The sequence below is a fragment of the Vicugna pacos genome, unplaced genomic scaffold (genome assembly GCF_048564905.1).
Source record: "Vicugna pacos unplaced genomic scaffold, VicPac4 scaffold_19, whole genome shotgun sequence".
NCBI classification, from domain to species: domain Eukaryota; kingdom Metazoa; phylum Chordata; class Mammalia; order Artiodactyla; family Camelidae; genus Vicugna; species Vicugna pacos.
Genome location: NW_027328740.1, coordinates 22,940,321 through 23,084,499, shown reverse-complemented (window position 1 = coordinate 23,084,499; position 144,179 = coordinate 22,940,321). Strand labels below are relative to the sequence as shown.

Here is a 144,179-nt window from a genome sequence, read left to right as displayed (position 1 = left end):
TATTTTGGATGACATGATAATCTATATAGAGATCCCTAAAGATTCTCCACACCAGAACAACTAAAACTAATAAAGACATTTAGCAAAGTAGCATGATTCATGATTAATATAAAAAACTGTCACATTTCTTTACACTAACAATAAAATATTCCATTATTTTAAAAAATCCATATGAAATCAGATCAAAACATGAAAAACCTCAGGAAAATCCAACATAATAAAATCTATAGGACACTTATAAAGAAATTTGAAGATGATGCAAAGAAATGGAAAGAAATCTCAAGGTCTTCGTTTAGAGGAATTAATATTGTTAAAATATACATACTACAAAATATGTCTACAGATACAAATTGATTCAGATCGAACTACATGATATTTTCCACAGAACTAAAAACAGTCCTATGATTTGAATGGATCTTAAAAAGGACCAGAACTGCAAAAGAAACAATGAGGAAAAAGAACAAAGTTGGATTCATAACCCATAACCCTTCCAGAACTCAGACTATATTACAAAAATTCAGCAATCAAAACAGCACAATACTGGAAAAGAAACAAACATCTATATCACTGGAAAAGAACACAGATGCAGGAATAAAACATCACAACTATGGTCAACTAAAATATGACAAAGGAAACAAAAATATACAATGCCTTAAAGACAGTCTCCAGCAAGTGATGTTGAGAAAGCTAGACAGCCACATGAAAATCAATGAAATTAGAACAATCCCTCACACTGTACAAGAATAAATTAAAAATGTTTTAAATATATGAATCTAATGCGTGACACAATAAAACTTCTGGAATCAAACATAGGTTAAACAAAACAAAAATTGTAGCAAAATTTACTTATGTCGCACTCCCAAGCTGAAAACAATAAAGTTAAAATAAACAAGTAGGTCCTAATTAAACTTAAAACTTCTACACAGAAAAATAAACAGAATCAATAGATGAGCTTCCAAATGGGAGAAAACATTAGGAAACATTGCAATCAACAAGAGGCTAATTTCTAAAATACACAGAATGTTCATGCAACACCGTTTTGAAAATCTACAAACAACTCAGCCAGAAAATGAGCAGAAGACAATTCTCAAAAAGAGACACACAGATGACAAACAGGAATATAAAAACGTGCTCACAATGCAAATCATTATACAAAGACAAGACAAAAATAAAATAATGTTTTACCTCACACTAGCGAGAAGGGCTGTCATTAAAATGTCTACAAATAATAAAGACTGGGGAAGGTTGTGGAGAAACAGGGACTCTCCAATGCTGTTGGTGGGAAATAAAATTGGTGAAACAACTTTGGAAACAGTATGGAAGTTCCTTTGAATAATAAAAATAGACCTATCATATGACACAGCAATCCCATTCATGGGCACATAAAGCATAAAACATGAAATTAAAGAATCCTAGGGTAAAACATAAGAAGTACACTCTGATATTGGACTTAATTTGATTCTGCATATGCCTCCTCTGTCAAGGAAAGCAGAAATAAAACTAACAAAATATGATTGTGTCACATTAAACAGATTTACACTGCAGAAGAAATGATCAATAAAATTAACAGTCAACCAACACAATGGTAGAATATATTTTTAAGTGATAATTTACAATCAAGTGTTAATATCCAAAATATATGGCAAACTCTTACCCCAAAACAACATAAAAAAGAGCAAACAATCCAATTTAAAAAAAGTCCATAGGAACTAAATAGATAGATCTGAATCAATTTTCTGTAGAAAACATAGAGTAGGCTTTATGACACATAAAAATGTGTTCAGAGTTACAAATTATTAGGAAAGTCATAAACCTAATATGAGACAAGACCTCACACTTTTCAGAAGGCTCTCATCAAAAAGAAAACAAATAGATGTTGGTGAGATTGTGGAGAAAAAGGAACAGCGTGTACACTGTTGATAGGAATGCAAAGTATTGATTCCATTGCATATATACATCAAATTTTCTTCATCTAGTTTTCTGTCAAGGGATGTTGGGTTTGTAGGCCCCTGTCTGAAGGCTGTAGAAAATAAGCCCTTGGGCTGAACTGATAAACAAGCTGTGAGGAATGTCACGTATCCAGGCTGGATAAGTAATGGCCTACTCAATGTATCCAGTATGGAAAGCTGGATAGCCTATGCTGGGTAAGATCGTCAGAGGAGGACAACCTAAGACAGGCAAAGCCGGCTGTATAAGAGATGGCCTACTTAATGAAGACCCGTGGTGAACTTTAAAACAATTCTTGATCATTTAACATCCCGCGCTTACTGCAGGAGCATGGGAACATAAATAGCTTAAGATTATTAACATTGTTATAACCTAGATTATATGTGTGGCATTGTGCATGTCCTATATAAACCCTTCTTCTAAGAATCAAAAAACAGAGAACTGCTTCGCTTCTATCCACACAGTGTTTGTGTGTAAATTATATCGTGCCACTGACAGGGTTAATTTAATTTGTTGGGAGTATCTTAAAAGGATGTTGTATTATATACAATGCTCTTTCCGCACTTATTGTGATGATTGTGTGAGTTTTATTTCTCATTCAATTAGTGTGGCATGTCATCTTTATCGATTTGAATATTTTGAAGTATCCTTAAACCCAGGGATATATACCTTTACTCATGTATGTTTATGATACATTAAATGTGTTGTTGAATTCATTTTGCTTGTGTTTTGTTGAGAATTATGGCACATATGTACATCAGGGATAATATTCTATTTATTGCATATAATGTCCTTTCTAGTTTTGTTAAGCAAATAAAGCTTGCATCATAAAATATGTTTGGAACCTTTCACCCCCTTCAAACTCTTGGAAGATTTGGGGAAGAATTGGTGAAAAATTGTCTTCAAATGTATGACAGAATTCACCAGTAAAGTCGTTTTGTAAATTTTTTCTGGCTTTGGAAGTTAGAATTATTGACTTACTCAAACACATTTTTGCTCTATTATCTTTCTAATTACTTCTTGATTCAGTATTGGAAGACATATGTTTCTGGGTATTTGTCTTTAGTTCTAGGTCATTCAAACCATTGGCTAGTGGTAATTTCTTATGATGCTTTGCATCTCTACAACATCAGTGGTAATATCTTATCTTTTATTTCTAATTTTATTTGAGTCTGTATTTTATTAGCCAACCTAAACATTTGTCCAGTTTATGTTTAAAAGAAACAGACTTAGGTATATTTTTTTCTAGCTTTCCAATTGCATCTCTTGTTATTTGCCATACTCTCATTCATTCAATTTTCTTTTTATTCTTTCTGATTTCTCCTAAATCCATAAGGTGTAAAGTTAAGTAGTGTGAATCTTAGTATTTGATTTATTATTAAATATTTTTTATTTAGTTATTATTTATTTATTTATTTATTTATTTATTTATTTATTTACATGTTTATTCATTTACTTATCATTGAATTATTGCCATTTACAATGTGTCAATCTGTGGTGTATAGCACAGTGTCCCCCTACATGCATATATTTATGTGCCTATTAAACATTACTTCACAATATTTAACTTACTGCCCTGTGTCATAAAGAGAAATTTTGAAAAAATTTACTTTTATATATAGAGGAAAAAATTTATGAATCTACAGCTCCCAAATATATCCTCTCACAGCCCCTTTCCATTGTAATCATATAATTGCTTAGTAGATCTGTGAGTTTCTTTCAATTTTGTAGATGAAATCATAGTGTTCTCATCCAAATTTTTTTTTAAGGTTCCCCATATGTCATGTCATGTATTATTTTTCTGGCTTACTTCAATTAGATGACAGTTTTTGGGGACATCCATTTTGCTGCATATGTCATTGTTTTATCATTTTTTATTGCAGAAATGTATTCCATTGTGTAAATACGGGATAACTTCTGAATACTGTTATCTGTTGTTGGACAATTAGGTTGCTTCCATGTCGTGGCTGTTGTATATAGCACTGCAAAGAACATTGGGGTTCAGGTGTCTTTTTGAATTTGGGTTCACTTTGGTTTATACCCAGAAGTGTGATTGCTGGATCGTATGTTAAGCCTATTTTTATTCTTTTGAGGAATCCCCACCCTGGTTTTCGCAATGACTGCACCAAACTACATTCTTTCCAACAGTGTAAGAGGGTCATCTTTCTCCACAGATACCCCAGGATTTAATGTTTGTGGAATTTTGAATGATGACCATTGTGACTATTGTGAGGTGATACTTCATTAGAGTTTCGAATTGCCCTTCTCTGATAATGATAGTGAGCAATTTTTTTTTCATATATCTATGTGGCATTTGTATGTCTCTATTGGAGAATTGCTTGTTCAGGGCTTCTGCCCATTTTCAATTTGGGTTTCTTGTTTTTTTTAAGTATTATTATTAGTTTGTATGAACTCTTTATATTTTGGAAATTAAGCCTTTGTCAGTTGCACACTTCTACATATTTTCTTTAATACTGCAGGTTGTCATTTTGCTTTGTTTATGGTTCCCTTTGCTGTGCAAAAGCTTATAAGTTTTATTAGGTCCCATTTATTAATTTTATTCTTACATTCATTACCTGGGTAGTCTGTTCTAAGAGATCATTCCTGAGATTTATTTCAAAGTGTTTTGCCAATATTTTCTTCTAGGAGATTTACTGTGTCTTGCCTTACATTTAAGTCTTCAAGCCATTTTGAGTTTATTCTTGTGTATGGAGTGAAGGAGTGTTCTAACTCCATTGCTCTGCATGCTGCTATCCAGATTCCCAAAACCAGTTGGTGAAGAGATGGTCTTTTCTCTGTCATATTCCTGGCTACTCTGTCAAAGATTAATAGAACGTAGGCCTGTAAATTTATTCCTAGGCCTTGTATTCTGTTCTTTTGATCCATATGCCTCTTTCTGTATGAATATCTTGTCATTTTGTTCATTGTGGCTCTGCAATAGTGTATGGAGAACCGGTAGTTTATTCCTCCAGCCTCTTTCTTTTTCATTAATATTGCTTTGGAAATTATGGATCTTTTATGACTCCATGTAAATCTTAGAATCAGTTGTTTCAGTCCCAAAAAGAAAATTTTGGCATAATTTGATAGGAAATCACATTAAGTCTGGGGATTGCCTTGGGCAATATGACCATTTTAACAATTTTGTTTCTTCCATTACGAGACCATTGGGCAACTTTCCAATTCTTCATTCTTTTTTGATTTCCTCAATCAATGTTTTCTAGTTCTCCATGTATATTTCATCACCTCCTTGGTCAGAATTTTTCTTAAGCATTTTTTTGCTTTGGGTGCAGTTATAAAAGCGGTTGTCTCTATAATTTGTTTTCCTGTTGATTCAATGGTAGTGTAAAGAAATGTAATTGGTTTTTTTACATTGCTCTGGGTACCATGCCCAGTTCCTTTTTCAGCCTAAGTAATATTTTGTGAAGCTTTTACAGTTTTCTATATATAGTGTCATGTCTTCCTATCATGACAATTTTACCTCTTCTATTCCAGTCTGAATCATTTTATATTTTTTCCTTGCCTGATCATTGTGGCTAGGAATTCCAAGACTATATTGTATTGAAATTGTGAGAATGGGCAACCTTGTCTTGTCTCAGGTTTTTGTGGGAAGGGTTTCAGTTTTTCACCATTGAGTATTTTGCTGGCTATATGTTTGTCATAAATAGCTTTCATTATGTTGAGATATGGTCCCTCTATGCACACTGTTACAAGAACTTTTACTGCAAATAGGTGTTAATTTTTCTCAAATGTTATTTCTGCATATACTGAGATGATCATGTGTTATTTTGTCCTCTCAGTTATTGATATGGTGTATTACAATTGATTTATTTGCATAAGTTAAACCATCCTTGTTTTCCTGGAATGAAGTATCATTATCATGGTGCATAATCTTTTTTTACATGCTGTTGGATTCTGTTTGTTAATACTTTCTTAAGGACATTTACATCTATATTTATCAATGATAATGGACTATAGTTTTCTCTTGGGGTAGTGTCTTTGTCTGGTTTTTGTATCAGGTTGATGTTGGCCTCACAGTGTGAGTTTGGGTGTACTCTTTCCATATCAATCTTTTGGAAGAGTTTGAGGAGGACTGGTATGTATTTTTCTCTGTATGTTTGGTATAATTCCCCAGTGAAGCTAGTTGGGTTTCAATTTTGTTTGCAGATATTTTTTATTTTATTGATAATTCTATTTAATTTCTGGTGATCTGACTGTTCAAATGGTTAATTTCTTCTTGATGCAATATTGGTGGGCTGAATGTTTCCACATACTTCTCCATTTATTCCTGGTTATCCATTTTGTTTCCATACTGTTGCTCATGTTATTCACTTATGATAATATGCAAATTTGTTGTACTTTTTTTAGTTTCTCCATTTTCATTTCTTATATTATTTGTGTTCTCTCTCTTTTCTTGTTGGTGAGCCTGTCCAGAGTTTTGTCAACTATGTTTAGTATTTCAAACAAGACTTTGATTGTTTTTTTTCTATTTTTTAATGTGTATTTCAATTCTTTCTTCCTTGATCATTCTTATTTCTCTCTTTCTGCTGAGTTTTGGTTTTGTTTGCTCTTCTTTTCATGATTAGTGTACATAGAACCTTTGATTAGTTATTTGAAATTGCTCTTCTACTTTGAGGAGTGTTGTCACAATAAACTTACCTTTAAGCCTGCTTTAAATGTATTCAATAGATTTTGTGTAGTATTTTGACATATTTCTGAAGATATTTTTTAATTTATTCTTTTACATCTTCACCTACCCTGCTTGTTAATATACCATGGTGTTTAATTTTCATGCTGTCATTTTTTCACAATGTTTTTCTGTGAAGGATTACTATTTTCATAGTATTATACTCAGAAAAGATGCTTCAAATTAGTTTTATTTTCTTAAATTTGTTGAGGCTTCTTCTGTGCCTGAGGACATAATCTTTTCTAGAAAATATTCCAGGTGAACTGGAAAAGAATGTATATTCTGTTTTGGGGAAGAGTACTGTTTTGAAAATATCACCAACTCTAATTATTTTATCGTATCTTTTTGTATCTTTCTTCCCTTAATAATTTTCTGCCTGAAACACCAGTCTAGTGATGGTAAAGGGGAGATATAGTCTCCGAATGTGATTGTGTTCCCATCCATTTCTCCCTTTTCATCTATTAGTATTTGCTATATGTATTTAGGTGCTCCTTTATTGAGTACATATATATTAATGAGTTTAATACCCTCATTTTTTATTGCTCCTTTAATCATTATTTCATGTCCTTGTTTATCTTTCTCTATGACCTTTCTTGTAAAGTCTATTTTGTGTGAAGTCAGTACTGCTAGTCCTGCTTTCTTGTCATGTCCAGTTGCATGCAATATATTTTCCATCTTCTGACTTTCAATTAATTTGTGTTCCTCTTACAAATGTGGGACTCTTTTATGCTTCATAATGTAGGGTCTCATTATATTATCCCATCTGACAATATATATCTTTTGATTGAAGCACTAAGTCCATTAACATTTATGATAATTATTGATAGACTGGTGTTTATTTCCATTTTGAACTTCATTTTCCAGTTGATTTGGTATTTCCTTTTTGTTCATTTCATTTTCTTTCTGTTGCTTGATAAGTTTTCTTTTATTATCTTGGTTTCTTTTTGGCTTTGTTACTTCATTGTAAGTTTTGACTTATGGCCACCCTGTCTTGTATGTATATTGACACATTACTATATCTTTTTCTTTTAACTGATAAGAATAGAAATTCTAACCCCTCCTATAGAGAACAGAAACAAGAAGAAAATACTCTGTATTGTCCTGTTTCACTCACTGACTCTTAAAATTTTTAATGTACTGTACTGCAACATCATGTTTATTATATTGTAACACATTGTAGCTATTGCCTTTCTAATTATGCCTTTCTCCTTTCTATAGAATCCTGCTTCTTTTTTTTTAGAGTCGATTTACATTATTTCTTTTTCTGTTGCTAAATTCTTTTAGTACTTGCTTTAGTGGAAGTTATTTATCTCTCCTTCTATTCTAAAGAATAGCCTTGCTTGATAAATTATCTTAGATTACAGCTTTCTTTCCTTCAGAACTTTGAATATGTCATGCCACTGTCTTCTGCCTGTTGTATTTGTGTAGGAAACATGTTTACAAATATAATATATATAATTACATATATATGAATAGAATACATAGAAATGAAGTTAGGAAATAAGGAGAAAACCTATACGTTAAATAATAGAAAACATTGATGAAGGAAATTAAAACTGATCCAAAGAAATGAAAATTTCTCTTATGTTAATGATGTGATACAATGTGGTTGAAACAAACATACTACACAAAGCAATCTACATTTAGTGTGATTCATGTCAAAGTAACCATGAGATTTTTCCATTTAATAGAACAGGTAATTTCAAAATCTTTATGTAACAACATAGACCATGAGTTGCAGAAATAATCTTGAAAAAGTGTATTAAATCTAATAGTGTATAGTTCTCTGAAGTTAAACAGTCCAACAAAGCTTTAGTAATTTAAACAACATGAAACTAGCTCAAAAACAGACACAAATCAATAGAAGAGGATAGAGCAACCAGATAAAATCCCTCACACCTATGATCAATTAACCCATGAAAAAGGAAGCAAGAGTATAAAATGAAAATAGACATTCTCCTCAATAATTAGTGCAAGGGAGATTGAACATATAAAAGATTGATTAGAATAGATCCTCACATTGTTTACAATCCATAAGCAGAGAATATCTTTCTATTTATTTGGTTTACTTTCATTTCTTGCACCTGTAATTTATAGATCTATATTTAGATCTTTTATTTCACTTATCAAATGTATTCCTAGTTTATTCTTTTTGGTATAAATATATACACAATTGTTATCCTAATTTCTCTTGCTGATAATTTGTTCTTAATATATAAAAATGCAACGGATATTTGTATATTGATTTTGTATTCTGCAAGTTTATTAAGTTTGTTCATTATTTCTAACAGTCACTGGAGGAGTCTATGGAGTTTTCTATCTATGCATAATTATGCCATTTCTAAAAATTTTACTGCTTTTTTACAAGTTATATGCCTTTTATATTTTTTTCTTGACTAGTTGTTCTGGCTAGGTCTTCAAATAGTGTAATTTAGTACTTGTGAGAATGGGCTACCTTTTCTTATTAGTGGACCAGAGGAAAAGTTTCCTGTATGTTAACATTGAACTTGATGTTAGTCATGGGTTTTTCATATATGACTTTTATTATGTTTAGTTGAAATGTATTAAAAGTGAATTTGTTAAGAATATTTTTATAAAATGTAAAGATCAGATCGGTCAATAAATTTCCTACAATTTTTGAGATTGATGTTTTTGAATTCTCTGCTATTTAAGGGATTGTATCACATATATTGATTTGAATTTGATAAGTAATATTTATGAATCAGGCCTAAATCCCTCTAAACTATAGTTTATAATACTTGTAATATGTAATGAATTCAGGTTGCTAGTGTTTATTTAGAATGGAATGTTCACATACTGAAAGAAAAATTTACATTACAACTTGAGTTTACATTTATTTATTTAAAAAATTTATCCCTCATTTTGAATTTGGCTTATGTTTAATGGAATTTATTTCTAAATAAAGAATATAATTTTGGTAGAACTGGATTTACTACAGTTTACTGATACAGAATATAGCTATTATTTACATTTAGTGAACAAAACACTTGCCTTAAAATGCCGTATTTTACTAACAATGTCAACTGTTTCAGGACTGAGATACATATTCCTTCCAAAAATGCATTACCTGGCCTTTTCCACCCCAAATCACATATAGTGTTATTTCTTTGTTTTTTGATTGTTTGTTTGTTTGACCCTTAATGGAGACACTGCTTATTGAACCCAGGATCTTGTGCATAATTGTACTTATCAACATCATTTTGGAACACTTAACAGAAGACACAAGTGAATGGATTATAAAGATGAAAAGAAAATTTATTGCTTCTAGGGACTGAAAAACCTCTGATTGAAAGAATGGCAAAAATAAACATTTGTAAATATACAATAAGATTTTCTCTTATGTAATTTTAGAGTAGATTATTAAATTAAATTTGTTTTACTTATAGAAATGGATTACAATTTAAAACAAAAATTCCGCCTTATGGGATTTCTTAATTTGATGCATTATTTTATCTTATTTTATTTCATAATTATTAAACATTTATTTATATACAAAACAAATAAACTGACATTTAATCTGCTCATGTTTTGAATATTGAATTACTTATTATATAGTACACAGATAAATACGTATTTCAATTTCCTAATCAAATTATGTTTCACTTTAATTACAAATGATATAGAAATAGATATATATTCTCTGTACATGTTTTACACGAATTTCACTTTAAATTCCAAAACTTTAAAATTATTCTATATATTTTGCGCAATATTTATACTCTGTTCACAAATCTGGTATATATTTTAATACAAAAGGATGGAGATTGGTTTTATTTCATAGACCCCAAAATTAAATTATTTAAAAAGATTTTGTAGGGATAATATTTGCAAATCACACTTTAAAAATAAGCATCATATATGTTTCATTTTAACTGGATGAATGACACGTAAACACTGGCTGAATGTTACACTTGAGTTGCTAGGATACCAGTCGTTTTGTGATGTCACAGCTACTCAGGTTGAGAACCATTTTGAAGGCCTAGCAGTTTATCTGTGCAGGCCTGCCAAAGCAGCATATGAAGCTGCAGTGGTCAAAATCATGCAGATTAGAAAAGGAGCTGTAGAAAAAGTTATTTGAGATGGCACATGTTTCTTCAGAAATTCAAGATGTGTCTCATAAAGATGGACCAAGTGGCTCAGGAAACTCCAGTAGATCTCTATTGTGTGATCAAACATTCTCTGGGGATTTGGACATGAGTTATATGATTGAAGAAAATGCTTTCAGACTTTGTCTGAAGAATCCTTGATAAAAACACCATGTTACACATATTGTGTCTCTGAACCAGAAGAAGATAATGATTTTCGTTCTCTGACATTTCCAAGAAAACTCTGGAAAATAGATTGGAGTGACCAATTTAAATCCATCTGGTGGGGTGTTCATGGGTCTTCCGTAGTGATTGATGAAGATGTCTTGAAGAAGGAAGTTTTGGAAAGAAAGGCCCCTTTCAGAATATTTGAAACTGGAAGCATGAAAAGTTTACTTAGACAGCTTAACTTTTATGGGTTTAGGAAAGTGAGGCAGAATTTTCAAATGTGTGCTTGTCTAGCTGACTTTCCAGCAGAAGAAAAAGAAGTGTCTGTATTAAGAAAGATATAAAAAATTTTAGTTACCACTTGGTAACTTATATATAAAATTTTATTTTGCACATCAATCAATGGTAATATAAATGTAAAGCAAGATTTTGAAAATTGTATTAAACTATTAAGTCTAAAATTCTTTATTTATTCTAAAAAATGAGGACAGTGACTTAAGTATTCAAGATTATGAGAAACTTTGCTTACAACTATGAATCATTCCAGAAATCCATATAAAGGTAATAAAGCTGCTTTTCAAAAGTGTCATTCACCGTTACCGCAAATGCTAACATTTAAATTTGATGACTATAATATTTAAATGTGTATTTTCCAAATAAGGAACTTCAAAATATTGTTAGCAATGTTCATATTTTGATGATATTATCCTTACATAGTAAACGTGGAATCAGGTTTTATACGTTAGGCTTATTGTAGTCTTGTATTTTGGTATAAATATTACTAAAATGTTTCTCCTTTGGTTGTAGCTGCACTTTTATCATAATCCAAATTTTAAACGAGGCTGCCCCCAGCTTTTAGTGAGAATAAATAGAAGAGTTGGGATTAAAAATGCCTCTCTGGTGTCTTCATTGGTTGAAGACTTCAAAGAGCAGCACTTTAAAGCAGGGTATAATGTGGATAATAATAATTCTGGATTTGTGGCTGACACTATTGGAGAAAGTCCATGATTACCTTCTGCAAATTTCTAAAAAGAAAGCCCTCTACTAGCCACATAATTGGTGATACAACTACCCCGATCAGAGGTGATTTTTCTCCTCCATCATCAATGTCAGACCACCAGAACAAATTGCAGTGGGTCAACGAGCTATTCTAAATAAGTTGACCACTCTCCACTGGCACTCTCAAAGCAGTTACAATGAAACAAATGGCCGTGTTGTGAACTCCATTTGAACTACAACTTCTATTTCTCAGTAGAGTATCTTATCTCCCATACAGGGCAATTATTATGGACTGATGTTGGAGCCTTCTACTTTTCCAAATACATATCACAACATATCTGCAAATGAAGGTCGTTTTCCTAAACTTCAACCAGGGTGCAACCCACGCTTTCCAGTGCCAGTGATAGCTGATACATCAGCTAACTCTCTTTCAAGGCCAACTCATCAGCCATCTTCAGTTTATGAATGTCATCCTAATTACAACTGATCTACCAGAGAACTACCAGATTATGCAGGAAACAAAAATTATAAATGAAGTTGGCAAATGTCGACAACTATCTGCTATTTTCTTATTTGAACAATAAACATAGATGTGTACCTGTATTTTCCTTAATATTTCTTAATAGAGTTAAGATTTAAACAGGAGACTAACTTGCCATTTAAAAAAAAGAGATATTTGATTGATAAAATCTTTTGATGGAACAATATGGGAGTAAATTTAAATAATTTCTTGTAAGGAAGAAGAAAAAAGTGGAAGAATTTGGAAAAATAATAAAACATGGAGAGAGGGAAAAGTAATAAGTGGTTTTTGGTTCTTCCTGGAAAGTATTAAATGTGTTAAGTTAGGATAGTTTGGAACAGGAGATACATGCAGGAACCACCCAGGGATCATGTTCTCTAATATGTCATCCCTGGAATCAAAAAGGTCACATGATGTAGTCTCAGATGGCACATTCAGCATGTGGTAGAATTTAAGAAGTAATTTATCTATGGTCTTCTTTGTGCTGTTCTCAAAGCATTCCAGTTGGTGCTTTCATTTCCTGCCCTCAACAGTCTACACTATATTTTCTAGTTAATAATTTATGTTGCTATTATCTTCCAGCCAAAGAAAAGCTTACGTTCTCAGGGTGGCACTTAATGCATTTCCAACTCTAATCACACAAAATTAACTCAATTTAGTTTAGTCATTTCTTTATAAATCTGGCATCTGACTACCTTGGCATATCTTTATGTTTCACTGTATCTGGATATATATCCAGCCAAATGTTTCTCAACAATGTTAGCTCCAAACTCAACAGTTTTATTCCAGCTCATCCTTGGACGTTGGGTGTCCTCCTTTTACCTACTTAGACTATCCTCCTCTCAGCACAGAAACCACCTCCTCCAGATGTTTTATGTCTATCCCGCTTTCCTTGTCGGCCTTGGATACCAGCACAGTAAGCACAGCACATGCCACAGGATGCATTTTAGTATTTAGTGAATGAAAAATACATGTTGACTTAAAGCAAAATCTACTTTCCTGAAAGATCAAAACTGTCATGGTTTTCAAACTATTTCGTTATGTTCTTTACTCTATACCACAAACTAGCTCTTTTCACAGCGCAAGGACTAGTCACTCAAGACAGTAATTGGAGGTAGGTACAGAAGACAAAGTATCATTGTCTTCTCAATTCATACTTCCATAAGTCTAAATCATTCCTTTCTCATTTGCTGGATATTTTCCTGTCTTTTCATCACCCACCCATCCCAAAATAGCTGATTCTCTTCCCCATACCAATAACTATACTGACTCCAAATTAATTTACTTCTTAGAATCAGAGCTTTTTCCAGAAGAGACAGTGCCATTGCAAACATTTAATGTAGGTTTATATACCCCACATAACTTTTGCCCCTTCTTACCTTCACACGGGAATTTTCTAAGATGTACTAGACCCTTGGATGGGGTGGTGGTATTCAGTAATCAAATTGTGATGTAAAATGTATGGACTAGAAGGAGGTGAGGGTAATAGAATTAAAAATTTGTCCAACTGCAAGAATACCAAATTTCTGCAGATATTAGGAAATTTAAAATATTCATGGAAGTCTTTGACTCTTTCCCATTAATTTAAAAAAAAACACGAAGCATTTTCAGAATGTGAAATACCCTGAATTACTGGAAAATTGTAGGTAAGGTCAGGGACCCTAAGACTTCTACTCACGATGATGCAGCCAGTGTCAGCTGATAAGTCTAGAATGGCAGAATTGTGTACTGAAAATTTGTCACCTGTTGTGAAGAAAGCTTTTGATATTCTGGAGAATGGGCAAATGGGCCAGGGTGAACTCTAGCAACATCTCACCAATATGACCTATACCAAGAGAACAATAGAGACCACTTGCAGCTGGAGAACTGTGTCTGGACAGCCGTGGTTCTTCCTACAACAGATACATCAAGCTTTTAAGTTTGTCTGCTGATCTCTGATGGTGGCTATGTTGTTGCTTACATTAGCAGTCTGGGGTTCAGATGGGCTGGTTGAGCAGCTGGTTTCCAGCTCACTTATAAGACAGTGGGTCTTACCGTGATCATCTTAACAAGGTTCTATACTGATAAGTTAAAAGCTACAGTATACATTCAAAATTAGATATCGTAAAGAAGAATATTGTTTGTTTGTCCATCTATAGTTTTCTACCTGGGAAAATTAGAGTTTTGATCAAAGTACAAAAGTTTGCTGGTGCTATGAAATCTATTCTCTGAGCTCTGCCCATTGAATTCTTCCCACAAAATACTACAAATCTCTCTAACACTGTGTGTGTGTGTGTGAAGATGGATTGTTAAGCAGTAACTAAGTTTGTCTTAGTTGAGTCATCAGTGAATTTTTCCTCTGCATCTGTCAGAATCTCTCTGAATTAAGACTTTCATTGAGCCACCAGATTTTCTTCCGATCAGGGAGAGGTAGATTATATTTCTCCCAGTATACTAATTGTTATCTGCTCATTGAATCCCGAGCTGATGTTAGGGCAATGCCTCTGAACCCTTGAATGGGATTGAGGCATACACATTCTCCAGTCCCCAGAGCCCAGCACAGGACTGTATCACCTTTTTAATTTAAGCTTATGTCTAACTTTTTTCTTTTAATTCTCATTGTTTACACAACATATTTGGCTTTGAACACAAGTTGAATACTTTGTAGAGTCTCAACCACTGAATTATTCCCGTTCACACAGAAATTGCAATAACTTTTCTTCCCTTGGACTACCTGGAATAGAGTGAGCATAGTCATCATTTTGAAAGCAGTCCTCAGTCCTAATAATGCAGAAGTTTTACACTTCTTTGCCCAGCACTTGAGCAAGAATATTTGTTGTGGATCTCAGGGATTATCCTCACATCCCCTAATGCAACCATGAGAAAACACCACATTGTTATCCAAAATCAAGTCTTTGTCAGTATTGCATTCCCATTGCAAAACAGTTAAGAATTGTAGGAGTTATGAGATTTAACCATGCTGAGATTTTTAGCAACCTAGCATGTTCATTTCTTACAGATGCTGTCGGGGAGATGAGACCATCGGTCAGAGACAGTGAACTTTATCACTCACAGCAAGAGCAGCCAGTTTAAAATTTGTATCCATTCCCTAATCTCAGATGAATACACAAATTGAAATTTTGATGCCTACAGAAGCAGTGGGCTGTTAAAATGAAGAAAGTTTAGGCATAGTAAAACACTAATTTTATTTCTATCTTTATTTATAACTTATTAGAATCACCTATTTATTAGTATCATTACCTAGGATAAGTATATCATGACATAAGTTTACTTGCTGCAAATACGAACATGAGAAATGACATGGGAAAAATTACCATTGAATTTCCATTTTTCCTTCTGCTTTTATTGAGATATAATTGGCATAAAAAATTGTGTAAGTTTAGGTGCACAGGATAGTGATTTGATATACAACTATCATGTAATAAATTTCATAGCAACTTTAGGGAGAATTCATTATCTCATTTAGATACAATTTTAAAGAAATACAATTTGTCTTTGGTTGTGATGAGAAATCTTATGGTCTACTCTCTTAACAACATTTATATTGAACATAAATCAGTATTGCTTGTAATTTTCAAGTTAATATGGGGCATCCCTAGAACACGATTATTTTACGGCTGGAGGTTTATAGCTTTTGAGTGCATTAATCAAATTCTCCTTTTCCAACCACTGCCTTTGTTAATTAGAAATCTATTTTCATTTACCGTAAGCATGTTTGTTTGTTTTTGAAGTGTACTTTAATCTATAACACTGCGTTAGTTTCCCCTACACAACATACTGTTCACTATTTTTAATACATTTCAAACTGTTCTCCAGAATATATGTAGTTATGATTTGTTGCTATTTAAAGATATTTCATAGTTATTGACTATTCCCCATACAGTATATTTCTTGTCCGTGTTTCATTTAATTTGCAACTGGAAAAATTTCTCTCTTAATTTTCCTCAACTTTTTCTTTTCCTTACCCCATTTCCCTCCTTCTTGTGAACAAACTCTTTCTTTCTATATATATAACTCCTTTTCTGTGTTGTTAAGTTCATTTGTTTAAAATTCCAAATGTGAATAACATCATTCAGTATTTGTAATTCTCTTTCTGACTTATTTCACTTAGCATATTACACTCTTGGTCTACCCATTTTCTGCAAATGACAAAAACTTAATCTATTTGGAGTTGAATAATAACCCATTGTATTTTTATATGTGTGTGTGTATATATATATATATATATATATATATATATATATAGGTATATATATATATAGGTATATATATATAAATATAGGTAAATCTGTAGTTAAATGGATAGATACATATTTTATAAACTCATATCTTCTTTATCCATCATCTATTGAGCAATTAATTTGCTTGTATATCCTGTCTTTTGTGAATAATGCTGCAGTGAATATATGGTTGAATTAATCTCTTCTAATTAGTATCTTTATTTTCTTGGAATTAGTATCCAGATATTTAAATGTAGAATTATATTTCATTTTTTATTTTTAGATAAATCTCCATGTTGCTTTCCACAGTGCCAGCATATATTTCCATTCACTCCAGCAGTGCATCAGGGTTGTTTTTCTTAAATCCTCACCAATATTTACGTTTGTTATCTTTTTGATAATAGTCATTCTGACAGGAGTGACATAAAATCTCATTGGTTTTTGGACTTGCATTTTTCTGATGGTTAGTGATGTTGATCGGTTTCATGTGCCTGTTGGTTACCTTTCCCCCACTGTATATTCATTTTTTGTAATGGGCTAAATGACCATAAGTGTCTGTTTCCATTTTCAGGCATTTCTGTGTTCTATTATTCTGTTTGTTCTGTGCCACTACCATATTCTTTTCATTACTGTAGCTTTGTATTATAGTTTAAAATGAGGGACAGTGATATATCCTCTTTGTTCTTTGTTAAAGTTGTTTCTGTTTTCAGTCTGTTTGTATTCTTTTCTTTCTTTTTTTTAGTGATTTCAATTCTTCTGTGTTTACATGTAAATTTTAGAATTATTTATTTTAAGTGTCTGAAAATGCCCTTGGTATTTTGATAGGCACTGAATTTAATTTGTGCATTTTCTTGGCTTATGCTGTCATTTAAAAACTATATTTTTCCTCATCTATGAACACACTATATCCTTTCATCTGTTTGCATTACCTTCAATTTCTGTTATAAATATTTTATAGTTTTCTGAGTACAGGTCTTTTACCTCCTTGGTTGGATACATTTTTTGATTTTTTTTGTAATGCAACTGTAAATGAGACAGTTCCCTCACTTTCTGTATCATTTAGCTTCTTGTTAGTGTGTAGAAATGCAAGATTTCTGTAAGTTAATTTTACATTCGAAAATTTTACCAAATACATTGATAAGCCCTAGTAGTATTGTGGCACCCTTTTTAGGATTTCTGTTTAAAGTATGTCATCTTCAAACAGATACTTTTACTCCTTTTCTTAATTAGCTAAATTTTATTTACTTTTATTTTGGATAGCTATGGCTAGAATTTCCATACTATACTGAATAAAAGTGGTAAGAGTCAGCATTCTTGTCTTCCTCTGCTCTTATTGGAGATGCTTTCTGCTTTTAATCAGTGAGTGTCATGTTAGATGAGTTCTTGTCATATAAGACCGTAACTGTGTTGAGGTATGTTTCCTCATGCCCACTTTGAAGAGAAATATAATCTTAAATAGATACTGAATTTGTCAAAACACTTTATGAGTCTATTGAGGTGACCATATAATTTTTATTCTTCAGGTTGTTTGTGTGGTGTATCATACTGATTAATTTTTGGGTATTCAATCACTTTTGCATCCCTGGAATAAAGTGGACTTAATCATAATGTATAATCTTCTTAATGTATTGTTTGTTTTGCTAACAATTTAGTGGGGATTTTTGCATCTATGCTTATCAGTAGTATTTAACCTGTAATTTTTTGAGGTATTTGTTCCAGCTGTAGTAGCAATGTGATACAGAAATGTCCGGTAGAAAGCCTCCCTTCCTCTCGAAATTTTTGGAATTATCAGAGAAATATAGATGATAGCTCTTCTTTAAATGTTTGGGAGAAATCACCTGTGAAGCTGTTAGGCCTGGAATTTTGTTTCTTGGGAGATTTTGTTAAAATACTTATTCAATTTCACTAGTGATAATCTGTTCATATTTTATTTATCATTCCATCCTGGAGATTAAGTCTTTCTAAGAATTTGTCCATTTCTTCTAGGGTTTCCATTTTATTGGCATATAATTTGTTGTATCATCTTATGATGCTTTGTATTTCTTTGATATAAGCTCTAACTCCTCATTTATTTCTCAGCTTATTTATCTGTAACTCTCTTTTTTGCTCATGTGTCTGGTTAAACTTTACAAACATTGTTTATCTTTCAAAAGCCATTATTTAGATTGATTAAATATTTATATTTTTAATCCGTATTTTATTTAATTATGTTCTGTCCTTTCAGCTGTCTTTCCTTCTACTAACAAGTTTTTTTTTATTATTATGTGACATCTTTTGGTTGTAAGAATATAAGAGAGAAATTGTTCTTATTTGTATAAGTGGGATTATTTTGCTATAAGCATCCCTTCTAATACTGCTTTTGTTATACCCCATGAATTTTGTTTTTGTTGTCATTTTTCTTTATATATTTTCTTTGATTTATACAGCAATCCAGTTGTTGTTAATATTGAATAATTTATCCTCTACAATTTAGTATTTTTCTCAGGTTTTTTCTTTTAGTAAATTTCTATTCTCACAGAATCCATAAGTTTTTTCACCAAACAAGGAGAAAAATAATAAAATTTATACATATATCTGAAAGATCCAAATTTTCTAAAATTATTTTAAAAAATGAACAAAGCTGTGGGTAATACCCTCCCTGAATTTAGAACATAATACAAAGCTACAGTAATCAATACATCAAAATATGGCAATTAAAGAAACACATAGATCAATGGAACAAAATAAAGTGTCAGAAAATAAACCCACAAAAATATGCTGAATTAGTGTACAAAGAAGGAGGCAAGAGTATACAATGGAAAAAAGACAGTCTCTTCAAAAAGTCGTTCTGAGATAACAGGACAGTATATGTAATTGGTAGATGTAAGAGCACTTCCTTCCATAGTATAAAAAATGAGATAGAAATGGATTAATTTCCTAAATGTAAAGCCTGAAAATTTACAATTTTTGACCAAGAACATGAGCAGAACAGACTTTGAGATAAATCATAGCAATCTTTATTTTTGATCTGTCTCCAAATTAAAGAAAAAAACACTAATAGTTACAATTTTTAGTTTACTGAGGAAAAAATAGATGTACTATGCGATACAGGGATTCTATTTCTTGTATTAGTGTGAAGCGCAAAATCTTTTGCAGAGCAAAGGAAACCTTCAACAAGACATATGATAACAGACAGAATAGAAGGAAGAATTTCACACAATGGGACCAACAAGATGTTAATATCAATAATATATATATATATAGCATATTAGACTCGATATTTAAAAATAAAGACCCCAAATTAAAAACAGTTAAACAATCTTTATGGAAACTTTACAAAAACAGACATGTGGATGATTTTCATGCTCATAAAAAGAAACACAACATTGCTATTAATTAGGAAACATAAATCCAAACCAGAATGAAACATAATTTTACAGCAACCTAAATGGAAATTAATAAAATGTCTACAAATGACAAACATTAATAAGAATGCTGATAAGAGGGAACCCAGGTACACTGATTGTGAAAACATAATTTGATGCATTCACTATTATAAAACTGTGGACAGTGCTCAGAAAACTAGAAATATAAGCATTATCTGTTGCAGCAATTCCTGTTTTCAATATAAATCTGAGAAAAAAATGAAAAGATTATCTTAAAAGATATATTACCCCAAATGTTTTAACATCATCATTTATAGTAGCCAAGGGTAGAAGCACAACTCAACTGCCCATCAACAGATGATAGACTGAAATAGATGTGAGATATTGATAACATAATAAATACTTCATCATTGTATATTAAAAAGTAAAATTCTGCCATTTGAAACAATGTGACTGGACCCAGAAAGTGTTGCATATAGGAAAATAAGTCATACAGAGGAAAACACTCTATGTTGTCACTTAAATGAGGAAAATAAAGATATAAGAGAAATAATCATAAAAAAACAGAAAAAGAATGACATATATATGTGTAGTGTAACAAATAGTGGTTTCCTGTGGGGAAAGGGAAGAAGGATGGAGAAGACAGAAATGTGCAAGGTACAAATAATAAATTAGAGAACCAAAAGGGCTATATTTGCAGCACAGAGAATTATTTTAATAATTTAATTGATTTTAAAGAGATTATAGGGATATATTTTAGTAAAATTTGCATGTAGGTGGGAAAAACATTGAAGAAAAAACCCAGGAAAATCAAAATATTTTGTAGTACTATGATATTAAGGGAGGTGTTTTGTTCACTTTATTTAGTGTTCTTATAATGTACTAATTAGAATTTAAGCTTTTAATTGAAAAGGTATATACTTTTAAAACTGACATAAGTTTAAACTATTTTTGACTCTCCCCTTACATCTACAGTCAGTAAAACATTGACATCTGAACAAAAATAACTACAACACAAAACAATACTCCACAACGCATGTGAACAGGTGAAGTTTGGTGGACTAAAACACACATTGGAAGCTGAACTGAGGAAAGATCAGTGTTGGTGTCTGCAACCAAGGCCACCTGAATAGGATATCTGAGTCCACAAGTTCAGAGAACCCAGTAGAAACAGAGTCTCAGTGGCTCACAGAGTTTCGGCCTCCAACTGTACCAGTATCATGATCACTGGTAACTAGGAGGGAGCCACATTGGAGACAGAATTTCCATCCTTCAGACACTCAGACATTCATGAAACTGTCCCTACTCCCCATTCACAGTGGTGGAGACAAGTTATCTTGCAACACTGGACATGGCAAAGGCACTTGTCTGATTCCAAATACCCACCTGTTTTTACACATTTCCTCAATGTGTACACTGATTCTCAAGGGATATCAGATAAAAGGAAGGGTTCACAGGCCCCGTGACAACAGAGGCATTAACTACCAGAGAATTCTAAGAAGTGACAATGGAAGCACATCTTTTATCCAGACAGTAGTGACTGGAAAGTGCCATTTTGAAATATTATCAGAGGTAGCTCAGGTAAATAAAACGAAAAAGTGTGCAAGCTACCAGAAAACATAACCAAGGACTCCAACTCCCAATCTGTTATTTAGTGTAATCAGAGCAATAATTTATCAAGATCATGACCAATCACAGTAACATTATAGGGCATGCTAACACACAGATAGACACACACAGACACTGAGACAGACACAGACACACATGAACACACACACACACCTGCACACACACACACACAATGACAACCCTGCAGCAAACAAACTTAAAGCCATGGTATATTGCCATAAAACTAGTGGAGAATCCAAATAGATGTCATACAGAAACTCAATACAAAATACATAACTGAGAAAGCAGTTTAGTGAGCTCAGGAATAAATGAAATGATGATAAGAAATACATTACCTAAGAGACTGAAACTATAAAATAACCAAACATTACTGAAGGACAAGGAGAACTTAATAAATGAGATGAAGTGTACAACAGAAAGCATTGGATGTAGACTGTCTTTGTGGAAGAGAGATTAGCAAACTCACCATTACAAAACTAGAAATTATAGGAGAGGGCAGAGATTCAAGATATTAAAAAGTGAGGAAATTCTACAGTAGCCATCAGACTTCGTCAGGAAGTGCACTTTAGAGTGTAACCCTAGAGGGAGAAGACAGTTAGAAGGCAGCTGATGGTTTATTTAAAGAAGTAATAGTCGATAACTTCCTGAACCTGTGTAAGGAACTGATATACAAGTCTGTGAGCCAAAAAAACACCAATAACTTTAAGACAAAGGGACCTCCTTCAAGATACGTCATATGCAAATTGGCAAGTCAATGAAAGAGTAAAATTTTAAAGGCATCCAGGAAAAGATATGATAATCTACAAAGGAACCACCATTAGATTTTCGGCAGAATTCTGAGCAGAAAACATATGCCAAGGGTAAATAAAATTGTATTTTCAAACTACAGAAATAAGAAATCACTCACACAATAATACTTACACAGTTATCTCTTAGATATAAAGTGAAAGTAAAGACTTTAACAGGCAAACAAAACCTGAATGAGATGAAAAAACAAAACCGAGACACCCTATAAGAGGTGTAGAAAAGAAGTCTTCTAAGAAATATAAAATGGCAGAAATATGCAAAACATTGACCAAAATTCTAAGAAGAGACCATGAGAAAGTTGCAACTTTTTCTTTGGTTATGTTATTAAATGCTACTATACTATATGGATTAAAGAGAGAAAAATAAGAATTAGGGGCAATAAATATAGATACTTCAAACTGGTATCATGTTTAGAAGTTTAAAAGAAATAATTTGAAACAGTAATCATTAAAAGCAAAGAGTGAAATAAAACAATATTAAAGGAAGATTCTATCAATGGAGAAAGGACTAAATTATACATGATATGTTTTATTTTTTATTGAAGTACAGTAGATGTATAATATTGCATAGTTTCAGATGTATAGCATAATGATTCCAGCCAATTTGTAGAATATATTGCAATATGAATTATTACAATAATTGTAACATAAAATTGTTTTAAGCTATTGTGTATAATTCCCTAATCTATACAGATTATCTTTGTTGCTTCTCTACTTAATATATACTACTTTGCATCTGTCAATCTCCTACCATTAAATTCTCTTTCCCTTCCACTTTGGTAAATATAAATTCTTCCCATATCTTAGAGTCTGCTTAAGTCTTGTCTATCTAATCTCTTTACCTCTCCATCATGTCTCTATCTATCTCTCTATAGCTCTATCTACCTATCTATCTATCTATCTACCTATCTATCTATCTATTTATCATTTATCTATATATCTATCTTTCATGTATGTATATATCTATACTTCTAACTATTTATGTGTCATATATCAATAAATAGCTATAGATAGATGTACACAGATATTTGTTATTCTTTAGATTCCACAGATAAATTAAATTATATACTTTTGTCTTTGTCTAAGTTAATTCACTAAGCACAATATTTACTAAGTCCTTTCATGATGCTGAAATAGCAATGTGTTATATTTTTTCATGGCTGGGTATTATTCCATCACTTATTTATAGAAACATCATATCTTCTTAAGTCCATAGTCTACAGTACACTTTTGGGTTGCTTCCCTGTCTTGCATATTATAAACAGTGCAGTTGTGAACATTGGTTCTTCTCAATTTAGGGGGTTTTCCCCAGATTTTTCCTAGGAGAGTTATTACTGGATCATATGGTAGTAAACATTTTAGTTTTTACACAAATCTGAATACTGTTTTCCTTAGAAGTTGTACAAATTTACATTCCTACCAAGAGTATACAAGAGATTTCTTACCTCCACATCGTCTCCAACACTTACTATTTGTAGACATTTTGATAATAGCCGTTTGACCAGAGTGAAGTGATACCTCATTGTTGTTTTGATATGCAATTATGTAATAATTTGTAATGTGAAATTTTATCACTTTCCTGTTACTCATCTGAATGTTTTCTTTGGAAAAATATTAACTCAGGTACTCTACTTTGGTTTTTGATTGGGTTTTTGTTTTTCATCTTGAGCTGTGTAACCTAACTCCATGTTATATCTATTAACCTACATTTATTAACCCCTGGTCACTTGCATTGTTTGCAAATATGTTCTCCAATTACATAGGCAGTGTTTTCATTTCATTGATAGTGTCCTTAGCTGTGCAGAAATTTTCTAGTTTGTTTAGGTTCCACTTGCTTATTTTTGCTTTTATTTCTTATACCTTAGGAGACTGATATAAGAAAATATTCCTATGATGTATATCCTAAAGTGTATCACCTATACTCCCTTCTAGCACTTTTATAGTATCAGGTCTTACATGTAGGTCCTTAATACACTTGGAGTTTATTTTTGTATATGATGTCAGGGAAAGCTTTCATTTCACTGTTTTACATGTAAATGTCCAGATTTCCCAACACCATCCATTGACGAGACTTGTCTTTTCTCCATTGTGAACTCTTGCCTCTTTTATCATAGATTCATTGCTCATAGGAGTTTGGAATTATTTCTAGGTTCTCTATCTGTTTTTACTGATTATATCTCTGTGCCAATGCCATAGTGTTTTTATTACTGTAAGTTTTTAGTAGGGTAATGTATCCAGGAGGTTTATACCTCGAGATTTGTTGTTTATTCTCAAGATCATTTTGGCAATTTTTAATGGTTTCATGTAAAACTTAGAGGTATTTATTTTCTTCTTATGTGGAAAATACAGCTTTGTAACAATAATTGCACTAAATCCTTATGTTTCTTTGTGTAGTACTGTCTTGTTAACAATATGAACTCTTTCAATCCAAGAGCACAAGACATCTTTCCATTTCTTTGAATCATTTTTAATTTCTTTGTCAATGTTTAATAATTTTCAGTGTGTAGATCTTTCACATATGTGATTACATTTATTTTAAGATATTCAGGGGAATGGGGTTTTAAATGTTTTTGCTTTCAAAGTCCAATTTATGGTATCTCATGATTAATGTGGACAAATGCAAGAGATGTCTTTACATTAATCTTGTACTCTGCTCCCTTGATGAAATTATTTTTTGTTCATAATAGTCAGTTTGGAGCCCTTAGGACTCTCTGTGTAGATTTTTATGACTTCAGTACTGGTGACGATTTTACCTCTTTCATTCAATTTTGTGTTTCTGTTACTTCTTTTTCTTTCCCTTTTCCTTTCTTCTATTACAATTGAACAGATGTGGTGAGAGTAGGAATCCTTGTCTTGTTCCCGAATTTACACAGAAGGCTTTCTGCCTTTCCCCTGAATATTATAAATTGTTATAAATGTCCTTCAGTATGTTGAGAAATGTTCCCATTGTACACATTTTCATGAGAGTTCTGATGATTAATGTATGTTGAATTTTGTCAAATGCTTTTTCTTTGTGTATTGACATGGTTTTGTGAATTTTGTCCTTCTTTTATTAGATATGTGTCATGCTGCTTGACTTGTGTATGTTGAACCGTCCTTGTGAATCTGGAAGGAATCCATCTGATCATCATGTATAATCCTTTATATGAATTGCTGGATTAATTTGTTGAAATTTTTCGAGGATTTTTGAATCTCTATTCATCAATGGTATTGGATTTTCATTTTCATTTTTATTTTTGGGGGGATTGTCTTTGAGTTGTTTTGTTATAAGGGTAATGGTGGCCTCATGGAATAACATTCGGAAATGTCCTTACTCCTTCATTTGTTAAACGTTAGGGGGAAAGGGGTTTTAGTGAAGGAATCCAGGCATTTTGTTCAAAGGGTGTTTTTAAAATTATAAATTTTATTTAACTTATACTGAATGCTCTACTCAAGTTCTCAGTTTTCTCTATTCAGTCTTGGCAGGCTGTACGTTTTTATAAATTTGTCCATTTCTTTTAGGTCATCCAGTTGGTTGTCATGTAACAGCTTATAGTGCTTTCATAATCTTTTTTTGTATTTCTATAATATCAGATATTATTTCTACTGTTTAATTACTCATTTTGTTTGGGTGCAGTCTCTGTATTTCTTGATAAGCCTGGCTAAATGCTTTCCTGTATGTTAACATTTTAAGAAAAATTAAAGCTGTTGGTTTTATGATTTGTAATTTATTTTTCAACTTTTTATTTATTTTTGACCTAATCATTAAAGATTTCTCGTTCTACTGCCTTTGGGTTTTGTTTGTTCTTATTTCTTGTGGTTTTGGGTGGTATGCTTGGACTTTTGTATGGGGTTTTTCTTATTCCTTGTAGAAGGCTTGATTTGTTCTCAGCTTACCTCTTAGATTTGTCTTTGATGCATCCCAAATGTTTTATGTAGCTGTGTTTTCATTGTAATTTGTCTCCAGGTATGAATTTATTTCCCCTTTGATTTCACCTTTGAACTTGTTTTATTGTATTTTTTAAAAGATGTGGTTTTACCTCATGTTTGTGTTTTCCTATTCTTCTTTCCAGAGTTGATGCATAGCTTCATACTTTTGTGTATGGAAAAATACTTGATATAATCTATAATTGCTTAAAATTTCTGAGGCTTATATCATGTCCTAATATGTGGTTAATTCCTTAGATAAAATCCTGTGCTTACTTGAAAAGTTTATATGTTCTGCTTTTCTGATGCAGTGTCCAATAGCTCAGTTAGGTTCAAATGATTTAATATGCAATTAAGACCTCTGTTTTCTAACAGATATTCTTTCTGAATGATCTGATCATCAGAAGAGTGAGGTGTTAAACTCATCTACTATTATTGTTTTATAATGAATTAATTCTTTCATGTCTACTAAAATTTCTTTTTATATTTAGGATCTATGCTGTTGGGCCATATATAATTTACTGAACGTAATTCCCAAATTTTTTTCTTGATGTAAATTTCTTTATATTATCTCATATCTCTTTCATTTTGGCCCTTATTTTAAAATGTATTTTGTATGATTTGAGCATTGCTATCTGCACTTTCTTGTCAATTCCATGGTATACCTTTTCCATTTATTTCCAGACTATGTTTATCTTCCACCATAAAGTGAGAATTTTTTGGGGGGAGGCAAAGATGGTGGAGCAAAAAGATGCTCTTAGCTCACCCTTTCCCACAAATGCACCAAGACTCACATCCACAGACCCACTAAGCTAACAAGAGAACCTGCAGAACTCTGACAGTACATTGTCCTCTTCAATAGATAAAGATGCAAAAAATCTGGCAGTAGAAAATAAGAAAGAAAGAAGAAAAGGCAAAACAGAGTGGGACAGGTACCTCGGGGAGGGAGAAGCAAAGAAGGACTGGTGCTCATTCACTAAGTCTCCTCTCTACAACTGAGATTTCGGTAGGATGGAGGGGGAGCATTCAAGTCTTGGACGTGTACAAAGTATAAGTTGACTAACAGAACTATGATAAACAGTCACAGAGGAACTCTGTGAGGCCCAGCAAATGATGTAGCCTGGAAACTGAGGACAGGGCCATGCTGCCCGAGCTGGGTGGTAGATGGGGATGGCTGCACTGTGGCAGCCTGGGGGAATGGTGTGGGCTTTGTGCCATGGTTGTGGGTGCACAGGGCAGAACAACCTGGGCCGTCCATAAAACAACAGCACAGATGTGCCCTGTGGGGGGAAGGTTGCATTCCCCATCTCTGAAAATCCACAAACGTTTCTAGGTGAAGAGAGCTGGGGCTCAGACACAGTCTCCATAGCCTCTGGTGCTTTGCGCCCAGGCAGCAGTGTGGCAAAAACTGCATCTACACCTAAGGAATTAGAAGCCGCAAGTGTCAGACGGAGATTTGTCTATACCATGAGGCACATAGGATCCTACTGTAATGGTTCCTCAGGGAACTTGTCTGCCAAGAAAACAAGGAGCTGGATTTTGGCCCAGACCATGGACAGGGCAGTCCCTCAGTCTTCCCTCAGCCCACTTCTGTTGTGCAAACCCAAGGCAGAGCGTACAGTGTCACAGAGCTTCAGAGTGGTTGGCACACTGAGGGGGCGGGTGGCCCCCACATTTTCTGCTGGAATGCAGCCTCTGACGATGGTGCTGGGAGAGGGCGTGATGCCCAATCCTTACTGGTCAGTGTGCAACATCTGACTGCAGCATCAGGCAGGGCAGTGACAAGACAGCCCAGAGTAAAGAGAGCTGCACCTGACCCAGTGTTGGGTTTAGGAGCGATCTGCTTGCCAACATGCCCTGGGAGCAGCACAGATGAGGGCTCCAATGGAGGGCCTCTGGAACAGGAAGATGAGCTTCCAAAACAGGATGAATACAGAAAGACTTCACATTAAAAGTACACAGTCACCAGGAGGACACTGACAACCCTCTTGTTTTAATCAGTTTTTACAGGTTCCATTTTCTATTACTCTCCTAATTTCTAATTCTTATACAATTATATATACCCCCATTATAATCCTATGAAATAATTAAAAATATTTTTATTATTAATATTTTTCAAGTCTCTGTTTCAGCTTGCTTTTCTATTATTCATTATACAATGTCTTCAAACATTTATTTATCCCTTCTTTAAAATTCTTTATCTCTCTCTCTCTCTTTTCTCTTTTCTAACATGTATTATTACATAGGCATTAGGTAGATAAACTCCTTTAGGACCACACTAGTTAACTGATACTACAAAAACCACATTGCCAGAGAGGTAGGAGCAAGACGAAGGAGCAGAGAAACCATTCCCAATTAAAAGAACAGTAGAAATCCCAAGAAAGTATGATCAGTAAATAGACACTGATATCTTAGTAGATCAATATTTCAAAAAAGAAGTGATCAAAGTACTGAAGGAAATAAAAGAGATAGTGTTTAGAGATAAAAATATGTCAAAAATGAAATGGAAGCAATAAGGAAGAGCCGAGTAGAATAGATAAACTCGTTCACTGAGATGAGGAATGCTCTAAAGGAGTCACAAAGCTGACTAGATAACACAGAGGAATGAATTAGTGACTAAGAAGACAGGACAATATAAAGCACCCAATTAGAAGATCTACAAGAGAAACAAAGAGAAACAAATGAAAAAAGCACAAGAGACCTATGTGATAATAGAAAGCATGCCAAACTTGGCGTGGTAGAAGTCCCAGAAGGGGAGGGGAGATCAAAGGGGATTGTAAAGGTGTTTGAAAAATTCATGACTGAGAACTTTCCAAACTTAAAGAAGGAATCAGATATACAAGTACAGGAAGCTCAGTGTCCCAAACAAGAAGAACCCAAGCACACCCACAGGAAGACATATAATTAAGATGGCCAGAGTCAAGGATAAAGAAATGATCCTAAAGGCAACAAGATCATATCAAATAGTGAGTTACAAGGAAATGCTCAGAAGGCTTCCAGCTGATTTCACTACACAATTTCTACAGGTCAGAAGGGAGTGACAAGATATACTCAAAATCCTGAATGAAAAAAATGATATACCATAGGATACTTTAACCAGCAAGGCTATCCTTTATGGTAGAAGGAGACATAAAGAATTTCACAGACAAGAAAAAGCTACAAGAGATTAGCAACACTAGACCCATGCTAAAGGAAATATTGAAAGGTCTCCTCTAAAAAGAAAAGAAGCAGAATGCTACAGAAATGTGAAACTCACAGCTAGAAAGGTGACAACTCATGAATTACAAATAAAATAAACACAAAATTTTAAAACAAGACATACAAATCATTGAGAGTGGGAGAGGGAGGAAGGAAAATAGAGAATTTTTTTTTCTTTCTTTTTAAAATTTTTTGTTCTTGGTAAGATGGGTTTGAGATCATGTTACTATCAGTTTAATAAAAGCAGTTATAATAATGGTCTAAAAGACTTATAAAAAAGAGTAACAAGAAAGCAAAACTTATCAGGGAGTCACTAAAACTAAATAAAACTCATGATAATACAAAGGAAAATTACCTAACCATAAAAGGAAGATGAAAGGAACAAAGAGGAAATACTAAATCACCTGGAAAATAAGTTGAAAATGGCAATAAACTCAAACCTATCATCAACTAAAATAAATGTTAATGGACTAAAGGCTCCAGTTGAAAGTCATAGAGTGGCATGTTGGATAAGAAAGCAAAAACCTTCAATATGCTGCATACAGGAGACCCACTTCAGAGAGAAGGACACATATAGATTGAGAGTGAAATGATGGAAAAGTGTATTCCATAAAATTGGAAAAGCCAAACAAGCAGGTGTTGCAGTACTGATTGCAGACAAAATACTCTTTAAAACAAAGGCCATAAAGTAAGATAAAGAAGGACATTTTATAGTGATTGAAGGAGTGATACAATATGACGATAGCACACTCGTTAATACATATGCACCAAATAGAGGAGCAAATAAGTACATAAAATAATTACTAACAGATTTAAAGGGGGATGTATATTTGTAGATTTCAACACTGCATTAACATCACTGGACAGATCATCGAGACAGAAAATAAATTAGGCAACAGAGAAGTTAAATAATAAAATACAAATATTAGACTTGGTGGATATTTTCAGAGCAATGCACCCCCCACAAAATAGGATATACATTCTTTTGAAGTGCACGTGGAATATTTTCCAGGATTCATGATGTACTTGGGCACAAAAAAACCTCAGCAATTTTATGAAGATTGAAATTACCTCAAGCAAGTTTACTGACAACAATGCATTGAAGCTAGAAATCAACAATGGAGAACCAAAAGGGAACAAAAGGAAAACTTGGAGATTAAAAAATATTTTATTAAAAAAACAATGGTTTAATGAAGAAATCAAAGCTGAAATGAAAAAGTACCTTGAGACAAAAGAAAATGAAAGCAAAACCACACAAAATTTATGGGACACAGCAAAACCAGTGTGGAGAGAGGAGTTTATAGCGATAGGGGCCTTCCTCAAAAAAGAAGAACAATCACAAATAAACAATTTAACCCACAGCAGAATGCACTAGAAAAAGAACAAAAAATCACACGAGGCAACAGAAGTAAAGTAATCATAAATATTGGGGAGGAAATAAGTAAAATACAGATTAAAAACACTATAGGGAAAAATTCAACGAATCCAAAAACTGGTATTTCGAAAAAGAAAGTAAAATTGACAAACCTCTGTCCAAACTCAAATAAAAGAAAAGAGAGAGAGCACAAATTAGCAAAATAAGGAAGGAGAATGGAAAAATTACAACAAATAAAGAAGAAATACCGAATATCATACAAAAATATTATTAATATTATATGGACATAAACTGGATAACCTACAGGAGATGGACAACCTTCTGGAAACATACTGTCCACCAAGACTGAATCAAGAAGAAACTGACCCCTTGAACAAGCAGTGCACTAGAAATGAAATCAAAATAGTAATGTAAAACCTCCCTACAAATAGCAGTCCAGGACCGCACGGATTCACTGAAGAATTCTACAAAACTTACAAAGAAGAACTCATACCATTCCTTCTCAAACTCTTCCAGAAGACTGAAAAGGAAGGAACACTCCCAAAGTCATTCTATGAAGCCACAATCACCCAGATACCACAACCAGGCAAAGACACTACCAAAAAAGGGGATTATAGCCCAATATCACTGATGAGCACAGACGCCAATATCCTCACCAAAATAGTAGCAAATAGAATCCAACAACACAGATAAAAGATTATACTTCATGACCAATTGGGGATCATGCCAGGGACACAGGGGTGGTTCAACATATAGAAATTAAGCAGTGTAATACATCACATCAACAAGAGAAAGGACCAAAATCACATGATCCTCTCAATATAAGCAGGAAAAGCATTTGGTAAAATTCAACACCCACATATGATAAAAAATCTCACCAAACAAGGCATAGAGGGAACTTATTTCAGCATCATGAAAGCAATAGAAAACAGAACTACAGCCAACATAGTACTCAACGGTGAGAAAGTCAAAATTTTCCAACTAAAATCTGGGACAAGACAAGGATGCACACTATCACCACTCCAACTCAATATAATCTTGGAAGTCCAAGGCCCAGCAATCAAACAAGGGAGAGAATTTATAGGAATGCAAATTGGAAAGAAGAGATAAAAGTCTCACTATATGCAGAAAATATGTTACTACATATAGAAAACCCGGCAAGATCCAGACAAAATCTACTACAGCTGATCGAAGAATTCAGCAAGGTAGCAGGTTACAAGATTAAGGTTCAAAAATCATTGGCATATAATTATGCTAATGATTCAGATAATACTATAGAGCTACAGTCACCATGACAGCACTTTATTGGTAGGAAAACACACATATAATTCAATGGAACAGAATAGAGACACCAGAAATGAACCCACAAACTTTTGGTCAATTAATCTTCGATAAACTAAAGAAAATACAATGGAATTGAGACAGTCCCTTCAGCAAATTCTGTTGGGAAAACTGGACAGCAGCATGTAAATCAATGAAGCTAGAACACTCCCAATGAATCTAGAACACCATACACAAAAATAAACTCAGAATGGATCAAAGACTTAAACATAAGGCAAGATACAATAAACTTCCTTTAGGAAAATATAGGCAAAACGTTATCTGGCATAAGTCTCAAAAATCGTCTTGTAGAAGAAATAAAAGCCAGAATAAACAATTGAGACGTAATGAAACTTACAAGCCTCTGCACAGTATAGAAATCAGAAGTAAAACAAAAAGACAACCTACGGAATGGGAAAATAATTTGCATATGAAACCAACAAAGGCTTGATCTTCAGAGTATATAAGCAGCTCATCCAACTGAATAAGAAAAAATAAACAACGCAATCCAAAAATGGGCAGAAAACCTAAACAAGCGATTCTCCTAGGAAGACATACAAATGATCAAAAGACACATCAGAAAGTGCTCAATATCACTGATAATCAGAGAAATGCAAATCAAAACTACAGTGAGGTATCACCTCACAGCAGTCAGAATGGCCATCATTCAAAAATCCACAAATGATAAATGCTGGAGAGGCTGTGGAGGAAAGGGAACCGTCTTCACTTCTGGTGGCAATGCAGTCTGGTGCAGCCACTGTGGAAAACAGAATGGAGATTCTTCAAAAGCCTAGGAATAGACATATCATAAGAAACAGGAATTCCACTCCTGGGCATAAATCCAGAAGGAACCCTATTTCAGGATGACACTTGAACCCCAATGTTCATAGCCAGCAAAATTTACAATAGCCAAGACATGGAAACAGCCTAACTGTCCATCGACAGTTGACCGAATAAAGAATAGGTGTTATATTTATACAATGGAATACAATTCAGCCATATACACCGACAACATAATGCCATTTTCAGCAACATGGATGCTCCTGGAGAAAATCAGTCTAAGTGAAGTAAACCACAAATAGAAAGAAAAATACCATATGAGATGGCTTATCAGTGGAATCTAAAAACAAAACAAACAAATCAAAAAAAGCACATACTCAAAAAAGAAATAAACTCACAGACATAGAATACAATGTTTAGGTTGCCCAGGGGTCGGAGGGTGGGGAGAGATAGACTTGGAGGTCAAAATTATAGAATAGATAAACAGGATTGTAGTGTATAAGACAGGGAAATATATAAAAGATCTTGTGGCAGCTCACAGAAGAAAAAATGGGACAACAAATTTATCTATATTCATTGTAACTGAAAAATTGTGCTCTATGCTGGAATTGGTGACAACTTTGTAAAAAGACTTAAAACCAATAAAAAAAGTAAAAAAAAAGAAAAATCATGATCCTAAATATTACAGGTGCATATATAAATTATAGAGGAAAAGTAACTCTGCAACGTGTAGTAAAACCAATCATTTTGTTTTATGTTTTCTTTTTAAGATGAACAAAATCATAAAACCTCTAGCCAGGTGCATCATGAACAAAAGAGAAAAGCACCAAAGAAATAAAGTCAGAAATAAAAGAAGAGAAATAACAATTGTTCCCTCAGATATACAAATAAGTGTTCATTTTGTCAACAATTATATGCCAATAACATATGCCAATGACAACTTAGAAGAAATAGACAAATGTCTAGAAAGAGACAGAGATAAGGAGAAACAAATAATTTGAACAAACTGATTACTAGAAGAAAGAAATATTCTGCATTTAAAAAAATCATTAAATATTAGTTCAGATTTAAACAGCTCCCGTGGAGAACTGTACAAAAATACAAAGCAGGGCTTATACTCTTCAAACTATTCAAAAATATTGAAGATGTGGGAAATCCCCAAATTAATTCTATGAAGATTTCAACACCCTTATAGCAAAACCAACAAACGAAGTATGGGCAAAGACAAATTTAAGCCAATATATTTGATAGATTTAGATGCAAGTATTCTACAAAATATTACTAGCAAACTAAATCCAGCAATACCAAAAATGAATCATACACCATGATCAACTTGGATTTATTGCAGGGTTACAAGAGAAGTTCAACATTCACAAATCAATCAGTTTGATACACCACATTAACAAAACTAAAAGAGAAAATGACATGGTTATTCCAATAAATCCATCAAAAGCATTTCACAAATTTCAAAATTTATTCATTAGAACAGCAACAACAGCAACAACAACAACAACAACAACAACAAAAACAGCAATACAAACTCTTAACATAGTAGGATTCAGAAAATATATCTCAACATATCTAAAGTCATTTATTACAGAACCACAGACAACATAATATGAAAACGTGAAAAAAATCAAGCCAAATTAAGAAATACTACCAGGATGCCACTCTCACCATTTCTATTAAACACAGTATGGGAAGTCCTAGCAACAGCAATCAGAAGAGAAAAAAATTATTCAAGTTGGATTGAATGAACTACAACTGTTATTATTTTAGAGGACATAAAAATCTATATAGAGAACCCTAAAGATTCTCCACAGCAAAACAACAAAAACAAATAAAGACATTTAACAAACTTGCATGATTCATGATTGATATACAAAAACTGTCACATTTTTTTACACTAACAATGAAATATTCCATAATTTAAAAAAATCCATATGAAATCAGATCAAAAAATGAAAAACCTATAAAAAAACAAGATAATAAAATCGAAAGGACACTGAAAAATAAATCTGAAGATGATGCAAAGAAATGGAAAGAAATCTCAAGGTCTTAGTTTAGAGCAATTAATATTGTTAAACATACATACTACAAAAGATGTCTTCAGATATAAAGTGATTCAGATCGAAATACGTGATATTTTCCACAGAAATTAAAACAGTCCTAAGATTTGTAATTAAGTGCAAATGATCCAGAACTGCAAAAGGAACAATCAAGAAAAAGAACAAAGTTGGGGGCATAATCCATAACCCTCCCAGATCTCAGATTTTATTACAATAATACAGTAATCAAAACAGCAAAGATCTGGAAAACAAACAAACATTTATCTCACTGGAACAGAACACAGAGGCAGAAATAAAACATCACACCTATGGTCAACTAAATAATGACAAAGGAAAAAATATACAATGATTAAAAGACAGCATTCAGCAAGTGATGTTGAGAAAGCTAGATATCTACATGTAAATCAATGAAATTAGAACACTCCTACACACTGTACAAAAATAAAGTCAAAATATTTTAAAATCTGAATCTAATACATGACACAATAAACTCCTGGAAACTAACATAGGAAAAAAATAGATAAATTGTAGTAAAACTTTCCTATGTCACTGTCCCAAGCTGAAAACAATAAAAGCAAAATGATCAAATAGGTCCTAGTTAAACATAAATCCTTCTACACAACAAAATAAACAGAATGAGAAGATGAACTTCCAAATGGGAGAAAACATTAGGAAACAATGCAATCAAAAAGAGGATAATTTCTAAAATACCCACATCGTTCATACATCTCCATTTCAAAAATCTACAAACAGATCAGCCAGAAAATGAGCAGAAGACAATTCTCTAAAAAAGACACACAGATGACAAACAGGAACATAAAAACAAGCTCACATTGCTAATCATTATACAAAGGCAAGATAAACATAAGATAATGTTTTACCTCACATTAGTTAGAAGGGTTGTCATCAAAATGTCTACAAATAATAAAGACTGTGGAGGTTGTTGAGAAAAAGGGACACTCCAACGCTGTTGTTGGGAATGAAAATTGGTGCAACCACTTTGGAAACAGTATGGAAGTTCCTTTAAATAATAAAAATAGACCTATCATATGACACAGCAATCCCACTCCTGGGCATATAAAACATAAAACCTGAAAACAAAGAATCTTAGGGTAAATATAAGAAGTACACTTGACTTAATTTGCTTCTTCAAATGTCTCCTCTGGCAAAGGAAGCAGAAGCAAAACTAACAAAATATGATTGTATCAGTCTAAACAGATTTACACTGCAGAAGAAATGTTCAATAAAATGAAAAGTCAACCAACACAATGGGAGAATATATTTGCAAGTGATATTTTCCTATCAAGTGTTAATATCTAATATATGTTAAACACATACACAACAATGAAAAAGACCAAACAATCCAATTAAAAAAATGCCATAGGAACTAAATATATAGATCTGAATCAATTTTCTGTAGAAAACATACAGTTGGCTAAATGACACATGAAAATATGTTCAGAGTTATAAATTATTAGGAAAGTCATAAACCAAAAATGAGACAATACCTCACACAAGTCAGAAGGCTCTCATTAATAAGAAAACTAATAGATGTCAGTGAGATTGTGGGGAAAATGAAACACCGTGGACACTGTTGATAGGAATGCAAAGTATTGATTCCATTGCATATAAACATCAAATTTTCTTCATACATTTTTCTGTCAAGGGATTTTGTGTTTGTAGGACCCTGTCTGAATGCTCTAGAGAATAAGCCCATGGGCTTAATTGACAAACAAGCTCTGAGGAATGTCACATATCCAGGCTGGATAAGAAATGGCCTACTCAATGTATCAAGTATGGATGGATGGAGAGCCTATGCTGAGTAAGATCCTCAGAGGACGACAACCTTAGACATGCACAGCCAGCTGGATAAGAGATGGCTTACTTAATGTAGTTCCGTGATGAACTTTAAAACAATCCTTGATCATCTAACATTCTGTGATTACTGTGGGAGCATGGGGACATAAATAGCTTAAGATTATTAACATAGTTGTAACTTAGATGATATGTGAGGCATTGTGCATGTGCCATATATACCCTTTTTCTAAGAATCAATAAACAGAGAACTGCTCCACTTCTGTCCACACAGTGTTTGTGTGTATATGATATCGTGCTACTGACTGTTAATTTAATTTGTTAGGATTATGTTAAAAGGATGTTGCATTATATACAATGCTCTTTCTGCACCTATTGAGATGATTATGTGAGTTTTATTTCTCATTCTATTAGTGTGGCATGTCACCTTTATTGATTTGAATATTTTGAAGTATCCTTAAATACAGGGAAAAATCCCTTTACTCGTGTATGTGTATGATACATTAAATGTGTTGTTGAATTCATTTTGCTTGTATTTTGCTGAGAAATTTGGCACATACATCAGGAATAATATTCTATATTTTGCATATAATGTCCTTTATAGCATTGTTATGCAAATAAAGCTGGCATCATAAAACAAGTTTGGATACTTTCACACCCTTCAAATTCTTGGATGGTTTGGGGAAGAATTGTTGAGAAATTTTCTTCAAATGTATCACAGAATTCACCAGTGAAGTCATCTTGTAAATATTTTCTGGTTTGGGAGGTTTGGATTACTTATTTACTCATACACATTTTTGCTCTATTTAACTTTATAATTTCTTCTTGATTCAGTATTGGAAGACATATGTTTCTGGGAATTTGTCTTTTGTTCTAGGTCATTCAAATTGTTGGCTTGTGGTAATTTCTTATGATGCTATGCATCTCTACATCAGTTGTAATATCTTCTCTTTTATTTATAATTTCATTTGAGTCTTTATTTTATTCACCAAACTATAAGTTTGTCCACATTATGTTTAAAACAAACAGACTTAGGAATTTTTTCTATCTTTTCAAATGTTTCTCTTGTTATTAGCCTTAATCTCATTCATTCAATTTTCATCTTTATTCTTTCTGTTTTCTCCTAGATTCTTGATGTTTAAAGTTAAGTAGTGTGAATATTTGTATTTCTATTATAATTAAATATTATTTATTTATTTATTTATTTATTTACTTTCTTTCTTACTTTCTGATTTACTTATTTATTCATTTATTTATCATTGAAGTACTGCCATTTACAATGTGTCAAACTGTGGTGTATAGCACAGTGTAAAACTTCATGCGTATACTTGTGTGCCTATTAAAGTTAACTTCACAATATTTAACATACTGCCATGTGTCATACAAAAGAAATTTTGAAAATATCTATTTTTATATATAGCGGAAAACATTTATAAATCTACAGCTCCCAAATATATCCTCTACTATCCCCTTTCAGAAGTAACCATAAGATTATTAATTAGATCTGCAAGTGTGTTTCAGTTTTGTAGATGAAATCATAGTGTTCTCATTCAAATTTTTTTTAAGGTTCTACATATATCATGTCATGTATTATTTTTCTTTCTCTTTCTGGCTTACTTCAATTAGAATGACACTTATTGGGGACATTCATTTTGCTGCAAATATCATTGTTTTATCATTTTTTATGGCACAATATTTTTCCATTGCATAAATATGGCATAAATCCTGTATACTGTTATCTATTGTTGGACAATTAGGGTGCTTGCATGTCGTGGCTGTTGTATATAGCACTGCTAAGAACATTGGGGTGCAGATGACGTTTTGAATTAGGGTTCTCTTTGTTATATACCCAGAAGTGAGATTGCTGGATCATATGTTAAGTCTATTTTTATTCTTTTGAGGAATCCCCATCCTGTTTTCCACAGTTACTGCACCAAACTACATTCCTAACAACAGTGTAGGAGGTTTCCCTTTCTCCACAGCTTCCCAAGCATTTATTGTCTGTGGACTTTTGAATGATGGCCATTGTGAATATTGTGAGGTGATACTTCATTATAGTTTTGAATTGCCCTTCTCTGATATTTATTGTGAACAATTTTTTTTTCATATATCTGTATGGCATTTGTATGTCTCTAACGGAGAATAGCTTGTTTAGGGCTTCTGCCCATTTTCAAATTGGGTTTCTTGTTTTTTTTTATGTATTACTATTAGTTTGTATGAACTCTTTATATTTTGGAATTTAGCCTTTGTCAGTTGCATCAATTCTAAATATTTTCTTTAATTCTGTAGGTTGTCATTTTGCTTTGTTTATGGTTCCCTTTGCTGTGCAAAAGCTTATAAGTTTAATTAGGTTCTATTTATTAATTTTGCTCTTACATCCATTACCTGGGTAGGCTGTTCTAGGGGATCATTGCTGCGATTTGTCTCAGAGTGTTTTGCGTATATTTTCTTCTAGGAGATTTACTTTGTCTTCTCTTACATTTAAGTCTTCAAGTCATTTTGAGTTTATTCTTGTGTATGGAGTGAAGGATTGTTCTAACTCCATTGCTCTGCATGCCGCTATCCAGCTTTCCCAACATCAGTTGGTGAAGAGATGGTCTTTTGTCTGTCATATTCTTGGCTACTCTGTCAAAGATTAATTCAACATAGACCTGTAGATTTATTCCTAGGCCCTCTCTTCTGTTCCATTGGACCATATGCCTGTTTCTGTACGTGTATCATGACATTTTGATTATTGTAGCTCTGCAATAGTTTATGGAGACCAGGCAGGTTATTCCTCCAGCCTCTTAATTTGTCTTCAATATTCTTTTGGAAATTATGGATCTTTATTGTATCTATATAAATCTTATGATCATTTGTTTCAGTCCTAAAAAGAAATGTTATGAATAATTTGATAGGAACTCAGATTTAATCTGTGGATTGCCTTGGGTAGTATGGCCATTTTAACAATATTATTTCTTCCATTACGAGACCATTGGGGATCTTTTCAATTCTTCAAATCTTTCTTGATTTCCTCAATCAGTGTTTTCTTTTTCTCCATGTATAAGTCATTCACCAACTTAGTCAGAGTTATTCTTAAGCATTTTAAAATTTTGGGTGCAGTTATAAAAAGGGTGGTTTCTATAATTTCTTTTCCCCTTGATTCAATGTTAGTGTAAAGAAATGTAATTGGTTTTTGTACATTAATCTGGCTACCTTGCCCAGTTCCTTTTTAGCCTAAGTATATTTTTGTGAAGCTTTTACAGTTTTCTATATATAGTGACATGTTTGCATATTGTGACAATTTTACCTTTTCTTTTCCAGTCTGAATACTTTTATTCCTTTTTCTTACCTGATCGTTGTGGCTAGTAATTCCAAGACTATATAGAATTGTAATTGTGAAAACGGGCATCCTTGTCTTCTCTCAGGTTTTTGTGGGAAGATTTCCAGTTTTTCACCATTGAGTATTATGCTGTCTATATGTTTGTTGTAAATAGCTTTCATTATGTTGAGATATGGTTGAACTCTGCCTACTGTGATAAGAACTTTTATTGCAAATAGGTGTTAAATTTTATCAAATGCTTTTTCTGCATCTACTGAGATGATCATATCGTTTTTGTCTTCTCTTTTGTTGATACGGTGTATCACAATTGATAGATCGATTTGCATATGTTCAACCATCCGCGTGTTCCTGGGATGAACCTAACTTGTCCATGGTGCATGATCTTTTTTTACATGCTTTTGAATTCGGTTTGTTAATAATTTCTCAAGGACTTTTACTTCTTTGTTTATCAAAGATATTGGCCTATAGATTTCTTTTTGGGGTAGTGTGTTATTGTGGTTTTGGTATCAGGTTGATGTTGACCTTATGGTGTGACTTTGGGAGTACTCTCTCCATATCAATCTTTTGGAAAAGTTTGAGGAGGACTGGTATGGATTTTTCTTTGTATGTTTGGTCAAATTCCGCAGTGAAGCTATTTGGTTTTGAAATTTTTTTGCAGAGGTTTTTTATTTTATTGATGATTCTATTCCATTTCTTGTGATCTGTCTGTTCAAATGACTAATTTCTCCTTGATGCAATATTGGTGGGCTGAATGTTTCCAAAAACTTCTCCATTTCTTCCTGGTTATCCAGTTTGTTTCCATACAGTTACTCATGGTATTCCCTTATGATATTTGGTAAATTTCTTGTACTCTTTGTAGTTTCTCCATTTTCATTTCTAATATTATTTGTGTTTTCACTTCTTGTTGGTGAGCCTGTCCAGAGATTTGTCAATTTTGTTTACTATTTCAAAAAAGAGATTGATTAATTTTTTTCTTTTTTTAATCTCTATTTTAATTATTTCTCCCTTGATCTTTATTTTTTCCCTCTTTCTGTGGACTTTTGGTTTTGTTTGCACTTCTTTTCTTTATTAGTTTACATTGAATGTTAAATTATATTTTGAAATTGTTCTTCTATTTTGAGGAGGGCCTTGTCACTATGAACTTCCCTCTTAAGCCTGCTTTAACAGTATTCCATAGACTTTGTGTAGTGTTTTGTCATATTTCTCAAGATATTTTTTAATTTCTTCTTTTACTTCATCACCTCCACCCCTTGTTTTAGTACCATATTTTTTAATCTGGATGCTGTCTTTTTTTCTCCCAGTTTTTCTGTTATTGATTTCTAGTTTCATGGTATTATACTCAGAAAAGATGCTTAAAATAATTTTTATCTTCTTAAATTTTTTGAGGCTTCTTCTGTGCCTGATTACATAACCTTTCATAGAAAACATACCTTGTGCACAGGAAAAGAATTTATATTCTGTTTTGGGAATAAGCACTCTTTTGAATATATCAAGCATCTCCAATTATTTTATAATGTACTTTAGTATCTTTGTTCCCTTATTAATTTTCTGTGTGAAAGACCAGTCCAGTGATGGTAATGGGAAATTATAGTCTCCTACTTTGATTGTGTTCCCAGGGATTTCTCTTTTTTTATCTATTAGTGTTTGCTTTATATATTAAAGTGCTCCTATATTGAGGGCATATATCTTAATGAGTATAATACCCTCATTTTGATTTGCTTCTTTAATCATTTTATCATGTCCGCGTTTATCTTTTTCTTTGGCCTTTTTTGTAAAGTCTCTTTGAGTGAAGTCTATACTGCTAGTCCTGCTTTATTGTCATGTGCGTTTGCATGGAATATATTTTTCCACCTTCTGACTTTCAATTGATGCGTGTTCCTCTTACTAAAGTGGGTCTCTTCTATGCTTCATAATATACGTTCTTGTTATATTATTCCATCTTATAATATATATCTTTTGATTATATTGATAAGTCATTAACATTTGCGATAATTATTGCTAGACTAGTGTTTATTTCCATATTGAACTTCATTCTCCAGTTGATTTGGTATATTCTTTTTGTTCATTTCTTTTTGTTTTTGTGGCTTGATAAGTTTTCTTTTATTATCTTGGTTTCTTTTTGGCTTTGTGACTTCATTGTATGCTTTTGACTTATGGTTACTTTGTTTTGTATGTATATTGACCCGTACTATATTTATTTATTTTATCTGATAAGAATACAAACTCAAACCCATCCTAAAGAGAACAGAAACAAGAGGAAAACACTCTGTATTTTCCTGCTTCACTCTGTGACTCTTAAAAATTTTGATGTCCTCTAATACAACATCATATTTATTCTGTTGTAAGTCAATGTAGATATTGCCTTTCTAATTATGCCTTTCTCTTTTCTATAGCATCCTGCTTCTGTTTATTTAGAGTAGATCTTTCTATATTTCATCTTCTCTTGCTAAATTCTTAAGTATTTACTTGTGTGGAAGTTATTTATCTCTCCTACTCTTCTAAAAGTTAGCCTTGTTTGATAAAGTATCTTAGATTACAGCTTTCTTTCCTTCAGGACTTTGAATATGTCTTGCCACTGCCTTCTGCCTGCTGTATTTGTGTAGGAATCGAGTTTATGTGTATAATGTATATAATAATATATATATGTAAAGAACACATACAAATGAAGTTAACAAATATGGTGAAAACCTATACATTAAAAAACAGGAAACATTGATAAAGGAAATAAAAACTGATCCAAAGAAATTAAATGATCTCTTACATTGAAGATGTGAAACAATGTGTTTGAAACAACCATACTACACAAAGGAATCTACATTTAGTGTGATTCATGTGAAAATACCCATGAAATTTTTCCAATAAATAGAACAAATAATTTTAAAATGTATATGTAGCCACAAAGAGCATGAGTTGCCAAAATAATCTTGAAAAGGGGTATTAAATGTAATGGTGTAAAATTCTCTGGTGTTAAGCAGTCCTACAAAGCTTTACTAATTAAAACAACATGATACCGGCTCAAAAACAGACACCAATCAATGAAAGAGAATAGAGCAACCAGATATAATTCCTCACACATATGATCAATTAACCCATGAAAAAGGAAGCAAGAGTATAAAATTAAGAAAAGACATTCACCTCAATAATTACTGCTGGGGAGATTGAAAATGTAAAATATAGATTAGTTTATTTCCTCACATTGTTTACAATCCGTGAGCTCAGAATATCTTTCTATTTATTTCATTTACTTATATTTCTTGCACCTGTAATACATAGATCTATGTTTAGAACTTAAATTTCACTTATCAAATTTATTCCTATTGTATTCTATTTGGTATAAATTTACACACAATAGTTTTCATAATTTTTATTTCTGATAATGTGTTGTTATTATACAAAAATGCAATCGATATTTGTATATTGATTTTGTATTCTGCAAGCTTACTAAGTTTGTTCATTAATTGTAACAGCCACTGCAGGAGTCTATGGAGTTTTCTATCTATGCCTAATTATGTCATCTGTAAAAACTTCACTACTTTATTACAAGTTGGATGAATTTTATATTTTTTCTTGACTAGTTGTTCTGGCTAGGACTTCTAGTAGTGTAATTTAGGACTTGTGAAAATGAGCTACTTTTTCTTATTACTGGACCAGAGGAAACCTTCCTGTATGTTAACATTGAGCTTGACGTAAGCCATGGGTTTTTCATATATGGCTTTTATTATGTTTTGTTACATTCTATCTAGAGCGAATTTAAGAATATTTTAATATTAAAGTTAAGATCAGATCTGTCAATAATTTTCCTACATATTTTGAGATTGTTATTTTTGAATTCTTTGTGTTTTAAAGGGATGTTATCTCATAGATTCATTTGTATATGTTAAATAATATTTATGAATCAGAACTAAGTCCAACTTAACTATAGTTTATAATACTTAAAATATGCCATGATTTCAGGTTGCTAATATTTATTTAAAATGGAAATTACAGATACTGAAGGAAAAATTTACATTGTAGTTTGAGGGTACATTTATATATTTAAAAATTTTATCTCTTATTTTGAATTTGGCTTATGTTTAATGGATTTTATTTCTAAATAAATAATATAACTTTTGGTTGAACTGGATTTACTGCCGTTTGCTGATACAGAACATAGCTATTATTTACAATTAGTGCACAAGACACTTGCCTTAAAATGCCATATTATACTAACAATGCCAACTGTTTCAGGACTGAGAAATGTATTGTTTCCTAAAATGCATTACCTGGTCTTTTCCACCCCAACTGACATAAACTGTTATATCTTTGTTTTTTGAATGTTTGTTTGTTTGCCCCTTAATGGAGGCACTGCTTATTGAACCCAGGATCTTGTGCATAAATGTATTTATCAACATAATTTTGGAACATTTAACAGAAGCCCTAAGAGTATGAATTAGAAAGATGACAAGAAAATTTATTACTTCTAGGGACTGAAAAACCTCTGAGTGAAAGAATGGCAAAAATAAACATTTGTAAATATACAATAAGATTGTCTCTTTTGCAATTTTAATGTAGAATATTAAATTACATTAGTTTCAATTATAGCACTGAATTACAATTTAAAACAAAAATTCCCCCTTTCTGGTTTCTTAAATTTGATTGATTACTTTAGTCTAATTTTATTTCATAAATATTAACAATTTATTTATAAACATACCAAATAAACTGATATTTATTCTACTCATATTTAGAATATAGTGCTAGTTATTGTAAAGTACACAGATAAATACCAACTTCCATTTCCAAATCAAATTATGTATCACTTTAATTACAAATGATGATGAAATAGTTATACCTATTCTGTACAGGTTTTATACAAATTTCACTTTAAATTCCTAAACTTTAAAATCATTTTATATATTTTCTGCAGTATTTATACTCTGTTCACTAATCTGTCATAAATTTGTGTACAAAAGGATGGAGTTTGGTTTTATTTAAAAGACCCCAAAATTAAATTCTTTAAAAATATTTTGTGCAGATAATATTTGCAGATCACACTATAAAAATAAGCATCCTATATGTTTCATTTTTACTGGATAAATGAGAACTAAACACTGGCTAAATGGTACACTTGGGTTGCTAGGAGACCAGTCGTTCTGTGATGTGACATATACTCAGATCGAGAATGACTGTGATGGCCTAGCAGTTTATCTGTGCAGTCCTGCCAAAGCACCATTTGAAGCTGCAGTGCTCAAAATCATGCAGATTAGAATAGTAGCTGTAGAAAAATTTATATGAAGTGGCACATGTTTCTTCAGAAAATCAAGATGTGTCTCGTAAAGATGGACCTACTGGTTCAGGAAACTCTGGTAGAACTCTATTGTGTGATCAAACATTCTCTGGGGACTTGGACTTGAGGTCTGTGATTGAAGAAAATGTTTTCACACTTTGTCTGAAGGATCCTTAATTAAAAGGCCATGTTACACACATTGTGTCTCTGAACCAGAGAAAGATAATGAGTTTCGTTCTCTGACATTCCCAAGAAAACTCTGGAAAATGGCAGGGAGTGACCAGTTTAAATCCATCTGTTGGGATGATAATGGAACTTCCATAGTGATTGATGAAGATGTCTTTAAGAAGGAAATTTTGGAAAGATAGGCCCTCTCAGAATATTTGAAACTAGAAGCATGAAAAGGTTACTTAGACAGCTTAATCTTTATGGGTTTAGGAAAGTGCAGCAGAATTTTCAAAGATCTGCATTTCTACCAGACTTACTGGCAGAAGAAAAAGAAGTCTCTTTTTTAAGCAAGGTATTCAGAAACTTTGGTTACCACTTGGTAACTTATATATAAAATTTTATTTTGTACATCAATCTATGGTAATATAAATGTAAAGCTAGATTTTGAAAATTGTATAAAACTACTACGGCTAAAATCCTTTATTTTTTCTAAAAAATAAGGACAGTGTATAAACTACACTGATTATAAGAAACTTTGATGGCAACTATGAATCTTACCAGAAATCTAAATAAAGGTATTTAAGCTGCTTTTAAAAAGTGGCATTCACCATTACTGCAAATGCTAACTTCTTATATTTGATGACTATACTATATAAATGTGTATTTTCGAAACAAGGAAATTCAAAATGTCGTCAGCAATGTTCATATTTTAATGATATTATCTTTGCATAGTAAACGTGAAGTCTGAGGTTTTATAGGTTAGGCTTATTATAGTGTTGTATTTTGGTTTAAATTATTACTAAAATCTTTCAACTTTGGTTGTAGCTGCAGTTCTATCATAATCCAAATGTTAAACGAGGCTGTCCCCAGCTTTTAGTGAGAATAAAAAGAAGAGTGGTATTAAAACTGCCTCTCTGTTACCTTCATTGGATGAAGATTTCAACAAGAAGCTCTATAATGCAGTGGGTAATTTGGATAATAATAATTCTTTTTTTGTGGGTTACAGTAGTGGAGAAAGTGCATTTTTACCTTCTGTAAATTTAAACATGCCACTAATAAGAAAGCCCTCTACTAGCCACATAATTGGTGATACAACTATCCCGATCAGAGGTGATTTTTCTCCTCCATCATAAATGTCAGTTAGACAACCAGAAAATATTACAGTGGATCAACGTGCTATTTTAAGTCAGTTGACCACTCTCCACGGGCACTCTCAAAGCAGCAGCATTGAAGCAAATGGCCGTGTTGTGAACTTCATTACAACTACAACATGTATTTCTCAGTACAGCAACTTGTCTCCCTTGCAGAGGAATTATTTTGGACAGATGGTGGAGACTTCTATTTTTCCAAATAGATATCTCAACATATCTGCCAATGAAGGTCGTTTTTCTAAACTTCAACCAGGGATCAACCCACGGTCTCCAGCGCCAGTGATAGCTGATGCATCAGCTATCTCTCTTTCAAGGCCAACTCATCAGATATCTTCAGTTTATGAAAGTCATCCTAATCAAAACTGATCTACCAGAGGACTACCAGATTATGCAGGATAACAAGATTAAAATTGATGTCGGCAAATATCGACAAATATCTCCAATTTTCTTATTTGAACAATAAACATAGATGTGTACCTGTATTTACCTATTTTTATTTTAATTGAGTTAAGAGTTAAATGGGAGACTAAATTAACATTTAAACAAAAAAATATATTTGTTTGATATGATCATTTGGTAGAACAATATGGGAGTTAATATAAATAATGTTTTGTAAGGAATAAGAGAAAATGGAAGAATTTGGGGAAAGACTAAAACATGAAGAGACGGAAAAGTACTAAGTGGTTTCTGGTTCATCCTGGAAAGTATTCAAAGTGTTAAGTTAGGATAGGTTGGAACAGGAGTTAAAGGCAGGAACCGGCCCAGGGGTAATGGTCTCTACTATATCATTCCTAGTATCATAACAGTCCCATGATGTAGTCTCAGAAGGCACATTCAGCATGTGGTAGAATTTAAGAAGTAATTTTATCTATGGTGTTCTTTGTGCTGTTCTCAAAGCATTACAATTGGTGCTTTCATTTCCTGCCCTCAAGAGTCTACACTATATTTTCTAGTCGATACTTTATGTTGCTTTTATGTTCCAGCCAAAGACAAGCTTACGTCCTCAGGGTGGCACTTAATGCCTTTCCAACTCTAAGCACACAAACTCAACTTAGTTTAGTCATTTCTTTATAAATCTGGCATCTGACTACCTTGGCATGTCTTTATGTCTCTCTGTATCTGGAGATATATCCAGGCAAATTCTGGTCAACTGTGTTAGATGAAACCTCACCAATTTTGCTCCAGCTCATCCTTGGATTTTGGGTGTCCTCCTTTTTCAAACTTAGACTTTCCCAGTCTCAGCACATATACCACCTCATCCAGATGTTTTTGGTCTATCCCCCTTTCCTTGTCTAACTTGGATACCAGCACAGTAAGCACAGCACATGCCACAGGATGCATTTTAGTATTTATTGAAAGAAAAATGCTTGTTGACTTTAAGCAAAATCTACTTTCCTGTAACAACAAAACTCTCATGGTTTTCAAACTATTTCGTTATTGTCTTTACTCTTCACAACAAACTAGCTCTTTTCATAACCCATGGACTACCCACTCAAGACAGTAATTGGAGGTAGGAACAGAAGACAAAGTATTATTTTCTACTTAATTCACGCCTCCAGAGGCCTAAAGCATTTCATTCCCATTTGCTGGATTTTTTTCTGACACTTCATCCCCCACCCACCCCAAAATAGCTGATTCTCTTCCCCATACTAATAACTATACTGCCTTATTATTAATTTACTTATTAGAATCAGAGCCTTGACCAGAGGAGAGAGTGATATTGCAAATATTTAATGTAGGTTTATGCACACTACATAACTTCTGCCCCTTCTAACCTTCACACAGGAAGTATCAAAGAGGTAATAGCCCCTTGGTTGGTGTGCTCATATACAGTAACCAAACTGCAATCTAAATTGTGTGGACTAGGAGGAGGTGAGGGTGGTTGAATTAAAAATTTGTCCAACTGCATGAGTAACAATTTTCTGCAGATATTAGGAAATATAAAATATTCATGGAAGACTTTGACTATTTCCCATTATTTTAAAATAAAAGGTGAAGCATTTACAGAATGTGAAATGCCCTGAAATGCTGGAAAAATTGTAGGCAAGGTCAGGGTTTCTAAGGCTTCTGCTCATAATCATGCAGCCAGTGTCAGCTGATAAGACTGGAATGGCAAAATTGAGTCCTGAAATATGTCACCTGTTGTGAAGAGAGTCTTTGATAATCTGGAGAAAGAGCAAATGCGCCAGGGTAATCTTTTGAATATCCCACCAATATGACCATTACCAAGAGAAGAAAAGAGCCCACTTGCAGTAGGAGATCTGTGTCTGAACAACAGTGGTTTTTCCTACAACAGAAACATCAAGCTTTAAACTTGTCAGCTGAATTATGATGGTGACTATTTTGTTGCTTATATTAGCAGTCTGGGGTTGAGATCGGCTGCTTCAGCAGCTAATTTCCAGCTCCCTTATCAGACACTGGGTCTTACCGTGATCATCTTAACAAGGTTCTATACTAATTAGTCAAAAGCTTCAGTTTACTTTTAAAATCAGAAATCCTAAAGAAGAATATTGTTGGTTACTCCATCTCTAATTTTCTACCTGTGAAACCTCGACTATTGGCAAAAGTACAAAAGTTGGCTGGTGATTTGAATACTATTCTCTGAGCTCTGCCCACAGAACTCTTCCCACTAACTACTATAAATCTGTCTACCACTGTTTGTGTGTATGCAAATGCATTGTCAAGCAGTAACTAAGTTTGTCTTAGTTGGGTCATCAGTGAATTCTTCTTATACATCTGGCAGTATCTCTCTGAGTTAAGAGTTTCATTGAGCCACCAAATTTTCTTCTGATCAGGGAGAGGTAGATTATATTTCACCCAGTATACTAATTGTTAACTTTTCATTGAACCCCGAGCTGATGCTAGGGCCAAGCCACTGAACCCTTGAATTGGACTGAGGCATATTCATTCTCCAGTCCCTAGAGCCCAGCAAAGGACTGTGTCTCCTTTTTAATTTAAGCCTATGTCTAATTTCTTTTTCCTTCTGATTCTCATTGTTGACACAATTTATCTTGGTTTTGATCACCCCTTGAAAAATTTATAGAGACTGAACCACTGACTTATTCCCGTTCACCTAGAAATTGCAAAAACATTTCTTTCCTTGGACTACCTGGAATAAAGTGAGAATAGTCATCATTTTGAAAGCAGTCCTCAGTACTAATAATGCAGAACCTTTACACTTCTTTGCCTAGCATTTGAGCAAGAATGTTTGTTGTGGATCTCAGGGATTATCCTCACATCCCCTAATGCAACCATGAGAAAACACCACATTGTTATGCAAAATCAAGTCTTTATCAATATTGCATTCCCATTGCAAAACAGTTAAGAATTGTAGGAGTTCTGAGATTTTACCATGCTGAGATTTTTAGCAACCTAACATGTCATTTCTTACAGAATCTGTTTTGGAGTTGAGACCATTGGTCAGAGACAGTGAACTTTATCACTCACAGCAAGAGCAGCCAGTTTTAAATTTGTATCCATTCCCTAATCTCAGATGAATACACAGAGTGAAATTTTGATGCCTACAGAAGCAGTGGGCTGTTAACATGAAGAAAGTTAAAGGCATGGTAAAGCACTAATTTTATTAGTATCTTTATGTATTATTTATTGGAATCACTCTATTAATATCTTTACCTAGGTTAAGTATATCATAGTTCAAGTTTACTTGCTGCAGAAACAATCATGAGAAATGACTTGGGAATAAGTGAATATTGACTTTCCATATTTCCTTCCACTTTTATTGAGATATAATTGGCATAAAACATTGTATAAGTTTAGGTGCACAGGAAACTGATTTGATATACAAGTATCATTAAATAAATATCATAACAACTTTACGGAGAATTCATTATCTCATTTAGATACAATATTAAAGAGATACAATTTGCCTTTTGGTTGTGATGAGAAAACTTAGGGTCTACTCCCTTAAGAACATTCATATATAACATAAAGCAGTATTAATTTTAATTTTCATGTTACTATGGGGCATCCCTAGGGGCATCCCACATTTATTTTACGGCTGGTGGTTTGTAGCTTTTAAGTGCATTAAACAAATCGTCCTTTCCCAACCCCTGCCTCTGTTAACTACAAATCTAATATTTTTCTATAAGTGTGTTTGTTTTTGAAATGTACTTTAATCCATAAACTGTGTTAGTTCCTCTTACACAACGTACTGTTTGATATTTTTAGTACATTTCAACCTGATCTCCAGAATATATCTAGTTATTATATGTTGCTATTTAAAGATATTTCATAGTTATTTACTATTCCCAATACAGCACATTTCTTGCCCCTGACTCATTTAATTTGCAAGTGGAAAATTTTCTCTCTTAATTGTCAAATATTTCTTTTTCCTCACACAATTACCCTCCTTCTTCTGAACAAGCTGTTACTTTTTATACCTATATCTCATTTTGTGTTGTGTTATGCTCATTTCTTTTAAATTCCTAATATGAGTAAAATCATACAGCATTTGTCATTCTATTTGTGACTTTTTTCACTTAGCATATTACCCTCTTGGTCTAACTATTGTTTGCAAATGAAGAAGTTATTCTTTTTATAGCTGAGTAATAACCCATTGTATTTTTATCTGTTTGTGTACATATAGATAGATAGATAGATAGATAGATAGATAGATAGATAGATCTATAAAATATAAAAATAAAAAATATAGATGGGTAGATATATATACTATAAACACACATTTTCTTTATCCATCATCTATTGTTGAACAATTAACTTGCTTCTATATCCTCTCTATTGTAAATAATGCTGCATTGAATATAGGTTTGAATTTATCTTTTCTAGTTTATGTTTTTATTTTCTTGGAATAAGTATCCAGATATGGAAATGTTGGATTATATTTCATTTTTAATTTTTAAATAAAACTGCATACTGTTTTCCAAAGTGGCAGCACAAATTTACATTCACTCCAGCAGTGCATCAGTTTTGTTTCACTTACATCGTCACCAACAATTATATTTGATATCTTTTTGATAATATTCATTCTGACAGGACTGACATACAATCTTTTTGTGTTTTAGGCTTGCATTTTTTTGATGGTTAGTGATGTTGATCGGTTTCATATGCCTGTTGATTACCTTTCACCCACTGTATATTCATTTTTTTTGTAATGGGCTAAATGACCACAACTATCTGATTTCATTCTCAGGCATTATTTGTGTTCAATTATTTTCTTTTTTCTGTGCCACTACCATATTATTTTTATTACTGAAGCTTTGAATTATAGTTTTAAATCAGGGAAAGTGATACCTCCTCTTTTTTCTTTGTCAAATATGTTTGTGTTTATTGTTTGTTTCCTTTTCATTTTTTTTTTAGTAATTTCAATTCTTTTGTGTTTACATGTAAATTTTAGTATTATTTATTGTAAATTCTGAAAATGCCCATGGTATTTTTATAGGCAATGAATTTATTTAATGTATTTTCTTGGCTAGTACCATCATTTAAACAATAATTTTTTCCTCATCAATGAACACAGTATATCCTTTTGTCTGTTTGATTTATCTTCAATTTCTGTTATAAATATTTTATAGTTTTCTGTGTACAGGTCTTTTACCTCCTTGGTTAGATTTATTTCTCGTTTTTTTTTTTTAATGCAACTGTAAATGAGACTATTCCTTCACTTTCTCTATCTGTTAGCTTGTTGTTAGTGTGCAGAAATGCAATATTTCTGTATGTTAATTTTACATTCTGAAATTTTACCAAATGCATTCATAAGTCCTAGTAGTTTTGAGGTGCCATCTATAGGATTTCTGTTTAAAGTATGTCCTGTGCAAACAGATACTTTTACCCCTATTCTTAATTAGCTATAATATATTTCCATTTATTTTGGATAGCTATGGGTAGAATTTCCAATACTATACTAAATAAAAGCGGTAAGAGTGTTCATTCTTGTCTTCTCCCTGCTCTTACAGGAGATGCTTTCAGCTTTAAATCAGTGAGTGTCATGTTAGCTGAGTTCTTGTCATATATGACCTTAACTGTGTTGTATGTTTCCTCATGTCCACTTTGAGGAGATATATAATCTTAAATAGTTAATGAATTGTCAAAATATTTTATGACACTATTGATGCGACTATATAATTTTTATTCATTAATTTCTTTCTGTGGTGTATCTTATTGATTAACTTGTAGGAAATGAATCACTTTTAATTTCTTACTGTGGTGTATCTTATTGATTAACTTGTAGGAAATGAATCACTTTTGTAGCCCTGGATTAAAATGGACTTAATGATAATATATAATCCTGTTAATGTATTTTTTGCTTTGCAAACATTTAGTGATGAGTTTTTCATCAATGTTTATCAGTAGTATTTAACCTGTAATTTTTTGAGGTATTTGTTCCAGTTTTAGTAGTAGTGTGATAAAGAAAGTTGGGGTAGGAAGCCTTTTCTCCACTGCAAATTTTTGGAATTCTTTGAGAAGAATAGGTGATAGATCTTCTCAAAATGTTTGGCAGAATTCACCTGTGAAGATATCTAGGCCTGGAATTTTGTTTCATGGGAAATTTGTTTAATTACTTATTCAATTTCATTAGTGGTAATCTGTTCATATTTTCTGTTGCTCATTCCTGTATCTTCTTATGATGCTTTGTATTTCTTTGATATAAACTGTAACTTCTCATTTATTTCTGAGCATATTAATCTGTACTCTTTTTTTCTCATGAGTCTGGTTAACGTTTATCTATTTTATTTATCTTTCAAAAGCCATTATTTAGTTTGATTGAATGTTTCTATTTTTAATCTTCATTTTAATTATTTATGTTCTGACCTTTCAGATTTCTTTTCTTCTACTAACAATTTATTTCTTATTTTCCTACATCTTTTGTTTGTAAGATTATATTATAAGAGAGAGATGTTTCTTATTTTTATAAGTGGGATTATTTTGCTATAAGTATCCCTATTAATTCTGCTTTTGCTAAACCCCATGGACGTTGTTTTTGTTGTCCTTTTTCTTTATATATATTTCCTTTGATTTTTACAGCAATCCACAGGTTGTTTAATATTGTATGATTTATCCTCCAAATTTTACTATTTTCTTTAGTTTTTACTTTTAATAAATTTCTATTCTCACAAAATCCATATGTTTCTTCTCTAAACAAGGTGAAAAACAATAAAATTTAAACAAAAATAGGAAAGACCCAAATTATCTAGAATTATCTTTGAAAAATGAACAAAGATGTGGGTATTATCTTCCCTGAATTTATAACGTACTACAAAGCTACAGTAATCAAAACATCAAAATATATCCCTGAAAGAGACATGTAGATCAATGGAACAAGTAAAGATTACAAAAATAATCCCACACACATAAGGTCAATTAGTCTACAATGAAGGAGGCTAGAGTATACAATGGAAAAAAGGCAGTCTCTTCACCAAGTAGTTCTGGGAAAACTGGACAGTACATGTAAAAGGAAGATTTATGAGCACTTCCTTCCATAGAATACAAAATAAGATAAAAATGGAATAATTTCCTAAATGTAAAACCTGAAACTGTACAATTTCTGACCAAAAACATGAGGAGAACTGACTTTGAGTTAAATCATAGCAATATTAATTGGTGATCTGTCTCTTAATTAAAAAAAAAAGAAAAATTATCAATAATAGTTTTAAATTTATGTAGGAAAAATTAGATGTACTTCGGGATACAGGGATTCTACTTCTTGTATAAGTGTGAAGTGTGAAACCATTTGCAGAGCAAAGGAAACATTCTACAAGACATATGACAACACACAGAATAAATGGAAAAATTTCAGAAAATGAGATCAACAAGGTGTTAATATTCATAGTATATATGTAGCATATTAGAGTCAATATTTTAAAACACAGGCCCCAACTATAAACAGTTTAAGGATCTTCATGGAAACTTTTCAAAAACAGATATGTGGGTGATTTTCATTTACGTAAAGAGAAACATAACATTGCTATTCATTAGGAAATCTTAAATAAAACCAGAATGAAATATAATCTCACAGCAAACAAAATGGCTATTAAAAAAGTCTTCAAATGACAAACATTAATAAGAATGTTGATAAAAGGGAACCCAGGTGCATGTTGGTGGAAACATTAATTGATTCATCCACTAATATAAAAGTGTAAACAGTGCACGGAAAACTAGAAATAGTAGTATTATATGTTACAGCAATTCCAGTTTTTGACATAAATCTGTAAAAACATGAAAACATTGACTTTAAAGGATATATTACCCCCAATGTTCTTAACATCATCATTTAAAATAGCCTAGGATAAATACACAACTCAACTGCCCATCAACAGATGATTGGCTGAAGTAGATATGAGATATAGATAACATAATAAATACTTAGTCATTGTCATATCAAAAAATAAAATTCTTTCGTTTGGAAAAATGTGACTGGAATCAGAGAGTGTTTTACATATGAAAATAAATCATACTGAGAAAAATACTCTAAGTTATCACTTATATGAGGAAACTAAAGATATAAGGGAAATAATCAAAAAGAAACAGGAACAGAATCACATATATATGTGTAGTGTACCAAGTAGTGTTTTCCTTTGGGGACAGACAAGAAGGATGGTGAAGACAGAAATGTGCAACTTACCAGTTATAAATTAGAGAAGCAACAGTGTTATATTTACAGCACAGAGATGTATTTTAATAATTTAAATGATTTTAAAGAGATTATAGGCATATATTTTAGTAAAATGTGCATGTATGTGGGAAAAACAATGAAGAAAATAACCCAGGAAACTCAGAATATTTTGTAGTACTATAACCTTAAGGGAGGTGATTTGTTCAATTTCTTTACTGTTCTTATAATGTCCTAATTAGAATTTAAGCTTTTAAATGAAAATGTATATTCTTTGAAAAAAGTGACATAAGTTTAAACTATTTTTATCTCTCCCCTTACAACTTCAGTTCACATCTCAACAAAAATGACTACATCACAAAACAATACTCCAGAACGCATGTGTAAAGCTAAAGTTTGGTGGGCTAAAACACATAAAGGAGGCTCAGCTGAGGGAAGAGCAATTTTGGTGCCTGTAACCAAGGCCTACTTACTAGGGTATCTGAGTCCACAGGCTCAGAGATCCCAGAAGAAACTGCATCTCAGTGGTTCACACAGCTTCTGCCTCCAACTGCACCAGTACTCATGGTCACAGGTAACTAGGAGGGAGCCACAATGGAGACAGAAATTCCATCCTTCAGACACTTAGACATTCATGACACTGTCCTAATTCCCCATTCACATTGGTGGAGACAAGTTACCTTGCAAAACTGGACATGGGAAAGGCACTTGCCTGATTCCAAATACCCACCTGTCTTTACACATTTCCTCAATGTGTAAACTGAGTCTCAAGGGATATCAGATAAAAGAAAGGGTTCACTATACCAGTGACAACAGTGGCATTAACTACCAGAGAAGTCTAAGAAGTGACAATGAAAGCATATCTTTATCCAGACAGTAGCAACTGGAAAATGACATTTTGAAATATTATCAGAGGAAGCTTAGGTAAGTACAACCAAAAATTGTGCAATATTGCAAACTACCAGAAAACAAAAGCAAGGGCTCCAACTCCAGAAGTGTTATTTAGTGTCATCAGAGCAATAATTTACCAAGATCATGACCAATCACTGTAACATTATAGTGCACGCACACACACAGTTACACAGCCACAGACACCAAAACAGACACAGACACACACGAATAAGCACACGCACACAGACACACAATGTCAACCGTGCAGAAAACAAACCAAAGTCATGGTATATTGCCATATAACTAATAGAGAATCCAAATAGGTGTCATAAAGAAACTCAATACAAAAAACAAAACTCAGATAGCAGTTTAGTGAGCTTAGGAATAAATCAAATGATGATAAGGAATACATTACCAAAGAGACTGAAACTAAAAAATAACCAAATATTATTGGAGGACAAAATGAACTTAATAACTGAGATGAAGAATGCAACAGAAAGCATTGGGAGCAGACTGCTTTTGTGGAAGAGACTTTAGCAAACTCACCAATACAAAACTTGAAATGATGGAGGAGCGCAGGGATACAAGATATTAAAAAGTGAGGAAATTCTACACTAGCCAACAGACTTCTTCAGGAAGTGCACTTTAGAGTGAAATCCTGGAGGGAGAAGAAAGTTAGAAGGTAGCTGATGATTTAAAGAAGTAATAGTTGATAACTTTCTGAACCTGTGTAAGGAACTGATATACAAGTCCGTGAGCCAAAATACACCAATAAGTTTAAGGCAAAGAGAACTCCTTCAATATACATCATATGCAAGTTGGCTAGTCAATGACAGAGGAAAATTTTAAAGGTAGCCAAAAAATGTTATGATAATCTACAAAGGAACCCCCATTAGACTTTCAGCAGATTTCTAAGCAGGAAACATAGGCCAAGTTTAAATTAAATGGCATTTTCAGACTACTGAAATAAGAAATCTCTCACCCAAGTATACTCTACCTTGCACAGTTATCACTTAGATATAAAGTGAAAATAAAGACTTTACCAGATAAACAAAACATGAATGAGATGAAAAATACAAAACTGAGACACCTTACATGGGGTACAGAAAAGAGCTCTTCTGAGAAAAATAAAATGGAAAAAATATGCATAACATTGAACAAAATGCTAAGCAGACACGAGAAATTTGCAACTGTTTCTTTGGGTATGTTCTTAAATGCTATTATAATATATGGATTAATGAGAGAAAAATAGGATATCAGGGGCAATAAATATATATACATCAATCTGGTAACATGTTCACAAGAGTAATAGAAATTATTTGAGACAGAAATCATAAAAGGTAAAGAGTAAAAATATATCAATATTAAAGGAAGCGTCTATCAGTGGAAAAATTACTAAATTATACATGAGATGTTTTATTTTTAATTGAAGTAGAGTAAATGTATTATATTGTGTAGTTTCAGATGTACAGCATAAAGTTTCCAAACTCTTTGTGGATTATATTGCATTATAAATTATTACAATACCTTTAACATTCAATTATTATAAGTTATTGTGTATAATTCCCTGATCTATACAGATTATCCTTGTTGCTTCTCTCGTTTATGTATACTACTTTATATGTCTCAATATAGTACCATAAAATTGTCCTTCCCTTCCACTTTGGTAATCATAAATTTTTCCCATATCTTTCAGTCTGTTTCAGTCTTGCCTATCTAATCTCTCTCTCTTTACCCTGTCTCTATCAATCAATCTATCTATCTATCTATCTTTCTATCTATCTATCTATCTACCATGTATCTATGTGTCTATCCTATTTATCTGTCATCTATCAATAGATGCCTATAGATAGATGTACATAGATATTTGTTATTCTTTAGATTCAACATATTAATTATATTAGATACTTTTGTCGTTGTCTAATTTTCTTCACTAAGCACAAAATTTACTAGGTCCATTCAGGATGCTGAAATAGCAATGTGTTGTACTTTTTAATGTCTGATTAATATTCCATTGCATATTCATAGAATCATGATATCTTCTTAAGTCCATACTCTACTATGGACTCTTGGATTGCCTCCCAGTCTTTCATGTTAAAAACAGTGCTATTGTGAACATTGTTTCTTCTCAATTTAGGGTTCTTTCCCCAGATTTTTCCTAGGAGAGGTATTTCTGTTTCATATGGTAGTTCTGTTTTAGGTTTTAAAGAAATCTGAATACTGTTTTCCATAGAAGCTGTACCAATTTACATTCCTACCAATTGTATACAAGAGATTTCTTACCTCCACATCGTCTCCAACACTTTCCATTTGTAGACTATTTGATAATAGCCGTTTTACCAGTGTGAAGTGATACCTCATTGTGGTTTTGATTTGCAATTACCTAATAATTAGTAAAGTTGAGCAATTTTATCACCTGCCCATTACTCATCTGTAAGTTTTCTTTGGAAAAATATTAACTCAGTTACTCTGCTCTTGTCTTTGATTGGGTTTTTGCTTTTCACAATGAGTTGTGTAAACTAAATCCATGTTACTTCTATTAAAACCTGGTCACTTGAATTATTTGCCAAAATGTTCTCCAATTACACAGACAGTGTTTTCATTTCATTCATTGTTTCCTTAGCTGTGCAGAAGTTTTGAAGTTTGTTTCGGTCTCACTTGCTTATTTTTGCTTTTATTTCTTTTGCATTAGGAGACTGATATAAGAAAATATTCCTATGATATTTTACCAATATGGTATCACCTATATTCCCTTCTATCAGTTTTATATGATCAGGTCTTACATTTAAGTCCTTAATACACTTGGAGTTTATTTTTGTATATGATGTCAGGGAATGCTTTCATTTCACTGTTTTACATGTATATGTCCAGCTTTCCCAACACCAAACATTGACGAGACTGTCTTTATCCATTGTATACTTTTGCCTCTTTTATCATAGATTCATTGCTCATGGGTGTGTGGAAATGTTTCTATGCTCTCTGTTTTTATTGATTATGTCTCTGTTTCAATGTCATGCTGATTTTATTACAGTAGGATTTTAGTATAGTAAGGTATCTGGGAGGGTTGTATCTCCAGATTTGTTGTTTTCTCTCAAGATCAATTGGACTATTTTTAATGGTTTCATGTAAAACTTAGAGTTATTTTTTTCTGCTTCTTTGGAAAATTCTACAGCTTCATAACATTAATTTCACTAAATCTGTAGGTTTCTTTCTGTGTTACGGCCATGTTAACAATATGAACTCTTTCAATCCAAGGGCACAAGACATCTTTCCATTTCTTTGAATCATTTTTATATACTTTGTCAATGTTTTATTATTTTCAGTGTGTAGATCTTTCACATATGTGGTTACATTTATTCCAAGATATTCCATGGAATGGGATTTTAAGTAGTATTGCTTTAAATGTCAGTTTTAGGGTATTTCATGATTAATGTGTAGAAATGCAAGAGACTTCTTTACTTTAAACTTGTACCCTGCTCCCTTACTGAAATTATTTATTATTCATAACAGTCAGTGTGGAGCCTTTAGGACTATCTGTGTAGATGATTATGCCATTAGTACTGGTGACAATTTTGCTTCTTTCTTTCCATTTTGTGTTTCTTTTACTTCTTTTTCTTTTCCTTTTCCTTCCTTGTATTACTATGGAACAGAAGTGGTGAGAGTTGGAGTCCTTGCCTTCTTCCCGAATTTACCCAGAAGGCTTTCAGCTTTTCCCTCTGAGTAGTATAAATTGTTATAAATGGCCTTTACTATGCTGCGAGATGTTCCCATTATACACACTTTCATGAGAGTTCTGGTCATGAATGTATGTTGAATTTTGTCAAATCCTTTTTCTGTGTGTATTGACCTGGTCCTGTGAATTTTGTCTTTCCTTTATTAGATATGTGTCATGCTGATTGACTTGTGTATTTTGAACCATCCTTGTGACTCTGAAAGAAATCCAACTGATCATCATGTATAATCGTTTCTATGTATTGCTGGATTGATTTGTTGATGTTCTTTTGAGGATTTTCAATGTATATTCATCTAGGATATTGGATTTTCATTTTCATTTTTTTTTTGGTAATGTCTTTGGTTTTGTTATCAGGGTAATGGTGGCCTAATGGAATAACTTTGGGAATTGTCCTTCCTCATTCATTTTTTAAACTAGTTGGGGGGAAAGAGGTTTAAGTGAAGGCATTCAGGCATTTTGTTCAAGGGGTGTTTTCAAAATTATACATTTTATTTAGCTTATACTGATTGCTCTTTTCAAGTTTTCTGTTTTCTCTTTATTCAGTGTTGGTAGGCTGCACGTATCTAGAAATGTGTCCAATAGATTTCGGTCGCCCAAGTTGTGGTCACGTAACAGCTCATAGTGTTTTCATAATTTTTTGGCATTTCTGTAATATCAGATGTTATTTCTGCTCTTTCATTTCTTATTTTGTTTGGGTCCACTCTGTGTATTTCTTGATAAGCAGGGCTAAATGCTTACCAGTTTGTTAATATTTTTAAGAAAATAATTGCTCATGATTTTAGGATATTTAACTTATTTTTTGATTTTTATTTCATTTATTTTAAACCTACTAATTAAAGATTTCTCATTCAAATGCCTTTGGGTTTTGTTCTTATTTCTAGTTATTTTGCGTGGTATGCTTGGTCCTTTGTGTGAGGTTTTTCTTGTTCCTTGTAGAAGGCATTAATTGTCCTAAATTTCTCTCATAGATTTGTCTTTGCTGCATCCCATACATTTTATGAAGCTATATTTTCATTGTAATTTGTCTATAAGTATGATATTATTACCACTTTGATTTCATCTTTGACCTTGTTTTATTTTATTTTTTTAAAGAATGTTGTTTAATCGCATGTTTGGGCTTTTCTTGTTGTTTCTAGAGTTGATGCATTGTTTCATATTTATGTGTATGGAAAAATACTTGCTGTAATCTATACTTGCTTAAAGATCCTGAGGCACATTTCATGACATAATTTGTGGTTATTTCCTTAGATAACATCCTGTGCACACTTGAAAAGTTTATGTGTTCTGCTTTTCTGATTCAGTGTCCAATAACCCAGTTAGGTTTAAATGATATAATATATTATTAAGACCTCTATTTCCTTACAGATATTCTTTCTGGATGATCTGGCTTTCAGAATATTGAGGTGTTAAATTCATCTATTATTATTGTTTTATAATCAATTAATTCCTTCATGTCTACTAATATTTCTTTATATACTTAGAATCTATGGTGTTGGGTCCATATATAATTGAATGAGTGTAAACCCTATTTTAATATTGATCTCTTTTTCATTATATAATCTCAGATGTATCTTTCACTGTGGCCCTTATTTTGAAATGTATTTTGTATGACTTGAGCATTGCAATTTGCACTTTCTTATCATTTCCATGAAATGTCTCTTCCATCTACTTCCAGGCTGTGTTTATCTTCCACCATAAAGGGAGCCTTTTTGGGGGTGGAGGCCAAAGTGGTGGAGTAGAAGGATGCTCGATACTCACCCTTTCCCACAAATGAACCAAGACTCACATCCACAGACTCACTCAGCTAACCAGAGAACCTGCAGAAATCTGGCAGAACATTGTCCACTTCAAAAGGTAAAGATGCATAAAATCTGGTAGGAGAAAAGGAAGAAAGAAAGAAGAAAAGGCAAAACAGAGTGGGACAGGTCCCATGGGGAGGAAGCTGCAAAGATGGACTGGCACTCATTCACTCGGTCTCCCCTCTCCAACTGAGAGTTTGGCAGGATGGAGGGGGAGCCTCCAAGTCTTGGATCTTTACAGAGTATATGTTGACTGACAGAACTAAGTTAAACAGGCACAGACACCCAGCCCAAGATTCAGCCCTGAAGATGAGGGCTGGGTCATGCTGCCTGAACTGGGTGGTGATGGGGATGGCTGCACTGCGGCAGCCCAGCAGAATTGAGTGGGTTTTGAGCCATGGCTGTGGGTGCACAGGGCAGAACAACATGGGCCCTCCATAAAACAACAGGGCAGATGTGCCCTCTTGGGGGAAGGGTGCAATCCCCATCTCTGAAACTCCACAAAAGTTTCTAGGTAAAGAGAGCTGGGGCTCAGACACAGCCACCATAGCCTCAGGTGCTTTGCACCCAGGCAGCAGTGGGGGCAAAACCTGCATCTACACCTAAGGACTTAGCAGCATCGAGGGCCAGACTGAGACTTGTCGACAGCATGAAGCAAATATGACCATACTGTCCTGGTTCCTCAGAGAACTTGTCTGCCAAGACAAACAAGGAGGTGGATTTTGGCCCAGACCAGGTACAGGGCTGTTCCTCAGTCTTCCCTGAGCCCACTTCTGATTTGCAGACCTGAGGCAGAGCGCATACTGGCACAGAGCAGCAGAGCGATCGGCAACATGAGGGCGCGGGTGGCCCCTCAACTTTTGAGCTGGAATGCAGCCCCTGACGATGGTGCTGGGAGAGGGCGTGATGCACAATCCAGCCTGGTCAGTCTGCAACATCTGACTGCAGCATCGAGCAGGGCAGTGACAAGCCAGCCCACAGTAAAATGAGCTGAACTTGACCCAGTGTTGGGTGTAGGAGTGATCTGCTTGACAACATGCCCTGGTAGCAGCAAAGATGAGGGCTCCAATGGAGGGCCTCTGGAAACAGCAAGCTGAGCTTCCAAAACAGGATGAATATAGAAAGACTTTACATTAAAAGTACACAGTCTCCAGGAGGACAAAACCACCATCTTGTTTTAATCTGTTTTTACCGGTTCCATTTTCTATTACCCTCTTAATTTTTATTTCTTAGGCAATTATATATACCCCCATTTCAATCCTTTGAAATTTTTTAAAATATTTTTATTATTATTATTTTTCAAAACTCTGCTTCAACTTGTTTTAATATTATTCAGTATACAACATCTTCAAAGCTTTATCTCTCCCTTCTTTAAAATTCTTATTGTCTCTCTCTCTCTTTTCTATTTTCTAAGTTGTATTACTACCTAGGCATTAGGTAGATATTCTCATTTAGGACCACAGTAGATAACTGATACTCCATAAACCACAGTGCCAGAGAGGTAGAAGAAAGATGAAGAAACAGAGAAACCATTCCCAATTAAAAGAATAAGAGAAATCCCCTGAAAGAACGATCAGTGAAATAGACATCGATATCCTACTAGATGAAGATTTCAAAAATGGAGACATCTAAATACTGAAGGAAAGAAAATAGATAGTGTTTAGAGATACAAAATATGTCAAAAATGAAATGGAAGCTATAAAGAAGAGCCGAGTAAAATAGGTAAACCCACTGACTGAGATGAGGAATGATCTAAAGGGTTCACAATGCTGACTAGATAATGCGGAGTAACAAATTTGTGACTTAGAAGACAGGACAATAGAAAGCACCCAATCAGTAGGGTGACAAGAGAAACAATGAGAAACAAATGGAAAAAGCGTAAGGGACCTATGGGATAATAGAAAGCATGCAAAATTTAGCATAATAAAAGTCCCAGAAGGGGAAGAAAGATCAAGGTGGATTGCAAAAGTTTTTGTTGAAATCATGACTGAAAACTTTCCAAACTTAAAGAAGGAATCAGATATCCAATACAGGAAGCTCAGGGTGTCCCAAACAGGGAGAAGACAAATACACCCATAACAAGACATATAATTAAGGTGGCCAGAGTCAATGATAAAGATATGATCCTAAGGACAGCTAGAGAATAGCAAAGAGTGAGTTACAACGGAATCCCAATAAGGCTCCCAGCTGATTTCACTACACAAATACTACAGGACAGAAGACAGTGGCAAGATATATTTAAAGTCCTGAATGATAAAAATGTTATATCCTAGGATACTTTAACAGCAAGACTATCGTTTCTGGTAGAAGGAGACATAAAGTATTTTACAGACAAGAAAAAGCTTCAAAAGTTCAGCAAAACTAGACCCATGCAAAAAGAATTATTGAAATGTCTTCTTTAAAAAGAAAAGCAGCAGGATGCTACAGAAATGTGAAACTCACAGCTAGAAAGGTGATAACTCATGAATTACAAATAAAATAAACAGAAAATTTGAAAACAAGACATACAAAACATTGAGAGTGGGAGAGGGAGACAGGAAAATAGAGAATTTTTTTATCTTTCTTTTTAAAATGTTTTGTTATCGGTAGGATGGGTTTGAGATCATGTTACTATCCATTTAATAAAAGCAGTTATAGTAATGGTATAATGGACTTTTAAAAAAGGGTAACAAGTAGAAAAAAACTTATCAGGGAGTCACTAAACTAAAGAAAATTCATGACAATATAAAGGAAAATTACCAAACCATAAAAGGAAGATGAAAGAAACAAAGAGGAAATACCAAATCAACTGCAAAGATAAGGTCAAATTGGCAATAAACATAAGCCTATCATCAACTAATGTAAATGTTATTGGACTAAACGCTCCAGTCGAAAATCATAGAGTGGCAGGCTGGATAATAAAGCAAGAACCTTCAAATGCTGCATACAAGAGACCCACTTCAGAGAGAAGGACACATAAAAATTGAGAGTGAAAGGATGGAAAAGGGTATTCCATAAAATTTGAAAAGCCAAAAAGCAGGTGTTGCAGAACTGATTTCAGACAAAATAGTCTTTAAAATAAAGGCCATAAAGAAAATAAAGAAGGACATTTTATAATGATTTAAGGAGTGATAGAATATGAGGATAGCACACTCGTTAATACATATGCACCAAATACAGGAGAACATAAGTACATAAAATAATTACTAACAGATTTAAAGTGGGATTCATATTTGGAGATTTCAACACTGCATTAACATCACTGGACAGATCATTGAGACAGAAAATAAATTAGGCAACAGAGAAGTTAAATAATACAATAGAATTATTAGACTTGGTGGATATTTTCAGAGCATTGCACCCCCCACAAAATAGGATATACATTCTTTTCAAGTGCACGTGGAACATTTTCCAGGATTCATGATGGACATGGGCACAAAAGAAACCTCAGCAATTTTAAGAAGATAGAATTTACCTAAAGCATGTTTACTGAACACAATGCCATGAAGCTAGAAATCAACACAGAGAAACAAAGGCGAACAAATGGAAAACATGGGGATTAAAAAATATGTTATTAAAAAATAAATGGGTCAATGAAGAAATCAAAGCTGAAAAAATAAAGTTACTTGAGACAAAAGAAAATGAAAACAAAACCCCACAAAATTTATGGGACACAGCAAAAGCATTGCTGAGAGGGGTGTTTATAGTGATACAAGCCTTCCTCAAAAAAGAAGAACAACCAGAATTAAACAATTTAACCCATCAACAGAATGAACTAGGAAAAGAAGAACAAAAACACCCAAAAGGCAGTGGAAGGAATGAAACCTAAAATATTGGGGAGGAAATAAATAAAATAGAGATTAAAAAGACCATATGAAAATATCAACCAATTCAAAAGCTGGTTTTTCCAAAAAGTGAGAAAATCCAAAAAACCTCTGGCCAAACTCAAAAAGAAGAAAAGACAGGGAGCACAAATTACCAAGATAAGAAAGGAGTATGTAGAAAATACCATAAAAAATTAGAAATACAGAATATCTTATGAGAATATTATGAAAATTATATTGAACCAAAAGTATAACCTAGAGGAGTTGGACAAGTTTCTGGAAACATACTGTCCACCAAGACTGAATCAATATATAACTAACCCATGGAAAAAGCAGAGCACTAGAAATGAAATCAAAATAGCAATATAAAACCTCCCTACAAATAGCAGTTCAGGACTGGATGGATTCACTGAGGAATTCAACCAAACATAAAAGAAGAATTCATAACAGTCCTTCTCAAAATCCCCAGATGATTGAAAAGGAAGGAATACTCCCAAAGTCATTCTATGAAACCACAATCACCCTGATACCACAACCAGGCAAAGACACTACCAAAAAAGTGGATTATAGGCCAATATCACTGATGAACCCAGACGCCAAAATCCTCACCAAAATAGTAGCAAATAGAATCCAACAACACAGAATAAAGATTATACACCATGACCAAGTAGGGATGATGCCAGTGACACAGGGGTGGTTCAACATATGGAAATCAATCAAAGTAATACAGCACATCAACAAGAGAAAGAACCAAAACCACATGATCATCTCAAAAGGTGCAGGACAAGCATTTGATAAAATTCAACACCAACGTATTATAAAATCTCTCACCAAAGTGGGCATAGAGGGAATATATCTCAGCATCTTGAAAGCTATAGATAACAAACCTACAGCAAGAATAGTACTCAATGGTGAGAAAGTCAAATCCGTCCCACTAAAATCTGGATCAAGACAAGGATGCACACTATCACGACTGCTACTCAAGATAGTCTTGGAAGTCCTAGCCACAGCAATCAAACAAGAGAGAGAAGTAAAAGGGATGTAAATTGGAAGGAAGAGGTAAAAGTCTCAGTATATACAGAGAATATCTTACTATATATAGAAAACCCTGCAAGATCCGGACAAAATTTACTACAGCTGATGAAAGAATTAAACAAGGTAGAAGGTTACAAGATTAAGGTTCAAATATCAGTGGCATTTCTTTACGCTAACGATTTAGATAATACTATAGAGCTATAGTCAACATGACAGCACTGTATTGGTAGAAAAACATACATATAGGTCAATGCAACAGAATAGGGAGCCCAGAAAAGAACCCACAATCGTTTGGTCAATTAATCTTCGACAAAGGAGGCAAGAATATACAATGGAATAAAGACAGTCTCTTCAGCAACTTGTGTTGGGAAAACTGGACAGCAGCATGTAATTCAATGAAGCTAGAAAACTCCCATGAAACTAGAGCACCATACAAAAAAATAAACTCAAAATAGATAAACACTTTAACATAAGACAAGATACAATAAACCTCCAGGAGGAAAGTATAGGCAAAACGTTATCTGACATAAGTCTGGAAAATTTTCTCATAGAAGAAATAAAATCAAGAATAAACAAATAAGACTTAATGAAACTTACAAGCTTCTGAACAGTAAAGAAACTGAAAGTAAAACAAAAAGACAAACAACGGAATGGGAAAAAAATTTGCATATGAAACCGTCAAAGGCTTGATCTCCAGAGTATACAAGCAGATCATCCAACTGAATAAGAAAAAATAAACTACCTAATCCAAAATTGGACAGAAGACCTAAACAAGCAATTCTCCAAGGAAGACATACAAATGATCAAAAGGCACATCAGAAAATGCTCAATATCACTGATTATCAGAGAAATGCAAATCAAAACTGCAATGAGATATCACCTCACACCAGTCAGAATGGCCATCATTCAAATATCCACAATTTGACAAATGCTGGAGAGGCTGTGGATTTAAGGGAACCGTCCTTCACTGCTGGTGGCAATGCAGGTTGGTGAATCCACTGTGGAAAACAGGATGGAGATTCCTCAAAAGCCTAGGAATAGTCATACCATATAACCCAAGATTCCCGCTTCTGGGCATAAATCCAGAAGGAACCCTACTTCAGGTAGACACCTGCACCCCAATGTTCATAGCCAGCAATATTTACAATAGCCAAGACAAGGAAACACCCTAAATGTCCATCAACAGTTGACTGGATAAAGAAGTTGTGGTATATTTATAGAATGGAATAGAAGTTATTCTTATAAACTGACAACATAATGCGATTTTCAGCAACATGGATGGTCCAGGAGAAAATCAGTCTAAGTGAAGTAAGCCAAAAAGAGATAGAAAAATACCATATGAGATGGCTCATGAGTGGAATCTAAAAACAAAACCAAACCAAACTAAAAACGCATAAATACAAAACAGAAATGCACTCGCAGGCAGAGAATACAAAGTTTAGGTTACCAAAGTTTGGGGTTGGTAAGAGATAAACTGGGAGGTCACAACTGTAGAATATATAAACATGATTCTACTTTACAGCACAGGGAAATATATAAAAGATCTCACGGCAGCCCACAGTGGAAAAAATGGGACAACAAATGTATATATGTTAATTGTACCTAAAAAATTGTGCTCTACAATGGAATTTGAGACAACTTTGTAAAATAAATAAAAATCAATTTAAAAAATATTAAAATAAAGAAAAAACATAATCCTAAATATTGCAAGTGTAAATATAAATTAGAGAGTTAAAACAACTATGCAAAAGCGTAATAAAACCAAAGATTTTGTTTTTTGTTTCTTTTTAAGATAAGCAATATCAAAAAACCTCTAGCCAGGTGAATCATGAAGAAAAGGGAGACGCTCCAAAAAAATAAATTCAGAAATAAATTTGTACAAATAACAATTGTTCCCTCAGATATACAAAAAAGGGATCATTTGGTCAACTCTTAAATGCCAATAAACTGGACAACTTAGAAGAAATAGACAAATGTCTAGAAATAGACAGGGATAAGGAGAAACAAATTATTTGAACAAACTGATTACAAGAAGAAAGATAGAATCTGCATTTAAAAAAATCTTGAAATATTAGGGCAGATATAAACAGCTCACGTGGAGAACTGTACAAAAATAAAAAGCAGAACTTATACTCTTCAAACTGTTCAAAAATAGTGAAGATGTGTGAAACTCCCAAATTAAATCTATGAAGCTTTCATTACCCTGAAAGCAAAGCCAACAAACAAAATACAAGCAAAGAGAATTTCAAGCCAATATCTTTGATTGATATAGAAAAAAAAGTCAAAAAATATTATTAGAAAACTAAATCCAGCAATACTTAAAGTGAAACATACAACATGATCAACTTTAATTCATTGCAGGGTCATAAGAGGGGTTGAAATTGCATGAAATCAATCAGTTGATTCACCACATTAACAAAAGCAAAAGGGAAAATGAAGTGGTCATCCCAATAAATCGATAAAAAGCATTTCACAAACTTCAACTTTTAGTCATTAAAACAGCAGCAACAACAACAACAAGAAAAACAGAATCAACAAAAACAGAAACCTCTTACCAAATTAGGATACAGGAAATATATCTCAACATAAATAAAGTCATTAATTACAGACAGACAACATAATATGCAAAAGTGAATAACTCAAAGCCAAATTAAGGAATAAATCAAGGATGCCCACTCTCACCATTTCTCTTAAACACATTATGGGAATTCCTACCAACAGTAATCGGACAAGAAAAAAAGTTATTCAAGTTAGATTGAATGAAGTAAAACTGTTATTATTTTAGATGACATGATAATCTATATAGAGAACCCTAAAGATTCTCCACACCAGAACAATTAAAACTAATAAGACCTTTAGCAAAGTAGGATGATTCATGATTAATATACAAATACTGTCACATTTCTTTACACTAACAGTGAAATATCCCATAATTTTAATAAATCCATATGAAATCAGATCAAATGAAAAACCTATGAAAAATCCAAAATAATAAAATGAATAGGACACTGATAAATAAATTTGAAGATGATGCAAAGAAATGGAAAGGAATCTCAAGGTCTTAGTTTAGAGGAATTAATATTAAAATATACATACTACAAAAGATGTCTACAGATATAAAGTGATTCAGATCGACCTACAAGTTATTTTCCACAGAGCTTAAATCTGTCCTAAGATTTGTATGGAACAGCAAAAGAACCAGAACTGCAAAAGAAACAATGAGGAAAAAGAACAAAGTTGGAGGCATAACCCATATCCCTCCCAGATTTACAGAAACAGTAATCGAAACAGCACAATGCTGGAAGACAAGCAAACATCTATATCACTGGAAACGAACACAGAGGCAGAAATAAAACATCACACCTATGGTCAACTAAACTATGACAAAGGAACCAAAAATATACAATGCCGAAAGACAGTCTTCAGCAAGTGATGTTGAGAAAGCTAGACAGCTACATGTAAATCAATGAAATTAGAACACTCCCTCACACTGTACAAATATAAACTAAAAATGCTTTAAGTATCTGAATCTAATGCATGACACAATAAATGTCCTGGAAACTAACATAGGCAAAACAAGACATAAATTGTAGCGAAATTTTCTTATGTCACACTACCAAGCTGAAAACAAAAAAAGCAAAATAATCAAACAGATCCAAATTAAAGTTAAAAGCTTCTCTACACCAAAATAAACAGAATGAAAAGATAAAATTCCAAATTGGAGAAAACATTTGGAAACAGTGCAATCAATAAGAGGCTAATTTCTAAAATACACACATCATTCATAAAACTCCATTTCAAAAATCTACAGCAACACAGCCAGAAAATGAGCAAAAGACAATTCCCTCAAGAAGACGCACAGACGACAAACAGGAGCATAAATACTTGCTCACATAGCTAATCATTATAAAAAGGCAAGACAAAAATATAATAATGTTTTAACTCATACTAGTGAGAAGGGCTGTCATCCAAATGTCTACAAATAATAAGTACTCGGGAGGTTGTGGAGAAAAAGGGACTCTCCAATGCTGTTGGTGGGATAAAAATAGGTGCAACCACTTTGGAAACAGTATGGAAGTTCCTTTAAATAATAAAAATAGCCCTATCATATGACACAGCAATCCCACTCCTGGGCATATAAAACATAAAACCTGAAAACAAAGAATCCTTGTGTAAAATATAAGAAGTACACTCTGACATTGGACTTAATTTGATTCTACATATGTCTCCTCTGGCAAGGGAAGCAGAAGCAAAACTAACAAAATATGATTGTATCACTCTAAACAGATTTACACTGCAGAAGAAATGAAAAATACAATGAAAAGTCAACCAACACAATGGAAGAAGTGATATTTTCCAATCAAGTGTTAATATGCAACTACATGGCAAAATCATACACCACCACAACAAAAATGACCAAACAATCCAATTAAAAAAAATATACGCAGGAACTGGATAGATAGATCTGAATCAATTTTTTGTAGAAAACATACAGTTGACTAAATGACACATGAAAATATGTTCAGAGTTACAAATTATTAGGAAAGTCATAAGCCAAAAATGAGACAAGACCTCACACTTGTCAGAAGGCTCTCATCAAAAAGAAAATATATAGATGTTGGTGAGATTGTGGAGAAAAAGGAACACCGTGGACACTGTTGATAGGAATGCAAAGTATTGATTACACTGCATATATACATAAAATTTTCTTCATCAGTTTTCTGTCAAGGGATGTTTGGTTTGTAGGCCCCTGTCTGCACTAGAGAATAAGCCCATGGGCTGAACTGATAAACAAGGTGTGAGGAATGTCACATATAAAGTCTGGGTAGCAAATGGTCTTCTCAATATATCAAGTATGATTGGCTGGATATCCTATTCTGGGTAAGATCCTCAGAGGAGGGCTACCTAAGACAGGCACAGCCATCTGAATAAGAAATGATCTACTTAATGAAGTTCCGTGATGAACTTTAAAACAATCCTTGATCATTTAACATCCTGTGCTTACTGCAGGAGCATGGGGACATAAATAGTTTAAGATTATTAACATTGTTATAACTTAGATGATATGTGAGGCACTGTGCATGTCCTATATAAACCCTTTTTCTAAGAATCACTAAACAGTGAACTGCTTCGCTTCTGTCCACACAGTGTTTGTGTATATATGATATCGTGCCACTGACAGGGTAAATTTAATTTGTTGAGAGTTTCTTAAATGGATGTTGCATTATATATAATGCTCTTTCTGCAACTATTGAGATGATTATGTGTGTTTTATTTCTCATTCTATTAGTGTGGCAGGTCACTTTTATTGATTTGAATATTTTGACTTATCCTTAAACCCAGGGATAAATCCCTTTACATATGTATGTGTATGATACATTAAATGTGTTGTTGAATTCATTTTCCTTGTGTTATGTTGAGATTTTGGCACATAGGTTCATCAGGGATAATGTTCTATATTTTGCATCTAATGTCCTTTTTTATGCAAATAAAGATAGCATCATTAAACAACTTTGGAATCTTTCACCCCCTTCAAATTCTTGAAAGTTTTGGGGAAGAATTGGTGAAAAATTGTCTACAAATGTATGGCAGAATTCACCAGTAAAGTCATCTTGTAAACTTTTTCTAGTTTGGGAGGTTTGGATTACTGATTTACTCATACACACTTTTGATGTATTTAACTTTCTAATTTCTTCTTGATTCAGTGTTGGAAGACATATGTTTCTGGGGATCTGTCTTTTGTTCTAGGTCATTCAAATCGTTGGCTAGTGGTAATCTTTTATGATGCTAAGCACCTCTACAACATCAGGAGTAATATCTTCTCTTTTATTTCTAATTATATTTGAGTCTTTATTTTCCTAGCCAATCAAAACATTTGTCCACTTTATGTTGAAATGAAACAGACTTAGGTATAATTTTTTTTATCTTTTCAATTGTTTCTCTTGTTATTTTCTTTGCTCCCATTCATTCAAATTTCTTCTTTATTCTTTCTGTTTTCTCCTAGATTTTTGATGTGTAAAATTATGTAGTGTGAATCTTTGTATTTCTTTTATTATTAAATATTATTTATTTACTTATTTCTTTATTTACATATTTATTCATTTATTTATCATTGAATTATGCCATTAACAATGTGTCAATCTGTGGTGTATTGCACAGTGTCCCCGTACAAGCGTATATTTCTGTGCCTCTTAAACGTTACTTCACGATATTTAACTTACTGCCCTGTGTCATACAAAAGAAATTATGAAAACATCTATTTTTGTATATAGTGGATAAAATTTATAAATATACAGCTCCCAAATATATCCTCTACCAGTCACTTTCTGCAGTAAACATAAGATTATTAAGTAGATCTGCAAGTGTGTTTCAGTTTTGTAGATGAAATCATAGTGTTCACATCCAAATTTTTTTTTTAAGTTCTACATATATCATGTCATGTGTTATTTTTCTTTCTGTTTCTGGCTATCTTCTATTACAATGACACTTATTGGAGCATCCATTTTGCTGCAAATGTCATTGTTTTATCATTATTTATTGCAGAATATTATTCCATTGTGTAAATACAGCATAACTTCTGTATACTGTTATCTGTTGTTGGACAATTAGGTTGCTTCCATGTCGTGGCTGTTGTATATAGCACTGCTAAGAACATTGGGGTGCAGGTTTCTTTTTGAAATAAGGTTCCCTTTGATATATACCCAGAAGTGGGATTGCTGGATCATTTGTTAAGTTTATTTTTATACTTTAGAAGTATCCCCATCATGTTTTCCACAGTGACTGCACCAAACTACATTCCTACCATCAGTGTAGGAGGGATAACTTTCTCCACAGCTTCCCCAGCATTTATTGTTTGTGGACTTTTGAATGATGGCCATTGTGACTATTGGGAAGTGATACTTCATTAGAGTTTTGAATTGTCCTTCTCTGATAATGATAGTGAGCAATTTTTTTCATATATCTGTGTGGCATTTGTATGTCTCTATTTGAGAATTGATTGTTTAGTTCTTCTGCCTATTTTCAGATTGTGTTTCTTGTTTTTTTATGTATTATTATTATTAGGTTGAATGAACTCTTTATATTTTGGAAACTTAGCCTTTGTCAGTTGCATCAATTCAAAATATTTTCTTTAAAAGTCTAGGTTGTCTTTTTGCTTTGTTTGTGGTTCCATTTGCTGTGCAAAAGCTTATAAGTTTAATTAGGTCCCATTTATTAATTTTGCTCTTATATCCCTTACCTGGGTAGTCTATTCTAGGAGATCATTGCTGAAATTTATGTCAGAGTGTTTTGCCTATATTTTCTCCTAGGAGATTTACTGTGTCTTGCCTTACCTTGTAGTCTTCAAGCCATTTTGAGTTTATTCTTGTGTATGGAGTGAATGATTTTTCTAGCTCCATTACTCTGATGCTGATATCCAGTTTTCCCAACACCTGTTGGTGAAGAGATGGTCTTTTCTCTGTCATATTCTTGGCTACTCTGTCAAAGATTAGTTCAACATAGGCATTTAGATTTATTCCTAGGCTCTCTATTCTGTTCCATTGGTCCATATGCCTGTTTCTGTACCAATATCATGTCATTTTGATTATTGTAGCTTTACAATAGTGTATAGAGACCTGGTGGTTTATTCCTCCAGCCTCTTTCTTTTTCTTTAATATTTCTTTGGAAATTATGGATCTTTTATGACCCTATGTAAATCTTAGGATCATTTGTTACAGTCCCAAAAAGAAAAGTTTTGCATAATTTGATAGGAAATCCCATTAAGTCTGGGGATTGCCTTTGGATGTATGACCATTTTAACCATTTTGTTTCTTCCATTATGAGACCATTGGGTATCTTTTCAATTCTTTTTTGATTTCCTCAATCAAAGTTTTCTAGTTCTCCATGTATAATTCATTCACCTACATGGTCAGATTTATTCTTAAGCATTTTATAGTTTTGGGTGCAGTTATAAAAGTGGTTGTCTCTATAATTTGTTTTCCTGTTGATTCAAAGGTAGTGTAAAGAAATGTGTCGGAGCCAGCCGACAATCGATCAGGTCCAGAAACCTGTGCTGCAGGACTGAGAAAAGAAAGACAAGACTAAAGACAAGACTAAAAGGTGGGGCTGAGAGGGTCTCACTCTAGCCCGCAAGATGCTAGGTCAAGAGTGGACCTCGAGTTTATTTCCAGCAGTTAATTTATATGCTTTTAACCCATAGGCAACGGTATCATAGGCAACGGTATTGTTTTTATGATCTATTAACCATAGGCAACGGTATCGTAGGCAACGGTATTGTTTTTATGATCTATTAACAATGTGTACTAAAATCATTAACTTGTGTATTGTTATATACATCATTATTGTTTATAGTTCTCATCAATCAAGACTAACCGTTCCCCAAGAGCCAACATCATTAATTACGGTTATTGTTCCTCTAGGCTAACATCGTGACTTGTGTATTGGTAACTCAGGTGATTGTTACTAAGATCACTAACTTGTGTGACTTGTGTATTAGTAACTCAGGTGATTGTTACTAAGATCACTAACTTGTGTGACTTGTATCTCTCTTTCCAGAAGCCCCTGTTCTTAATAACTCAATGGCACCTGAGAGCCTGACGCCCCACACTCTGGGAGTTTAGGCCCAGTTTCTGTGCTCGGCAGCCCTCAGGTCATGAGTGGCCCCCCGCAGAAATGCAATTGGTTTTTTGTACATTACTCTGGGTACCTTGCCCAGTTCCATTTTTAGCCTAAGTTTTTTTTTGTGAAGCTTTTACAGTTTTCTCCATATGGTGTCATGTCTGCCTATCATGACAACTTTACCTCTTCTTTTCCAGTCTGTATCCTTTTATTTCTGTTCCTAGCCTGATTGCTGTGACTAGGAATTTCAAGACTATATTGAATTGAAATTGTGAGAATGGGCAACCTTGTCTTGTCTCAGGTTTTTGTGAGAAGTGTTTCAGTTTTTCACCATTGAGTATTTTGCTGGCTATATGTTTGTCATAAATAGCTTTCATTATGTTGAGATATGGTCCCTCTATGCACACTGTGATAAGAATTTTATTGCAAATAGGTGTTAATTTTTATCAAATGCTTTCTCTGCATCTAGTGAGGTGATCATGTGGTTTTTTGTCCTCTCTGTTATTGATATGGTTTATCACAATTTATTGATTGATTTGCATAAGTTTAACCACCCTTGTGTTCCTGGGATGAACCTAACTTGACCATGGTGTATGATCTTTTTTACATGTTGTTGGATTCTGTTTGTTAATACTTTCTTAAGGGAATTTACATCTATGTTTATCAATGATATTGGCCTGTAGGTTTCTCTTGGGGAAGTGTCTTTGTCTGGTTTCGGTATCAAGTTGATGTTGGCCTCATGGTGTGAGGTTGGGTGTACTCTTTCCATATCAATCTTTTGGATGAGTTTGAGGAGGACTGGTATAGATTTTTCTATGTATGTTTTGTCAAATTCCCCAATGAAGCTATTTGGGTCTGAATTTTTGTTTGCAGAATTTTTTTTATTTTATTAATACTTCTATTCCATTTCTGGTAATCTGTATCTTCAAATGTTTAATTTGCTCTTGATGTAATACTGTTGGGCTGAATGCTTCCAAAATCTTGTCCATTTCTTCCTTGTTATCCACTTTGTTTCCATACATTTGTTGATGGTATTCAGTTATGATACTAAGCAAAATTGTTTTGCTCTTTTTAGTTTCTCCATTTTCATTTCTTATGTTATTTGTGTTCTCTCCATTTTCTTGTTGTTGAGACTGATCAGAGTTTTGTCAATTATGTTTACTATTTCAAAAAATAGTTTGATTGATTTTTTCTATTTTTTAATGTGTATTTCAATTCTTTCTTCTTTGATTTTTCTAATTTCTCTCTTTCTGCTGACTTTTGGTTTTCTTTGCTCTTCTTTTCATGATTAGTTTACATAGAATGTTAGATTATTTATTTGAAATTGATTTTCTACATTGAGGAGGGCCTTGTCACTATGAACTTCCTTCTTAAGCATTCTTTTACTGTATTCCATAGACTTTGTGTAGTGTTTTGACATATTTCTCAAGATATTTTTTAATTTCTTCTTTTACTTCTTCATCTCCCCGACTTGTTATAGTACCATGGTGTTTAATTTAATGCTGTAATTTTTTCTCCCTTTTTATCTGTGAAGGATTTCTAGTTTCATGCTATTATACTCAGAAAAGTTGCTTGAAATAATTTTTATCTTCTTAAATTTGTTGAAGCTTCTTCTGTGCCTGTGTACATAATCTTTCCTAGAAAATATTCCATCTGAACTGGAAAAGAATGTATATTCTCTTTGGGGAGGAGTTCTGTTTTGAAAATATCAACGAACTCCAATTATTTTATCATATATTTTTGTATCTTGGTTTCCTTATTAATTTTCTGTCTGAAAGACAAGTCTATTGATGGTAATGGGGAGTTATATTCTCCGACTGTGATTGTGTTCCTATCCATTTCTCCCTTTTATCTATTAGTATTTGTTTATGTATTTAGGTGCTCCTATTTTGAGTGCATATATCTTAATGAGTTTAATAACTTCATATTTTATTGCTCCTTTAATCATTGTGTCATGTCCTTGTCTATCTTTCTCTATGGCCTTTGTTGTAAAGTCTATTTTGTGTGAAGTCAGTACTGCTAGTCCTGCTTTCTTGTCATGTCCCTTTGCATGGAATATACTTTTCCATCTTCTGAATTTCAATTAATCTGTGTTCCTTTTATTAAGTGAGTCTCTTCTCTGCATCATAATGTAGAGTGTTGTTATATTATCCCATCTGACAATATATATCTTTTGATTGAAGTGCTAAGTCCATTAATAATTGTGATAATTATTGATAGACTGGTGTTTATTTACATTTTGAACTTCATTTCCCAGTTGATTTGATATTTCCTTATTGTTCATTTCTTTTTCTTTTTGTGGCTTGATAAGTTTTCTGTTATTATCTTGGTTTCTTTTTGGCTTTGTGACTTCATTGTAAGATTTTGAATTATGGTTACTCTGTTTTGTATGTATATTGACATATTACTATATCTTTTTATTTTAACTGATAGGAATAGAAATTCTAACCCCTCCTATAGAGAACAGAAACAAGAAGAAAATTCTCTGTATTCTTCTGTTTCACTCTCTGACCCATAAAAATTTTGATGTCCTGTTTTACAACATCATGTTTATTCTATTGTAATACATTGTAGATATTGCCAGTCTAATTATGCCTTTCTCCTTTCCACAGCATCCTGCTTTTTGTTTCAGAGTAAATATTACATTATTTTTTTGTTGTTGCTAAATTCTTTTAGTATTTGCTTTTGTGGAAGTTATTTATCTCTCCTTCTAATCTAAAGGATATCCTTGCTTGATAAATTATCTTAGATTACAGGTTTCTTTCATTCAGGATTTTGAATACGTCTTGCCACTGCCTTCTGCCTGTTGTATTTGTGTAAGAAATCTGTTTCCAAATATAATATATATAATTATATATATATGAATAGAATATATAAAAATGAATTTAAGAAGTAAGGGGAAAATGTATACGTTAAAAAATAGAAAATATTGATGAAGGAAATTAAAACTGATCCAAAGAAATGAAAAGATCTCTTATGTTAATGATGTGAAACAATGTGGTTGAAACAACCATACTACACAAAGCAATCTAATTTAGTGTGATTCATGTAAAAGTACCCATGAGATTTTTCCATTAAATAGAACAGATAATTTCAAAATTTATATGTAACCACATAGATCATGAGTTGCCAAGATAATCTTGAAAAAGTGTATTAAATCTAATAGTGACTAGTTCTCTGATGTTAAACAGTCCAACAAAGTTTTAGTAATTTAAATAACATGATACTGGCTCAAAAACAGACACCAATCAATAGAAGAGGATAGAGCAACCAGATATAATCCCTCACACCTATGATCAATTAACCCATGAAAAAGGAAGCAAGAGTATAAAATGAAGAATACACATCTATTCAATAAGTAATGGGGGAGACTGAACATGTAAATGATAGATTAGAATAGTTCCTCAAATTGTATACAATCCATAAGCAGCGAATATCTTTCTATTTATTTTGTTTACTTATATTTCTTGCACCTGTAATTTATAGGTCTATATTTAGTCCTTTTATTTCACTTAGCAAATGTATTCCTAGTTTATTCCTTGTGGTATAAATATACACACAATATTTTTCCTAATATCACTTTCTGATAATTTGTTGTTACTATATAAAAATGCAACAGATATTTGCATATTGATTTTGTATTCTGCCAGTATACTAAGTTTGTTCATTATTTGAAACAGCCACTGGAGGAGTCTATGGAGTTTTCTGTCTATGCCTAATTATGTCATCTGTAAAAATTTTACTGCTTTTTTACAAGTTGAATGCCTTTTATAATTTTTCTTGACTAGTTGTTCTGGCTAGGACTTCAAGTAGTGTAATTTAGTACTTGTGAGAATGAGCTACATTTTCTTATTAATGGACCGACCAGGGAAAAACCTTCCTGTATGTTAACATTGAAGTTGATGTTAGTCATGGATTTTTCATATATGGCTTTTATTATGTTTAGTTACATTCTATTTAAAGTGAATTTGTTAAGAATATTTTTATAAAAAAGTAAAGATCAGATCTGTGAATAATTTTCCTACTTTTTTGAGAAAGTTGTTTTTGAATTCTCTGCTTTTTAAGGGATTGTATCACATATATTTATTTGCATTTGATAAGTAATATTTATGAATTAGGACTAAACCCAGCTAAACTATAGTTTACAGTACTTATAATATGCAATTAATTCTGGTTGCTAATGTTTAGTTAGAATGGAATGTACACATAATGAAAGAAAAATTTACATTGTAAATTGAGTGTATATTTATTTATTTAAAATTTTTTTCCCTCATTTTGAATTTGGCTTATGTTTAATGGAATTTATTTCTAAATAAAGAATATAAATTTTGGTAGAACTGGATCTTCTACGGTTTACTGATACACAACGTAACTATTATTTACAATTAGTGAACAAAACACTTGCCTTAAAATGCCGTATTTTACTAACAATATAAACTGTTTCAGGACTGAGATACATATTACTTCCTAAAATGCATTACCTGGTCTTTTCCACCTCAACACACATATAAAGTTATTTCTTAGTTTGTTGATTGTTTGTTTGTTTGCTCCTTAATGGAGGCACTGCTTATTGAACCCAGGATCTTGTGCATAAGTGTATTTATGAACATCATTTTGGAATACTAAACAAAAGCCACAAGAGTATGGATTATAAAGATGACAAGAAAATTTATTCCTTCTAGGGACTGAAAACCCTTTGAGTGAAAGAATAGCAAAAATACATATTTGTAAATATACAATAAGATTTTCTCTTTTGTAATTTTAGAGTAGAATATAAAATTACATTTGTTTTACTTATAGAACTGAATTACAATTTGAAACAAAATTTCCACCCCTTGGGATTTCTTACATTTGATTCATTATTTTTATCTAATTATTTACCATTTATTTATATACAAAACAAATAAACTGATATTTATTCTGCTCATGTTCTGAATATAGAGCTACTTATTATAAAGTACACAGAAAAATACTTACTTCCATTTCCAAATCAAATTATGTTTCACTTTAATTACAAATGATATTGAAATAGCTATACATATTCTGTACAGGATTTACACAAATTTAACTTTAAATTCCAAAATTTTAAATTTATTTTATATTTTTTGTGCATTATTTATACTCTGTTCAACCATGTGGTATAAATTTCTGTACAAAAGAATGGAGATTGGTTTAATTTCATAGACCCCAAAATTAAATTATTTTAAAAGATTTTGTTGGGAAAATTTTTGGAGATCACACTGTAAAAATAAATGTAATATATGTTTCATTTTTACTGGATGAATTAGAAATAATCACTGACTGGAAGTTACACTTGAGTTGCTGGGAGACCAGTCGTTTTGTGATGTCACATCTACTCAAGTTGAGAACCATTGTGAAGGCCTAGCAGTTTATCTGTGCAGGACTGCAAAAGCACCATTTGAAGCTGCACTGCTCAAAATCATGCAGATTAGAAAAGTAGCTGTAGAAAAAGTTATTTGAGATGGCACATATTTCTTCAAAAATTCAAGATGTGTCTTATAAAGATGGACCAACTGGTTTAGGAAACTCCGGTAGATCTCTATTGTGTGATCAAACATTCTCTGAGGACTTGGACGTGAGGTCTATGATTGAAGAAAATGCTTTTCAGACTTTGTCTGAAGAATCCTTGATAAAAACACCATGTTACACACATTGTGTTTCTGAACCAGGTGAATATAATGATTTTCGTTCTCTGACATTTCCAAGAAATTTCTGGAAAATGGCTGGGAGTGACCAATTGAAATCCATCTGTTGGGATGATAATGAATCTTTCATAGTGATTGATGAAGATGTCTTTAAGAAGGAAGATTTGGAAAGATAGGCCCCTTTCAGAATATTTGAAACTGGAAGAATGGAAAGTTTACTTAGTCAGCTTAACCTTCATGGGTTTAGGAAAGTGTGGCAGAATTTTCAAAGGTCTGCTTGTCTATCTGACTTTCTGACAGAAGAAAAAGAAGTCTCTGTTTTAAGAAAGGTATTCAGAAATTTTAGTTACCACTTGGTAACTTACATATAAAATTTTATTTTGCACATCAGTCAATGGTAATATAAATGTAAAGCTAGATTTTCAAAATATTATAAATCTACTAAGACTAAAATAATTTATTTTTTTCTAAAAAATGAGGACAGTGCCTTAAGTAGTCTAGATGATGAGAACCTATGCTTGCAACAATGAGTCTTTCCAGAAATCTAAATAAAGGTATTAAGGCTGCTTTTAAAAAGTGCCATTCACCATTAAAGCAATTGTTAACTACTTAAATTTGATCAGTATACTATTTAAATGTGTAGTTTCCAAATAAGGAACTTCAAAATGTCGTCAGCAATGTTCATATTTTGATGATATTATCTTTGCATAGTAAACTGGGAATCTGAGGTTTTATAGGTTAGGATTATTGTAGTCTTGTATTATGGTTTAAAATATTACTAAAATGTTTATCATTTTGTTGTAGCTGCATTTCTATCATAATCCAAATTTTAAATGAGGCTTTCCCCAGCTTTTAGTGAGAATAAATAGGAGAGTTGGGATTAAAAATTCTTCTCTGGTGTCTTCATTTGCTGAAGATTTCAACAAGAAGCACTTTAATGCAGGGGGCAATATGGATAATCATAATTCTGTTTTTGTGGCTGACACTAATAGAGAAAGTGCATTTTTACCTTCTGCAATTTTAAACATGTCTCTAATAAGAAAGCCCTCTACTAGCCACATAATTGGTGGTACAACTACCCCGATCAGAAGTGATTTTTCTCCTCTGTCATCAATGTCAGTTAGACCATCAGAAAAAATTGCAGTGGATCAACGAGTTATTTTAAATCAGTTGACCACTGTCCACAGGCACTCTCAAAGCAGCTACATTGAAACAAATGGCCATGTGGTGAACTCCATTTCAACTACAACTTGTACTTCTCAGTACAGCATCTTCTGTCCCATACAGAGCAATTATTTTGGACTGATGTTGGAGCCTTCTACTTTTCCAAATAGATATCACAACATATCTGCCAATGAAATTCGTTTTCCTAAACTTCAACCAGGGATCAACCCACGCTTTCCAGTGCCAGTGATAGCTGGTACATCAGCTACATCTCTTTCAAAGCCAACTCATCAGACATCTTCAGTTTATGAATGTCATCCTAATTACAACTGATCTACCAGAGGACTACCAGATTATACAGGATAACAAAGATTGAAATTGATGTTGGCATATGTTGACAAATAACTGCAATTTTCTTATTTGAACAATAAACATAGATGCGTACCTGTATTTTCCTTATTTTTTTAAAATATAGTAAAGAGTTAAATGAGAGGCTAAGATAACATTAAAAGATAAAAGTAGATATTTGATTGTTATGATCTTTTTATTGAACACTATGGGAGTAAATTTAAGTAATTTCTTGTAAGGAGGAAGAAAAAATGGAAAAATTTGGAAAAAGAATAAAACATGGAGAGAGGGAAAATTACTAATTGATTTCTGGTTCAACCTGGAAAGTATGAAATGTGTTAAGTTTGGATAGGTTGGACAGTACATAAATGCTGGAACCGGCCCAGGGATCGTGGTCTATTATGTCATCCCTGGAATCAAAAAGGTCAAATTATGTAGTCTTAGATGGCACATACAGCATGTGGTAGAATTAAAGAAGTAATTTTATCTATGGTCTTCTTTGTGCTGTTCTCAAAGCATTCCAATTGGTGCTTTCATTTCCTGCACTCAAGAGTCTACACTACATTTTCTAGTCAATAATTTATGTTGCTTTTATATTCCAGACAAAGACAAACTTGCATCCTCAGGGTGGCACTTAATGCCTTTCCAAATGTAAGCCCACAAACTCAACATAGTTTAGTCATTTCTTTATAAATCTGGCAACTGACTACCTTAGCATATCTTTATGTTTCACTGTATCTGGAGGTACATTAAAGGAAATGCTTGTCAACAGTGTTAGTTCCAACCTCAATACTTTTACTCCAGCTCATCCTTGGACTTTGGTTGTTCTCCTTTTACCTACTTAGACTATCCCGGTCTCTGCACAGATACCACCTCCTCCAGATGTTTTCTGTCTCTCAACCTCTCCTTGTCTAACTTGGATACCAGCACAGTAAGCACAGCACATGCCACAGGATGCATTTTAGTATTTAGTGAGTGAAAAATACCTGTTGACTTTAAGCAAAATTTACTTTCCTGAAACAACAGAACTCTCATGATTTTCAAACTATTTCGTTATGGTACATACGCTTCACCACAAACAAGCTCTTTTCATAGCCCAAGGACTAATCACTCAAGACAGTAATTGGAGGTAGGTACAGGAGACAAGTTATTATTTTCTTCTTAATTAATGCCTCCAGAGGCCTAAAATATTCCATTCTCATTTGCTGGATATTTTCCTGTCTCTTCATCACCCACCCATCCCAAAATAGCTGATACTCTTCCCCATACCAATAACTATACTGACTACCAATTAATTTGCTTCTTAGAATCAGAGATTTGTCCAGAAGAGAAAGTGCCATTGCAAGTATTTAATATAGGTTTATACACCCCACATATCTTGTGCCCCTTCTAACCTTCACACAGGATGTATATAAAATGTAATAGCCCCTTGGTTGGTGTGGTCGTTTTCAGTAACCAAATTGCAATCTACAGTGTGTGGACTAGAAGAGGTGAGGGTGGTAGAATTAAAAATTTGTCCAACTGCAAGAATACCAAATTTATACTGATATTAGGAAATATAAAATATTCATGGAAGTCTTTGACTATTTCCCATTAATTTAAAATAAAATGTGAAGCATTTTCAGAATTGGAAATGCCCTAAATTGCTAGAACAATTGTAGGCAATGTCAAGGAGCCTACTGCTTCTGCTCACAATGATGCAACCAGTGTCAGCTGATAAGACTGGAATGGCAGATTTGAGTTCTGAAAACATGTCACCTGTTGTAAAGAAAGCCTTTGATAACCTGGAGAAAGGGCAAATGGGCCTGGGTGAACTCTAGCAACATGCCACCAATATGACATTTACCAAGAGAAGGATAGAGACCACTTACAGCTGGAGAACTGTGTCTGCACAGCAGTGGTTCTTCCTATAACAGAAACATCAAGCTTTAAGATTGTCAGCAAAATTCTGATGGTGGCTATGTGGTTGCTTACATTAGCATTCTGGGGTTCAGATGGGCTGGTTCAGCTACTTTCCAGCTCTCTTATCAGACAGTGGTTCTTACCGTGATCATCTTAACAAGGTTCTATGCTGATAAGTCAAAAGTTACAGTTTACATTCAAAGTGAGAAATCCTAAAGAAGAATCTTGTTTGTCCATCTGTAGTTTTCTACCTGGGAAAATCTAGACTATTGGCAAAACTACAAAAGTAGGCTGGTGCTTTGAAAACTTTTCTCTGAGTTCTGCCCACTGAATTCTTCCCACTAAATACTACAGATCTCTGTACCACTGTGTGTGTGTGTGAAGATGGATTGTTAAGCAGTAACTAAGTTTGTCTTAGTTGAGTCATCAGTGAATTTTTCCTCTGCATCTGGCAGAATCTCTGTGAATTAAGAGTTTCATTGAGCCACCAGATTTTCTTCCGATCAGGGAGGGGTAGATTATATTTCTCCCAGTATACTAATTGTTACATGTTCATTGAATCCCAAGCTGATGCTACGGCCAAGCGCCTGAACCCTTGAATGGGATTGAGGCATATACATTCTCCAGTCCCCAGAGCCCAGCACAGGACTGTATCACCTTTTTAATTTAAGCTTATGTCTGATTTATTTCTTTTAATTCTCATTGTTGACACAACTTATTTTGGCTTTGAACACACTTTGACTAATTTATATAGTCTGAACAACTGACTTATTCCTGTTCACCAAGCAATTGCAATAATCTTTCTTCCCTTGGTCTACCTGGAACAGAGTGAGCACACTCATCATTTTGAAAGTAGTCCTCTGTCCTAATATTGCAGAATCTTTACACTCGCTTGCCCAGCACCTGAGCAAGAATGTTTGTTGTGGATCTCAGGGATTATCCTCACATTCCCTTACGCAACCATGAGAAAACCCCAAATTGTTATCCAAAATCAAGTCTTGTCAGTATTGCATTCCCATTGCAAAACAGTTAAGAATTGTAAGAGTTCTGAGATTTTACCATACTGAGATTTTTAGCAACCTAGCATGTTCTTTTCTTACAGATGCTGTCGGGGAGTTGAGACCATCGGTCAGAGACAGTGAACTTTATCACTGACAGCAAGGGCAGCCAGTTTTAAATTTGTATCCATTCCCTAATCTCAGATGAATACACAGAGTGAAATTTTGATGCCTACAGAAGCACTGGTCTGTTAACATGAAGAAATTTTTAGGCATGGTAAAACAATAATTTTATTCATATCTTTATGCATAATTTATTATAATCACTTATTTATTAGTATCTTTAGCTTGGTTAAGTATATCATGTCTCAAGTTTACTTGCTGCAAAAACAATCATGAGAAATGACAAGGGAAAACATGACCATTGACTTTCCATTTTCACTTTCGCTTTTATTGAGATATAACTGGCATAAAACATTGTGTAAGTTTAGGTGCACAGGATAGTGATTTGATTTATAACTATCATGAAATAAATATCATAGCAACTTTAGGGAGAATTCATTATCTCATTTTGCTAAAATTTTAAAGAAATACAATTTGTCTTTTGGTTGTGCTGAGAAACCTTATGGTCTACTCTCTTAACAACATTGATATAGAACATAATGCATTATTAATTCTAATTTTCATGTTATTACTTGGCATCCCTAGAACACGTTTATTTTATGGCTGGAAATTTGTAGCTTTTGAGTGCAAAATCAAATTCTCCTTTTCCAACCCCTGCCTCTGTTAATTACAAATATAATTTCTTTTTCTATAAGTATCTTTGTTTGTTTTTGAAGTGTACTTTAATCTATAACACTGTGTAAGTTTCTCCTACACAACATACTGTTCGCTATTTTTAATAAATTTCAAACTGTTCACCAGGATATATCTAGTTACGATATGTTGCTATGTAAGTATATTTCATAGTTTTTGACTATTCCCCATACAGTATATTTCTTGTCCCTGATTCATTTAATTTGCAACTGGAAAATTTTCTCTCTTAATTTTCCTCAAATTTTTCTTTTCCTCACCCCATTTCCCTCCTTCTTGTGAACAACCTATTGCTTTCTATGTGTATAACTCCTTTTCTGTGTTCTTATTTTCATTTATTTAAAATTCAAAATGTGATTAAAATCATTCAGCATTTGTCATTCTCTTTCTGACTTATTTCACTTAGCATATTACACTCTTGGTCTACCTATTTGTTGCAAATGACAAAATCTTATTCTATTTGGTGCTGAATAATAACCCATTGTATTTTTATGTGTGTGTGTGCATATATATATATATATATATATATATATATATATATAAATAAAGATAAATCTGTAGTTAAGATGGGTAAATATATTATAAACACTCATCTTTTTATCCATCATCTTTGATGAACAATTAATTTGCTTCTATATCCTATCTATTGTGAATAATGCTACAGTGAATATAGGGTTGAATTTATCTTTACTAATTAGTGTTTTTATTTTCTTGGAATTAGTATCCAGATATGGAAATGTAGAATTATATTTCATTTTTTGTTTTTAGATAAATCTCCATGTTGCTTTCCTCAGTGGCAGCACATATTTCCATTCACTCCAGCAGTTCATCAGGGTTGTTTTTCTTACATCCACACCAACACTTATATTTGTTGTCTTTTTGATAATAGTCATTCTGACGGGAGTGACATAAAATCTCATTATGTTTTGGACTTGCATTTTTCTGATGGTTAGTGATGTTGATTGGTTTCATGTGCTGTTGGTAACATTTCCCCCACTGTATATTCATTTTTTCTAATGGGCTAAATGATCATAACTGTCTGATTTCATTTTCAGGCATTATTTGTGTTCCATTATTCTGTTTGTTCTGTGCCACTACCATAATATTTTTATTACTGTAGCTTTGTATTATAGTTTTAAATTAGGGAAAGTGATACATCTTCTCTGTTCTTTGTCAAATATTTTGTGTTTATTGTTTGTTTTCTTTCTTTTCTTTTTTTTTAGTGACTTCAACTCTTTTGTGTTTAAATGTAAATTTTAGAATTATTTCTTGTAAGTGTCTGAAAATGCCTGTGGTATTTTGTTAGGCACTGAATTTAATTTGTGTATTTTCTTGGCTTATGCTGTCATTTAAAGAATACATTTTCCTCATCAATGAACACAGTATGTCCTTTCATCTGTTTGCATTATCTTCAATTACTGTTATAAATATTTTATAGTTTTCTGAGTACATGTCCTTTACCACCTTGTTTGGATATATTTGTTGAGTTTTTTTTGTAATGCAACTGTAAATGATACAGTTCCCTCACTTTCTGTATCAGTTAGCTTTTTGTTAGTGTGTAGAAATGCAAGATTTCTGTATGTTAATTTTACATTCTGAAATTTTACCAAATGTATTGATAAGCCTTACTAGTTTTGTGGCACCATTTTTAGGATTTCTGTTTAAATTATGTCATCTGAAAACAGATACTTTTACTCCTTTTCTTAATTACCTATATTTTACTTACTTTTATTTTGAATAGGTATGGCTAGAATTTCCAATACTATAATTAATAAAAGTGGTTAGAGTGAGCATTCTTCTCTTCTTCCTGCTCTTATTGGAGATTCTTTCAGCTATTAATCAGTGAGTGTCATGTTAGCTAAGTTCTTGTCATATAAGAACTTAGATTTGTTGAGGTATGTTTCCTCATGCCCACTTTGAGGAGAAATTTATTCATAAATAGATACTGATTTTGTCATAACATTTTATGGCTCTACTGTTGTGACCATATAAATTATATTCTTCCTGTTTTTATTGTGGTGTTACATACTGATTAATTTGCGGGTATTGAATCACTTTGGCATCCCTGGAGTAAAATGGACTTAATCTTATTGTATAATCCTCTTAATGTATTGTTTGACTTGCTAACAATTTAATGATGATTTTTTCATCTATGCTTATTGGTAGTATGTAACCTGTAATTTTTGAGGTATTTGTTCCTGTTTTAGTAGTAGTGTGATACAGAAATTTGGGGTAGGAAGCCTCCCTTCCTCTCGAAATTTTTGGAATACACTGAGAAGTGTAGGTGATAGCTCTTCTATAAATGTTTGGCAGAAATCATCTCTGAATCTGTCTAGGCCTGGAATTTTGTTTCGTGGGAGATTTTGTTTAATTACTGATTCAAATTCATTAGTGATAATCTGTTCATATTTTCTTTTTCATTCCATTCTATAGATAAGTTCTTTCTTAGAAATTGTCCATTTCTTCTAGGGTTTCCATTTTACTAGCATATAATTTGCTGTATCATTATATGATGCTTTGTATTTCTTTGATATTAGCTGTAACTTCTCATTTATTTCAGAGCTTATTAATCTGTACCATCTTTTTTGCTCATCTGCCTGGTTAAAGATTATCAACATTATTTATCTTTCAAAATCCATTATTTAGTTTGATTAAATGTTTCTGTCTTTAATCTTTATTTTATTTAATTATGTTCTGAACTTTCAGCTGTCTTTCCTTCTACAAAAATGATTGTTTACTATTTTGCTACAACTTTTGTTTGTAAGAATATTTTTCAAGAGAGACATGTTTCTTATTTGTATAAGTGGGATTATTTTGCTATAAGCTTCCCTATTAATACTGCTTTTGTTATAACCCATGGATTTTGTTTTTGTTGTCTTTTTTTATATATTTTTTCTTTGATTTATACAGCAATCCAGTTGTTGTTAATAATGTATGATTTATCCTCCACACTTTAGAATTTTTCTCAGGTTTCTTCTTTTAGCATATTCCTATTCACACAGATTCCATTAGTTTCTTCTCAAAACAAGGAGAAAAATAATAAAATTTATACAAAAATCTGAAACACCCAAATTTTCTAAATTTATATTTAAAAATGAGCAATGCTGTGGGTATTATCCTCCCTGAGTTTATAACATAACACAAAGATACAGTAATAAATGCATCAAAATATGGCACTTAAAGATACACATAGATAAATGGAACAAAATTAAGAGTCCTAAAATAAACCCTCACACATATGGTCAATTAGTCTAATATGAAGTATACAAGAGCATACAACGGAAAAAAAGCAGTCTCTTCAACAAGTAGTTCTGAGAAAACAGGACAGTACATGTAAAAGGAAGATGTAAGAGCACTTCCTTCCATAGTATACAACATAAGATAAAAATGGATTGATTTCCTAAATGTAAAGCCCGAAATTGTACAATTTCAGACAAAGAAAAGCAGCAGAACTGACTTTGAGATAAATCATAGCAATGTTTATTTTTGATATGTCTCCAAATTAAAAAATAAAATGAAAAGTAACAATTACAGTTTTTAGTTTACTGAGGAAAAAATAGATGTACTATGCGATACAGGGATTCTACTTATTGTATATGTGTGAAGTGCAAAACCTTTTGCAGAGCAAAGGAAACCTTCAACAAGAGATATGATAACAGACAGAATAGAAGGAAAATTTTCACACAATTTAATCAACAAGTCGTTAATATCCATATTACATATATATAATATTAGACTCAGTATTTAAAAAACAAACCTCCAACTTAAAAACAGTTGAAAGATGTTAATGGAAATTTTCAAAATAAGACTTGTGGATATTTTTCATGCACATACCAAGAAACATAATGTTCCTATCCATTTGGTAAACATAAATGAAAACCAGAATGAAATATAATCTCACAGCAACCAAAACGGCTATTAACAAAATGTCTACAAATGACAAACTTTAATAAGAAGGTTGAGAAGAGGGAGCCCAGGTACACTGTTGGTGGAAAAAAAAATGATGCATCCACTATTATAAAATTGTGGACAGTGCACAGAAAACTAGAAATAGAAGCATTATATGTTGCAGCAATTCCAGTTTTTGGTATAAATCTGAAAGAAATGAAAACATTAACTTAAAGATTTATTACCCACAATGTTCTTAACATTATCATTCATATTATCCAAGGAAAGATGTACAGTTCAACTGCCCATCAAAAGATGATTGGCTGAAGTAGATGTGAGATATAGATAACATAATAAATAATTAGTCATTGTCATATTAAAAAATAAAATTCTGCCATTTGGAACAATATGACTGGACCCAGAGAGTGTTGCTTATAGGAAAATAAGTCATACGGAGAAAAACACTCTATGTTGTCACTTAAATGAGGAAAATAAAGATATAAGAGAAATAATCATTAAAAAAACAGGAACAGAATGACATATATATGTGTAGTGTACCAAGAAGTGGTTTCCTGTGGGGACAGGGAAGAAGGATGGAGAAGACAGAAATGTGCAAGCTACTAGTAATAAATTAGAGAACCAACAGGGCTATATTTACAGCACAGAGAAATATTTTAATAATTTAATTGATTTTAAAGAGAGTATAGGGATATATTATAGTAAAATATGCACATAGGTGGGAAAAACTTTAAAAAAATAAACCCAGGAAAATCAAAATATTTTGTAATACTCTGATATTAAGGGAGGTGATTTATTCACTTTGTTTACTGTTTTCATAATGTCCTTAGCAGAATTTAAGCTTTTAATTGAAAAAGTATATACTTTAAAAGTGACATAAGTTTAAACAATTTTTGTCTCTACCCTTACATCTACAGTCAATAAAACGTTCACATCTCAACAAAAAAACACAACACAAAACAATACCCTGGAACGCATGTGAACAGGTAATGTTTAGTTGACTAAAACACACAAAAGAGGCTGAACTGAAGGAAGAGCAGAGTTGGTGTCTGCAACCAAGGCCCCGTGACTAGGTTGTATGTGTCATCAAGTTCAGAGAACCCAGTAGAAATGGTCTCAGTGGTTCACACAGCTTCAGCCTCCAACTGCACCAGTACTCATGGTCGCATGTAACTAGGAGGGAGCCACAATGGAGACAGAAATTCCATCCTTCAGACACTCAGACATTCATGACAGTGTCCCTACTCCCCATTCACAGTGGTGGAGACAAGATACCTTGCAACACTGGACATAGCAAAGGCACTTGCCTGATTCCAAATATCCACCTGTTTTTACACATTTCCTCAATGTGTACACTGAGTCTCAAGGGATATCACATAAAAGGAAGGGTTCACCGTCCCAGTGAGAACAGTGACATCAACTACCAGAGATGTCTAAGAAGTGACAATGAAAGTACATCTTTTATCCAGACAGTATCTACAGGAAGGTGCCATTTTGAAATATCAGTGGTAGCTCAGGTAAGTAAAACCAAAAATTGTGCAATATAGCAAACTACCAGAAAACAAAAGCAAGGACTCCAACTCACAGTTTGTTATTAAGTGTCATCACAGCAATAATTTGTGAAGATCATGACCAATCACACTAACTTTATAGGGCACGCACACACACAGATACACAGACACAGACACAAACACAGACACAGACACACACGCACATGCACCTGAGCACACGCACATACACATAATGTCATCCATGCAGCAAACAAACATAAAGTCATGGTACATCGCCATATAACTAATAGAGAATCCAAATAGGTGACATAAAGAAATTCAAAACAAAAAAAAACTAAGAAAGCATTTTAATGAGCTCAGGAATAAATGAAATGATGATAAGGAATACATTACCAAAGAGACTGAAACTATAAAATTACCAAAAATTATTGGAGGACAATGAGAACTTAATAAATGAGATGAAGAATGCAACAGAAAGCATTGGGGTAGAGTGTCTTTGTGGAAGATAGATTAGCAAACTCACCAATACAAAACTAGAAATGATAGGAGAGGGCAGAGATTCAAGATATTAAAAAGTGTGTAAATTCTACAGTAGCCATCAGACTTCATCAGGAAGTGCACATTACAGTGGAATCCTGGAGGGAGTAGAAAGTTAGAAGGCAGCTGATGGTTTATTTAAAGAAGTAATAGTTGATAACTTCCCAAACCTGTGTAAGGAACTAATATACAAGTACGTGAGCCAAGAAAACACCAATAACTTTAAGACAAAGGGACCTCCTTTAAGATATGTCATATGCAAATTGGCAAGTCAATGACAGAGTAATATTTTAAAGGCAGCCAAAAATAGTTATGATAATCTACAAAGGAACCCCATTAGGCTATCAGTAGACCTCTAAGAAGAAAACACAGGCCACGGTAAATAACATTAAATTTCAATCATCTAAAATAAGAAATCACTCACCCAAAAATACTTACACAGTTATCACTTAGATATAAAATGAAAATAAAGACTTTACCAGAAAAACAAACCTGAATGTGACAGAAAAACAAAACTAAGAAACCTTATAAGAGGTACAGAAAAGAAGTCTTCTAAGAAATATAAAGTGGCAAAAATGGGCAAAACATTGACCAAAATCCTAAGGAGAGACCACGAGAAATTTGCATCTGTTCATTTGGGTATGTTTTTAAATGCTATTATACCAAATGGATTAAAGAGAGAAAAATAGGAAATCAGGGGCCATAAATATAGATAATTAAACTGGTAACATATTCACAAGAGTAAAAGAAATAATTAGAAATGTAATCATTAAAGGTAAAGAATAAATTAAAACAATATTAAAGGAAGCTTCTATCAGCGGAAAAAGGACTAAATTATACATGAGATGTTTTATTTATAATTGAAGTACAGTACATGTAGTATATTGTGTAGTTTCAGATGTACAGCATAGTTATTCTAATCACTTTGTAGATTATATGCATTATGAATTATTACAATAATTGTAACAAACAATTATTTTAAGATATTGTGTATAATTCGATGATCTATACAGATAATCAATGTTGCTTCTCTCCTTTATATATACTACTTTCTATCTGTCAATATTCTTCCGTTAAAATCTCTTTCCCTTCCACTTTGGTAAACAGAAATGTTTTCCCATATCTTTGAGTCTGCTTAAGTCTTGTCTATCTAATCTCTTTACCTCTACAACATGTTTCTATCTATCTATCTATCTATCTATCTATCTATCTATCTATCTATCTATCTATCATCTATTTATCTATCTATCTATCTAATTATCTATATATCTATCTATGTATCTATTTATCTATCTCTCTATCTCTCTATCTATCATGTATTATCCTTCTATCTATTATTCTGTCATCAATCAATAGATAGCTATAGATATTTGTACACATATTTTTGTTATTCTTTATTTTCCACATATAAATAATATTATATACATTTGTCTTTGTCTAAGTTACTCCATTAAGCACATTTTTACTTGGTCCACTCAGGATACTGAAATAGCAATGTGTTATACATTTCCATGGCTGAGATTTATTCCATTGCATATTTATAGAAACATCATATATTCTTAAGTCCATACTCTACTGTGTACTCGGATTACTTCCCTGTCTTGCATATTATAAACAGTGCTGTTGTGAACATTGGTTCTTCTCAATTTAGGGTGTTTTCCCCAAATTTTTCCTAGGAGAGGTATTACTGGGTCATATGGTAGTTAACTTTTTAGTGTTTAAACAAATCTGAATACTCTTTTCAAAAGAAGTTGTACCAATTTACATTACTACCAAGAGTATACAAGAGATTTCTTACCTTCACATCTTCTGCAACACTTACTATTTGTAGACATTTTGATAATAGCCATTTGACCAGTGTGAAATGGTACCTCATTTTGGTTTTGATTTGCAATTACCTAATAATTAGTAATGTTGAGCAATTTTATCACTTACCTGTTACTCATCTGTATGTTTTCTTTGGAAAAATATTAACTCAGGTACTCTGTTCTTGTTTTTGATTGGATTTTTGTTTTTCACCTTGAGTTGTGTAACCTAAGTCCTTGTTACATCTATTAACCTACATCTATTAACCCCTGGTCACTTGCATTGTTTGCAGATATGTTCTCCAATTACACAGGCAGTCTTTTTATTTCATTGATTCTGTCCTAAGCTGTGCATAAATTTTTAAGTTTATTTAGGTCCCACTTGTTTATTTTTGCTTTTGTATCATTTGCCTTAGGAGACTGATATAAGAAAATATTCCTATGATTTTATCCAATAGGGTATCACCTATATTCCCCTCTATCAGTTTTATAGTATCAGGTCTTACATTTAGGTCCTTAATACACTTGGAGTTTATTTTTGTATATGATGTCAGGAAATGCTCTCATTTCGTTGTTTTACATGTAGTTGTCCAGCTTTCCCAACACCATCCATTGATGTGACTGTCTTTTATCCATTGTGTACTCTTGCTTCTTTTATCATAGATTCATTGCTCATAAGTGTGTGGAAATATTTCTTGCCTCTCTATCTGTTTTTATTGATTATATCTCTTTGCCAATGTCATACTCTTTTTATTACTGTAGGTTTCATGTATAGTAAGGTATCTGGGAGGGTTATGCCTCCAGATTTGTTGTTGTTTCTCAAGATCATTTTGGCAATTTTTAATGGTTTCATGTAAGACTTAGAGTTATTTATTTTCTGGTTCTGTGGAAAATACTACAGCTTCGTAACAGGAATTGCCCTAAATCTGTAGGATTCTTTGTGTAGTACGGCCATGTTAACAATATTAACTCTTTCAATCCAAGAGCACAATACATTTTTCCATTTCTTTGAATCACTTTTAATTTCTTTGTCAGTGTTTTATAATTTTCAGTGATTAGATCTTTCACATATGTGGTTACATTTATTCCAAGATATTCGGGGGAATGAGGTTTTAAATATTATTGCTTTCAACGTCCATTTTATGGTATCTCATGATTAATGTGTACAAATGCAAGAGACTTCTTTACATTTATCTTGTAACCTGCTCACTTGATGAAATTATTTATTGTTCATAATAGTCAGTGTGGAGCCCTTAGGACTGTCTATGTAGATTGTTATGCCATCAATACTAGTGACAATTTTGCCTTTTTCTTTCCATTTTGTGTTACTTTATCTTCTTTTTTTTTCCTTTTCCTTTCTTCTATTACTATTGAACAGAAGTGGTGAGAGTAGGAATCATTGTCTTGTTCACGAATTTACCCAGAAGGCTTTCACCATTTCCCCTAAGTATTATAATTTGTTATAAATGGCCTTTAGTATGTTGAGAGATGTTCCCATTGTACTCACATTTATGAGAATTCTGATGATGAATGTATGTTTAATTTTGTCAAATGCTTATACTTTGTGTATTGACATGGTCTTGTGAATTTAGTCCTTCCTTTATTAGATATGTGTCATGCTGATTGACTTGTGTATGTTAAACCATCCTTGTGACACTGGAAGGAATCCAACTGATCATCGTGTATAATCCTTTCTATGTATTGCTGAATTCATTTGTTGATGTTTTTCGAGGATTTTTGAATGTATATCATCATTCATCAAGGATATTGGATTTTCATTTTCATTTATTTTTTTGGTAGTGTCTTTGGTTTTGTTAATAGGGTAATGGTGGCCTCATAGAATAACTTTGGGAATATTCGTTCCTCCTTCATTTTCTAAAATAGTTTGTGAAAAGGGGTTTTAGTGAAGGAATCCAGGCATTTTGTTGAAGGGGTGTTTTTAAAATTATACATTTTATTTAACTTATAATGATGGCTCTTTTCATGTTCTCAATTTTCTCTTTATTCAGTGTTGGTGGGCTGTACTTTTCTAGAAATTTTTCTATTTCTTTTAGGTCGTCCAGTTTGTTGTCACATAACAGCTCATAGTGCTTCCATAATCTTTTTTTGTATTTCTGTAATAAGAGATATTATTTCTACTCTTTCATTTCTTATTTTATTTGGGTCCACTCTATGTATTTCTTGATAAGCCTGGCTAAATGCTTACCTGTTTGTTAATATTTTAAAAAAATGTAAAGCTTTTGATTTTATGATTTGTAATTTGATTTTCAAATATTATTTTATTTATTTTCAACATAATGATTAAAGATTTCTCCTTCTACTGCTTTGGGTTTTGTTTGTTCTTATTTCTTGTTATTTTGGGTGGCATGCTTTGTCCTTTCTATGAGGTTTTTCTTGTTCCTTGTAGAAGTCCTGATTTGTTCTCAACTTCCCTCTTAGATTTGTCTTTGGTGCATCCCATACATTTTATGAAGTTGTGTTTTCAGTGTAATTTGTCTCCAGGTATGATTTTATTACCTCTTTGATTTCATCATTGACCTTGTTTTATTTTATTTTTTTAATTAATGTGTTTTAACTTCATGTTTGTGCTTTTCCTATTCTTCTTTCAAAAATTCATGCACAGTTTCTTACTTTTGTGTATTGAAAAATACTTGCTGTAACCTATATTTGCTTAAAGATCCTGAGGCTCATTTCATGACATAATATGTGGTTAATTCCTTAGAAAACATCCTGTGCACACTTGAAAACTTTATGTGTTCTGATTTTCTGATGCAGTGTCCAATATCTAGCTTAGGTTCAAATGATCTAATATGATATTAAGATCTCTGTTTCCTACAGATATTCTTTCTGGATGATCTGGCTATCAGAATAGTGAGGTGTTAAACTCATCTTCTGTTATTATTTTATAATGAATTAATTCTTTCATGTCTACTAAAACTTCTTAGGATCTATTTTTTTGGGTCCATATACAATTTAATGAGTGTAATACCCTATTTTAATATTGATCTGTTTTTCTTTATATACTCTCAAATTTTTCATTTTGGCCCCTCTTTTAAAATGTATTTTGCATGAGTTGAGCATTGCAACCTGCACTTTCTTTTCATTTCCATGGGATATCTTTTCCACTTATTTCCAAACTATGTATATCTTCCACCATAAAGTGAGAATTTTTTGGGGGGAGGTAAAGATGGTGGAGTAGAGAGATGCTCGTAGCTCACCCTTTCCCACAAATGCACCAAGACTCACATCCACAATCCCACTCAGCTAACCAGAGAACCTGCAGAACTCTGACAGAACATTTTCCTCTTCAATAGATAAAGATGTGAAAAATCCGGTAGAAGAAAAGTAAGAAAGAAAGAAGAAAAGGCAAAACAGATTGGGACAGGTCAGACAGGGAGGGAGCAGCAAAGAAGGACTGGTGCTCATTCCCTGTGTCTCTCATCTCCAACTGAGAGATTGGCAGGATGGTGGGGGAGACTCCAAGTCTTGGACATGTATGTAGTATAAGTTGACTAGCAGAACTAAGTTAAACAGGCACAGAGGATCCCTGTGACACTCAGCAGAAAATGCAGCCCAGAAGCTGGGGGCAGGGCCATGCTGCCCGACCCGGGTGGTAGATGGGGATGGCTACACTGCGTTGGCCCAGGGAAATGAAGTTGTCTTTGTGTCATGGCTGTGGGTGCACAGGGCAGAACAACATGGGCCCTCCATAAAACAACAGAGCAGATGTGCCCTATGGGTGGAAGGGTGCATTCCCCATCTCTGAATTTCCACAAAAGTTTCTAGGTGAAGAGAGCTGGGGCTCAGACACAGCCACCATACCCTCTGGTGGTTTAAACCCATGTGGCAGCGGGGACAAAACCTGCATCTACACCTAAGGAATTAGCAGCCTCAAGGACCAGTCCGAGACTTGTCTACAGCCAGAGGCATATTGAATACTTCTGTCCGGTTCCTCAGAGAACTTGTCGGACAAAAGAAACATGGAGCTGGTTTTTGGCCCAGACCAGGGGCAGGGATGTTCCTCAGTCTTCCCTGAACCCACTTCTGTTGTGCAAACCCTAGGCAGAGTACACAGTGGAACAGAGAAGCAGAGTGATCGGCAACCGTAGGTAGAGGTTGGCCCCTCAAATTTTGGGCAGGAATACAGCCCCTGACCATGGTGCTGGAGAGGGCATGATGCCCAATCCTGCCTAGACAGTCTGCAACATCTGACTGCAGCATCGGGCAGGGCATTTACAAGCCAGCCCAGAGTAAGGAGAACTTCATCAGCCCCAGTGTTGGGTGTAGGAGCGATCTGCTTACTGACATGCCCTGGGAGCAGCACAGATGAGGGCTCCAAAGGAGGGTCTCTGGAAACAACAAACTGAGCTTCCAAATCAGGATGAAAAAAGAAAGACTTCACATTAAAAGTTCACAGTCTCCAGGAGGACACTGACCACCCCCTTGTATTAATCAGTTTTTACCAGTTCCATTTTCTATTACCCTCTTAATTTTTACTTCTTAGGCAATTATAATTACCCCCATTTTAATCCCTTTGAAACTTTTAAAAATATTTTTATTATTATTATTTTTCAAAACTCTGCTTCAAATCCATTTTGTATTATTCATTATACAATGTCTTCAAATCTTTATTTCTCCCTTCTTTAAAATTCTTTATCTCTCTCTCTTTTTTGTCTTTTCTAAGATGTATAGCTACATAGGCATTAGGTAGATTAAACTCCTTTAATACCACAGTAGATAACTGATACTCCAAAATCCACAGTGCCAGAGAGGAAGGAGTAAGACAAAGGAGAAGAGAAACAATTCCCAATTAAAGAACAGAAGAAATCCCCTGAAAGTACGATCAGTGAAATAGACATTGATAGCCAAATAATTCAAGATTTCAAAAATGGAGTGATCTAAGTACTGATGGAAATAAAAGAGATAGTGTTTAGAGATACAAAATATGTCAAAAATTAAATGGAAGCTATAAAGAAGAGACGAGTAGAACAGGTAAACCCGTTGACTGAGATGAAGAATGATTTAAAGTGTAGCAAATCTGACTAGATAATGCAGAAAAATGAATTAGTGACTGAGAAGACAGGACAATAGATAGCACCCAATCAGAAGACCTACAAGAGAAACAATGAGAAACAAATGAAAAAAGCATAAGGGACCTATGGAATAATACAAAGCATGCCAATCTTGGCATGATAGAAGTCCCAGAAGGGGAACAATGATTAAAGGGAATTGCAAAAGTTTTTGTAGAAATCATGACTGAGAACTTCCAAAACTTAAAGTAGGAATCAGATATTCAAGTACAGGAAGCTCACCGTGTGCCAAACAGGAAGAAAACAAATACACCCACACCAAGACATATAATTAAGATGGCCAGAATCAAGGATAAAAAATGATCCTAAAGACAGCAAGAGAATAGTAAAGTGTGAGTTACAAGGGAATCCCCATAAGCCTTACAGCTGATTTCTCTGCAAAATACTACAGCCCAGAAGGGAGTGAAAAGATATATTCAAAGTCCTGAGTGAGAAAAATTATATACTGTAGGATACATTGACGAGTAAAGTTGTTCTTTTTGATAGAAGTAGAAATAAAGGATTTCACAGACAAGAAAAAGCTTCAAGAGTAATCAACACTAGACCCATGCTAAAAGAATTATTGAAAGGTCTTCTCTAAAAAGAAAAGCTGCAAGATGCTACAGAAATGTGAAACTCACAGCTGGAAAGGTGATAATTCATGAATTATAAATAAAATAAACACAAAATTTTAAAAGAAGACATACAAATCATTCAGAGTGGAGATGGAGGCAAGAAAATAGAGAATTTCTTTTTTTTTGGTCTTTCATTTTAAAATTTTTTGTTTTCGGTAGGATGGGTTTGAGATCATCTAACTATCCGTTTAATAAAAGCACTTATAGTAAAGGTCTAATGGACTTATAAATAAGGGTAACAAGAAGACAAAAACTTACCACAGAGTCATTAAAACTAAATAAAATTCATGACAATACAAAGGAAAATGACCTAACCAAAAAAGGAAGATGAAACGAACAAAGAGGAAACACCAAATCAACTGCAAAGATAAGGTAAATTTGGCAGTAAACACAAGCCTATCATCAATTATTGTAAATGTTAATGGACTAAATGCTCCAGTCGAAAGTCATAGAATGGCAGGCTGGATAATAAAGCAAGAACATTCAATATGCTGCATACAAGAGTCCCACTTCAGAGAGGACACATATAGATTGATAGTGAAAGGATGGAAAAGGGTATTCCATACAATTGGAAAAACCAAAAAACAGTTGTTGCATTACTGATTTCAGGCAAAATAGTCTTTAAAACAAAGGCCATAAAGAAAATAAAGAAGGACATTTTAAAATGATTTAAGGAGTGATACAATATGAGGATAGCACACTCGTTAATACATATGCATCAAATCAGGAGCACCTAAGTACATAAAATAATAACTAACAGATATAAAAGGGGAGTCCCAATTGAAGATTTCAACATTGCATTAACATCAACGGACAGATCATTGAGACAGGGAATAAATTAGTCAACAATAAAATTAAATAATACAAAAGAAATTTTACACTTGGTGGATATTTTCAGAACATTGCAACCCCCACAAAATAGGATATACATTCTTTTCAAGTGCACGTGGAATATTTTCCAGGATTCATGATGTACTTTGGCACAAAAGAAAATCAGCAATTTTAAGAAGATAGAAATTACCTAAAGCATCTTTACTGACCACAATGCCATGAAGCTAGAAATCAACAATAGAGAAACACAGGAGAACCAAAGAAATCATGGGGATTAAATAATATGTTATTCAAAAACTTATGGGGCAATGAAGAAATAAAAGCTGAAATGAAAAAGTACCTTGAGATGAAAGAAAATGAAAGAAAAACCACACAAAATTTATGGGACACAACAAAAGCAGTGCTGAGAGGAGAGTTTATAGCGATACAGGCATTCCTCAAAAAAGAAGAACAAACAAAAATAAACAATTTAATCCACCAGCAGAATGAAGTAGAAAAACAAGACCAAATAAACCAAAAGGCAGCGGAAGGAAGAAACCATCAATATTGGGGAGGAAATAAAAAAAAAGAGATTAAAAAGACCATAGGAAAAAAGTCAACCAAACGGAAAGCTGCTATTTCCAAAAAGTAAGTTAATTCGACAATCCTCTGGCCAAACTCAAAAAGAAGAAAAGAGAGAGAGCACAAATTAGCAAAATAAGAAAGGAGAATGGAGAAATTACAACAAAAAAACCCCATAAAAACAGAATATCATACGAGAATATTATGAACACTATATGGAACCAAATTTTATAAGCTAGAAGAGATGGACAAGTTTCTGGAAACATACTGTCCACCAACAATGTCAACATGAAACTGACCCTTTGAACAAACAGCACTAGAAATGAAATCAATATAGCAATATAAAACCTCCATACAAATAACAGTCCAGGACTGGATGGATAAGCTGAGGAATTCTACCAAACAATCATAGAAGGACTCATACTAGTCCTTCTCAAACTCTTCCAGACGATTGAAAACAAAGGAAATCTCCCAAAGAAATTCTATGAAACCACAACCACCCTGAAACCACAACCAGGCAAAGACACTACCAAAAAAGAGGATTATTGGCCACAATCACTGATGAAAACAGACACCATAATCCTCACCAAAATAGTAGCAAATAGAATGCAACAACACAGAAAAAAAGATTATATATCATGACCAAGTGGGGATTATGCCAGGGACACAGTGGTGGTTCAACTTATGCAAATCAATCAATGTAATACAGCACATCAACAAGAGAAAGGACCAAAACCACATGATCATCTCAATAGATGCATGGAAAGCATTTGATAAAATTCAACACACACGTATGATAAAAACTTTCACCAAAGTGTTCATAGAGGGAATATATCTCACCATCATTAAAGCTATAGATAACAAACCTACAGCCAGCATAGTACTCAAAAGTGAGAAAGTCAAATTCTTCCTGCTAAAATCTGGGACAGGAAAAGGATGCACACCATCACGACTCCTACTCAAGATAGTCTTGGAAGTCCTAGCCACAGCAATCAAATAAGAGAGAGAAGTAAAAGGGATGCAAATTGGAAAGAAGAGATAAAAGTCAAACTATATGCAGATAATAAGTTACTATTTATAGAAAACCCTTCAAGATTCAGAATGAATTTACTACAGCTGATTAAAGAAGTCAGCAAGGTAGCAGGTTACAAGATTAACATATAAATATCAGGTGGCATTTCTTAACGCTAATGATTCAGATAATACTATAGATCTACAGTCAACATGACAGCACTGTATTGGTAGATAAACATACATATAGGCCAATGGCACAGTATAGAGTGCCTAGAAATGAACCCAAAAACGTTTGGTCAATCAATCTTAGACAAAGGAGGCAAGAAATTACAATAGAAAAGGGATAGACACTTCAGCGACTGGTGTTTGGAAAACTGGAAAGCAGCATGAAATTCAATGAAGCTAGAACACTCCCAATGAAGCTAGAACACCATACACAAAAATAAACTCAGAATGGATCAAAGACTTAAACATAAGACAAGATACACTAAACCACCAAGAGGAAAATATAGGTAAAACATTATCTGACATAAGTCTCGAAAATTTTCTCATAGAAGAAATAAAAGCAAGAAAAAACAAATGAGACCTAATGAAACCTAAAAGCTTCTGAACAGTAAAGAAACCGGAAGTAAAACAAAAAGACAGACAACGGAATGGGAAAAAATAATTGCAAATGAAACCAACAAAGACTTGATCTCCAGAGTATATAAGCAGCTCATCCAACTGAATAAGAAAAAATAAACAACCCAATCCAAAATTGGGCAGAAGACATAAACAAGCAATTCTCCAAGGGGGACATACAAATGATCAAAAGGCACATCAGAAAATGCTCAATAACACTTATTATCAGAGAAATGCAAATCAAAACTGCAATGAGGTATCACCTCACACCAGTCAGAATGGCCATCATTTAAACATCCACAAATAACAAATGCTGGAGAGGCTGCGGAATAAAGGGAACCATCATTCAGTGCTGGTGGCAATGCAGTTTGTTGCAGCCCCTTTGGAAAACAGGATAGAGATTCCTCAAAAGCCAAGGAATAGACTTAGCATATAACACAAGAATCCTGCTCCTGGGCATAAATCCAGGTGGAACCCTACTTCAGGATGACACCTGCACATCAATGTTCATAGCCAGCACTATTTACAATAGCCAAGACATGGAAACAGCCTAAATGTCCATTGACAGTTGACTAGATAAAGAAGAGATGGTATATTTATACTATGGAATAGTAGTCAGACTTATAAACTGACAACATAAGGCCATTTTCAGCAACATGGATGCTCCTGAAGAAAATCAGTCTAAGTGAAGTAAGCCAGAAAGAGAAAGAAAAATACCATATGAGAAGGCTCATGTGTGGAATCTAAAAACAATTTCAAACCAAACAAAAAATGCAGAAATACAAAACAGAAATAGACTCGCAGGCAGAGAATACAAAGTTTTGGTTGCCAAGTCAGTGGGGTGTGGAAATAGATATGCTGGGATGTTAAAATTGTAAAATAGATAAACAGGATTGTACTGTATAGCACAGGGAAATATATAAAACTTCTTAAGGCTGCTCACGGGGAAAAATGGGACAGCAAATGTTCATTGTAATTAAAAAATTGTGTTCTACAATGGAATTTGGAGACAACTATTTAAAATGATTAAAAATTTAAAAAAAGTTTAAAAAAATGACCCTAAATATTACAGGTGTAAATATAAATTAGAGAGAAAAACAACTATGCCAAAGAGCAGTAAAATCATAGATTTTGTTTTTGGTTTCTTCTTAAGATATGCAGAATCAAAGACTTCTAGCCAGGTGCATCATGAAGAAAAGAGACATGCTTCAAAGAAAAAAAGTCAAAAATAAATGTGGAGAAATAACAATTGTTCCCTCAGATATACAAAAAAGCGATCATTTTGTCAACTCTTACATGCCAATAAACTGGACAACTCAGAAGAAATAGACATATGTGTAGAAAGAGACAGAGATAAGGAGAAACAAATAATTTGAACAAATTCATTAATAGAACAAAGAAAGAATCTGCATTAAAAAATCGTTAAGTAGAAGTGCAGATTTAAACATCTCCAGTGGAAAATATACAAAGCAGAACTTATACTCTTCTAAACATTCAAAAATAGTGAAGATGTAGGACACTCACAAATTAATTCTGTGAAGCATTCATCACCCTGATAGCAGAGCCAACAAACAAAGTACAGGCAAAGAGAATTTCAAGCCAATATCTTTGATTGATATAGATTCAAGAATTCTTAAAAATATTATTAGCAAACTAAATCCAGCAATACATAAAATGAATTATACATCATGATAAAATTTACTTCATTGCAGGGTCATAAGAGAGGTGGAACATACATGAAATCAATCAGTTTGATACACCACATTAACAAAAGAAAAAGGGAAAATGACGTGGTCATCACAATAAATTGATAAAAAACATTTCACAAACTTCATCTTTTATTCATTAAAATAGCAGCAACAACACCACCACCAACAACAACAACAAAATCAGAAAATACAACAACAACAGAAAACTCTTACCAAAGTAGGATTCAGGAAGTATATCTCAACATAAATAAAGTCATTAATAACAGACACACAGACAACATAATATGCAAAAGTGAATAACTGAAAAGCAAATTAAGGAATAAGAAAGGAATGCCCACTCCCACCATTTCTATTAAACACAGTATGGGAAGAAACTAGCAACAGCAATTGGAGAAGACAAAATTTATTCAAGTTGGATTGAATGAAGTAAAACTGTTATTAATTTAGATGACATGATAATCTATATAGAGAACCCTAAAGATTCTCCACACCAAAACAACTAAAACTAATAGAGACATTTAGCAAAGTAGCATGATTCATGATTAATATACCAAAACAGTCACATTTCTTTACACTAACAATGAAATACTCCATAATTTTAAAAATCCATATGAAATTAGATCAAAAAATGAAAAATCTATGAAAAAACCAAGATAATAAAATCTATAGGACACTGATAAATAGATTTGAAGATGATGCAAAGAAATGGAAAGAAATCTCAAGGTCTTAGTTTAGAAGAATTAATATTGTTAAAATATACATACTACAAAAGATGTCCACAGATATAAAGTGATTCAGATCGATATACATGATATTTTGCACAGAAATTAAAACAATCTTAAGATTTTTATGGAACTGCAAAATTACCAGAACTGCAAAAGAAACAATGAGGAAAAAGAACAAAGTTGGGGTCATAACACATATTCCCCCCAGATTTCAGACTATATTACAAAAACAGTAATCAAAACAGCACAATAATGGAAAAAGAACAAATATCTATATCACTGGAACAGAACACAACTAAACTATGACAAAGGAAACAAAAATATACAATGCCTAAAAGACACTCTTCGGCAAGTGATGTTGAGAAAGCTAGACAGCTACATGTAAATAAATGAAATTAGAACACTCCCTCACACTGTACAAAAATAAACTTAAAATGTTTTAAATATCTGAATCTAATACATGACACAATAAAACCCCTGGAATCTAACATAGGGAAAACAAGACATAAATTGTAGCGAAATTTTCTTATGTCAATCACCCAAGCTGAAAAGTATAAAAGCAAAATAAACAAATAGGTCCTAATTAAACTTAAAACCTTCTACACAGCAAAATAAACAATATGAAAAGATGAAATTCCAAATGAGAGAAAACATTAGGAAACAATGCAATCAACAAAAGTCTGATTTCTAAAGTACACAAATCGTTCATACAACTCCATTTCAAAAATCTACATACAACTCAGCCAGAAAATGAGCAGAACACAATTTTCTAAAGAAGGCACACAGATGAAAATCAGAGACATAAAAACATGCTCACAAAGCTAATCATTATACAAATGCAAGACAAAAATAAAATAATGTTTTACCTCACACTAGTGAGAAGGGCCATCATCAAAATGTCTACAAATAATAAAGACTGGGTAAGTTGTGGAGAAAAAGGGACTCTCCAACGCTGTTGGTGGGAATGAATATTGGTGCAACAACTTTGGAAATAGTATGGAAGTTTCTTTAAATAATTAAAATAAACCTATCATATGACCCAGCAATTCCACTCCTGGGGATATAAAACATAAACCCTGAAAACAAAGAATCCTAGGGTAAAACATAAGAAGTACACTCTGACATTGGACTTAAATTGATTCTACATATGTCTCCTCTGGCAAGGGAATCAGAAGCAAAACTAACAAAATATGATTGTATCATTCTAAACAGATATACACTTCAGAAGAAATGATTAATAAAATGAAAAGTCAACCAACACATTGGGAGAATATATTTGAATATGATATTTTCCAATTAAGTGTCAATATCCAAATATATGGCAAACTCTTACCCCAAAACAACAACAAAAAAGACCAAACAATCCAATTAAAAAAATGTCCGTAGGAACTGAATAGATAGATCTGAATCAATTAACTGTAGAAAACATAAAGTTGGCTAAATGACACATGAAAATATGTTCAGAGTTATAAATTATTAGGAAAGTCATAACCCAAAAATGAAACAAGACCTCACAATTGTCAGAAGGTTGTCATCAAAAAAAATTAATATATGTTGGTGAGATTGAGGAGAAAAAGATCACTGTGGACAATGTTGATGGGAATGCAAAGTATTGTTTCCATTGCATATATACATAAAATTTATTCATCCATTTTTCTATCAAGGGATATTGAGTTTGTAGGCTCCTGTCTGAAGCCTCTAGAGAATAAGCCCATGGGGTGAACTGATAAACAAGTTGTGAGGAATGTCACATATCCAGGCTGGATATGAAATGGCCTGATCATTGCATCCAGTATGGATGGCTGGAGAACCTATGCTGGGTAAGATCCCCAGAGGAGGACAACCTAAGACAGGCACAGCCGGCTGGATAAGAGATGGCCTACTTAATGAAGATCCGTGGTGAACTTTAAAACAATCCTTGATCATTTAACATCCTGTGCCTACTGCAGGAGTATGGGGACATTTATAGCTTAAGATTATTAACATTCTTAAAATTTAGATGATATGTGGGGCATTGTGTATGTCCTATATAAACCCTTTTTCTAAAAATCATTAAAAAGAAAACTGCTCCGCTTCTCTCCACACAGTGTTTGTGTGTATAATATATCGTGCCCCTGACAGGGTTAATTTAATTTGTTGGGAGTATCTTAAAAGGATGTTGCATTAAATACTATGCTCTTTTTGCACCTATTGAAATGATTATGTGAGTTTAATTTCTCATTCTATTAGTGTGGCATGTCACATTTATTGATCTGAATATTTTGAAGTATCCTTAAACCCAGGAATAAATCCCTTTACTCATGTATGTGTATGATACATTAAATGTGTTGTTGAATTCATTTTGCTTGTGTTTTGCTGAGAATTTTGGCACATATGCTCATCAGGGATAATATTCCATATTTTGCATCTAATGTCCTTTCTAGCATTGTTATGCAAATAAAGCTGGCATCATAAAACACGTATGGAATCTTTCACCCCTTCAAATTCTTGGAAGATTTTTGGAAGAATTGGTGAAAAATTGTCTTCAAATGTATGACAGAATACACAGGCAAAGTAATCTTGTAAATTTTTTCTGGTTTGGGATGTTTGAATTACTGATTTACTCATACACAATTTTGCCCTATTTAACTTTCTAATTACTTCTTCATTCAGTATTGGAAGACATATGTTTCTGGGAATTTGTCTTTTGTTCTAGGTCATTCAAATTGCTGGCTAGTGTTAATTTCTTATGATGCTATGCATCTCTACAACATCAGTGGTAATATCTTCTCTATTGTTTCTGAATTTATTTGAGTTTTTATTTTCTTATCCAACCTAAACGTTTGTCTACTTTATGTTTAAAAGAAAAAGACTTTCGTATGCTTTTTATCTTTTCAATTGTTTCTCTTGTTATTTGCCTTACTCTCATTGATTCAATTTTCTTCTTTATACTTTCAGTTTTCTCCTAGATTCTTGATGTATAAATTTAAGTATTGTGAATCTTTGTATTTCTTTTATTATTAAATATTATTTATTTATTTATTTATTTACATATTTATTCATTTATCATTGAAATATCCCATTTACAATGTTTCAATCTGTTATGTATAGCATAGTGTCCCCATACATGCATATATTTCTGTGCCTATAAAACTCTACTTCACAATATTTAACATGCTGCTCTGTGTCATACAAAAAAATTTTGAAAACTTCTATTTTTATATATAGTGGATAACATTTATAAATATACAGCTCCCAAATATATCCTCTCGCAGCCCCTTTCCATAGTTTTCATAAAATTGTTTAGTAGATCTGTGAGTGTATTTCAGTTTTGTAGATGAAATCATAGTGTTCTTATCCAAATATTATTTTAAGCTTCTTCATATGTAATGTCATGTATTATATTTCTTTCTTTTTCTGGCTTACTTCAATTAGAATGACACTTTTTGGAGAAATCTATTTTGCTACAGTTGTAATTGTTTTATCATTTTTTATTGCAGAATATTATTCCATTGTGTAAATATGGCATAACTTCTGTATACTGTCATCTTTTGTTGGACAATTAGGTTGCTTCCATGTTGTGGCAGCTGTATAAAGCACTGCTAAAGACATTGGGGTGCAGGTGTCTTCTTGAAATAGGGTTCCCTTTGATATATACCCAGAAGTGGATTTGCTGGATCATATGTTAAATTTATTTTTATCCATTAGAGGAAAATCCATCCTGGTTTCCAAAATGACTGCACCAAACTACATTCCTACCAGCAGTACAGGATGGTTTCCTTTCTCCACAGCTTCCCCAGCATTTATTGTTTGTGGAATTTTGTATGATGACCATTGTGACTACTGGGAAGTGATACATCATTATAGTTTTGAATTGCCCTTCTCTGATAATGATAGTGAGCAATTTTTTTTCATATATCTGTGTGGCATTTGAATGTCTCTATTGGAGAATTGCTTGTTTACGGCTTCTGCACAATTTCAGATTGGGTTTCTTGTTTTTTTTTATTATTATTAGGTTGTATGAAGTCTTTATATTTTGGAAATTTAGCCTTTGTCAGTTGCATCACTTCTAAATATTTTGTTTAAACCTGCAGGTTGTCATTTTGCTATGTTTACGGTTCCCTTTGCTGTGCAAAAGCTTATAAGTTTTATTAGGTCCCATTTATTAATTTTGCTCTTACATCCCTTCCCTGGGTAGTTTATTCTAGGAGATCATTGCTGAGATTTATCTCAGAGTGTTTTGCCTATGTTTTATTCTAGGAGATTTACTGTGTCTTGCTTATATTTAAGTCTTCAAGCTATTTTGAGTTTATTCTTGTGTATGGATTGAAGGAGTGTTCTAACGCCATTGCTCTGCATGCTGCTATCAAGTTTTGCCACCAGTTGGTGAAGAGATGGTCTTTTCTCTGTCATATTCTTGGCTATCCTGTCAAAAATAAATTGAACATAGGCCTGTAGATTTATTCCAAGGCTCTCTATTTTCTTCCATTAGTCCATATGCCTTTTTCTGTACCAATATCATGTCATTTTCATTACTGTAGCTCTGCAATAGGGTTTGGAGACCTGACGGGGTATTCCTCCAGCCTCTTTCTTTTACTTCAATATTTCTTTGGAAACTATGGATTTTTTATGATTCTATGTAAATCTTAGTATCAATTGTTTCAGTCCTAAAAAGAAATGTTTTGCATAATTTGATAGGAAATCAAATTTTCTTGCCTGATCATTGTGGCTAGGACTTCCAAACGATATTGTATGAAATTGTGAGAATGGGCAACCTTGTCTTGTCTCAGGTTTTTGTGAGAAGGGTTTCAGTTTTTCACCATTGAGTATTTTGCTGGCTATATATTTGTCATAAATAGCTATTATTATGTTGAGATTTGGTCCCTCTGTACCCACTGTGATAAGAACATTTTTTGAAGATAGGTTTTAAATGTTATCAAATTTTTTTTTCTGCATCTACTTAGATTATCATGTGGTTTTGTGTCCTCTCTTTATTTGATAAGGTGTATCACAATTGATTGATTAATTTGCATACGTTACACCATCCTTGTGTTCTTGGGATGAACCTAACTTGATAATGCTGTATGATCTTTTTTTAACTGCTGTTGGATTCTGTTTGTTAATAATTTCTTAAGGACTTTTACATCTATGTTTATCAATGATATTGGCCTACAATTTTCTTTTTAGGTAGTGTCTTTGTCTCGTTTTGTTATCAGGTTGATGTTGGCCTTATGGTGTGAGTTTTGGAGAACTCTCTCCTTATCAATCTTTTGGAAGTGTTTGAGGAGGACTAGTATGGATTTTCCTTTGTATGTTTGGTCAAATTCCCCAGTGAAGCTATTTGGGTCTGAATTTTTCTTTGCAGATATTTTTTATTTTATTGATAATTCTCTTCCATTTCTGGTGATCTGTCTGTTCAAATGGTCAATTTCTTCTTGATGCAATAATGGTGGGATGAATGTTTCCAGAAACTTCTCCATTTCTTCTAGGTTATCCAGTTTGTTTCCATGCAGTTGCTCATGGTATTCTCTTATGATATTTTGCAAATTTGATGTACTCTTTGTAGTTTCCCCATTTTCATTTCTTATGCTACATGTGTTCTCTATCTTTTCTTATTGGTGAGCCTGTCCTGAGTTTTGTCAGTATTGTTGACTATTTCAAAAAACAGTTTGATTGATTTTTTCTATTTTTTAATCTTTATTTCAATTCTTTCTCCCTTGATCTTTATTTTCCCACTTTCTGCTGACTTTTGGTATTGTTTGCTCTTCTCTTCATGATTAGTTAACATAGAATGCTAGATTGGTTATTTGAAATTTCTCTTCGACATTTAGGTGGACCTTGTCACTATGAACTTCCCACTTAAGCCTGCTTTAACTGTATTCCATAGACTTTGTTTAGTGTTGTGTCATATTTCTCAAGATATTTTTTATTTCTTCTTTTAATTCATCACCTCCCCCACTTGTTATAGAACCATGTTTTTTAATTTATATGCTGTCATTTTTTCTCCCTGTATTTCTGTGATTGATTTGTAGTTTCTTGGTATTATACTCAGAAAAGATGTTTGAAATAATTTTTATCTTCTTAAATTTGTTGAGGCTTCTTCTGTGCCTCAGTACATAAACTTTCCTAGAAAATGTTCCATGTGCACTGGAAAATAATGTATATTCTGTTTTGGAGAGAAGTAGTGTTATGGAAATATCAATCAAATACAATTATTTTATCATAACTTTTAGCATCTTTGTTGCCTTAATAATTTTCTGTTTGAAAGACCAGTCTAGTAATGGTAATGGGGATTTTAATTCTCCTACTGTGATTGTGCTCCCATTGATTTCTCCTTTTTATCTATTAGTAATTGCTTTATGTATTTAGTTGCTCCTATATTGAGGGCATATATATTAATGAGTATAATATACTCATTTTCTATTGCTCCTTTAATCATTATATCATGTCCTTGTTTATCTTTCTCTATGGCCTTTCTTGTAAAGTCTATTTTGTGTGAAGTCAGTACTGCTAGTCCAGCTTTCTTGTCTTGTGCATTTGCATGGAATATATTTTTTCATCTTCTTACTTTGAATTGATGTGCGTTACTCTTTCTAAATCGGGGCTCTTGTATGCTTCATAATGTAGGGTCTTGTTATATTATCCCATCTGACAATATAAATCTTTTGATTGAAGCACTAATTCCATTAACATTTGAACCAATTATTGATAAACTGGTGTTTATTTCCATTTTGAACTTCATTTTCCAATTAATTTGGTATTTCCTTTATGTTCATTTCTTTATCTATTAGTGGCTTTATAAGTTTTCTTTTATTATCTTGGTTTTTTTCTGGTTTTGTGACCTCATTATTAGATTTTGACATATGGTTACCCAGTTTTGTATTTATATTGACCCATTACTATATCTGTTTATATTAACTGAAATGAATACAAAGTCAAACGCATAATACAGAGAATAGAAACAAGAATAAAATACTCTGTTTTGTCCTGTTTCATGTCCTATTTCATGTTCTGACACTTAAATATTTTGATGTCCTGTTTTACAACATCATGTTTATAATGTTTTAAGTCATTTTAGCTATTGCCTTTCTAATTATGCTTTTCTCTTTTCTATAGCATCCTGCTTCTTTATTTTTAGGGTTGATGCTTCATTATTTCTTTTTCTGTTGCTAAATACTTTTAGTATTTGCTTGTGTGGAGATCATTTATCTCTCCTTCTATTCTAATGGGTAGCCTTGCTTGATATATTATCTTAGATAACATATTTCTTTCATTCTGGACTTTGAATATGTCTTGCCACTACCTTCTGCCTGTTGTATTTGTGTGGGAAACGTGTTTAAAAATATAATATATATAATTATATATATGTAAATAATACCTTCAAATGAATTTAACAAATAAGATGAAAACCTATACTTTAAAAAATAGAAAACATTGATGAAGGAAATTAAAATTGATCCAAAGAAATGAAAAGAACTCTTATGTTAATGTTATGAAACAATGTGGTTGAAACAACCATACTACCCAAAGGAATCTACATTTAATGTGATTCATGTCAAAATACCCATGAGATTTTTCCATTAATAAGAAGAAATAATTTCAAAATTTATATGTAACCACAAAGATCTTGAGTTGCCAAAATAATCTTGAAAAAGAGTATTAAATATAATAGTGTAATGTTCTCTAATGTTAAACAGTCCTACAAAGCTTTAGTAACTTAAACAACATGATACTGTCTCAAAAACTGACACCAATCAATAGAAGAGAATAGAGCAAGCAGATATAATCCCTCTCACCTATGATCATTTAACCCATGAAAACGGAAGCAGGAGTATGAAAACAAGAAAAGAGATTCTCCTCAATACGTAGTGCTGGGGAGTTTGAACAAGCGAAATATAGATTAGTGTATTTCCTCACATTGTATTCAATCAGTAAACACAGAATTTCTTTTATTTATTATGTTTACTTATATTTCTTGCACCTGTAATTTACAGATCTATGTTTCGAACATTTATTTCACTTATCAAATGTATTCCTATTTTATTCTTTTTGGTATAAATTTACACAAAATTCTTTTTCTGATTTCTCTTTCTGATAATGTGTTTTTACTATATAAAAATGCAATGGATATTTGTATATTGATTTTGTATTCTGCAAGTTTACTAAGTTTATTGATTATTTCTAACAGTGACTGGAGGAATGTATGGAGATTTCTATCTATGTATAATTATGTCATCTATAAAAATTTCACTGCTTGCTTACAAGTTGAATGCCTTTTATATTTTTTCTTGACTAGTTGTTCTGGCTAGAACTAAAGTAGTGTAATTTAGGACTTGTGAAATGAGGTACTTTTTCTTATTACTGGACCAGGGAAAAACCTTCCTGTATGTTAACATTGAACTTGAAGATAATCATGGGTTTTTTATATATGGTTTTTATTATGTTTAGTCATATTCTATCTAGAGCGAATATGTTAAGAATTTTTTTAAGTTAAGACCAGATCTGTGAATAATTCTCCTACATATTTTGAGATTGTTGTTTTTGAATTCTTTGTTATATAATGGTTGGTATCACATTTGTTGATTTGTGTATGTTAAATAAAATTTATGTATCAGGACCAAGCCAACTTAACTATACTTTATAATACTTATAGTATGCCATGAATTCAGCTTGCTAATATTTACTTAGAATGGGATACACACATACTGAAGGAAAAATTACATTGTAGCTTGAGTGAATATTTATTTATTTAAAAAATTTATCTCCCATTTGAATTTGGCTTATGTTTAAAGGAATTTATGTCAAAATAAAGAATACAACTTTTGGTAGTGCTGGATTTACTACAGTTTAGTGATACAGAATCTAGCTATTATTAACAATTAATGTACAAAACACTTGCCTTAAAATGCCGCATTATAGAAACAATGCCAATTGTTTCATGTCTGAGAAACATATTGCTTCCTAAAATGCATTACCTGATCTTTTCCTCCCCAACCCACATATACTGTTATTACTTTGTTTTTGATTGCTTGTTTGCCCCTTAATGGAGTCACTGTTTTTTGAACCCAGGATCTTGTTTATACGTGTATTTATCAACATCATTTTGGAACACTTAACAGAAGCCCCAAGAGTATGGATTATAAAGATGACAAGAAAATTTATTCCTTCTAGGGACTGAAAAACCTCTGAATGAAATAATGGCAAAAGTAAACTTTTGTAAGTATACAATATGATTTTCTGTTAGTAATTTTAAAGAGGAATACTAAATTACATTTGTTTTACTTATAGCACTGAAATATAATTTAAAACAAAAATTACCCCCTTTGAGATTTCTTAAATTTGATTCATTATTTTAATCTAGTTTTATTTCATAAATATTTACCATTTATTCATAAACATACCAAATACACTGATAAGTATGTTACCCATATTTTGAATAAAGAGCTACTTATTGTAAAATGAACAGATAAATAACTACTTCCATTTCCAAATCAAATTAAGATTCACCTTAATTACAAATTATAATGTAATAGTTATAAATTTTCAGTACAGGTTTTACAAAAATTTCACTTAAATTTCCATAACTTTAAAATTATTTTCTACATTTTGTGCATTATTTATTCTCTGTTCACCAATCTGGTATAAATTTGTGTACAAAAGGATGGAGATTGGTTTTATTTCATAGACCACAAAATTAAATTATTTAAAAAGAGTTTTGGGGGATAATATTTGCAGATCACACTATATAAATAAGTATTTATATGTTTCATTTTAACTGTATGAATGAGAAGTAAACACTGACTGAATGTTACACTTGAGTTGCAAGGAGACCAGTCGTTTTGTGATGTCACATCTACTGAAGTTGAGAACCATTGTGAAGGCCTAGCAGTTTATATGTGCAGGCCTGCCAGAGCAGCATTTGAAGCTGCAGTGCCCAAAATCTTGTAGATTAGAAAATTAGCTGTAGAAAAAGTTATTTGTGATGGAACATATTTCTTCAGAAATTCAAGATGTGTCTTGTAAAGATGGACCAACTGGTTCTGGAAACTCTGGTAGATCGCTACTGTGTGATCAAACATTCTCTGGGGACTTGTCTTGATGTCTATGATTGAAGTAAATGCTTTTCAGAATTTGTCTGAAGAATCCTTGATAAAAACACCATGTTGCATACATTGTATCTCTGAAGCAGATGAAGATAATGATTTTCGTTCCCTGACATTTCCAAGAAAACTCTGGAAAATGGCTGGGAGTGACAAATTTAAATCCATCTGGTGGGATGATAATGGAACTTCCATAGTGATTGATGAAGATGTCTTTAAGAAGGAAGTTTTGGGAAGAAAGGCCTCTTTCAGAATATTTGAAACTGGAAGTATGAAAAGTTAACTTAGACAGCTTAACATTTATGGGTTTAGTAAAGTGCGGCAGAGTTTTCAAAGATCTGTTTGACTAGCTGTCTTTCTGGCAGAAGAAAAAGAAGTCTCTATTTTAAGCAAGAAATTCAGTGATTGTAGTTATGACTTGGTAAAGTATATATAAAATTTTATTTTGTACATCAAACTATGGTAATATAAATGTAAAGCTAGATTTTGAAAATTGTATACAACTGCAAAAGCTAAAACTCTTTATTTTTTCTAAATATGAGGACAGTGCCTTAAGTAATCAAGATTATGAGAAATTTTCCTAGCAACTATGAAACTTAAGAGAAATCTAAATAGATGTATTAAAGCTGCTTTTAAAAAGTGGATTTCACCATTACTGCAAATGCTAACTTTTTAAACTTGATGACTATACTATTTCAATGTGTATATTCCAAATAAGGAATTTGAAAAAATAGTCAGCAATGTACATATTTTGATGATATTATCTTTGCATAGTAACCTTGAAATCTGAGGTTTTATAGGTTAGGCTTATTGTAGTCTTTTATTTTGGTTTGAAATATTACTAAAATATTTCTCCTTTTATTTTAGCTTCAGTTCTGCTATAATCCAAATCTTAAACGAGGCTGTCCCCAGGTTGTAGAGAGAATAAAAAGAAGAGTTGGGATTAAAAATGCATCTCTGGTGTCTTCATTGGCTTAAGATTTCAAAAAGAAGCACTATAAAGCAGGGGGTAATGTGCATAATCACAATTTTGATTTTCTGGCTGACACTAGTGGAGAAAGTGCATTTTTACTTTCAGCAAATTTAAACATGCCTCTAATAAGAAAGCCCTCTACTAGCCACATAAATGATGATACAACTACCCTGATCAGAGGTGGTTTTTCTCCTCCATCATCAATGTCATTTAGACCAACAGAACAAATTGCAGTGGATCAACGTACTATTTTAAATCAGTTGACCACAGTCCATGGGCACTCTCAAAGCAGCTACACTGAAGCAAATGGCCGTGTTGTGAACTTCATTACAACTACAAGTTCTACTTCTCAGAACAGCAACTTGTCTCCCATACAGACCAATTATTTTGTACTAATAGTGGATCCTTCTAATTTTCCAAAAAGTTATCACTACATATCTGCCAATGAAGGTCATTTTTCTAAACTTCAACCAGGGAGAACCAACAGTTTCCAGTGACAGTGATAGCTGATACATCAACTACTACTCTTTAAAGGCCAACTCATCAGCCATCTTCAGGTTATGAACGTCATCCTAATTACAACTGATCTACCAGAGGATAACCAGATTATGCAGGATAACAAAGGTTAATATTAATGTTGGCAAATGTCAACAACTATCTGCAATTTTCTTATTTGAACAACAAACATAGATGTGTACCTGCATTTTCCTATATTTTTTTAAAATAGAGTAAAGAGTTAAACGGGAGACTAAGTTACCATTTAAAGAAAAAAGAGATATTTGATTGATATGATCATTTGATGGAAAAATTTGGCTGTAAATTTAAATAATTTCTTTAAAGGAAGAAGAGAAAATGGAAGAATTTAGAAAAAGACTAAAATATGTAGAGAGGGAAAAGTACTAAGTGGTTTCTGGTTCATCCTGGAAAGTATTAAGCGTGTTAAGTCAGGATAGGTTGCAACGGAAGATAAATACAGGAAGCAGCCAGGATTCACGGTCTCTATTATCTCATCCCTGGAATCATAAGGGTCACATGATGTAGTCTCAGATGGGACATTCAGCATGTGGTAGAATTTAATAAGTATTTTTATCTATGGTCTTCTTTGTGCTGTTCTCAAAGCATTTCAATTGGTGCTTTTATTCCTGCCCTGAAAAATCTACGCTATATTTTGTAGTCAATACTTTACGTTGCTTTTATGTTCCAGCCAAAGTCAAGCTTGTATCCTCAGGGTGGCCTTTAATGCCTTTCCAATTCTAAGCCCAGAAACTCAACATAGTTTAGTCATTTCTTAATAGATCTGGCATCTGACTACCTTCACAGATCTTTATGTTTCACTGTTTCTGGAGATACATCCAGGCAACTGCTTGTCAACAGAGTTAGCTCCAAATTCACAACTTTTGCTCCAGGTAATCCTTGGACTTAGGATGTCCTCCTTTTACCTACTTAGATTTTCCCAGTCTCAGCACAGAAACCACCACCTCCAGATGTTTTCTGTGTATCACCCTTTCCTTGTCTAACTTGGATACCAGCACAGTAAGCACATCACTTGCCACAGGATACATTTTATTATTTAGAGAATGAAAAATACATGTTGACTTTAAGCAAAATCTACTTTCCTGAAACAACAAAACTCTCATGGTTTTCAAACTATTTCGTTATGGACTTTAGTCTTCACCACAAACTAGCTGTTTTCATATCGCAAGGAATAGTCACTCAAGACAGTAATTTAAGGTAGGTACAGGAGACAAAGTATTATTTTCTTCTTAACTCAAGCCTCCAGAGGCCTAAAGCATTCCATTCACACTTGCTGTATTTTTTTTCCTGTCTCTTCATCACCCACCCACCCCAAAATAGCTGATTCTCTTCCCCTTATCAATAAATATAGTCTTCTAATTAATTTACTTTTTAGAATCAGAGATTTGTCCAGAAGAGACAGTGTCATTGCAAACATTTAATGCAGGAATATACACCCCACATAAATTGTGCCATTTCAAACCTTCACACAGTAAGTATCTATGTGGTACTAGACGCTTGGTTGTGGTGGTCATATTCAGTAACCAAATTGCAATCTTAAATGTGTGGACTAAAAAGAGGTGAGGGTGGTAGATTTAAAAATTTGTCCAACTGCAAGAATGACAAATTTATACAGATATTAGGAAATATAAAATATTCATGGAATACTTTGTTTATATCCCATTAATTTAAAATAAAATGTGGAGCATTTTCAGAATGTGAAATACCATGTAATGCTGGAAAATTGTAGGCAAGTTCATGGAGCCTAAGGCTTCTGCTCACAATCATGCAGCCAGTGTCAGCTGATAAGACTGGAATGACAACATTGAGTCCTGAAAATGTGTCACCATTTGTGAAAAAGCCTTTGATAATCTGGAGAATGGGCAAATGGGCCAGGGTTAACTCTAGCATCATCCCACCAATATGACTTTTACCAAGAGAAGAAAAGAGCCCACTTGCAGCAGGAGATCTGTGTCTGGACAGCAGTGGTTTTTCCTAAAACAGAAACATCAAACTTTTAAGTTTGTCAGCTCAAATCTGATGGTGAATATTTTGTTGCTACATTAGCAGACTGGGGTTCAGATGGGCTGGTTAAACAGCTACTTTCCAGTTCTATTATCACACAGTGGGTCTTACTGTGATCATAATAACAAGTTTCTATACTGATAATTCAAACTCTTCAATTTAATTTCAAAATTAGAAATCCTAAAAAGAATATTATTTGTTTGTCCATCTGTAGTTTTCTACCTGGGAAAATCTAGACTATTGGCAAAACTACAAAAGTTGGCTGGTGTTTGAAATCTTTTCTCTGAGCTCTGGCCACTGAATTCTTCCCACTAAATACTACAAATATGAGTACCACTGTGTGTGTGTGTGAAGATGAATTGTTAAGCTGTAACTAAATTTGTCTTAGTTGAGTCATCAGTGAATTATTCCTCTGCATCTGGCAGAATCTCTGTGAATTAAGAGTTTCATTGAGACACCAGATTTTCTTCCGATCAGGGAGAGGTAGATTATATTTCTCCCAGTATACTAATTTTTACCTGTTCACTTAATCCCAAGCTAATGCTAGGGCCAAGCCACTGAACCCTTGAATTGGACAGAGGCATATACATTCTCCAGTCCCCAGAGCCCAGCACAGGACAGTGTCTCCTTTTTAATTTAAGCTTATGTCAAATTTTTTTCTTTTAATTCTCATTGTTGACACAACTTATTTTGTCTTTGAACACACCTTGACTAATTTATTGAGGCTGAACTGCTGATTTATTCCCTTTAAGCTACAAATTGCAATAACCTTTCTTTCCTTGACAACCTGGATTAGAGTGAGCGTAGTCATCATTTTGAAAGCAGTCCTCAGTACTAAAAATGCAGAACCTTTACACTTCTTTGCCCAGCACTTCAGCGATAATGTTTGTTGTGGATCTGAGGAATTATCCTCACATCCCATAATGCAACCATGAGAAAACAGCACATTTTTATCCCAAATCAAGTTTTTGTCAGTATTGCATTCCCATTGCAAAAGAGTTAAGAATTATAGGAGTTCTGAGATTTTACCGTTCTGAGATTTTTAGCAACCTAGCATGTTTATTTCTTACAGATGCTCTCGTGGAAATGAGACTTTCGGTCTGAGACAGTGAACTTTTGCATTCACAGCAAGAGCAGTCAGTTTTAAATTTGTATCCATTCCCTAATCTCAGATGAAGACACAAAATGAAATTTTGTTGCCTACAGAAGCAGTGGGCTAACATGATGAAAGTTTAAGGCATGGTAAAACACTAATTTTATTCATATCTTTATGTATAATTTAGTGGAATCACTTATTTAATTGTATCTTAACTAGGATAAGTATATCATAACTAAAATTAACTTGCTGCAAAAACAATCATGAGAAATGACATGGGAAAATGTGACCAGTGACTTTCCATTTTTTCTTCCGCTTTTATTGAGATATAATAGGCATAAAACACTCTGTAAATTTAGGGGCACAGGATAGTGATTTGATTTACAAGTATCATGATATAAATATCATAGCAACTTTAGGGAGATTTCATTATCTCATTTAGATACAATTGTAAAGAAATACAATTTCTCTTTTGGTTGTGATGAGAAACATTATGGTCTACTCTCTTAACAACATTGATATAGAACATAAAGCAGTATTAATTGAAATTTTCATGTTACTACGGGGCATCCCTAGAACACGATTATTTTTCGGCTGGATGTTTAAAGCTTTTGAGTGCATTAATCAAATCCTCCATTCCCAACCCCTGCCTCTGTTAACTACAAATCTAATTTTTTTCTATGTGTATGTTTGTTTGTTTTTGAAGTGTACTTTTATCTATAACACTGTGTTAGTTTCTCTTATACAACATACTGTTTGCTGTTTTTAATATATTTCAAACAGATCACCAGAATATATCTAGTTATGATATGTTGCTATTTAAAGATATTTAATAGTTATTGGCTATTTCCCATACAGTACATTTCTTGTCCCTGACTCATTTAATTTGCAACTGGAAAACTTTCTCCCTTAAATTCCTCAAATTTTCTTTTCCTCACCCCATTTCCCTCCTTCTTCTGAACAACCTGTTTCTTTCTATATCTATAATTAATTTTCTGAGTTGTTATGTCCATTTGTTTTAAATTCCAAATATGAGTAAAATCATTCAACATTTGTCATCATTTTTTGACTTATTTCACTTAGCATATTACACTCTTGGTCAACCCATTTATTGCAAATGGCAAGAACTTATTCTTTTTAGAGCTGAGTAATATCCCATTGTATTTTTATGTGTGTGTGTGCATATATATATATATATACCTATATATGTGTATATATATATAATGCATATATATATAAAGTGTGTATGTGTATATATATAGAGAGATTATTCTGCACTTAAGTTGGGTAGATATATATACTATAAACACACATCTTATTTATCCATCATCTATTGATGAGCAATATATTTGCTTCTATATTCTGTCTATTGTGGATAATGCTACAGTGAATATAGGGTTGAATTTGTCTTTTCTAATTAGTGTTTTTATTTTCTTGGAATAAGTATCCTGATATGTATACTTTGGATTAAATTTCATTATTAATTTTTATTCAAAGCTCCATGTTGTTTTCCACAGTGGCATCACATATTTACATTCACTCCAGCAGTGCATCAGGGTTGTTTTTCTTTCATCCTAACCAACACTTATGTTTGTTATCTTTTTGATAATAGTCATTCTGACAGGAGTGACGTAAAATCTCATTGTGTTTTGGACTTGCATTTTTCTGATTGTCAGTGATGTTGATCGGTTTCATGTGCCTGGTGGTTACCTTTCCCCGACTGTTTATTCATTTTTTGGAATGGGCTTAATGACCATAAGTGTCTGATTTCATTTTCAGGCATTCTGTTGTGTTCCATTATTCTGTTTGTTCTTTGCCACTACCATATTCTTTTTAATACTGTAGTTTTGTGTTATAGTTTAAAATAAGGGACATTAACACATCCTCTTTGTACTTTGTTAAAGTTGTTTGTGTTTTTAGTTTGTTTGTTTTCTTTCCTTTCTTTCTCTTTTTTAGTGATTTCATCTCTTTTGTGTTTACATGTAAATTTTAGAATTATTTTTTGTAAGTGTCTGAAAATGCCCTTGGTATTTTGATAGGCACTGAATTAAATTTGTGTATTTTGATGGCTAATATTATCATTTAAACAATAGTATTTCCTCATCTATGAACACATTATATACTTTCATATGTTTGCATTAACTTCAATTTCTGTTGTAAATATTTTATAGTTTTCTGAGTACAGGTCTTTTACTTCCTTGGTTGTATACATTTCTTGATATTTTTTGTAATGCAACTGTAAATGTGACAGTTCCCTCACTTTCTCTAACTGTTAGCTTGTTCTTTGTGTGTAGAAATGCAAGATTTCTCTATGTTAAGTTTACATTCGAAAATTTTACCTAATGCATTGATAAGCCCTAGTAGGTTTGTGGCGTCTTCTTTAGTATTTCTGTTTAAAGTATGTCATCTACAAACAGATACTTTTACTCCTTTTCTTAATTAGCTATATTTTATTTACTTTTATTTTGAATAGCTATGGCTAGAATTTCTATACTATACTGAATAAAAGTGGTAAGAGTGAGCATTCTTCTCTTCTTTTTGCTCTTATTGAAGATGCTTTAAGCTTTTAATCAGTGAGTGTCATGTTAGTGAGTTTCTTGTGATATATGACCTTAACTGTGTTGAGGTATGTTTCCTCATGCCCACTATGAGGAGGAATATATTCATAAATAGATACTGAATTTGTCAAAACATTTTATGACTCTATAGAGGTGACCATATAATTTTTATTCTTCAGGTTGTTTGTGTGGTGTATCATACTGATTAATTTGTGGGTATTCAATCACTTTTGCATCCCTGGAATAAATGGACTTAATCATAATGTATAGTCCTCTTAATGTATTGTTGGATTTGCTAACAATTTAGTGGTGGTTTTTGCATCTATGCTTATCAGTAGTATTTAACCTGTAATTTTTTGAGGTATTTGTTCCAATTCTAGTTGAAGTGTGATACAGAAATGTGGGGTAGAAAGCCTACTTTCCTCTTGAATTTTTTGGAATACACTGAGAAGTATAGATGATATCTCTTCTCTAAATGTTTGGCAGAAATCACGTGTGAAGCTGTCTAGGACTGGAATTTTGTTTCTTGTGAGATTTTTTTAAATACTTATTCAATTTCTTTAGTGATAATCTGTTCATATTTTCTTTCGCATTCCATTCTGGAGATTAAGTCTTTCTTAGAAATGGTCCGATTCTTCTAGGGTTTCCATTTTATTCGCATATAATTTGTTGTATCATATTATGATGCTTTGTATTCCTTTAATATAAGCTGTAACTTCTAATTAGTTTCTGAGCTTATTAATCTGTAACCTTCTTTTTTGCTCATGTGTCTGGTTAAAGTTTATCAACTTTATTTATTTTCAAAAGCCATTATTTAGATTGATTAAATGTTTGCATTTTTATTCCTTATCTTATTTAATAATGTTCTGTTTTTTCAGGTGACTTTCCTTCTACTAACAAGTTTTATTTATTATTTTGCTACGTCCTTGGTGGTAAGAGTATGTTATAAGAGAGAGATATTTCTTATTTGGATATGTGGGATTCTTTTGCTATAAGCATCCCTATTAATACTGCTTCTGTTATACCCCATGGATTTTGTTTTTGTTGTCATTTTTCTTTATATATTTTTTCTTTGATTTATACAGCTATCTAGTTGTTGTTAATAATGTTTGATTTATCCTCCACACTTTAGTATTTTTCTGAGGTTTTTTCTTTTAGTAAATTTCTATTTTCACAGAATCCATAAGTTTCTTCACACAAGGAGAAAAATAATAAAATTTATACATACATGTGAAAGACCCAAATTTTCTAAAATTATTTTTAAAAATGAACAAAGCTGTGGGTATTACCCTCCCTGAGTTTAGAATATACTACAAAGATACAGTAATCAATACTTCAAGATATGGCACTTATAAAAACACATAGATCAATGGAACAAAATAAAGAGTCCGAAAATAAACCCACACACATATGGTTAGTTAGTCTACAAAGATGGAGGCAAGAGTATACAATGGGAAAAAGGCAGACTCTTCAACAAGTAGTTCTGAGAAAACAGGACAGTACATGTAAAAGGAAGATGTAAAAGCACTTCCTTCCATAGTATAAAAAATGAGATAAAAATGGATTGATTTCCTAAATGCAAAGCCCGAAACTATAGAATTTCTGACATAGAACAGCAGCAGAACTGACATTGAGATAAATCATAGCAATAGTTTTTGGTGTCTCCAAATTGAAAAAAAAGGAAAAGTAGCAATTACAGTTTTTTGTTTACTGAGGAAAAAATAGATGTACTCTGCGATTCAGGGATTCTATTTCTTGGAAAAATGTGAAGTGCAAAAACTTTTGCAGAGCAAAGGAAACTTTCAACAAGACATATGATGACAGACAGAAGAGAAGGAAAAATTTCAGACAATGAGACCAGCAAGATGTTAATATCCATAATATATATATATATATATATATATATAGCATATTAGACTCAATATTTAAAAAATAAAGACCCCAAATTAAAAACAGTTGAAGAATCTTCATGGAAACTTTTCGAAAACAGACATGTGGATGATTTTCATGCTCATAAAAATAAACATAACCTTGTTATTCATTAGGAAAACATAAATCCAAACCAGAATGAAATATAATCTTACAGCAACCAAAATGGCCATTAACAAAAAGTCTACAAATGACAAACATTAATAAGAATGTTGAAAAGAGGGAACCCAGGTACACTGATGGTGAAAACATAAATTGATGCATCCACTATTCTGAAACTGTGGACAGTGCTCAGAAAACTAGAAATAGATGCATTATATGTTGCAGCAATTCCTGTTTTTGGTATAAATCAGAGAAAAAAAGAAAAGATTAAGTTAAAAGATATATTACCCCCAATATTCTTAACATCATCATTTAGAAGCCAAGGGTAGAAGCACAAATCAACTGCCCATCAACAGTTGATTGGCTGAAATAGATGTGAGATATTGATAACATAATAAATACTTCATCATTGTATATTAAAAAGTAAAATTCTGCACTTTGGAACAATGTGACTGGATCCAGAGTGTGTTGCACATAGGAAAATAAGTCATACAGAGAAAAACACTATAAGTTGTCACTTAAATGAGGAAAATAAAGAGATAAGAGAAATAATCATTAAAAAAATAGAAAAAGAATCACATATATATGTGTAGTGTAACAAGTAGTGGTTTCCTGTGGGGAAAGGGAAGAAGGATGGAGAAGACAGAAATGCGCAAGCTACAAGTAATAAACTTGAGAACCAAAAGGACTATATTTACAGCACAGAGAATTATTTTAATAATTTAATTTATTTTAAAGAGATTATAGGGATATATTTTAGTAAAATGTGCATGTAGGTGGGAAAAACATTGAATAAAAGAACCCAGGAAATCAAAATATTTTGTAGTACTATGACATTAAGGGAGGAGATTTGTTCACTTTCTTTAGTGTTCTTATAATGTCCTAATTAGTATTTAAGCTTTTAATTGAAAAAGTATATAATTTTAAAATTGAAATAAGTTTAAACTATTTTTGTCTCTCCCCTTACATCTACAGTCAGTAAAACGTTCACATCTGAACAAGAACAACTACAACACAAAACAATACTCCAGAACGCATGTGAACAGGTGAAGTTTGGTGGACTAAAACACAAAAAGGAGACTGAACTGAGGAAAGATCAGTGTTGGTGTCTGCAACCAAGGCCAACTAAATAGGATATCTGAGTCCACAAGTTCAGAGAACCCAGTAGAAACAGGGTCTCATCAGTTCACACAGCTTCAGCCTCCAACTGCACCAGAACTCATGGTCAAAAGTAACCAGGAGGCAGCCACAATGGAGACAGAATTTCCATATTTCAGACAATCAGACATTCATGAAACTGTCCTTAATCCCCATTCACAGTGGTGGAAACAGGTTACATTGCAACACTGGACATGTCAAGGGCACTTGTCTGATTCCAAATACCCACCTGTCTTTACAACTTTCCTCAATGTGTACACTGATTCTCAAGGGATATCAGATAAAAGGAAGGGTTCGCTGTCCCAGTGGCATTAACTACCAGAGAATTCTAAGAAGTGACAATGAAAGCACATCTTTTATCCAGACAGTAGCGACCGCAAAGTGCCATTTTGAAATATTATCAGAGGTAGCTCAGGTAAGCAAACCAAAAATTGTGAAATAATGCAAGCTACCAGAAAACATATGCAAGGACTCCAACTCCCAATCTGTTATTTAGTGTAATCAGAGAAATAATTTATCAAGATCATGACCAATCTCAGTAACATTATAGGGCACGCTAACACACAGATAGACACACACAGACACTGAGACAGACACAGACACACATGCACACGCACACGCACCTGCACACACACACACACACACAGTGTCAACCCTGCAGCAAACAAACTTAAAGACATGGTATATTGCCATATAACTAATAGAGAATCCAAATAAGTGTCATACAGAAACTCAATACAAAATACAAAACTAAGAAAGCAGTTTAGTGAGCTTAGGAATAAATGAAATGATGAAAAGGAATACATTACCAAAGAGACTGAAACTATAAAATAACCAAACATTATTAGAGGACCAGGAGAACTTAATAAATGAGATGTAGAATGCAACAGAAAGCATTGGTAGTAGACTGTCTTTGTGGAAGAGAGATTAGCAAACTCACCAATACAAAACTAGAAATGATAGGAGATGGCAGAGATTCAAGATATTAAAACGTGAGGAAATTCTACAGTAGCCATCAGACTTCCTCAGGATGTGCACATTAGAGTGGAATCCTGTAGGGGGCAGAAAGTTAGAAGGCAGCTGATGGTTTATTTAAAGAAGTAATAGTTGATAACTCCACGAAACTGTGTAAGGAACTGATGTACAAGTCCGTGAGCCAACAAAACACCAATAACTTTAAGACAAAGGGACCTACTTCAAGGTACATCATATGCAAATTGACAAGAAAATGACAAAGTAAAATTTTAAAGGCAGCCAAATAAAGTTATGATAATCTACAAAGGAACCACCATTAGGCTATCAGCAGATTTCTGAGCAAAAACATAAGCCAAGGGTAAATAAAATTGTGTTTTCAAACTACTGAAATAAGAAATCACTCACCGAATAATATTTACACAGTTATCACTTAGATGTAAAGCGAAAGTAAAGACTTTAACAAACAAACCTGAATGAGATGAAAAAACAAAACCGAGACACCTTAAAAGAGGTGTAGAAAAGAAGTCTTCTAAGAAATATAAAATGGCAAAAATATGCAAAACATTGACCAAAATGCTAAGGAGAGACCACGAGAAAGTTGCAACTGTTTCTTTGGGTATGTTCTTAAATGCTACTATACTTTATGGATTAAAGAGAGAAGAAGAGGAAATAAGGTGCAATAAATATAGATACTTCAAACTGGTATCATTTTCACAAGAGTAAAAGAAATTATTTGAAACAGTAATCATAAAAACTGAAGAGTAAAATGAAACAATATTAAAGGAAGATGCTATCAGCGGAAAAAGGACTAAATTATACATGATATGTTTTATTTTTAATTGAAGTACATTAGATGTATAATATTGTGTAATTTCAGATGTGCAGCATAGTGATTCTAACCAGTTTGCAGATTATATTGCATTATGAAATATTACAATACTTGTAACATAGAATTATTTTAAGCTATTGTTTATAATTCCCTTATATATGCAGATTATCATTGTTGCTACTCTACTTAATGTATACTTCTTTCTATCTTTCAATGTCCTACAATTAAATTCTCTTTCCCTTCCACTTTGGTAAACATAAATTTTTTCCCATATCTTTGAGTCTTCTCAAGTCTTGTCTATATAATCTTTTTACCTCTCCATCATGTCTCTATCTATCTATCTATCTATCTATATATCTATGTATCTATGTATCTATGTATCTATGTATCTATCAATCTATCTATCTATCTATCTATCATGTACGTATGTATCTATCCTTCTATCTATTTATCTGTCATCTGTCAATAATCAAAGATGTACACAGATATTTGTTATTCTTTAGATTCCACAGATAAATTAAATTATATTCTTTTGTCTTTGTCAAAGTTACTTCACTAAGCACAATATTTACTTGGTCCTTTCATGATGCTGAAATAGCAATGTGTTATACTTTTTCATGGCTGAGTATTATTCCATTGCATGTTTATAGAAACATCATTTCTTTTTAAGTCCATAGTCTGCTGTGGACTATTGGATTGCTTCCCTTTCTTGCATATTATAAACTGTGCTGTTGTGAACATTGGTTCTTCTCAATTTAGGGTGTTTTCCCCAGATTTTTCTTAGAAGAGTTATTACTGGGTCATATGGTAGTTAACTTTTTAGTTTTTAAACAAATCGGAATACTGATTTCCAAAGAAGTTTTACCAATTTACATTAATACCAAGAGTATACAAGAGATTTTTTACCTCCACATCGTCTCCAACACTTACTATTTGTAGACCTTTTGATAAAAGCCGTTTGACAAGTATGAAGTGATAACTCATTGTGGATTTGATTTGCAATTATGTAATAATTAGTAATGTTGTGAAATTTTATCACTTGCCTGTTACTCATCTGAATGTTTCTTTGGAAAAATGTTAACTCAGGTACTCTGCACTAGTTTTTGATTGGGTTATTGTTTTTCACCTTGAGTTGTGTAACCTAAATCCATGTTACATCTATTAACCTACATCTATTAAACCCTGGCCACTTGCATTGTTTGCAAATATGTTCTCGAGTTACACAGGCAGTCTTTTCATTTCATTGATAGTGTCCTTAGCTGTGCAGAAATTTTCAAGTTTGTTTAAGTCCCACTTGCTTATTTTTGCTTTAATATCTTTTGCCTTAGGAGACTGATACAAGAAAATATTCCTATGATGTATATCCAATAGTGTATCACCTATATTCCCTTCTAACAATTTTATATTATCAGGTCTTACATTTAGGTCCTTAATACGCTTGGAGTTTATTTTTGTATATGATGTCAGGGAATGCTCTCATTTCACTGTTTTACTTGTAGATGTCCAGATTTCCCAACACCATCCATTAACGGGGCTATATTTTCTCCATTGTGAACTGTTGCCTCTTTTATCATAGATTCATTACTCATAGGTTTGTGGAATTAAATCAAGGCTCTCTATCTGTTTTTTTTTTAATTATATCTCTGTGCCAATGCCATACTGTTTTTATTGCTGTAGGTTTGTAGTATAGTAAAGTATCCAGGAGGGTTATACCTCCAGATTTGATGTTTTCTCTAAAGGTCATTTTGGCAATTTTTAATGGTTTCATGAAAAACTTACAGTTATGTATTTCTTGGTTCTGTGGAAAATACTACAGCTTCGTAACAAGAATTGCACTAAATCCTTAGGTTTCTTTGTGTAGTACAGACATGTTAACAATATGAACTCTTTCAATCCAAGACCACAAGACATCTTTCCATTTCTTTGAATCATTTTTAATTTCCTTGTCAATGTTTTATAATTTTCAGTGAGTAGCTCTTTCACATATGTGGTTACATTTATTCCAAGATATTCGGGGGAATGGGGTTTTAAATATTATTGCTTTCAACGTCCATTTTAGGGTATCTCATGATCAATGTGGACAAATGCAAGAGACGTCTTTACATTAATCTTGTACCCTGCTTCCTTGATGAAATTATTTTTTTGTTCATATTAGTCAGTTTGGAGCCATTAGGATTCTTTGTGTAGATTTTTATGCCTTCAATACTGGTGACAATTTTCTCTCTTTGTTTCCGTTTTGTGTTCCATTTACTTATTTTTCTTTTCCTTTTCCTTTCTTCTTTTACTATTTTACAGAAGTGGTGACAGTAGGTATCCTTGCCTTGTTCCCGAATTTACCCAGAAGGCTTTCAGTCTTTCCCCTGAGTATTATAAATTGTTATAAATGGACTTTAGTATGGTGTGAAATGTTCCCATTGTACTCACATTCATGAGAATTCTGATGATGAATGCATGTTGAATTTTGTCAAATGCTTTTTCTTTGTGTATTTTCATGGTCTTGTGAATTTTATCCTTCCTTTATTAGATATGTGTCATGCTGCTTGACTTGTGTATGTTGAACCATCCTTGTCACTCTGGAAGGCATCCAAATGATCATTGTGTATAATCCTTTCTATATATTACTGGATTAATTTGTTGAAGTTTTTCGAGTATTTTTGAATCTATATTCATCAAGGATATAGGATTTTCATTTTCATTTTTTTTTTTTTGGTAGTGTCTTTGACTGGTTTTGTTATCAGGGTAATGGTGGCCTCATGGAATAACTTTGGGAATAGCCCTTCCTCCTTTTTTTAAAATACTTGGGGGGAAAGTGATTTTAGTGAAGAAATTCAGGAATTTTATTCAAGTGGTGTTTTTAAAATTATACATTTTATTTAACTTATACTGATTGCTCTATTCAAGTTCTCAGTTTTCTCTATATTCAGTCTTGACAGGATGTAAGTTTTTAGAAATGTATCCATTTCTTTTAGGTCGTCCAGTTTGTCATCATGTAACAGCTCATAGAGCTTTCATAATCTTTCTTCTATTTCTGTAATATCAGATATTATTTCTACTGTTTCATTTCTTATTTTGTTTGGGTCCAGTCTCTGTATTTCTTTATAAGCCTGGCTAAATGCTTTTCTGTTTGTTAATATTTTAAGAAAATTAAAACTGCTGATTTTATGATTTGTATTTTATTTTTCAAATTTTATTTTATTTTCAACCTAATCATTCAAGATTTCTCATTCTACTGCCTTTGGGTTTAGTTTGTTCTTATTTCTTGTTATTTTGGGTGTTATGCTTGGTCCTTTGTATGAGGTATCTCTTGTTCCTTGTAGAAGGCCTGATTTATTCAAAACTTACTTTGTAGATTTGCCTTTGTTGCATCCCATACATTTATGAAGCTGTGTTTTCTTTGTAATTTGTCTCCAGGTATGACTTTATTACTTCTTTGATTTCATCATTGACCTTGTTTAATTGTATTTTTTTAAAAGATGTGGTTTTCTCTCATGTTTGTGCTTTTCCTATTCTTCTTTCAAGAGTTGATGCATAGTTTCATAGTTTTATGTATGGAAAAATACTTGCTATTATCTATATTTGCTTAAAGTTCCTGAGGCTTATTTCATGACATAATATGTGGTTAATTCCTTACATAACATCCTGTGCACACTTGAAAAGTTCATGTGTTCTGCTTTTCTGATGCAGTGTCCAATAGCTCAGTTAGGTTCAAATGATCTAATATGCTATTAAGACCTCTGTTTCCTTACAGATAGTCTTTCTGAATGATCTGATCATCACAATAATGAGGTGTTAAACTCATCTACTATTATTGTTTTATAATGAATTAATTCTTTCATCTCTACTAAAATTTCTTTTTATACTTAAGCTCTATGGTTTTGGGCCATATATAATTTAATGAGTGTAATTCCCAATTTTTTTAATTGATGTCTTTTTCTTTATACAATCTCATATTTCTTTCATTTTGGCCTTTATTTTAAAATGTATTTTGTATGAGTAGAGCATTACAATCTGCACTTTCTTTTCATTTCCATGGAATAACTTATTCATTTATTTCAAGACTATGTTTATCTTCCACCATAAAGTGAGAATTTTTGGGGTGGAGGCAAAGATGCTGGAGCAGAAGGATGTTTGTAGGTCACCCTTTCCCACAAATGCACAAAGACTCACATCCACAGATACACTCAGCTAACCAGAGAACCTGCAGAACTGTGACAGAACATTGTCCTCTTCAATAGATAAAGATGCGAAAAATCTGGTAGTAGAAGAGGAAGAAAGAAAGAAGAAAAGGCAAAACAGAGTGGGACAGGTACCACTGGGAGGGATCAGCAGAGATGGACTGGTGCTCATTCACTGCGTCTTCCCTCTCCAACTGAGAGTTCAGCAGGAAGGGGGATGAGCCTCCAAGGCTTGGACCTGTACAAAGTATAAGTTGACTGACAGAACTAAGTTAAACAGGCACAGAGGATCCCTGTGAATCCTAGCAAATGATGCAGCCTGGAAGCTGGGGGCAGGGCCACGCTGCCCGAACTTGTTGGTAGATGGGGATGGCTGCAATGCAGCATCCCAGGGAAATGGAGTGGGCTTTGTGACATGGCTGTGGGTGCACAGGGCAGAACAACCTGGGCCCTCCATAAAACAACAGCCCAGATGTGCCCTGTGGGTGGAAAGGTGCATTCCCCATCTCTGAAAATCCACATATTTTCTAGGTAAAGAGAGCTGGGGCTCAGACACAGCCACCATACCCTCTGGTGCTTTGCACTCAGGTGGCAGTAATGGCAAAAACTGCATCTACACCTAAGGACTTAGAAACCTCAAGGGCCACACGGAGACTTGTCTACATCCTGAGGCAGATAGGATCCTACTGTAATGGTTCCTCAGGGAACTTGTCTGCCAACACAAATAAGGAGTTGGATTTTGGCTCCTACCAGGGACAGGGAAGTTCCTCATACTTCCCTGACCCCACTTCCAGTGTGCATAAACGAGGCAGAGCGTACAGTGACACAGAACAGCTGAGTGATTGGCCCACTGAGGGGGATGGTGGCCCACATATTTTGGGCTGGAATGCAGCCCCTGGCCATGGTGTTTAGAGTACATGATGCCCAATCCTGCCTGGTCAGTCTGCAACATCTGACTGCAGCATCATGCAGGACAGTGACAAGTCAGCCCAGAGAAAAGAGAGCTGCACCTGACCCAGTGTTGGGTGTAGGAGTGAACTGCTTACCGACATGCCCTGGGAGCAGCACAGATAAGGTATCCAATGGAGGGCCTCTGGAAAGAGCAAGATGAGCTTCCAAATCAGGATGAATACAGAAAGATTTCACATTAAAAGTACAGAGTCTCCAGGAGGACACTGACCACCCCCTTGTTTTAATCTGTTTTTCCGGTTCCATTTTCAATTACCCTCCTAACTTCTATATCATCTGCAATTATATATACCCCACTTTAATCCCTTTGAAATTTTTGAAAATATTTTATTATTATTATTTTTCAAAACTCTGTTTCAACTTGCTTTAATATTACTCATTATACAATGTCTTCAAACCTTTACTTCTCCCTTCTTATAGTTCTTTATCTCTCTCTCTCTTTTCTCTTTTGTAAGTTGTACTGCTACATAGGCATTAGGTAGATAAACTCCTTTATGACCAGAGTAGATAACTGAAACTCCAAAAACCAAAATGCCAGAGAGGTAGGAGCAAGCTGAAGAAGCAGAGAAACCATTCCCAATTAAAACAACAAGAGAAATCCCCTGAAAGAATGATCAGTGAAATAGGCAATGATATCCAAATAGATCTAGATTTCAAAAAAGGAGTGATCAAAGTACTGAAGGAAATAAAAGAGATAGTGTTTAGAGATATAAAATATGTCAAAAATGAAATGGAAGATATACAGAAGAGCAGAGAAGAATAGGTAAACACATTAACTGAGATGAGGAATGATCTAAAGGCGTCGCAAATCTGACTAGATAACACAGAGAAATGAATTAGTGACTTAGAAGACAGTACAATAGAAAGCACCCAATCAGAAGAGCTACAAGAGAAACAACGAGAAACAAATGAAAAAAGCATAAGGGACTTATGGGATAATAGAAAGCATGCCAATCTTGGCTTGATAGAAGCCCCAGAAAGGGAGGAAAGATCAAAGGGGATTGAAAAGATGTTTGAAGAATTCATGACTGAGAACTTCCCAAACTTAAAGAAGGAATCAGATATACAAGTACAGGACGTTCAGTGTGTTCCAAACAAGAAGAACCCAAATACACTCACACAAAGACATATAATTATGATGGCCAGAGTCAGGGATAAAGAAATGATCCTAAAGTAATAAGAGTAGAGCAAAGAGTGAGTTACAATGGAATCACCATAAGGCTCCCAGCTGATTTCACTACAGAAATACTACAGGTCAGAAGGGAGTGGCAAGATATATTCAAAGTACTGAATGAAAAAAATGATATACTGTAGGATACTTTGACCAGCAAGTCTACCCTTTATGGTAGAAAGAGACATTAATAATTTCACAGACAAGAAAAAGCTTCAAGAGTTTAACAACTCTAGACCATTGCTAACAGAAATATTGAAATGTGTTCCCTGAAAAGAAAAGAAGTAGGATGCTACAGAAATGTGAAGCTCACAGCTGGAAAGGTGATAATTCATGAATTACAAACAAAATAAACACAAAATTTTTAAACAAGACATACAAATCATTGAGAGTGGGAGAGTGTGGCAGGAAAATAGAGAATTTTATTTTTGGTCTTTCCTTTCAAAATTTTAGTTCTCGGTTACTATCATTTTAATAAAAGCAGTTGTAATAAAGGTCTATAAGACATAAAAAAGGGTGACAAGAAGACAAAAACTTACCAGGGAGTCACTAAAACTGAATAAAATTCATGATAATACAAAGGAAAATTACAAAACCATAAAAGGAAGATGAAAGGAACAAAGAGGAAATACTAAATTAAATGGAAATTAAGGTTAAAATGGCAATAAACTCAAACCTATCATCAAATAATGTAAATGTTAAAGGACTAAATGCTCCAGTCGAAATTCATAGAGTTGCATGCTGGATAATAAAGCAAGAACTTTCAATATGCTGCATACAAGAGACCCACTTCAGAGAGAAGCACACAAATAGATTGAGAGTGAAAGGATGGAAAAGGATATTCCAAACAAATGGAAAAGCCAAAAAAGCAGGTGTTGCAGTACTGATTGCAGACAAAATAGTCTTTAACACAAAGGCCATAAAGTAAGATAAAGAAGAACATTATATAATGACTGAAGGAGTGATAAAATATGAGGATAGCACACTCGTTAATACATACGCACCAAATACAGGAGCACCTCAGTACATAAAATCATTACTAACTGATATAAAGGGGGATTTATATTTGGAGATTTCAACACTGCATTAACATCACTGGACAGATCATCGAGACAGAAAATAAATTAGGCAACAGAGAAGTTAAATAATACAATAAAAATAATAAACTTGGTGCATATCTTCAGCGCATTGCACCCCCCAAAATAGGATAAACATTCTTTTGAAGTTCACGTGGAATATTTTCCAGGATTCATGATGTACTTGGGCACAAAAGAAACTTCAGCAATTTTAAGAAGATAGTAATTACCTCAACCATCTTTACCAAACACAATGCCATGTAGCTATAAATCAACAACAGAGAAACAAATGATAACAAAAGGAAAACATGGAGATTAAACAATATTTTATTATAAAACCAATGGTTCAATGAAGAAATAAAAGCTGAAATGAAAAAGTACCTTGAGATTAAAGAAAATGAAAGCAAAACCACACAACATTTAGGGGACACAGCAAAAGCAGTGTTGAGAGGGGAGTTTATAGTGATACAGGCCTTCCTCAAAAAAGAACAATCACAAATAAACAATTTAACCCACCAGCAGAATGCACTAGAAAAAGAAGAACAAAAAACCCCAAAAGGCAGCAGAAGGAAGGAAATCATAAATATTGGGGAAGAAATAAGTAAAATAGAGATTAAAATCACCGTAGGGAATATGCAATTAATGCAAAAACTGGTTTTTTGAAAAAATAAGTAAAATCAACAAACATCTGTCAAAACTCCAATAAAAGAAAAGAGAGAGAGCAAAAATTAGCAAAATAAGGAAGGAGAACGGAGAAATAACAACAAATAAAAAAGAAATACAGAATATCATTTGAAAATATAATGAAAAATGTATTGAAAAAACTGTATAACCTAGAGGAGATGGGCAAGTTTCTGGAAACATACTGCCCACCAAGACTGAAACAAGAAGAAACTGAACCCTTGAACAAGCAGAGCACTAGAAATGAAATCAAAATAGTAATGTAAAACCTCCCTACAAATAGCAATCCAGGATCGCACAGATTCACTGAGGAATTTTACAAAACATATAAAGAAAAACTCATATCAGTCCTTCTCAAACTCTTCCAGAAGATTGAAAAGGAAGGAATATTCCCAAAGTCATTCTATGAAGCCACAATCTCCCTGATACCACAACCAGGCAAACACACTACCAAAAAAGAGGATTATAGGCCAATATCACTTATGAACACAGGCACCAAAATCCTCACCAAAATAGTAGCAAATAGAATACAACAACACAGATAAAAGATTATACATCATGATCAACTGGGGATAATGCCAGGGACACAGGGGTGGTTCAACATACACAAATCAATCAGTGTAATGCAGCACATCAACAAGAGAAAGAACCAAAACCACATGACCATCTCAATAGATGCAGCGAAAGCATTTGATAAAATTCAACACCCAAGTATGATAAAAAAAAATCTCACCAAAGTGGGCATAGAAGGAACATATTTCAGAATCATGAAAGCTATAGAAAACAAACTTACATCCAACATAGAACACAATGGTGAGAAAGTCAAAATTTTCCAACTAAAATCTGGGACAAGGCAAGGGTGCACACTATCACCACTCTAACACAATATAATCTTGGAAGTCCTAGCCACAGCAACCAAACAAGAGAGACAATTAAAAGGGACGCAAATTCGCAAGGAAGAGGTAAAAGTCTCACTATATGCAGATAATATGTTACTATATATAGAAAACCCTACAAGATCCAGATAAAAACTACTGCAGCTGATCGAAGAATTCACAAAGGTAGCAGGTTACAAGATTTAGGTTCAAAAATCTGGCATATCTTTACGCTAATGATTCAGATAATACTATAGAGGTATAGTCAACATGACAGCAATGTTTCTGTAGGAAAACAGACATATAGGCCAATGGAACAGAATAGAGAACCCATAAATGAACCCACAAACTTTTGGTCATTTAATCTTCAACATAGGATGCGAGAAAATACAATGGAATTGAGACAGTCCATTCACAAAATGTTGTTGGGAAAACTGGAAAGCAGCATGTTAATCAATGAAGCTAGAACACTCCCAATGAAGCTAGAACACCATACACAAAAATAAAATCAGAATGGATCAAAGACTTAAACATAAGACAAGGTATAAAACACCTCCTTGAGAAAAACATAGGCAAAACGTTTTCTGACATACGTCTCGAAAATCTTCTTGTAGAAGAAATAAAAACAAGAATAAACAAATGAGACCTAATGAAACTTACAAGCTTCTGCACAGTACAGAAACCAGAAGTAAAACAAAAGACAACCTATGGAATGGGAAAATAGTTTGCATATGAAACCGACAAAGGCTTAATCTTCAGAGTATATAAGCAGCTCATCCTACTGTATAAGAAAAAAATAAACAACACCATCCAAAAATGGGCAGAAAACCTAAACAAACGATTCTCCAAGGAAGACATACAAATGATCAAAAGGCACATCAGGAAATGCTCAATATCACTGATTATCAGAGAAATACAAATCAAAACTACAGTGAGCTTTCAACTTACACTAGACAGAATGGCCATCATTCAAAAATCCACAAATGACAAATGCTGGAGAGGCTGTGGAGAAAAGGGAACCGTCCTTCACTGCTGGTGGCAATGCAGTTTGGGACAGCCACTGTGGAAAACAGAATGGAGATTCTACAAAAGCCTAGGAATAGACTTTCCATATGACACAGGAATCCCGCTCCTGGGCTTAAATCCAGAAGGAACCCTATTTCAGGACGACACTTGAACCCCAATGTTCATAGCCAGCACTATTTGCAATAGCCAAGACATGGAAACAGACTAAATGTACAGCGACATTTGACTGGAAAAAGATGTTGAACATTTATACAAATGAATACTAGTCAGCCATATAAAACAACAACCTAACGCAATTTTCAGCAACATGGATGGTCCAGGAGAAAATCAGTCTAAGTGAAGTAAGCCAGAAAGAGAAAGAAAAATACCATATGAGATGGCTCATTATTGGAATGTAAAAACAAAATGAAACAAAAACAAACAGCACAATTTCAAAACAGAAATAGACTCACAGACATAGAATACAATATTTTGGTTGCCAAGGGGGCAGAGGGCGGGGAGAGATAGACTGGGAGGTCAAAATTGTAGAATAGATAAACAGGATTGTACTGTACAGGACAGGGAAATGTATAAAAGATCTGACGGCAGCTCACAGAAGAAAAAATGAGACAACAAATGTATATAAGTTCATTTTAACTGAAAATTTGTGCTCTACGATGGAATTGGAGACAACTTTGTAAAATGACTGTTAACCAATAAAAAAAGTAAAAAAAAAAGAAAAAAACATGATCCTAAATATTACAGGTGCAAATATAAATTATAGAGGAAAAATAATTCTTCAAAATTGTAGTAAAACAGAAGATTTTGTTTTATGTTTTATTTTTAAGATAAGCAAAATCAGAAAACCTCTAGCCAGGTGCATCATGAAGGAAAGAGAGATGCTTCAAAGAAATAAAGTCAGAAATAAATAAGAGAAATAACAATTGTTACCTCAGTTATACAAAAAAGTGTTCATTTTGTTAACACATATTTGCCAATAAAATGGACAAATTAGAAGAAATAGACAAATGTCTAGAAAGAGGCAGATATAAGGAGAAACAAATAATTTGAACAAACTGTTTCTAGAAGAAAGATAGAATCTGCATTTAAAAAAATTGTTGAATAGAAGTGCAGATATAAACAGCTCCCGTGGAGCAATGTACAAAAATACAAAGCAGAACTTATACTCTTCAGACTATTCAAAAATTGTGAAGGTGTGGGAAACTCTCAAATTAATTCTATAAAGATTTCATCACACTGATAGCAAAGTCAAAAACAAAGTATGGGCAAAGACAACTTCTAGCAAATATATTTGATTGATTTAGATGCAAATATTCTACAAAATATTATTAGCAAACTAAACCCAGCAAAACCAAAAATGAATCATACATCATGATCAACTTGGATTATTTGCAGGGTCACAAGAGAGGTTCAACATACACAAATCAATCAGTTTGATAAACCACATTAACAAAGGTAAAAGAGAAAACGACGTGGTTATCCCAATAAACCCATCAAAAGCATTTCACATAATTCAACATTTATTCATTAGAACAGCGACAACAACAACACAAGAACAACAACAGCAACAACAACAATAGAAACCTCTTACCAAAGAAAGATTCTGGAAATATATCTCAAAATATCTAAAGTCATTTATTACAGAAATATATACAACATAATATGCAAAAGTTAAAAACTGAAAGCCAAATTAAGGAATACGACAAGGATACCCACTCTCACCATTTCTATTAAACACAGTATGGGATGTCCTAGCAACAGCAATTGGAATAGAAAAAAATTTATTCAAGTTGGATTGAATAAAGTAAATCTGTTATTAATTTAGATTGAGATAATAATCTATATAGAGAACGCTAAATATTCTCCACACCAGAACAACTAAAACTAATAAAGGCATTTAACAAAGTTGCCTGATTCATGATTAATAAACAAAAACTGTCACATTTCTTTACACTAAAAATGAAATATTCCATAATTTTAAAAAATCCATATGAAATCAGATCAAAAAATGAAAAACCTAGGAAAAAACAAAGATAATAAAATCAAAAGGACACTGACAAATAAATTTGAAGATAATGCAAAGAAATGGAAAGAAATCTCAAGGTCTTAGTTTAGAGCAATTAATATTGTTAAACTATACATACTACAAAATATGTCTACAGATATAAAGTGATTCAGATCGAACTACATCATATTTTCCACAGAAATAAAAACAGTCGTATGATTTGTATGGAACAGCAAAAGAACTAGAACTGCAAAAGAAACAATCAGGTAAAAGAACAATGTTGGAGGCATAACCCATAACCCTCCCAGATCTCAGACTATAATACAAAATTACAGTAATCAAAACAGCACAATACTGGAAAACAAACATCTATATCACTGGAACAGAATGCAGAGGCAGAAATAAAACATCACACCTATGGTCAACTAAACTATGACAAAGGAAACAAAAATATACAATGCCTAAAAGACAACCTTCAGCAAGTGATGTTGAGAAAGCTAGATATCTACATGTAAATCAATGAAATTAGAATACTCTCTCACACTGTACAAATATAAACTCAAAATATTTTAAATATCTGAATCTAATACATAACACAATAAAACTCCTGGAAACTAACATAGGCAAAACAATAGATAAATTGTAGAAAAATTTTCCTATGTCACTCTCCCTAGCTGAAAACATTAAAAGCAAAATAATCAAATAGGTCCTAATTAAACTTAAAAGCTTCTACACAGCAAAATAATCAGAATGAAAAGATGAACATCCAAATGGGAGAAAACATAAGGAAACCGTGCAATCAACAAAAGGCTAATTTCTGAAATACACAAATCGTTCATACAACTCCATTTCAAAAATCTACAAACAACTCAACCAGAAAATGAGCAGAAGACAATTCTCTAAAAAAGACACACAGATGATAAACAGGAATATAAAAGCATGCTTACATTGTTAATCATTATAGAAAGTCAAGACAAAAATAAAATGTTTTATCTCACACTATTGAGAAGGGTTTTCATCAAAATGTCTACAAATAATAAAGACTTTGGAGGTTGTAGAGAAAACGGGACTCTCCAACGCTGTTGATGGGAATGAAAATTGTTGCAACCACTTTGGAAACAGTATGGAATTTCCTTTAAATAATAAAGATAGATCTATCATTTGACCCAGCAAACCCACTCCTGGGCATATAAAAAATAAAACCTGAAAACAAAGAATACTAGGGTAAAACATAAGAAGTACACTTGACTTCATTTGATTCTTCTCACTGGCAAGGGAAGCAGAAGCAAAACTAACAAAAGATGATTGTATCAGTCTAAACAGATTTACACTGCAGAAGAAATGATCAATAAAATAAAAAGTCAACCAACACAATGGGAGAATATATTTGCAAGTGATATTTTACAATCAAGTGTTAATATCCAAAATATATGGCAAAGTCATACACAACAACAACAAAAAAGACCAAACAATACAATTAAAAAAATTGTCCATAGGAACTGAATAGATTGATCTGAATCAATTTTCTGTAGAAAGCATACACTTGGCTATATGACACATAATAATGTGTTCAGAGTTATAAATTATTAGGAAAGTCATAAGCCAAAAATGAGACAAGACCTCACACTTCTCAGAAGGCTCTCATCAAAAAGAAAAGAAATATATGTTGGTGAGATTGAGGAGAAAAGGGAACGCCGTGGAAACTCTTGATAGGAATGCAAAGTGTTGATTCCATTGCATATATACATCAATTTTCTTCATTCATTTTTCTGTCAAGGAATATTGTGTTTGTAGGCCCCTGTCTGAAGGCTCTAGAGTATAAGCCCATGGGCTGAACTGATAAACAAGCAGTGAGGAATGTCTCATATCCAGGCTGGATAAGAAATGGCATAATCAATGTATCCAGTATGGATGGCTGGAGAGCCTATGCTTGGTAAGATCATCAGAGGAGGACAATCTAAGACAGGCACAGCTGCCTGGATAAGAGATGGCCTACTTAATGAAGATCCGTGGTGAACTTTAAAACAATCCTTTATCATTTAACATCCTGTGCTTACTGCAGGAGTATGGGGACATAAATAGCTCAAGATTATTATCATTGTTAAAACTTAGATGATATGTGAAGCATTGTGCATGTCCTATATAAACCCTTTTTCTTAGAATCAATAAACACAGAACTGCTTCGCTTCTCTCCACAAAGTGTTTGTGTGTATATTATACCGTGCCACTGAAAGGGTTAATTTAATTTGTTGGGAGTATCTTAAAAGGATGTTGCATTAATACAATGCTCTTTCCACACCTATTGAGATGGTTATGTGAGTTTTATTTCTCATTCTATTAGTGAGGCATGTCACCTTTATTGATTTGAATATTTTGAAGTATCCTTAAACCCAGGGATAAATCCCTTAAATCATGTATGTGTATGATAAGTCAAATGTGTTGTTGAATTCAATTTCCTTCTGTTTTGTTGAGAATTTTGGCACATATGTACATCAGGGATAATAATCTATATTTTGCATATAATGTCCTTTCTAGCATTGTTATGCAAATAAAGCTGGAATCATAAAACAAGTTTGGATTCTTTCACCCCCTTCAAATTCTTAGATGGTTTGGGGAAGTATTGGTGAGAAAGGTTCTTCAAATATATCACAGATTTCAACAGCAAATTCATCTTGTAAATATTTTCTGGCTTGGGAGGTATGGATTACTAATATACTCATACACACTTTTGCTCTATTTAACTTTCTAATTTCTTCTTGATTCAGTATTTGAAGACATATATTTCTGGGAATTTGTCTTTAGTTCTAGGTCATTCCAAATTTTTGGGTATTGGTAATTTCTTATGATGCTATGCATCTCTATAACATCAGTTGTAATATCTTCTCTTTTATATCTAATTTTATTTGAGTTTTTATTTTCTTAGCCAACCTAAATGTTTGTCCAATTTATGTTTAAAATAAACGGGCTTCATTTTTTTTATCTTTTAAATTGTTTCCCTTCTTATTTGCCTTACTCTCATTCATTCAATTTTCTTCTTCATTCTGTTTACTCCTAGATTCTTGATGTGTAAAGTTAAGTACTGTGAATCTTTGTATTTCTTTTATTATTAAATACTATTTATTTATTTATTTATTTACTTAATTATTTACGTATTTATTCATTTACTTATCATTGAAGTACTGCCATTTACAATGTGTCAATCTGTGGTGTTTAGCAATGTGTCCCACTTCATGCATATATTTGTGTGCTTATTAAACTTAACTTCACAATATTTAACATACTGCCCTGTGTGATACAAATGAAATTTTGAAAACATCTATTTTTATATATAGTGGATAACATTTATAACTCTACAACTCCCAAATATATCCTCTCCAAGCCCCTTTTAGCAGTAACCATAAGATTATTAAGTAGATCTGTTAGTGTGTTTCAGTTTTATAGATGAAATCATAGTGTTCTCATCCAAATTTTTTTTTAAGGTTCTACATATATCATGTCATGTATTATTTTTCTTTCTCTTTCTGGCTTACTTCAATTACAATGACACAATATGGGGACATCCATTTTACTGCAAATGTCATTGTATTATCATTTTTTATGGCAGAATATAATTCCATTGTGCACATATGGCATAAATTCTGTATACTGTTATCTGTTGATGGACAATAACGTTGCTTCCATATCATGGCTATTGTATATAGCACTGCTAAGAAATTTGGGGTGCAGGTGACATTTTGAATTAGGGTTCTCTTTGATATATACCCAGAAGTGGGATTGCTGGATCTTATGTTAATTCTATTTTTATTCTTTTGAGGAATCCCCATCCTGTTTTCCACAGTGACTGCACCAAACTACATTCCTACTGACACTGTAGGAGGGTTCCCTTTCTCCACAGCTTCCCCAGCATTTATTGTCTCTGGACTTTGGATGATGGCCATTGTGACTATCGTGAGGTGATACTTCATTATACTTTTGAATTGCCCTTCTCTGATAATGATAGCGAGCAATACTTTTTTCATATATCTGTGTGTCATTTGTATGTCTCTAATGGAGAATTGCTTGTTTAGGACTTCTGCCCATTTACGGATTGGCTTCTTGTTTTTTTTAAGTATTATTATTAGGTTGTATGAATTCTTTATATTTTGGAAATTTAGCCTATGTCAGTTGCATCACTTCTAAATATTTTCTTTATCCTGTCGGTTGTAATTTTGCTTTGTTTATGGTTCCCTTTGTTGTCAAAAAGCTTATATATTTAATTAGGTCCTATTCACTAATTTTGATCTTACATCCATTACCTGGGTAGTCTGTTCTAGGAGATCATTGCTGCGATATATCTCAGAGTGTTTTGTGCATGTTTCCTTCTAGGAGATTTACTGTGCCTTGACTTACAGATAATTGTTGAAGTCATTTTGAGTTTATTCTTGTGTATGGAGTGAAGGAGTGTTCTAAATCCATTGCTCTGATGCTGCTATCTAGTTTTCCCAACACCAGTTGGTGAATAGATAGAGCAACCAGATATAATCTCTCACACCTATGATCAATCAACCCATGAAAAAGGAAGTAAGAGTATAAAATTAAGAAAAGACATTCTCCTCAATAATTACTGCTGGGGAGACTGAACATGTAAAAGATAGATTAAAATATTTCCTCACATTGTATACAATCCATGAGCACAGAATATCTTTCTATTTATTTTGTTTACTTATATTTTTTGCACCTGTAATATATAGATCTATGTTTAGAACTTTTATTTCACTTATCAAATTTATTCCTATTTTATTCTTTTTGGTATAAATTTACACACAATTGTTTTGCTAAATTCTCTTTCTGATAATGTGTTGTTACTATAGAAAAATGCAACAGATATTTGT

General features: G+C 33.1%; 1 pseudogene; it reads left to right on the top strand.

Annotated features, from left to right (window-relative positions):
• The first annotated feature begins 27,361 nt into the window (after positions 1-27,361).
• LOC140693381 (heat shock transcription factor, Y-linked-like) lies at positions 27,362-82,558 on the top strand (annotated as a pseudogene).
• Positions 82,559-144,179: the final 61,621 nt, after the last annotated feature.